This window comes from Gymnoscopelus braueri (genome assembly GCF_963280865.1).
Source record: "Gymnoscopelus braueri genome assembly, chromosome: 7".
Taxonomy (NCBI): domain Eukaryota; kingdom Metazoa; phylum Chordata; class Actinopteri; order Myctophiformes; family Myctophidae; genus Gymnoscopelus; species Gymnoscopelus braueri.
Genome location: NC_137608.1, coordinates 29,804,834 through 29,926,729, shown reverse-complemented (window position 1 = coordinate 29,926,729; position 121,896 = coordinate 29,804,834). Strand labels below are relative to the sequence as shown.

General features: G+C 41.8%; 2 protein-coding genes across 3 annotated transcripts; one reads left to right on the top strand and one right to left on the bottom strand.

Annotated features, from left to right (window-relative positions):
• The first annotated feature begins 3,557 nt into the window (after window positions 1-3,557).
• pcsk5b (proprotein convertase subtilisin/kexin type 5b) lies at window positions 3,558-80,284 on the top strand. Of its 2 annotated transcripts, none has more exons than XM_080434055.1 (21): window positions 3,558-4,143; window positions 13,098-13,202; window positions 25,940-26,089; window positions 27,916-28,059; window positions 33,262-33,338; window positions 36,742-36,830; window positions 37,937-38,109; window positions 40,829-41,041; window positions 43,140-43,240; window positions 55,928-56,031; window positions 57,245-57,362; window positions 62,525-62,713; window positions 63,534-63,670; window positions 63,853-63,987; window positions 64,200-64,302; window positions 67,545-67,738; window positions 68,953-69,037; window positions 71,794-71,897; window positions 72,266-72,404; window positions 74,454-74,569; window positions 77,389-80,284. In XM_080434055.1, the coding sequence occupies exons 1-21, from the start codon at window positions 3,964-3,966 to the stop codon at window positions 77,493-77,495; spliced, it is 2,763 nt and encodes a 920-aa protein (XP_080290181.1). In that variant the 5' UTR covers window positions 3,558-3,963; the 3' UTR covers window positions 77,496-80,284. The 2 variants fall into 2 exon arrangements, with proteins under 2 accessions (XP_080290181.1, XP_080290180.1); XM_080434054.1 differs by having other exon boundaries at window positions 77,380-80,284.
• Window positions 80,285-112,528: 32,244 nt separating this feature from the next.
• rfk (riboflavin kinase) lies at window positions 112,529-119,998 on the bottom strand. The gene is made up of 4 exons (XM_080434078.1): window positions 119,497-119,998; window positions 116,606-116,757; window positions 115,926-116,028; window positions 112,529-115,598 (listed from the first exon to the last, which is right to left on the bottom strand). The coding sequence occupies exons 1-4, from the start codon at window positions 119,576-119,578 to the stop codon at window positions 115,441-115,443; spliced, it is 495 nt and encodes a 164-aa protein (XP_080290204.1). The 5' UTR covers window positions 119,579-119,998; the 3' UTR covers window positions 112,529-115,440.
• Window positions 119,999-121,896: the final 1,898 nt, after the last annotated feature.

The window sequence follows — 121,896 nt, the reverse complement described above, 5'->3', positions numbered from 1 at the left end:
AAAAGCATGAATGAAAGGCTCGACAATAACGTCATGGCAGATAGATTCCATAATGACAGCATTTAGCCTACTGCCTCTGATTGTGTCGGAATGCGGGGCATTCCTTGCACGCAGTCGCAGAGCTTAAAATAATGGCAGCTGGCAGGTTAGGCTATTTCCATATTATAATATAGCAGGCTATTTCATACATAGCCTTACGAAGAGTGGCCCTTCTGTGCTATGTTGCATAGCGGTTAAACTGATGAAGCTTTTAGAGTCTTTCATTAGCCTATTGATTGGGGGGGGGGGGGGGGGCTAGATTCAAATGATTGAATCTAGGCCTATCTTCCTTGTCGATTTGAGATTGGGTTGGATTTTGAAAGGTACCGACATAATAAATCAATAATTATCAAATAAACCGATAGATTCATCCAGCAAAGCAATTGGAGATGACAAATTCAATTTAGTGATATAGCCTATACATATGCCACGTCACTATGACAACATAACCATAAAGCCCAGCCCATGTCATCACACAAATGTCACTATGACTCAGCCATACATACCCTAAGCTATGCCCAAATAGGCTATGGAGTGTGTTGTCTAACTTCAATGTGTTGTCATGGCATCAGGCCCAACAAATCAGTCAAAAGGGGCATATACTGATGACATCTGCTATCTCCATATAAGGGCATAAAAGGAACAAGGACTGACAGATAGAGATCCGGTTGTCCAGAGCCACAGATCCAACCGCTATACCCATAATGGTCATATTATGCATATATGGGACCAACCGATTTCAAACCGTGCGCAGTGGCAAGGACTCGAGGGAGGTTTTAGGTATAATAAATATTACCATATTACCTATTCACCACAGTTTTACCAGAACGCTGTTATTCAGCATTACCTGATTCCACCTAGGGTTGGATTTTGAGAGGCTTTCTTTTTGCCAGACCCAGGGGGTCGGCCTACAGGAGGCTTTGTCGGTCGGTCGGTCGGTCTGTCCCTCTTTTCCTACCCAGCCATTCAGATTTCAACTAGTGAATGTGATGCACAATCTATGTAAACTGGTACGTCACCCTCTGCTCATTCGCGTCAGTGTTCATTCATAAATAGCCATGCCGTGACGCCATGTTGTGGCGTCATCGTGTGCAAATAGCGTTTCTCGCTAGCCAATCACAGCACGTCCTGCAAAGCTTAGTCTATGGGCGTGTTTTCCACAGGGGTCCACTAGAGGTCTAGCAGAACCAGGTCTCCTGGTCTTGTTTTTACATGGAGGACCTAAACATCTGCCCAATGTCCAGCTGGTTTCCAGCAGAGGTTGTTGAATCCTGCACATTTAGGCTTAAAGCAGGGGTTTTCAACTGATTGTGAATCAGGGACCACCACCCTGACTAAGAATCAATATCATAATGTCATAATCATAATGTAATAACGGCTCCCACTTCCCCTTCTTGAGATTTTCTGTGGAATTTCTTGACCTCCGACTTCCCAGTAACTGACAACATTGACGCATCATCACCAAATCATTATTGCACTGTTCCATGAAAGAAGATATTCACTTTCTACATTACTAAATGCATGGTCAGGGACCACATGCAATACCTTCACGGACCACCAGTGGTCCACGGACCACCTGTTGAAACCCCCTGGCCTAAAGTCACCGCCACATGGTCATCTGGTAGTTGTTATTGTCAAAGTGGTTATTGTCGTACGGCAGGTAAGCCAGGAAGACTGGTGACGAAACCAGGAAAGACGTGCCCTCTACCGGGCTAGATGTGGCCTCGTACGGCAGATCAGCCAGGAAGTCTGGCCTCACTACCGGGCTAGACATGGCCTTGGCCTTGTACAGGACACAGATGGAGCCATACTCGCCAATGCGATAGCAGACTTCGTATGGGTCAACCCACAGCGTCAGCTCCAGAGGCAACAGACTGGACAGCTGTTTAATGGTAAGTCCACTTCCATTGGCAGCCTGGGCCAAGAGAGAGTCAATAGGGCTGCTCTGGTTGATACGTATGCACCGGTAGGCGGAGCCCTTCAGCGGTCTGTCAGGGTACCAGTGGTGCTGGTAGTGGGCGCTCATTGAGTCCTGGAGACATTCCTGGAACACCTGGAGCTGATGTTCATCAAGGCCTTTCATTTTCAAAAGTGACACTATGAAGGACCCTGCAGCAGTCACTTCATCAACCATCTCGGTTCTGGAACTGTGTCCTTGGTTCATATCATGCAATTTAAGTTAGCAATAATCAAGCCAGCTGGAGCCAATGAAATTCTACAATGCTCGTAAAACTTTAATGAACAGTAGCTGCGCCATCAGCAGCATTTTTAATGGTCGCCACGTCACTATTAGATCCGACCTTGCATTGTGATTGGCCGAGAGGCCCAAATATGGTTTGTGCCGCTATGACAGTATAAGACCCTAATTAGCTGACCCGACTGTCGGTTTAACAGATTGGCCAAGCGTTGCATAACATTTGTGCCGAATAGCAGAATAAATGGAGCGACTTGCATTGTTCCCGACATGCATGGCCCCCAGTCAGATGAGTGCGGTTCCTGCTGTCGAGAAGTTCGGATATCCAGTTGTTAACCGCAGATCAAACCAATATGCCCATGTATGGGCATTCCAATATATGGGCATATACTGATGACATCAGGGATCTCCATATATGGGCATAAAAGGGACACGGACTGACAGATACAGAGATTTCCATATATGGGCATAAAAGGGACACAGGTAAACAGACAGAAACAGACATCTCCATACAGTATATGGGCACAAAAAGGACACTATGACTCAGACATTGGTTGAATCGGTGGTGAAACGTAGGTGTGAGGGCCACGTAGCGGCACGAACCTCTAGTATATAGGCTATTTATATATTATATATAATTTGTGTTTGGTAGATTATATCTCTGTTGTATGCTTCTCAATAACTTACCATTTGTAAGGAACATATTTGTAAGATGAGCAGCACCAGCTGAGTATGTGGGTTAAGCCCATGAAATAATTGTCAAATCTTCTCTGCAATGCCAAACAGCTTATTCTGTTGTTATTGACTTTTGTTTTGAGCTTCTGGTACCCCCAGGTGCTGACAATCAGGTGCCTGATTGGCACTCCAGGTACCCCAGGGGTACTATGTAGTAGGCCCAGGTCATTGGGGTCGCTGGAAGCTCAAAACAAGAGTCATAGCAACAACACTTTTGGCAGCCCTAACACACACGCACGCATACACACTCACGCACGCACACGCTCGCGTGCGCACACACACGCACACACACACTAATACTTTGTTTTTTCTGCACTACACTACACTATACAAATTGTCCAGGCTTGAATTAAGTGGGTTTTTTTTTTTTTTTTGATGGGAGAGAAATTTGATTAAATCGATGTCTTGAAGCCAGGGGTCCAAGCGGTATCCACATTACTTTCTGCAGTCAGCAGCACTCCAACAAGTGTGTCTTTAAGACCCAGCGGAGCTAGGAGGGAAACCCCGCGGGTTTAGTTGTTTCTACTCTCCCGAGTGTCGCTAGTTATTTGGGGGGAGGCGCTGTTCGCTGTAGCCATTTCGCCACATGAAAGCCCGATGAGCGAACAGCCAACATCCGAGTTGTTCTGGAGAACACAAATCAGCGTTGGGCTCCGCACACAGACAGACTTCCCCCTCCACCGTGGAAAGAACACAAACTATCTAATGCACAACACGCGTGGATAGCAGAGCCGCGAGGAACGTGTGTGGACGCGGAGCTTTTTGAGGCATTCTTCTTTTCGGGCTCTGTTCTGTTCTCCTTCCCCCCCTCTTTTCTCTCCCCTATATGTGGAGGTTGAACGGACAGTTGGGCTTCTATGAGAATCTTTCTCGTTTGAGAAAGAAGTGAAGTTTTGGTTGTTTGCCTTGTCTGGGCTAAGGAGGACAAGACTGTCTCTAAGGAGGAGGAGGAGGGAGACGCGGGAGAAGAGTCGGGTGAAAAGTGGGGGAAGAAGATGGTCCTGAACGCCGCTTCGAGACGGGGCTTGCTGTGCGTCCTGGCGATCTATCTGGGGGTCGCGTCCCCGCCGTGCGACGCTCGGACTTACGTCAACCACTGGGCTGTGAGGATACCCGGGGGTTCGGAGCTCGCCGACCGGATAGCGGAAAAATATGGCTATAGGAATATGGGACAGGTAGGAATGGGATGTCTGTGGCTTCAATCAAAGTTGTTTGTCTTTTTTAGTTGTTGTTTGTGTGTGTTGTCTTGTTTGTATCATCACAGAACAAAAAAAGCGTAAAAGGTCACTTCTTTGTATTTAGTAATTAATTATCAGAAACAAACTGTCATTGCGGCGGAGGTTCAGACGTCAAGGTTAGAGCCTCTCTCAGACTCGGAGCCCACCCACCCCTTAGGTCTCACAGAACCAGTCTAAACGTGTGCAGTCACAGTGCCCTCTCTCTAAATTATATACCTTGATTCCTCTGAACTCAGCCCCTCTTGCGGCTTTTTAGGCCTCGTTCACAAACACGCATGTATACATACGCGCGCACACACACACACACACACACACACACACACACACACACACACACACACACACACACACACACACACACACACACACACACACACACACACACACACACACACACACACACACACACACACACACACACACACACACACACACACACACACACACACACACACACACACAGAGAGAGGCTGCCATGAACCAAGGGAAAGACTGGGAAGAGAGAGATGGGAGAGAAAAGAACAATGAGACTGATTGGAAGCCGATGGCACAACAGGTGCCCCACAGCGGAACATGTCAGTTTGCAGGACATGCAGAAAAAGCATCGGCTTTAATACTGTTAACTAATTTAATGCATTTGGTCCTTTTTGTTTCTGTGTCATGTCAGGTTGCTATTGTGGGTTTTGTTTGAGTTTGAGATTTAAAAAAAAAATCACCCATTTTTAACATTTAGGGGTGTATTTGTCTTGTGATAATGTTTGTTATTGCAGCTTGAGGAAACCCTTATCCTACGCTGCCTGTTATGATCCAGCGTTACTTCTTATTATTCTAATACTGTTACATTACATTGTAATTATTATAAAGAAGAGGAGTCCTTTATTTTCTATACCCATTCTCTACTCTCATTAGCAATCAGGTCTGTTGCCTGTGCCTGTCATCGGGTTTAAAGCACTGTATCTCCCAGGCAATTTGTTCTGCTGTTTAGTTGTTATAGTTTTTAACGTATCTAGTGAAGAGGGGAGCTGAGATATCTTCTTGCTGTTTTCATAAATGGTGTTGGGCTGCCCGCCACTGAGTGAAAACGTAAAGTAAAAATTGCACATCGTCATTTTCACCCAAACACAAACAAATGTGGGCCCAGTGTTACATTATCATCAACAATCCATAGGCCTACTTGCAAAAACAAGTTGACACTTGGACCAGAAGCAAGGAGTGAAACATGGTTAAGACCAAAATGAACCCCAACTTTAAAGTTGGGGATGGAAGGCATTAGACTTGTATTTGTTATGTTTGGAATGAATGTCATTTTATTCTTTAACAACAGAGGCTTGAGCAGGGAGAGGGATTCACGTGGTCTCTTAGCAACATCATAATTGAAATAATTTGCCCTTTGATGAGCCCCCACCACACACACACACACACACACACACACACACACACACACACACACACACACACACACACACACACACACACACACACACACACACACACTACATGGTGACCGAAATAGGCTGGTAGTTCAAGCCCACACTTGCTTGTGCTTTCTTGACTCTCAACGTGAAGACAGCATGGAATAGAAGGGGGCATTCTGACAGGTTGTTGTGGGGTAGCCTAGTCAACAGCTATTGAACCCCCTCCTCTCTCCAACCCACCCACACAGTATACTCCCCAGAGAGTAGGCCCTAATGGCCCTATTTACCCCCTTTCATTTACGGGAACTAATAGTAGTGCCCCTCAACCCCCCAATTGTAGCCCCCTTAGGAATTCACCAAGAAGTGTAGTTTGCCCCCCGCCCCCAACCTCCACCCTTCGCCCTCATTTACATCTCAATAAGGAGTGTTCATTGGACTTTGACACCTCATAGACAAGAGGTTTGCTTTACTTCCTGGATTTGGGGTCAGCTGTGCAGGGTGATAACAGCACACTCTAGTCTGCTAATGTGAACTTTGACCTCACCTCCCCACCCCTACAACCACCCTGCTTCCCACAGTAGTGGATGAGGGCCTTTGTCTTTGTCCAGTACGGATGGTTGACTGATACGGAAACTAGGGTCAGTGTGTGTCACAATGGTTACCACCAGTTGTGTGGTAACACGACTTGACTTACATATAGGAGCTTTTGTTTTTACATTCACAAATAAATGCATACATATTGCTTACCTAAACAACCTGCATATACGACAGTGCAATTTTAGACCTGAAATTTAGGTCCATGTGATTAAAAGTTACATTACAGAAATGTGAGTTCAAGATGTGTGTTTGCATATTGTGAGTTGAAAATGATCTGAACAACAATACATTGTGAATATATGTTTTGGCTAAATGTGTTCCAAGTTGGTTTGCGTTTCTATTTACATTGCCTATTACATACATAGCCTATTAATTTAGCATATGATTAAACACCTTTGCTTAAAGAATCAAAGAAAAAGGAAGAAACTCTGCAACATGACACAGCAACCTCTGAAGTCACATACTTCAATAGGTTACCAATTTAAGTGTAACATCAGCAATGCAAGGATATTTTCCTTGAGTTTCGATTATAGGCCTTAAAAAGTCTTGAATGCAAAACTGCTGATTTTAATTTTAATGTTTTATGACCTAATCACAATCATATCTCTCATAAGCTGACACATTGAGAGAGGGGTGGTGGAAGTAGGAGAGGGGGCTGGATGGATGAATAAAGAAAGCTGGCATGAATTGAGAGAGTGCACGTCTATCAGGTATTGTGGGTAATCAATCGTCTTACAATATACTATAGAGGCCCCTACCCAGAGTAAGACACTGGCTCAGACCTCAAACATCGTCTGATTCTGAAGTAGCCGATGAGGTCCCTCAGACACTGACATCAGCTCAAAGTGTTTTTTTCTTCTTTTTTTCTAAGTTGATTGAGAAGATTTGGAATGGTTAACTGGGAGGTTGAGCATCTGTGCACAAGTTCAACATGCCTCATTTATCCTATCACAATATTGTCTACAAGGTCAGAATATACCAACAATACTGTATATCACTTACTGGCTGAATACGTGGCTTTCCTAGTGTTTGTATTGGAGAATTTCCAAATTCTATCCACATTAAAATGTATTTTTCCCTTTGAGCACATTCCTGAGTAATGGATTGAATCTGTACTTAGTATTGGACAATGCTTAAAATGTATAGCTGGCAGTTTTTATTGGCAGTGGAATGATTGATATATAGACTAACCTTAGGTGTACTCTTACTGCAGAGTTATGATGTATCCATCACCTTAAGTTACTCTTAACATAACGGAAAATTGGATTGTTTGCTGTTGACTAACGTGTAATGAGAGCATATCTGTATTCTGTAGTGTGGGCTTTTGATTTAGTGAAGCTATAGCCATAGTTACTATAGCTGTAAAAACCAAGGGCATGTTTGTAGAAATACCGTTTAAAAAATATATATATTTTGGGGGCTTTTCTGCATTTATTTGGATAGCACAGTGAGTGAAGATTGACAGGAAACGGGGAGAGAGACGGGGAGTGACACGCAGCAAAGGCTGTCGGCTTAGGAATCAAACCCGCGACTCGCAGTCAGTCTGCATCAGAGCCTATATGTGGTATGCCCCTTAACCACTAGTAGTCCATGAGCCAGAGCCCCAAAATTGAGCAAAAATTATCGAAAGAGTGGGCAAAACCAAACCTATATTAAATTGTTCATAGGGTCAATACGAGTAAATAAATATATGATAACCTTTCCACAGGAGCAGCTTTTTCATGGTTATCACACATTTTGTTATTTTCCCCATACGTACATGACAGGTGAAAAAATGACAATTTAAAAAAGAGTTATCATAATGAAACTTCCTGAGTTGATTACTTACATGAAGACAATGATTTATCGTATTACAAGTTTTCTGAAATTGTATATTTAAATATGCAAATTAGGCATAGGAAAATATGCCCAAATTTGCATAACTTTCCAGAATCAACATTGGACAAAGCCAGAGTCAACATACTTATTTCATTTTGTTAAGATGTTGGATTCAAAGGTTTTTAACGAGGGAATATTCAATATCTGCTCAATTTTGGGGCTCTGGCTCATGGACTAAATGCCTAATTTGCATATTTAAATATACAATTTCAGAAAACTTGTAATACGATAAATCATTGTCTTCATGTAAGTAATCAACTCAGGAAGTTTCATTATGTTTCATAACTCTTTTTAAAATTGTCATTTTTTCACCTGTCATGTACGTATGGGGAAAATAACAAAATGTGTGATAACCATGAAAAAGCTGCTCCTGTGGAGAGGTTATCATATATTTATTTACTCGTATTGACCCTATGAACAATTTAATATAGGTTTGGTTTTGCCCACTCTTTCGATAATTTTTGCTCAATTTTGGGGCTCTGGCTCATGGACTATAGGCCATCAAAGCCTCAGAGACCGTCTTTAAATCCCACTGTATTTGCGTGTTTTCGATCATGGCTCGTCATTCTCTGCTGGCCTAAAATGTAGTGGTGGCTGTATAAATACTGAAGCAAGCCGCTTATTGAACCCGGCCTCAGCACACTTGATGATCTGTTTGCATTGTGCTTCTGTGTCATTTAATGTGGTGAAATTCTTCCATGCTTCTGACCCTGTTGCTATGTTTGCATGTCTTTCAATGACAATGCAGCACACAGTCTTACTGAAACCAACTGGTGGTGCTTCTTTTTAATCAAATCTGTGCATGTGACGTACACTATATACCTATATAGTTCATATCCCTGCCTATCGAAACAAGAAAATAAGAGACTACTTAAGAATATTCTTTTGACATTTCTATTTCGACAGTGACAGAGATAGAGAGAGGAAAGGGGACAGAGAGCAGGGGAATCGCATACAAGTGCAAACAGTCTGGCCGGCATGGAGTTGAACTGGCGATAGGCTTAAGAAGGCATCATGCATCCATTTGGGTTGCGCCATAACCATTCAGCTATCTGGTCGCCCCGAGTGTGTATTATTATCAATGCAATATAATTCCATTTCAAGCTATTAAAAAAACCCAAAAAATTCAGGCGACTGATTTTTTTGGTTGTTTCTTTTTTACCCCTTTTTCTCCCGAATTTAGTCGTTATGCCAATTCATTCCTCCCCACACACATTTGTGTGTTGTCAGTTGACACTGCTGTTGTATGACGTGATAATGTCCCATTCAATGCATTGATAGCATCCGAATCAGGTGGTTGTATCCTAATCCTACTGACTCGCCTGCCAGTGAGGAGCTCCCACCGAGAGGACGTCGAGCCTCCGTCCTATTTCTCCCGCCCTACACACTCCATGCTGACATGTGCCACCACAGCCCGTAGGAGTACATGCAGTACATGCCAAATACTACCATCCCCGCCCGGCTTCCTTCCCCCGAACACAGGCCGCGTTCGTATAGACACTCGACAAAGCCGGATGCACCGCGGTGGATTCGAACCCCCAGCCTCTGCGGTGGTGGGCAGGCACTTTACCACTGTATCACCCGCGCGCCCCAGGGGACTGAATGTTGTCGAGAGAATCTTGGGATCCTGTTGAGCAACCCTATTTGAGATGGGAACACCATACGCAGGTGAGGAACCAGGGCCTAAATTTCGGCGCAGGATTGCGAGAATTGTGCATTATTTAACTGATTCCCTCAAATTTAGCACTTAGGGGGTTTTCACATGGTTAACTCCTGCGTTCTTGCTTGGACTTGGATCCGCGGGGTTGCTCTGCACTCCTCATGTGAAGATGTGTTTCTGGGAATACTGCTCAGTAAAAAAAACACCAGACCAAGTACTGGCTCAAACGTATTTACTTGTCTTTCCCATTGAGCTATACAAGAACTGGAGGAGGCATATACAATCCCTGCATTTCAATGAACCTTGTTCACCCTGTGCATGCTTCCCAGAAGTACACCCTTCTTCTGGGGTTGGTCACCTGCTGATGTCAATAGACTAGACACTACTAGAGCATGCATATTGGTATCCTTTTATGAGTCCTATGTCATGAACTACAGTACCTCCCATGAGCAAGCCAGTGAGTTGAGCCCATAGAGTTGAAAATAATAGAGAGGGCACCGGATATCGCCTCCCATCCACTTGCATTGAGTTGCTCACCCAGCGCATGAGGCGAAATCACCCCTTCTTCCGGGTTGGAAAGTGTGATGGGCGTAGCCTATTTGTGGCCACTGTGATACGTTCTGCGTCACAGAAGTGACGCGTTTTACGTCACAGAGGTGCGCGGCCCCGTGCGCAAGCTCGTGAGTCGAGCCCATTGGTCGAAACCGTTTTCGCTCGTACATTGTGCACTGGCCCCATCCGTTTAAGCTGCAGTACCTATGAATGGCCAGCATGTCCAATGCGCTTCAATGCAACCTCTGGGGGCTTGGTTGAGCCCCTTGGTCGATGCATGAACTTTCTTCTGGATATGGGCCCAAGCTTTCAATACCAGTGTTGGCCACATGTAAACTTTTGCTTCAGAGGCGTATACGAGATTTGACCTCTAGTCCAGGCTTGCTTCAAAGATCCCCCGCGGTCATGGGGGCTTGGTCTTTCCTTTCTTCTTCAAATCTCTCTCTATCTCAACATAGTCTCGCCGAGACTATGTTTTGCCCCCGTCCGTGCGTCCGTCGTCCATGTACAGCTAATCTCCGGCACCGTTGGACCGATCAGTGTGAAACTGCATACACTCCCTGGAGACTAGAGCAGAACCTCTGGCCCAAATCTTTCACATTGGCCTGTTATAGCGCCATCAGGAGGATATTTTTGCAAAACAATCTTTTTTTATATTACTCCTAGAGATTTTGTCAAAACATCACTCAAATCGGTACACATTATCTCTATAGTTATGTGATCAAGACGGATCTGTCCTGCATCCTGATTGGCTAAGATTGGCATCTAAAGTTTGCAGGAGTGGCTCGTTTTGAACAAAATGCCTCAAATCATGAATGCAGCGCCTGATTGCCGTGAAACTTCGCACGCACATTCCCATCCCACTACGCCGAGGAAGAAATGCCACCCTTTTCACATTAGCCTGTTATAGCACCACCAGGAGTCCGATTTTTGCAAAACAAATTTTTGCTATTACACCTACAGATTTTGTCCAAACATCATGCAAATCGGTACACATTATATCTCTAGTCATGTAATCAAGACGGACCTGTCCGATTTTTGTCAATCATCTTATCTTCTTCTTTTGAGAAATGGGTTTTAAAATCACATTTAAGATCAAACACAAACTAAACAAATTCTGCCAATAGTCCTGTTTTTAATTTTGGGAAAGTTAAATGCCTGTATTCATGTTATATTAACTTTTGACAGAAGTTCTGTACTAGTACAAACTAATCGATAGTTGACCGGTATTCGTGTTACGTGAGTGGCGATGCCATTTGGTGAAATGGGTGAAAGCAAAGACGGTACAAAAAAGGTTTTGGCATCATTTGCTTTGTTCGTTCTCATTTGTGTTAAGTGTGATTTTGAGACCTGGTTGCCATGCAAAGCAACAGATAGAAGGTGAAAAATATACTGTATTTGACTTAATATCATGGACAAGTACTCTATATCCCAAGGTTGTACAAAGTTCAACATCACTTTCAATGCATTTCAGAGAGAAATGGGTGTGACGGTTACCAGAGAAAAATTGTCATCATAAAACCACAGCTTCCAGTCTTATGATCTTAATTAGCTCATCTAATGAAGCTTGTGAAAAGGGAAATGCCACATGTTTATTCCAATAGTTAAAAATGTCTTCTTTTAGAAATTAGATTGTTGTGCTCCTGCTTGTTTTCTAGAGAGCAGAGTACAGACCGCAGAGAAGAGGGGACAGTGAATATGTGGCTTTGAATGCCATGTCTTAAACTTTGGCCACAGAGACATATTGGCAAGGAGCAGTGTCCCTAGAATAGGAGTTTAGATGCAGACTAAATTGATTTGACAGTGAGAGGAAACATGCTGTGTTGCGGAGCTACTCATCCAGGGTGGCATCTGCTAACATGGGGCACATTATGTTAATGTGTTGAGTCCTCCATGTCTTGATCATGTAAGAACACCTCGAGTTTGTGGATGCTGTGTGTGGTGATGCTTTACATTTGCAAAGCTATGGCTACTAATTTAGCTTTTAACATTCTAGGACGAGAAAGGGTGTAGTTTCCATCAGCTTGAAAGACCCACCAATAATGTCATGGCAGGTTCATCACTGAGCTATCTGCAGCCTGCCTCTGATACTCAGAGCAAGTACATAGAAATTGTACCATCTTATAGTGAGCATTACTGGGGACTGCTATGTGATGGAAATAAAGTTGGAAGAAAAAGTCGACTTGTTCCTGAAAGGTTAGACTTGTATCTGCAGGATTAGGGTCAAATGGGTTATGGTTAAGGATAGGTAAGAAGATATGGACTGAATGTAAGTCAACGCAATGCCCCCAGAAGTTTGTCAAACCAATGAGCACGTCCGTGTGTGTGGATGAAAGGTGATCTATTGGGGCCTGTGGCAGGGAGGCGTTTGCCATGGATCAGTGATGCACCACTGGACCCTTGGCAACCATAGTGGATTGGTCATCTGAGGGATTGTGTGGACTTGATCAATTATTAAAAGTAATCACCATTCACAGCTTGCTGTCTGTCTGCCAGCGTATCTTATATTTCTCTAATCTCTTAGCTACTCAAAATCTGTCTGTCCTTTTGTCTGTTATTCCTCCCTCGCCAACAAAATATCTGCATGTCTCTCCATTTGCCTTTGTTTCTGTGTTTACCTGTATTTACTTTGTCTGCCTTTACTTTCTGGATCTGTTAAAACATATGCACTTGAATTTTGTTGAGATGTATTATGTACAAATGATGTTGAAAAATGTTCCATTCTTTTAAACACTCTTGACTTAAATTAACACTAAGGATTTTACTAACACAATGTCTGTGTGTTGCAGATTGGGGACCTGAAAGACCACTACCACTTCTTCCACAGTAGAACAATCAAGAGGTCCACTCTATCCAGCCGTGGTCGCCATAGTTTCATCTCCATGGAGCCCAAGGTAAGTTTACAGTAATGTTTCACAGTAAACAAGCTCCTTGTGAATCGCTACCACATGAGAAGACAAACCATTTGAGATTGGCATTGGCATCCAAAACAAGGCCTTGTTAAATATCTCACCTGTGCTTTGACAGTGTTTGATTATTCAGAATAAGCTATTATGTAGGCCCCCATTCATAGGAACTAATGTCCATAGAAAATATTCCCATGAACATTTTAAGTCTTTAATTTGGGTTCAGGATTAATAGGTTTGTCTACACACATGAATTTCCTCAGACGATACCTGTTGTTTCCCCCTAGTCTTCTTGCTTTTTACTGTGACCAGATCGTAACCCTGATGAATAAATAGTGATAAGTGAGGCCCGTTCTCCCGGTGTTGTATGTTCTTCACAGACTGAATGTTAGGTCAGACAGTGTTTGTCCTGAGGTAAACCTTCCCTCTCCATCCTATCGCCTCACATCACCGCACGAGGTCATCAAAACCCACCTGCATTATTGATGGTGCTGGAACCTCACACCGCATCTCCTAGTGACTGATCTTGTTTGATGATGCATACAGGACAAACACACACTGACTCTAATGTGACTCTTTGAAATGAATGGACTGAAAGGGCAGGAACAGATTAAAGTATGAACATTACTGCATGGCCAAGTTTGATGGCATGGAATGAAAAACAAACAAACACAACGATTAAAGAATACTAGTCCCTGCAGCAGGTCAAAAAAGCTTGTCACTAGATGGCCACCCTAGAAAGGACATTACATCCCACCGGATGCCCTCCCCAGATCCTTACTCTTAACTGTAACTGCACCAAACCCATGCCTAAACTTAACCCTAATAACAGTGCCTCACCTTCACTAAATTGAATTGATTAGACCCATACCGTTAATTAACACTGGTCTTTGGTCCTGTCTATGGTGGCCAGCTAGTGACAACTTCTGCTAGCAGTGAGCACTCACTACTTGAACATCATCTCAGATGATTATATTGGTACCATGGTTCCCTGCTGTGTGCTGTGTATTTAAACCGTAATTGTGGCCTGGCTTTTTTATAATAACTGTAAACTGTAAACGAACAGAAATCCATTAGCGCGCCACACACATAAATGATGTACACAGACATTTTTTGGGTCCAAAGAATTGATGTCCTTGAAATGTTAAAATGGAATACAATTCCGAAAATAGTTTATCTTAATTCTCATGTTAAGGTTTGAGAGATTGTCTTTTGGGAAACTCCTGTACCACCACTTGTCAAGTTTTTGTAAAGAGGGATGACACGTGGCCTTGTTGAAAATGCAAATACAATTCTTAAACTGTACATTAAATTACCTGCCCACCAGCCCCAAACACCATCCCCCGCACGTTAAACAAGAACAAATGTAAACCCTTTCTCTTCCTCTTCTATGGAATTCCCTTCATCATTTTGATGTGTCATGAAGAGTTTGTGGAATTGTCAAATGAAAGTACCGGTAGGTGCATGTACCATTGTTGTGTGTGTGGAAAAGGTGTAGACATATTGACATGGCCTCATCTTGATTAATGACTTGTTTCATTTTTGGCTGTGTATTGGAGTGTATTGAGGGCTGAAGTAGATGGGTTCCTATCAGTTAATAAACTGAAGTGCTGAATGCTTGATGAATGCCTTGCTTTGGTCTTTTATTAAATCTTCGCGGGGGCGGAATCGCGAGGGGGGGTGGGGTGGACTGGGGTCGCCATCCCTCATAATATGGGTTTGTGGTATAAAAAGGTTTGAGAACCCCTGTTATAAACAATCCCCAAGTTTGCACCAATGTCAGTCTGCTGCTGAGTGACGGGTGAAAATTAGGTAAATCATTAGCCACAACCATCACTCAAAAAATGTATTGTTTGCAACTTTCTTGAAAAGTGGATTTCATGGCGATCCTAGGTTCACCCGACAACAGTCCCCTGCTGTGGGTGTGCACATGTGTACAGTCAGTGCACCTGCCTACATGGCAACCATATGAGCCTACATCTGCGTTGGTGTATTTGCTAAGGAAGGCATGTGTGAAGAATGCATTCCAATCCAGGATGTATGAGTGTGCGTCAGAATACGTGCATGCATTTGAATGTGTTGTGTGACTGCTGAGGAATGAAGATAAATTGATGTTATGCTTGCGTGTTTATTAGTTCATGCTGATTGTGGAAGGAAAGAATGTGAGGAGCCGACAAAAGTGGAAGTGAGGAGGACGAAAAGGCAGAAGGGAAGGAAACGATACGAGTACTTGTCATCAACCCTTTAAGCTTGAAACCCACCAGGCGCACAAGCATAAGCACAAGGACGCTGATTTTCTTCTGCTCCATATTAATGAATGCAGCCGTTCTCACTGCCTGTGCACGGACGCTCCAGTCGCACATGCGAAGTTCTCCCGCGCACATTCTCATTGGAATGCATTGACCAGACGTCCTGCTGTGGCCAGGTTCTGCGAGAACAGTCGCACACAAACCTACGCGCACAATAAAGCGCGTGAGCGATGCTTTTTTTTGGTGTGTTCCCAGCGATACTCCTGTTTTCCTCTTTCCCTCCTGCACTGCTGACTTCTGTTTCTGTGCTCTACATTTGTTCTGTCTACCTGCTGTTTTTACTTTTCATCACCATCCTCCTGTCTCATCAGTCTTCTTTGTAGTTGCCTTTCTCACTATTTTTTTTGTTTCTCTCGTGTTTCTCCCTCCCTCTCTCTCTGCCTCTCTACCCCCCTCCTCTCTCTCGTTCTCAGACCGACAGTGCGGCATGGTAGGCCTGTGTTTTGATGCCAGCTGGCATAAGGGACGAGAGAGAGGAGGAGGAGGAGGGAGGGGGGGGGGTGGTTAGAGGAGAGTGGTGCGGGTCAAAAAGAACTGAGGAAAGAAAGGGAGAAGAGCTGAAGGAAGCGAAAGACAAGACTACAAAATCGCACTCCTCGGAGCACAGATCTCTGCCAGGTCTGGTTGCCTACCCAGCGCTGTGTCAGTCGTGGGGTGCAGCTGTCAGGACACGTAGAAGCTGTGGGGTGAAATACAGTTTGTGGGGTTCGTGGCGCCTCCTATGGGCACAAGTGAAAGCAGTTTTGGAGGTACACTCGAAAGAGATTCCAATTTGGATATGATTGGATGTTGCGTTCATGATAAACCTAGAGAAGGCAGTCAAGGAGAGGACGGCCTCGGTTGTCGGGCTTCCCTTACCCTGACTATGCTCTGAGGCCTAATTTATGCACTTGCAACAAAAAATATGCATTTCACGTATAATGACTAAATTAGAAAGGGATAGGGAGATCAAGGGGGGGGGGCAGTTTGGGGTTAAGTGTCTTGCTCAAGGACATGTTGACACGACCGGGGCCGAGAGGCCAACCGGTGACTTTTTGATTACCAGAAGCCGGCCTGTCTATCCACTAAGCTACGGTCGCCCCTAAAGGAATAAAGGAGTCAAACCTAGAATTCCATTTTCTGATCCGTAGTCACGTTAGCCATTGCACCATGAGCCTCTGGGGGACACAATCTGGCATGTACCTAATGATGTTTTGCAATGGGGCTTTGTAATAAATAATGACGTGTGTATGTATGAGAGTGAGTCAGAAGGGTGTAGCAGTGCCACAGGTGTGCCCTACCAGCCACTGTACTTGTAGTTGTTGCCATGGCTGGACCAATATGGCACTGATTACCGTTTTATTACACTAAAGTTTAGGGGTGCCCATTACGTCGATCGCGATCGACCAGTAGACCGCAGAGGCTGCGCAGGTAGACCACCTGCAATGCCCCTGAAAAAAAAAAAAAAAAAAAAAAAAAAAACTTTTTTTTTTTTTTTTTTTTTTCAGGCTCTAGGTGGCGCTGTGGCAGAAAATGGTGGCGCGGCAGTAAATGGGGGGGGGTGCCAGGAAAAATATTGAAACAGTCCTAATGCCTTAAGGTCCTTACACACCGGGGCGATTTTTTTCATGCGAATAATACGTTTTTTTTAAAAACCGTATAAAGTCAATGCAAGCTTCCAAACCAGTTTCGCGGAGCGAAAAAAGCGTCTTTTAATTATTCGGAACGAGTCCGAATTTTGCGTAGGCCTATATTCGCATATTCGCCGGTGTGTAACCGCCTTTCATGTTGTTATTTAGCCCCCATAGGTAAATGTTTAAGTATTTTCATTAATGGGATAATAATTATTTGTTGGTTGGTAAATAAAATGAATGAATTACATTTTTTGTTATAATAAATCGGTAAAATCAGGCAAAAATAATAATTATATAACCTAATCCTGACCCCTAACCCTAAAACCGAAATAAAGTAACCAAAAAAAGGAAAAGAAACTAACAAAAACCAACCAAAAAACTGAAAAAAGAAAAAAAAATCCACCCAAAACCACGCAAATTTCGCCCACCATGCCTACCACCATGCCTACCACTCATGCACGCGCGAGTGGTAGATCACCTTGAGCTGGCAATTTCAATAGTAGAACTCAAGTTAAAAAAGTGTGGGCACCCCTGAAACTATCTGCCTTGTCACCTAACCACGGGTTAAAGGTCACTTTCTCCTTAGGGCTGATGCTAGTGATTGACCTGGCCCAAGTCAATTCCCTGCAGACATTATTTGATCCTACATTGGTAAAAGCTCGTTTATAGATTTCATATTTCCTTTAAACATTTTATTTTTGTAATACTGTCAAGGGACTTGGGCCACATTCAAGGTTTATATATTGTAGCCTACCTTACATTACAGAACCTTCTCTTCAACCTAGAGCAGCTGTCTAAATGTGTTTATCTGTATAGCTCATTTCATGCACAGAGAAAAGCAATGTTCTTCCTAGGAAATGAATAAAAAATATTATTTATCACACAGAAGCCTTGTATCCCCATATTTATTCTGAACCCCCCCCCCCCCCCCCACAATTTTTAAATTTTATACTTTGTCACACACACTGTCACGCAAAAGTAGTGACGGCTACCTTTGCGACTCTACGCTTTATAATTCTACTGATAACTCATACTTCAGGGCCATTTCCCCAGTGTTTGCAACCATAAGCACTGCTTACAAACATGTATACACTGTTCTATGCTGAATTGTTATAATAATGGTTAAATAATTATGTCGGCCCTCAGAGTTGGAGTGGAAAAAGTAAAAGGTTGCCATTAAGCTGATTTAAATTCACATAAACAAAGACATCAATGACACGGGTAAAAGAAACGCATGAGAGTAGTTGCCTCTCCCTGCATAATTTCCCTTCCTGCTTAATTCCCCACAGAGATGAGAAGGAAGAAACAACTGTTAAACTCATCCAGGCATTTTCTCAGCTCGGTCACAGAAGCATGAGGATTCCAGGCTGGTTTGCTTACTTTTTAAACGCTTTTATACTTGTGGCCCTTTACCCAACCATGTGCGCTGTGCACACTAAACCAGAATAACAGAGCGAGCCAAGAGTTATCCACAGCTGAATTTTTAAAGGGATATGCTGAAAGGCTGCAGGGTTGGGTAATGTTTATGATGGGCTGCAGACCTCTTGAAGTCGTGGCACATGAACAGTATTTTACTACCTCCAAAAGACGAGTACTTTTGTAATCCTAATCTTAATCTGTTTTAATTCCTTTAGTGCCATGAAAGCTACAATTCTTATAAATGTGTATTCACGATGGTACTTACATTAGATGTCAATGTTTATCCACGGTCATTTGGATAGTGCCAAAATAAACAAATTTGCTTTCATCCAAATAATATCTTATCCCTAAAGACTCATAATATCTAGGAAACAAAGTGGGATGAGTTGAAGAGTAGTCAAGGTCTTCACGGCAGTTCCCATGTGTGCTGGTATTTGGTGAACCCCCTCCAGCTCAGTCGTTAGAATCTAGCATTTTAAAACCTTGCACACTGAGTCTGATGTGTACGATACTATTAATTTGAGAACATTTTACGGAACAAAACAAAAGTCATCAAGCAGTGAGAATGATTTTTGTAGTCCTCTCACTTCTTGAAGGTCCATCCAATCCTGAGATCGCGTAAAGAGCAAGGAGAATTTCTCTGATAATTTCAGGGGTTTTCAGTGGCCCAGTTTAATGCTTTGCTAGTAATAATGGAGTCACACATTAAAAAGACCACCAATTTACTCTATCCAATTGATCCTGAAGAGAGGGTGGCAGTAGACACGCACGCACGCATGCACTCGAAAAGTTTACTACGGCATTCCAAATTGTGCCATCACATTGGAAATGTGTGCACTAGGCAATGTTTTGACCGAATCCTCAGATAGGCTGTTCAGGGTTCAGCCTGCAACATAGGCTTCAGACTGATTGATGTGAACATTTTTGTCATCAACCCCATTTTGAATGATGGACGAGGCGGTGTGTCAACGTGATTGACAGAACGTCGTATTTCTTTTTATCCCCACCAAGCCAGAACGGCTGATGGCAAGGGATTCTGTTTCCGGTCCTGTCCGTCTGTCTGTCCCTCCCGTCTGCGAACAGCTAGTCTTGGCCATCACTAGACCGATCTGCGTGAATCCTCAAGGAAAAGGAAAAGTCCATGGCCGGCCTGATGACAGGCGGTGGTTAGGCCGTTTTACTGTATTATGTATAGTGTGATTAGATGTCACACTGGTGATTGAGTGCATTAAGTGGAGTGAAAAAATAGAACTAAATACTGTAAGCAAAAACTAAACGTTGCCTACACCTTCAGGAATGTCATTACTTTTTGCTTTTCTTGTTCGGTTGTACCTGTAATTGTATTCTTGCTCTGTAAAGCACTTTGAGCTGCATTTCATGTCATGAAAGGTGCTATACAAATAAAGTTTATTATTATTTACTTAAAGCACCCAATGACCACTTATAGTGACTTATATAGTGACTATAATTTATTATAAAAGTAATTATGATACATAATATAATGTATTACAACTACGAGTATTATGGTACACTATGATCCTTGCCAAAAAAGACATTCGTCCAGCAATTATGAAGTATTATAATACCTGACCTAAGTGTTATGATTATTGTTATAAAGCATTAGTATTTAAGAGTGCATATAACTACAATTACACATTGTTATAAGCAGATTATAATGCATTATAAGTGTTAATAATGCATTATAGGCTTCATAGGATGTGTTGCACTTAGTTTTTTGTCAGCCATTTGTTTGTCAACTAACAGTATAAAGTTTCAAGCTAAGCTACAAGACACGAAAGCTACAAGACACGATAGGTGACGGAACACTGTGGAGTATCTGAACTGCACACAGTGGAAGAATACACAGCTTTGCTTCCTGTGTTAGTCCAAAGACTGCCATGGCCATCCTGCTGCTTAAGCCTTTGACCCTCTTTAAATTTGCTAGCTTTCAGTTCTTTGACTGCAGTTCAAGCGGAGTCATAAAAACAGCAGTGAACGTGGATCAATTTGTTCTCATTTGTTCTATTGAAATGAACTCTACCCCAGTTTCCCCTGGTTACTGACCCGGCTAGTAAGAGCCACCTGCAAACCCTTACACGGATGGAGAGGAAGAGAAGTAGGAGGGAGGCACATCAGAGAGTGGGCATGCAAGAGAGAAAGACAGGCAGATGTAGCGAAAGATACGTTGGCCAGGATGGAGAGAAAAACAGGATGACAGGGTGAGATTGCAGAGAGAAAAGACTATGTGGAACGGGACAGAAAAAGTGAGAGTATAAGGGAATAATATTCCCTGGTCGATCATACCACTGCTCTGCACATCTGGAGTTGAAGAACAGAACAGATGTATTTGTCTTGGTTCAAACGATGCCAGTGTATTGGCATCAAAACTGAGACTGTGATGCATGGCAACCTTTTTGAAGCAAACACGGCACACAATGTTATTTTTCATTTGGAGAGGAATTGGCAAATGGTACAAAATCAATGAGACTGGTCTGTAATCAGAGGGTGCTTTGAGTAGGGATGAGAAAGTATGGCCTCTCCTTGGTAATATTAAATGCCAAATGCAAAGCCATGATTCCATTAAAGAATGTGATGAAAATAGTCTTTCCCAGCATGTTCCCTGTCCAGTATCGACAAAATCGATGATTCCGAAATCACCCCTTCTATCTTTTCAAAATACTGTCTGCTGACCTGAACAAGAAGTTCAATTCACATTGACACTCACACTTGCCTTCCACAAGCCCAGAACTAGTGTATCAGATGAGCAGACATTTCAACAATCTTGGCTCTATTTATTGCACATTCTTGAACTAATTAAGAAAAACAACATAACATCTTCTCAGACTCTCTGTTCCAGTGCTGCAGGAGAACATAACTTTAATTGGAACTACATTTCAACAAAATGATTTAGCATTTTAATACTTATTAGTATTTTCCTCTGTCAGAACTGTGGGAGAAGAAGTAAAGGAGTTCAGTCAGTGTGGGAAATAACATAGCAGGGCTTGGCATGCTGGCTGTGACACAGTGATCCTTGGACCACCATGGAATTCAGATGCATTGGTCAACTACATTAAGTACATTTATTGTTTATGCTACTGATCAAAGGTCTTGTTTGGCACTACGCTAATGTATGCAAATTGCACTGACACACTCATGGATACGCACAGACAAGTACACTCATATCCTGATGATGCTGTTGTTTTGGGGTTAATGGCGTGTAAACACTTGCTTTGAAGCTGATGATAATGACAGAAATTAGAGGGAAATGAGCTGAGACCTCAGCAGACGGTCTAGCATTGGGATCAAATAAAGCCTTTGCTATTTCTCTGCCTCTCTTTTACCATCTGACTTCTTTACTTTTATCAGTCTCTTCTTTTCCTGATCTCAATGAAGAGAGGTCTTCATGCTTGGCTATAAAGATTCTTTGGTTATTAAAATTCATAAAGAAATCCTTGTAACTTATAAAATCTATGGCTCTTTTGAGTCTTTCTCTCTCTGCCTCGCCCTGTGTTTGTTCTAACCCCCCCTTTTCTGTACTTTTTTTTTATTGACTCTCCTGGGACTTGTTCTCTCCAGTTCTTTATCATCTCTCCATTTCCTGTCTTATCTGGTCTCATTCCCTCACTCTCCACCTCTCCAGAGAGGCTGGCAGATTGTTTTAGTGCATGAGACCAGATAATCACTCTGCAGTCATTATGTGTCGACTATTCACTTCAATTCCTCTCCTCCAAGCTACTCCTTCTATTGATGCCGTATAGATGTAAAGCACTGGCTTTGCCTTTTCACTCTCACATTGTTCATAAAACTGTGGAATGGACCGTAAAGAGCATTAACTTCACATTAGACAGTGTGGAAGCAGCTTAAGATACAGCCGAAGTAACATGCTGTAATTGTAGTTTGTGTCAGCTGTGTCATGACTGTATGTATATATGTCATGTACGTAGGTTAATGCAACGTTTACTGCAAAGACGGTCACTGTATTCTCACCTGATCATTTGAATATCACATTTTCAAATGCACTGGATGTGATGTAACTATCCCTTGTGCAATTTAGTTGAGCATTAGTGCGGAAAACAATAGTGGAGCCTAGATGTTTCAAGGATTAGAGTTGTGAGTGAGTGGATTTGGTCATTGTGGTTATCTCTCATCACAGATGTTTAGATGAATTAGGCCCACAACTCGGCCAACAGTGAACGGTGCCTGCCTGGTTTTACTGTCAATAAAAATTTACATCATTAAATTTGTGTCCTACAAGGTGCTGATGTTAGTCAGTCATCATCGTTCATACTAGTAATAGTTCATCTCTATTGCCATGGTGAATACTGGAGGTGGAGATTGTTCTACCCTGCCATGATGCCAGCTTCTATACTGTTTTACTGTGGTCAACTAATTCCGATGTTGAGGGGAATATTTGTATGCCTTGGAAGTCTCTGTGCTCTGGAAAGACATAATCAAGACCTGTTTTGTAGCTGACTTGAATTTGTCAAACCGTACTTGTTCTTGTTCAAAACAGCCTGAAAACCCATGCATTGATAACACGGGTCTCTTCTTGTGAAGTCTTCCTCCACTGCTTTCTTTGTTATCTCAGACTCCTGTGCACCTCTATTTCTTGCTTTTGCATTTTGGTGGTTCTACTACACAGTTATAGCTAATATGCCACATATGTATCTTATTCTCTGGAGATTCTTTGAACCTATCCCTTCCCTTGTTGTTAGCTCTACATAGATTTTGTACAATGGGAGACACTTATGGCTGTTTATACTCACTAACATGACAACAATTTTAGGGAGGCCTATATGAGCATTATTAGTGAGTCAGTATACGAAGAGTGGTTTTCTTTTCTCACAGTTTGAGACATACTCTGCCTCTCCCTTGTAATATTAATTGTCTATGCTACGGCCCCCAGCCATGGTCTCTTTTTTGCAATTATCACCTCCTAAGTTTTCATATGGTCTTTTAGACCGATTGTAGATTGCAGGACTTTGGGTAGACTAAACACAAGATTTCAGAGGTTTAAAAAGTGGTGATGGGGCCAGGCAAGCAGGTCCAGCTGCCTTGCTCTGATCCAACAATGTCGATTTTGAAATCGGAAAATTCTGTCTGAATGTGGGTGCTCTGACTCAGACAAGGTTCCTGCCAAGGAATTCTGCATGCCTTGAAGTGCATAACGTTTTAGAGAGACTGATGATACCTGTGAGACTTTAATGTTTCGTGCGTGGGTGAACGCACATGTGTGTGTGTGCACCTCACAGAATCCCTGTGTCACTGTACCAGTTCTTTGAAGGCGAAAGAATTACCGCAAATAAGAGAGCAAGATTCTGAAGACGTTTCTGTGTTGCAGATATAAAATCATTGCTGTGATTCATTCTTTATGACTTACTGGTTTAACTAAGATTGTATTTGATAGTTTCATGGAGCAGTAATTCTCATTATTTTATAACTGTCCATGTAAGTGATTTTTTAAATCATCCTTTTAAGTTAATTCTGGGTGTAAGAACTCAGTTTTAAGTAATTTGATTTTTCTGTCTCGCTAGTGGTTGCGCAAGTCTCCTATGATGATCTACGTTTTTTGTCTTCAGCTACAAGACAATCATAACTAAAGGATGTGTTCTTTATTTCCTACTCCTGTTAATGGAGATCCCAGCTTTTCCTGCCCCCTCTGTACTCCCCATTATTGTCTCCGCCAGGCCGAAAGGCATGGCGAGAGAGTATGTTTTCGCCCCTGTCCGTCCGTCCGTCCGTGTGTGTGTCCGTCCGTCCGCGTGTCCTGTCTGTGTGTTACCACCAAATCTCCGGCACCGTTGGCCCGGTCGCTGCGAAACTGTGCACACACACTCCCTGGATGCCAATTCAGAACCTCTGCCTCAAATTTTTCACATGGGCCTGTTATAGCGCCACCAGGAGGCCGATTTGTGCAAAACCCATTTTTTCCCATTACTCCTACAGTTTTTAACCAAACCTCATGCAAATCGGTACACAGTATCTCTATAGTCATGTGATCAACCCTGATCTGTCCGATTTCCCATATTCCATCCTCATTGGCTAAGGTTACCATCCAAAGTTTGCAGGATTGGTCCGTTTTGAACAAACTGCCTCAAATCATGAACGCAGCTTGCCATTTCCATAAAATTGCACACGCACATTCCCACTAGGCCGAGGAAGAAATGGCACTTAAAAGTTTTCACATCAGCCTCATGGTGGCGCTATAACAGGCCGATTTGCATTTTTACCTATAACTGCACCGATCTGCGTGAAACTTTGCACGCCTACTCCCTAGAGACCAAGGAAAAACATCTGCACTGCATTTTTTACATCTGCTTTTTACAGCGCCACCAGGAGGCCGACTTATGTCAAATACATTTTTGGATATTAATCCTTCAGATTTGATCCAAACATCACGCAAATCGGTACACAGTATCTCTATAGTCATGTGATCAAGACGCATCTGTCCGATATTTCATATTCCATCCTGATTGGGTAAGGTTGACTTCCAAAGTTTGCAGGATTGGTCCGTTTTGAACAAAATGTCTCAAATCATGAACGCGGCGTGCGATTTCCGTGAAAATTTGCACGCACATTCCCACTAGGCCGAGGAAGAAATGCCACACTTTTCACATTGGCCTATTATAGCGCCACCAGGAGGCCACAATAACTTACCTGACCTGGCGGAGACCTGTGCTCCGAGGAGCACTTTTTCTAGTTTCCTGTTATTTCTTTCTTTTTATTCCCCCCCCCCTTTTTCTTTAGATGTCTAGATTCACAACTGAATCATAACTGAATAGTGTGTACTATTTACAAACTGTACTGTTCATACTGTTCTCTGTGTTGGGGGGTAGTTGGGCAGGGTAATGAAACGAGTTTAACTACATTTTGCTGTAATCTAGTAGTTTTCTAGTAGTTCAACAAATTCAGATGTTGCTATTTTTGGTGTTAACTCCTGGAACTGCAAACTACAATTTGCAGTTGCGCAGGCAATGCCACTCGAACAGTACATCCATAAGCCTACTACCGACCGTCATTGCACCTCACACATCATGCAGCATCACCATAGATAACCCCCCCCAAATCTCTGCCTATGGAAGAATCACCATGGCTACATTTCAACATTGGCACCACTGACAAAACCTACATTTTCATGTGAGTTATGCAAGCCCAGATTAAATACGCTATCCACTTTTACAAAGAAAAGTCTTTTTTCTAGCTTTAGTTTTCCAAACTTTATATCTTCTCTACTGACTGTAGCCTTGCTGTAGTTCAACGTTCCCACTCTCTAATAGAGATCTCTCTTTCAGGTGGACTGGACTAAAATATGCCTTGTATTACTGTGGCCACATAATCACTGCTAACAGTCCCACCATTTTCTATAACCCTTTGTTGATTTCAGGTGGAGTGGATCGAGCAGCAGGTGGTGAAGAGGAGGATCAAGAGAGATTACAAGCCATCTCCGCCCCTTTCCCTGTCAAGTCCCGCCCACACCAGCCCTGCCCAAAACATTTTTTATAATGACGCTAAGTGGAGCAGTATGTGGTATATTGTGAGTATGCTTGCCATAATAAAACATATTGATGTTCTCTCGCTCTGACTCTTGCAGCTGTACTTATGTGGCAGCACTTTTATCCCCTCGCTTGTGTATGTATATAAAAGTACAATGCTATTTTGTGCTTTTCGGTTCCATGCCCTTTTGTGCCATTCAAGGCCACTCTGCTAATCATTGTGATTGGGGGCCAGGGGTTCAGGGAGGTTTATAACCTGGTCCTTATTACTGCAGGGTCAGAGGAGCTTTGTGTGTGTGTGTGTGTGTGTGTGTGTGTGTGTGTGTGTGTGTGTGTGTGTGTGTGTGTGTGTGTGTGTGTGTGTGTGTGTGTGTGTGTGTGTGTGTGTGTGTGTGTGTGTGTGTGTGTGTGTGTGTGTGTGTGTGTGTGTGTGTGTGTGTGTGTGTGTGTGTGTGTGTGTGTGTGTGTGTGTGGTGGGATTGGAAGATAAGGACTTCTTCTGGATTTCATCTGTTGTCCATTTCAAAAAGGACTATTTAGGATTAGGTTAAGACACGTAAATTCACTGGTATAATAATACAAATTGGGAGGTATTAGATCTTTTACCATTCTCTGATATTTATTATGTTATGTGTAGCCCCCCCCCCCACAATGTCCACCACCTTCCACCCTGTGGAAATGTGTGGGCTTGTTTGATAATACAAATTAATTGAATTATGCCTTATTTACCTAGCCATATTTGACTCTGTGTTTGACCTCAACTCTGTTAACCATTAACTTTGTATAGATAACTGTTAATACTTTGACCTTAAGTCCTAAACATTATTTTTCTTAGCTCCTGGACAGAACTGTCTGAACGTTGGGTCAATAACTGGTGCTTGCATGAATGTGTGTGTCTGCCCTTGCCTGCATGTTTGTGTGAGGCCAAATACATTTGTTATCTCCCTGGCCTTTGACGTCTGTTTATTTAATTACTTGTTTATTCTGTCCATTTCCCATCAAGAAAATCACAGAAGCGAATTTTGAGTATTGGGGTATTTAAAAATTCTGTAATGAAAATGCTTTTTCTTTTCTCAGTACCTTTTTATTGTATAGATGATGTTCTATAAGTATTAATTAGAAAGTCCACAATTATTTCAACTTGCCTCCTCTCCAACTCATATACAGTGTTAACCACATTAACCCTGGCATCTCTATTTTGGGCATGTCATTATCTATTTTCAGGCATTTGGTAAAATAGCTCTGATTACTCTGAGATTGCATCGGCTAGCTTTAAAAAAAAAGTGAACATAATTTTTTCATGTTTTTTTTGTTGTCTTTTTTTAAGTAGGGCTTAACGGAACACTTCACCCATTTTCAAACTTATCTTTGTATAATTGGACCACTCACTCACAGCCACTCTACATCTCGTTGGTGGGCTATGGACAGTTCAGAAACCTGATTATTCGATGGGAATTCCAAGCTAATGGGAACTACAGCCTTTTTCTTTCTGTAAAGTTAGCATGCTGAAATAAAAGCCATTGTTCTTGCATTCATAAAAAAAATAGAAAAAACGTTTGGAATCGATCTTGTTTGAAATGACCAAATATGCCTACCGATGATGTCACCAGAGGCATGTTTCTGGATTGTCCAAAAGCCCTCCTCTGAGACACAGATTAAATAGACACAAATGGTGCCATCTTATATAATGAGCATTAGTGAGGACCAATTATGTGAAGATAAATTGAAAATGGATGAAGTGATTGTTTAAGTGGTTAATTGAATAGAAAACGGAAACAAGAACCTAATGAATTCTCTCTCTTCTACCATCTTTGTTGCTATTCCTTCTCACTCTCTCTCCCTCTCTCTCTCTGGCCTCCATGCCTAGCATTGTAATGATGACGTCTTTAACTGCCAGTCTGATATGAACATCATGGGGGCGTGGAAGAGGGGATACACTGGTAAAGACGTAGTGGTGACCATATTGGACGATGGCATCGAGAGAAACCACCCAGACCTCATTCAGAACTACGTGAGTGTGTATGTATGCACGTGTGCGGCATGAGTTTGTGTGGGTGGGTGTAGGCTGCATGTATTTTACTGTGCGTTTATATGTGTGCATGTACAACTACTGGGGAGACTATATGGAAGCATTTGGTTGCTTGATGTGTGTTATTATGTTTGCACCTGGGCCTAGGAGTTCAAAAATGTTTAATCCCTATCGGATCAGTTTTTGAAATCCTATATTTTGTGATCCAGGATGAGACAATCCAGCCAAATCTTGTCTTGATATCTCAAAGCAATTCATGATTGGATCACCCAGACAATTCAAGATGACCAGATCCTGAATATCAGGGCTTTAATCTTTCCCATCTCCATATAGTGGATATGAAGAACAACATATGGAACACACACACATAGCTGTTGTGCCAGAGTTGGCTATATAGCCAGTTTGCATCTGTGGTCCCTGGTGTCATGATTTTGGAACGTTTTCTGGTTGTATTAATAGGAGTGTTTACTATTTAGAGTGTACAATATCACTATTTTCTTTTGGCAAAAGAGACAGACATGAGATTACCAGTGGGCGGTCCTAATATTCCAACCTGGAATTCTTAATGAGCTGTTTTGTCCTAGGACAGAATTGTAGCTTTTTAACACATACATTTTTTTAAAAATAAATAATGACATAGGGAAAATAGACCTGTGACATCGAATCTGTAATGATGAATTTTATTTTCCAAATCCACAACACTTGCATAAAATCATAATGGATAAAAAAAAAGGACTAAAATATGCTTTGCTGTATTTGCATACCATTGTGTGGTTGTGCATTGGGAGATATTAATGTCCACAATTACAATTACTTTTTAATGATCACAAACTCATTTTTGAAAAACTCATACTTGATTGAATACACTTTTCTGCGATGTGAAAAGAAATGTGGGGGGATAAATGAAGATTTTATCAACCATAAAGGCTACAAATAATTATTTATTTAAATGTAAAAACGTTAACATCTTGTTTGTATTTAAACATTTATATAATAGTATATTTTGCTCTGGTAATACACTATAAATCCACCCATCTAGTGGCATCAGATCAAGGTAAAAACTTGTTTTGTTGTTTTTACAGCATGGCAGAATGGCATGCTGATGTGAAACGTGGTGGTGGCTTACTGACCGACTTTGCGAGCTATGTGATGTTTCAGACTTGGGTGTTGGGTGGGGCCTAAGAGCCTCAAGGCTAGGGGATGAGGGAGAGAGAGGCTGCTTGACATGGATGTAGTTGGCTACCTTGTCATGCCAAGGTTACACTGGCATAGCTCTGTAGACTATTTGTGTTTCTTGACAAGTAAAGTTTTTTTTTTACAAAGTTGTTCAGGGTTAAGTAAGACATGAAGTGGAGGAGACTTAGTACCATAATAGAGCATAGAGGACAAGAGGGAGCAACCATAAGGCTTCATTATACAGTACTAATGCAGTGAAACAGTCGCGGGAGGTCCATCCATGCTCTGCAGGCAATTTCTACGCGTCAGAGCTTAGTGCAGCGGACACGTAGAAAGCATGGACAGCTCCGCCCCCCTGCCCGTCTCTCCCTCCGGAGTATATTTGAGCCTTAAAGCAACAAAATCCCATCTGAGACATGAAAAAGAATTGTGATAACATGAATGTACAGAAAATAATAATAATTGTCACAAGATAGAGGACAACCAGGTCAGTAGATCTCTTCTCACAATGGTCTCTTGCCATGGGACAAGTCCTTCAGTTGTCTGGAAGAAGGTTATTAGTATTGAGTGTATTGTATTAAGTGCATTGAGTGCAGCCCATTGCTCGTCTACAGACACATTGTAGTATTCAGTAATCGCAACCAAAATACTCGGACATGACGGTACAATAACAACAATAATAATAATGTAGTAAATGTTTTTGTTGTCGGGGTATTTTTGTCACTGTACATTTAAATATATGTAATTCGTTCTCTGCATTTACCCATCCTAACTATTAGGAGCAGCGGGTGCTATTATTATAGGTGTTTTTTGCAATTTCTTGCGACAGGTTGTGTTTGTGCAGGGTCACTAGTGAGGGATTTCAGAAGGGTTTGTACCTCCTGAAGGTTTGCTCATGAGACTAGTACCTCTCCTTACCAAACGTCTTTTCAAAACAATCGTTCTTCTGACCAATCACAGTAGTCAAACTACTTTGGCTAGTCGGAACATCTCAGAGGCGCAGAACGACCCTCCAGAAGTTCTGAATGACGTCAGTTTGTGGTTATTTTTCTCTGCCGACCGAAGGAAGTTGGGCTGGAGTATGCTGTGCACATTACTTACTATCCTTCAATCAATATGACTTCATCAATATGTCAGAGATCCACATAGGTCGCCATGCTGTTCAATGGGATTTTGTCCCAGTCTTGTTTTGAACTACCCATTTGATCCAGATTAAAGCCTGGTTTTGATTTCCTGATTAGTACAGATATCAAAGTGATCCGAGTGCGGTTCTTTGGTTTTGAACTACCCAAAATCTAAATCTGATCCTGGATAAGGATTAAAGGTTTTGAGCTCCTGGTCCTGAGATTATATATATATTTTTATCTGTCACTATTTTTTTTCTTGCATAAACTCAGTCATATAAAATGACACTTAATGTTATGAATAGCACCCATATAAAAAAAGAGAGAAAGACATGTGTGTATTTGAGATTAATCGTCAATACAGTCACATGCACACTGTGTGTTTTTGTGGTTGTTGATAGAATTGAGACGTATGAGTGCCATTATTGTGCACAAAAGTGGTGGGTTCCTCACTGCCGGGTATTTCAGGCATGTCTCTCCTTGTAAGATTACCTTTCTGTGCTCCGGCCTCCAGCCATGGTCACCTCTTTGGTGTTATTACATGCCAGGTCTCATGGTCTTTCTTTTAGACAGATTGGCACTCACAGGATGAAACACAAGACTTCAGTGGTTTGAAAAGTAGTCTTCAAGGTCAGGCAAACAGGTCCAACTATCTTGAACTTGAAATTCAGTCTGAATACTGCTCTCAGACCAAGGTGATAATAGTTTTTTCATTAGTTTTTATTTTTAATACATTTACTCTTTGACTCTTTGTTTTCCATTTGTTTAAGTTTTTAAAGTGGGTTTGGTAGTTTAGTTTTTGAAACGATTTAGTTTTTTTTAATTACTTATAGCGTTAGTTTTTTATTGTAATATGGGGTATTTGTCAGGGGCGAGATTCAAAAAGGTCAGAAAACACATTGTGTACTAAAATACTGCAAATACATTTAACCATTTAAAGTAATGCTGTGTAACTTTTTTAATTAAATAAGTTTTTTTTTGACAACTATTAAACACTTTTATTTGCGAGTGTCTTTCCCCACATATGACATGGGTACCAGAAATGTACTGTATTGTATTTATATATTTGAATATTAATACATACCGTTTCTGATAACTTGTTGCATTCCAAAACAGGATTCCTTTTTCAGGGGTACTTCTTTATAGACAAACGCTATAATGACAACAGAAGCTAGATTTCATATCCACCCAAAATACTAGGCTTATGTATGAAATACATTGACAAAGACTAAAACTAAGGCTCTCTTTGAAAGCCTTGTTAAATTTCAGTTAACACATCTTCACATCTAGTTTTCGTTACTTTGTTAGTTTTAGTTAACAATGATAACCTTATCTCAGACTAGACAGATACTTTTGAGAAGTAGCTATCTGATTATTTCGAATGCTCAAGGAAATATTTGAAAAGGGTACAAAGCACCTGGATTGTGACATTATGAAAACAATATTGCACAAACAATGATGGTAAACTTAAAGTAATCCACATACAATTATTCAAATGACAGTAAATAAGTTAATAACATCCATCCAACTTCATAGTGTGTGGATGTAGGTGGCAAGTAAATGAAAGGGCAAAATGTGTTGCCAAACCAAGATAATTAATTGGATTGCATTGCTGATTGCAGTTTAATCATTATAGTCATTATCCTGTCATTTGCATTTCCATTTAACTTAATTAAATGCTGCAAAAAGATTGTTTTGAATTGGGGTGTGATTCTGTCAGATCCGTTGAAGCAAATAAAACACTGAACAAGTTGTGTTGAGCTCATGGCCGCAATTCAGGTTGTCTGAAATCAAAGGCAAGGGCAAAATGGATTGGCAAATGTTAATCAGGAAATGGCCAGATATCAGAAGGTAGCCTACCTCAGGATAGAAGTGAAATGCTTAACTGCGTATTTTGCACATATCAAACAACAGAATGTTTATTTCCCTATCAGCCCACCTGTACCTGGTACCATCATCTCTCATTATAAGCTGCGCATCGAGTTGAGGAACAACTGGTCATCTAATTTAATCTAAATGTGTTTCCTTCGCAATCTATTGCATTTTGTTTTATAGAATAAAAAGATGATCTACCTCAAGCGAAAGTAAAAGGTTTAGGTGAATTAAGGGATTTAATTTGACTTTTCCCGCTTCCATTAAATGCCATTCCAAATGCACATGTGAAAGGCTTGATTTAAACATGGCAGTTGATTACATTTTGAAGATGATCTTTCCCATCCATGTGTGTGCATGCATTTGTATATGAGTGTTGCTTTACATATTTATTCGTTGCGTGTGCTTGTGTATGCACATGCTGAGGTATTTGTTTATATGGAGGCCAAATAGTTGAAGCTCATTCTGTGCTTGAGGCTGCAGGTAAGCCCATCAGTCAAACGAGTAGATCAAAGGATTTACACCCTGCTTTTAATGCCTTGATTTGTTTATGCCCTGGGCATACAATAAATACACCAAATTGGGTTAGCACTGATTGCATTCGATTCCACAGAACTGACGTGATGCTTTATTAGGTTTGGGAAGCTCCTTGCATTTGTTAAGATGTCACATTCCCTCTCTCATACACACTCACAAGTAAATTGTTTGGCTACTAAACGGGTATGGTGTACAAAGGTGATTTATATTCTTGACTTTGAACTCACTGACTAAAATACTTTTCTACGGAATTGTACTACAGTCGTTTTTTTTTAACATTATCCCGTTCACATTTACTGCATGCTTATAGGTTGTTTTATACTTTAATACAAGTATCGGACAACATAAATGACACACTCAAATGAAAATGGTGTTGACATGCACATTGCCACAGCCAATTGTATTACGAGTATAAAACCGCCTTTATAAGGTGACTACTAACCCTACTGACCCTACTCCTCTGTGTCTCCTTAAGGATCCACAAGCCAGCTTTGACGTTAATGGCAATGATATGGACCCCATGCCTCGCTATGATGCAAACAATGAGAACAAGTAAGACACCAGTGCGCTAACCCAGGATTACATCATAATCATGTATGTGTAAAAATGAAGATGAGTGCAGCTGCAGGTATACTGCATCTTTGTGAGGACCAGCTTTGCGTGCGTGCGTGCATGCGCACATGAGTGTGTCTGTCTTCCTGATAAATATCTATCCTAAATGGGGTTGAGTATGTTTGGCTGTTGACTTTGTTGTGGTCTGCGATTAAATATATGAGTCTGTTTAAAGGTGACTCGTGGGTGGGTTGTGGTTTCTTGTGGTGTATGTGTGTGCGTAACTGAGAGCGTGTGTGTCACCACACTACTACCCTGCCTAGGAACCTAACATCCTGTGCCAATTTGGCCAAGTGCTGTGTGTGTGTGTGCGTGTGTGTGTGTGTGTCTGTGTGTGTGTGTTTTGGCTGCTGTGTATGTGTTTGGCTGCTGTGGCCCAAATGCCTTGGCAAGGGCTCAGACCCAGCTGGTAATGTATTGTCTTAAAGAGACATGAGGCTTACACATACAGCTCAGTGACAGGATCACCCTCGAAGGCTGAATTCATACTCCACCACAATATTATTTGTCAAAAGAAAAGGAACACTGTTTGTTTGTTCGGTCTTTAATGCCACATTCTCTGTGTGGTAAATGTCTGAGGTCTGAGCACTCATGCAGGATATATGAACTAGTGATCACTTTTCGTCTAATTACTAGAAAAGAATATGGGTGTAGTTCAAGAATAGCCCACCACAGCACTCATGGGCCTTCCCTGCTGAAGAGCTGAATGGATATGATTAGTAGATGTGAATTAGCCCATCGCTAAAATCAATAGACAGTCTGTTTACTGGTGAGAGGCAACCAAGTTGGAAAATGCACAGCGTATTATGAAAATAACACAAGTAAGACGCGCGAACGCTGGAAGCGAACGCAGCTCGAAAATATTGTGTATTTACGGACTTGTAATCCGTGTTATTTCACTGTGATGGGGAGAGAACATTGTGTGTGTGTGTGTGTGGTGTTGCATTTAAATCAGAGCATTGTCTAAATTCCTGCACTCTGGCGCCCTCTACATAGGTAGTGCATGCACACAGACAGACACACAGACAGACAGACAGACACACACACAACCTGAGCAGGGTTACATAGTAAGCTCCACTTGGTCGGAGGCGCGGCTTCGCCGCGCCTCCTTCCGCGCCTCCTTCCGCGTTCGCAATGATGAACCCTGGATACATCTATATTTGGATTTTATGTTTTATTTCTCTACAATTTCAGTCCAATCACCCATCACAGCCCATGTTAATGTGAGGTGTAAAGAGGGCCTTCTTCTTTTGTTTTGGGTTGTTGTAACAGTCACTCAAAACCTTCCCCCTTGCATAGCTTCTTAGACTGCCATGAAGTGATCACGTCTGTGCCACACACAGCATCAGATATTTTGTCCCCATGGAAGTGCAACCGAGGTAACTGCATGCATGTGTGCACGTGTGTGCAGGTTAAGACACAAATAGACCCTGGGTAGCACTGGCAGTTGGCAGAAATTCTAAATAGATGCATAAACAAAGACTATAAACAGCAAAGATTGCCACAGTTTATGGAAGTTGAGCTGTGGAATTGAGTGAGAGAAGACTATTGTGGTGGTCTAAGAAACATCATCAGTGATCATTGATTGCTAATTAGCTCTTAAAGTATCACTGAATGCTCTTACCGCTTAAGTAGGTTGGAGGGGCTTATTGTCGGTGTCAGCCGAGAACGCAGGAGTCTATCCCCATTGTAATGCGCTAGACCGCTGGGAGATGGATTGCGGTGGTGGAGCGCCACACCTACCATCAGCTCCCAATAGTTACCGCACAATTTGCCGTACCCAAGCCGTGCTACTCATATGCTGAGTTGCCCGGGATTGAACTCATGACCTTGTGGTCAAAAGACAAGAGCTGAATCGACTGAGCTACCCTTACATGAAGACTCCAAAGACTTTTTATTAGAAATGTCCCACATGCACAGTCAGAAATGAGAGAGTGATGATTACCTTCAGTTGTAATGCCAGGCCCAGCTGTACAGAAAGTCCAATGGAAAAGGTGATTGTGACCCAGCACAGAGTTTTTGGCATGTCTGTATCATTTTGTTATCAAGTGTTAATGGCCTTAGGATAATTGTAATATTATTTTCTAGAACATAATATGCTTTTTTTATATCTTCTTGGAAAAGTATAGTATATGAGTGGGTGTGTAGTGTGTACCTAGTTTTTTTATGCTGGGGCTATACTGTATGTGTTAGAAGTATAGTTTTTGAAATGAAGACCAACTAATTAGTGGTGGTGACAGTCAGTTCCCTATGGGCCAGTATCAGTATTAGAGTCGCAGGTCTTCCTCAAGTGCTGTAAAGTCACTGAAAAGCCTAACTAGAACCCAAGACATGGGCAGGTCTTATGGCCTTTACAGGTAGGAGGAACTTTTCACATAGACTATGTATCGTGTATGGATACCGTTTGATACCCATCAAGTGTGGACAAGACATGCCAATAAGATTAACTTTAGCTTGAAACTAGTGGAATCACTCTAAAGTGCTCTGCGAGTGCTTCCCTGGCCCCCATCTCTCTGTCACTCCCCTGGGGGCTTTGATAGCTAGATGCTGGGTTTCCATGGCAGCGGTCAGAGCAGTTTCCGGGGGGTGTTGTGGTGCAGATGTTCCCAGCAGGAGGTGTGTGTCTGGTGCAGAGCCAGCGAGCAGTGTTTTGGAGGAGACAGCGGACGCAAAACACACTCATGTTTGTTGACGCTGGTTGCTGACCTGGACCGATTGTCACCACTGCAGTTACTGGTGGAATGTTACCCTGGTGTGTGTGTGTGTGTGTGTGTGTGTGTGAGAGAGAGAGAGAGTGTGCATGTTAAGGCATCTTAGGAGCGTGGGCATAAGAAATGTGTAATGGACATTAGAAATATTTGACTGTGTGTGCGCACGTGTGCATATGCGCGCGTACGCTTAAGGCTTGTGTAATGTGTTTACGGTCACTGGAATGATGAAATAACAGTCTATATATTACTGCACATTAATGCGTGGGAAGGGACATTATAAAAGCCTGACTAAACAACACGAATGTCCTTAGTAGGTCCACGAGGCAGAGAGGAGGAATTGCGGAAAATATTTGTAATACTGGACTGTACCGTTTTTTTGTTTAGGAATTCCACTAGAGGAATGTACACATTTATCTGTGTAGATGTATGTTTACTTGAAAGGATCCCTGGCTTCCACTTCAAAAGCTTTTTATATTCGGATTGTGTGTGTACAAGCATACTTGTGTGTACATTTACTAGTACATTTACTTTAGCATTAGTTTAGCATGCCACTGACATTTTTTTACTCACACATGGCTTGTGGTGTATGTGTTAGATGTGTAATATATTGTCCATTCTTGTTCTTTCCTCAGACATGGGACACGGTGTGCAGGTGAAGTTGCTGCAGCGGCGAACAACTCCCATTGCATTGTGGGGATCGCATATAATGCCAGGATAGGAGGTGAGTTGCTTCTCTGATGCCTAATCAATATTAACCATTTTGTTAATATTTCTTTGTATTTCAAGTGATTTTACCTTCTTTTTTTTACATGACATTGAGGAAGATGTAGTTCACATCGAAACGTTGGTCACCCTTTCTAGCCCTTCAAAAAAGAAAAAGGCTTAAATATCCGTGCTGCTCCAGTGTCCTTGGATTTGAACTTTTTGTATGATTTTCACTGCTGATACATGTTGGCATGATGTACTGCAGTATGTTGGTATCATTATCTATGCCAGGCCGGGAGGCAGAGATGATGTTTTTGCACCTATTTGTATGTGTTTGCGCCCGTGTGTCTGTCTGTCTGTGCGCAGCTAATCTCGGAAACCGCTTAACCGATCAGCATTCGACTTTTCGTTCACACATTGAACTATATGCAACACAGAGCCAAAAGTAATTTCACAAGCATCACAAATGCTAGAAATGTCAGTGTTTGTTACATACAACATGATTACATACAACATGATTTATTTTGGTATAAAGGATCTTGGGAGTCATGTGATAAACGTCAAACAGAGTTTTGATATTTAACTCTAAGGGGCCTCTTTCTTACAAAAATGTACTTATCATGAACACATCATCCAATCAACCCCAAATTGGAATTACATCTTGAAGGCATGTATAGAGCGCACCTTCAAAGCACTTTTACTTCTACACATTGGGGGTGTCACAAATGCGTCCTGAATGGCTATGCAACCTAGCCTGGCGGAGTTTTGCTCTCTGCGGAGTGCCCCTATTTAGTTAATGCATGAATCCCAACAAGATGTTCATTAAATAATGTGATTATCATAGAGCCTGAGAATCTTCATTGATAAAAAGTACTACTCAATTTGCAATTTCAATTAAAACTGTCATGAAACAGTTTAATCAATGGTGTCCGTTTGTACTGTGAACAAATTCAACGGACTACCTGCATCTAAGCAGAGATAAATATACTCCCTCTCTCTACATGGTATAAGTTATATTATTAAAGGCTGATTCTGAGTTACATGTTCGCTCTTGCCTTATGCAGTCATGGTCATTTTTCATTTACGTTAGATATTGGATGTGGTTGTTTTGATGACCCCTAGGTGTGCGTATGCTGGATGGAGATGTGACAGACATGGTGGAGGCCAAGTCTCTGAGTCTGCAGCCACGGCACATAGACATCTACAGCGCCAGCTGGGGACCAGATGATGATGGAAAGACCGTGGATGGGCCAGCTTCACTGGCCAGACAGGCTTTTGAGAATGGGATCCGCTCGGTAGGTGACAGACAGGCTTGCAAGTGCGCACACACACACACACACACACACACACACACACACACACACACACACACACACACACACACACACACACACACACACACACACATCTAGCTTCTTGTACTGTTAGTCATTCCCTATAACATCACCATCACCACTATATTAATGCTTAATTGCTTAACCTTAACCTACAGTAATTGTAACGAATACAAGAATGCTCGCCCCAAAACATGCTCGCCTCGGGTCAAATCTGGCGAACTTGGAACGGTCGCCACCAGGTGTTCCTAAACGTAACCTCAGTAAAACTGCCTAAACTGCCTAAACCTAGCCTTAATCCTAAACTTAACCTCGGTAAAAGTATGCCTAACCCTAAACTTATTCCTAACCTTAACCTCAGTAAAACGAATACAAGAACTGCTGGGGGTGAGCGGTCCGTGAAAAAAATGGGGGTGAGTGTGTTTTGGGGGGAGCGTTACGGTTACCACAAAAGTCCTTACCCAAAGTATTTTTTTCTGCCTAAATGTGCACATGGGAATAGAAAGAAATGGACACAGAAACCAGCTTACTTGCTCACGTGCAGACACATGATATGAATCATAAAAGAGGTGCACCCCCCAACAGACAACACACACACGCATGTCCTGCACAAACCCACTCTCTCTCACTGGAAATGCATGTGTTCAAGCCTACATGACAGTGTTTCAGTCTTCTCCAGTTATCTCTGCCTGTGAAGCACCTCCAGCCATCATTTAGATCAGAGTCCCTGATCTATTTGCATATTCATGACATCCTTTACAGTTTCCTCTGTGCATTTGCATAACATCTAACTAGGTGACCTGCACGGAGCAGAGATGCTATGATGGAGGTTAAGAGGAGGGGAGACACACTCTCCCACACGCACACTTTCGTTCCATCAGATTGGCTGGCTGACATGTTTACAAGTTCAGCAGGTGTATACACTGCAAAAGTGTCAATTTAACTCTGTGTGTAAAAATGATGGAGAGAGGGGAAGCCAGACGTGAGGGACCTCAGAGCTGTCATGCCGTTTTAAAAAAGGCTACAAAAGGTCTCGACTCACTGGCTGACAGACCATGTAGCAGGTTGAAAAAAAGGTTCTGCATCTGACAGAAGGCGATGGGGACGAGACTGGCTGGTGGTGAATGGGTCGTATTTCTACTTTATGTGCAGTGCATGTTTGTCTTTGTGCGATTGTGTGCTGTGCTTGCGTGTGTATGTGGACTATGTGCTCAGCTGGAGTCCCCGTCGGCCTCATGACAGACGTGGCTTTTTAAGACGGCAAGGCAAGGGTGATATGTGTCACAGCCTTGAGAGGTGAGCAAGTATGTGAGCGCTCATGTACGTGAGCGGAGATAGCGAACAAGTTGGAGAAGTGTGTGTGTGTGTGTGTGTGTGTGTGTGACAGTCCGGAGAGACACTTTAATGGAGAGAACTGAGCTGTGTGTGCAGTACCATTGACAGTTGTCCATCACTTCATATTTTGGGTGTTTCCTCACAGAATTAAAGATAACTCACTGTTACATCAGAAGTTTACACCGGTATTCGAGTGGGCGAAATTATTTTGTGCAAGCTTTCCCACAAATCGCATTAGAAATACCAAATGTCAAATCAGATATCAAATGTACGTAACATTACAAGTGTGTAATAAAGACGGACTTCCTCAGTCTTTTGTGCAAATAAAAGAGATCAAATAGCAGATATCAAATATGCATGATAATGTATGGGAATGTATCTACATTCATATGTACATAAACTAAAGTGAGATGTCAAGGCATTCTGGATCAGTTAGGCGTCTCCCACTCTGGGTGGTGCAGTGGTAAAGTGCCTACCCACCACAGTGGAGATGGGCTCATTGTATGGTCACTGACAATCTGTACCTTTTTTAACCCATTAAGACCTGAGGCGATTCTTAAAAATGTTTTATAAATCCTAACAGTTAAAAAAAAAAAAAAAAAAAAAATACAAGCTCATAGCACTCCGCGCTATGACCTTGTATATCTGCTATTTTTGAATAGCCAAAGAGCTCTAAAGTGACACAGATGTGTTCCAGGTCTCAATGGGTTAAAAGACTGACTACTACTCAGTACAATCCAGAGTGTTAATGTAGCCCTGAGAGTGTAAAAGTGGCCCCTCAGGGATAATTTTTTTTACACTTACAGACTTAAAATTCTCTTCAGGGATCGACATTATAAATGGCCTGGAATTACTATTGAAACCCTCTGGCCCAGCAGAATGCACCTTCTACGTATTTGCCTGCGCAGACCAGTGAAACATTTTAGAAAACATTAACGCTTAATTTCACATTATTTTCCTGTGGTAGTGGTGTTTTGAAAAATGACATTAATTACCACTACGATATAGCATTTTGTGAGCCCAATGTCCTAGTTGGATGAAATGCAAGACAGAGCTGTCGGCTGTCTGCTCCCATTGGAGCGCAACTGCAAGCTGCACCAGTTGCCCCCCGTTAGAAGTGTGTGTTCACTAGGCCTACATTGCACAGAGAGGTGTTTCTTTCATCATATCTTCTTGGTGGTAAAATGTTTTTGTTTTTTGGCCACAAAGAACCAGCTGTAGTTAATGAATTTAATGAAGCTTTTTCTCAGGTCTGCTGCCAACATATGCGGAAGTGAAGTGGAAACAAGATGCAGATTAAATACAAATTTGCTTACTGTATACTTTCTGTGTCATTTCCTGTCAGGGGAGGAAGGGGCGTGGCTCCATCTTTGTGTGGGCATCAGGCAATGGTGGGCGCAGCAGGGACCACTGCTCATGTGACGGCTACACCAACTCTATCTACACCATCTCTATCTCCAGCACAGCTGAGAGTGGACGCAAACCCTGGTACCTGGAGGAGTGCTCCTCCACGCTGACTACTACCTACAGCAGCGGAGAGAATTACGACCGAAAGATTGTAAGGATGGCTCTGTGTGTGGTTGAGTGTTATATTATTGAGTATGACTAACTTCTAAAGGCTTGTACTCAAAGGGCCTGAGTACCTGAGTAACTAGTTCAAATTGCAAATGCTTTACATTTTAGGCACTTTAACACATTAACTGCCAAGACCGTAGTCCTACGGGCCGTTAAATCCAACTGTTAAGCGCCGAGACCGTAGCCCTACGGGCTGCGGTCTTTTCGCGCATGCGCGGTCCGGGTGCACTTTCGGATTTTTTTTGATCCACTTCCGTTTCCGGTTTGATGACAGGAAATAGAATTATTTGGGATCCGGTTTTCACGATCACGCCCGCTCCCATTCTACAGACGAAACTGAAACTCAATTCTCTTCCTGTAGTTTTTTCTCCTCGCATTTCACTGTTTAACGTAATCCGCTCTAACTCAAACATGGATGCCCCGTTTGACACGTGGTTTTCACTGGGAGATACAGGGAGATCTCGCGGATGTAAACAGACTGTGTAGCGCTCAATCTTAAGGATTTTAACAAGATCTATGGCGACATGAAAAAAACAAAAAAACAACAAAAACACCTTGGCACTGGTGAGTACATTATGAGATTAGCCCTTGGCAGTGGATGTGTTAATGTACAGTAAAAAATATTCACTCTTCAGGCAGACTTTTGAAATGTTCCTGTTGGTTGCAGTGCAGAGATGGAACTTTGATCCTTGATCACCATTACATTTTTGTCTACGCCACTGTTGAACCTAGATTGTACAACCACAATTAAAACTGTGTGTGTGTGTGTGTGTGTGCGCGAGCCCTGGTGTGACCTTATACATCTATCTCTCATGATCAACAGGGATGGACAGTGACAGTTTGCCACTGTGTGCTAGCTTGTCTGGAGATCGCTTGCTACATTCCTCACACTAATGCAACACTCACACATTTTTGATCCTTGGTGTTGAGAGGTTAGATTCTATCTGCTCTTCACCTCACATGCGCGCACACACACAGACAGACCATTGTAGCAGTGCCTAGTACACTTACAGTAGATCTTAACTTACATTTCTGACATCCATTGTGACAAAAGTTCAGTAAATAGGAATGATTCCGACAGGGGATGCAGAGGTGTTAACACTAGTGTTTCTCAAATGGGGGTACATGTGCCCCTAGGGGTATGCGGATGTACTATAGGGAGTATGTGAGAGAAAGAAGTCGGTGACACCCAGGAGTCACTAATCGCAACCTTTTTTGTAGTGTTATATTCTTCAAAACATGGGTTCATCATTCATTCATGGTTTGCTTAACTTTCCTGGGTTGATAATCTCAATTTAAACCTTATTAAACCCAAACTGGGCATTCTGGAATGTGCATGGTACATCATTCTGTCAATGTGTTCCATACAGATTCCATCGGTTGGAAGAATTTCCATACCTATGGGTTTTGACTTGCAAGGTTCTACTGTCTTCACTCATGTACACATGAGGTCAATCGATGTAATCTACCTGAGTTCCTCTATCCTGTCTACAGTACCTTCTGTACTGCTGGAACAAAAAATTGTGCTAAACCGTATCAAACTATGTGTGTGTGTATGTGTGGCTTCAGATAATCCTTCAAGCCCTTTGGTTAGGGAAAGGTCCTTTGATGGGGGCTCAGACTGGGAGTTAGCCAAGCTTTTCTTGGCAAACCAACCGACTGACTAGCTGACTGACTGAGGTCCATACAGTCGGAATGAATATACCGCGTTTTAACAACAAACTTCACCATCTAGTATTACTTCCATCGCATGTCCTTATTTGCTCTTTGGTCATTGGATTAGTTTCTTATAGAAAACCATAGTTATTTGTGAGTGTCAGTGTATGGCAGGGTTATTTGTGAGTGTATATTTGTATGTCTGTGTTATCACAAGCAGGGCAATGTGTCAAAGCTGGAATGTGAGTTTCAGGTGTGTCTAAATCTCCTCCTGATCCTCAAGACTTAACGCTCTCTTTCACCTCCCCATTTTCTCTCCTCCTGTTCCTACTCTGCCAACCTCATTACTCCCTCATCCTATCTTTCCCTGATCTATCTCTCTATTGCTCTCCATCTCCTATCTCTTTACTCCTCTCTCTCTCCAGATCACAACAGACCTGAGACATCGGTGTACAGACAGTCACACGGGCACTTCGGCCTCAGCTCCCATGGCTGCCGCCATCATTGCACTCGCCCTGGAGGCAAAGTAAGATCCGCATATCTTTATACCTTTGACCCGATCATCTCCTTACCTTTGGTTACCTTCCACCTCTCTGGTCCTTTCCCCTGCTGGCTCTCTAAGGGGGGAGCACACAGTGTTCTTTTCTCTGCATTTTATTGTCAAATCAGTGCCAAAGAGGCACTCCAATCCCAGCAACTAAGAAATGCAACCTATTGATTCTAACAACAATTAGAATTGCAGTCAAGATGAAGTAAAAGAAAAATGTAATAAAGAGGCATTTGTCTTGGTGAGATCAGTACGCCCTTTTTATGGATTTTGTTCGTTGCGTACTCTTACACAGTAAAACAGGGAGTCATTTGTAGAGTGAGCGGACAGCACACAATTTTCTTCTGCAGATCAATATATAAGTGTTCCTGCCTTCATTGGGGCAATATAAGAAATGATATGATTTACTTGCTGGTAGAACATGGAGCAGCTGATGGTGCTAACTTTTTTTTAATGATAGTGTAAATCCTACTTGAAGCATCTTTATGGTTCCTTGATATTATATTATTTTCCTTCTTTTTTTTTTTGCATCATGCCAATTCCCCCTTATGTATACGGTGCTACCCTCCCTGTCACTGCTAACCCTCAGTGTTGGTCTGGAGAAGGTGTAGAAAACTGCATGTCTCCTCCGATACACATGAAATCGCCAGACGCTTCTTTTCACCTGACAGTGAGAACCTTCACCAGGAGGGTGCAGCGCATGCAGAGAAACTATAGGTTACTGGACGTAACCCCGGTTTTATGATAATATGAGCGAGATGTCTCGCCTATGGGAGAGCGCCCTCTGGCGTGATCACAGAAGCATTACCTTATAAACTCCAGACAAACCTTTGGCTGGATTCTGACCTCCCTCTGACTGGAGGGCCCGCCCTACATCCTATATAAGTCAGGGGAGAGTCATTTTCCGTAATTCAAGATAACATTTTTCTTCTCGTTCGTAAACAAGAAGGGTGTCTTTCGAGACATCTCGCTCATATTATCATAAAACCGGGGTTACGTCCAGTAACCTATAGTTTTATTTCAAATATTCACTCGATGTCTCGCCTATGGGAGATATAGTAAACTCCCTGATTGTTATCTCGAAGTCCAGAATAACCAGCCTAGGGGCCTGACCCCCGTCTGGAGGCTACACTATGGACCGTATGCGCCACAGGGGCTGCAGTTACGTCCAAACTGTAGAACCTGGCAAATGTCAAGGCCTAAGCCCAACATGCCACACTGCAGACATCCCAAATGGAGACCCCCCCGAAGAGGGCCCATGATGTCGCTATTTCCCTTGTAGAATGTGCCCACAGTCCCACTGGGGCAGCATCCCACCACTGGAATAGGCTAACTGAATAGCCTCTACAATCCAGTGGGAAAGTGTCTGTTATGCAATGGGCTTGCCCACCATCCGTGGAGCCCATGACACAAATAGCTGATCTGACTTTCTCAAAGCCCTAGATCTGCCAATACATTTCCAAAGCCCGAACCGGACAAAGGCAATGTAACCTTTCATCCTCCTATGAGGCGAAAAGAGGCGGGTGAAACGCATTCAAGGTCACAAGGACACTTGGTACCAAGGGGTTCTTTGGCACATACCCAGGTCTGGGTCTGACAACCACCCTTGTAGCCCCTTCCTTGACTGTGTACACTCCTCGTGTACTGACAGTGCATGAAGATTACTGATCTCTCCAGTAGTCACTGAAGCCATCAGTAACGCAGTCTTGACTGACAGTTGTTCTGTCAATTTGACTCAGAGGCTCGAAAAGTGACCGAGATAAGGAGTCCAACACCAGGCTCAAATCCCAGGGTGACACCGGGGACTTTGACTCGGGAAGAGACGTCCGGTCCCTTCCATGAACCGGCAAATCAGGCGGTGCTGACCCACCGTCTCGGCCTCAAGCAAATACGGCAGGCTGAGATAGCCGCCAAGTAGACTTTTATTGTGGAAAAGGCTCTGCCCTTATCCATTAAATCCTGTAGAAAAGGACTTAATGGACATGGGCTTAGAACGGCACAGTGCGAGACTTCTCGCACCTTATCTCAAAACCGTTCTGGGGTAACCCCTCAGTACTCAGATTCATCCCCTCATGGGCTGAGCCCAGAGAGTCAGATGTTCTGGTCAGGGACAAAATATCTCGCCCCCTGCTAGCGTTAGCATGTTTCCGCGTAACGGAAGCAGCCACACGCGGTCGTACAGGAGAGGTTCGACTGACACCCAGTGACCCCATTCTGGGGCCACCAGTATCACCATCAGCCCCTGGTCCCTCACTCTCACGAGCGTGGGACCTAACAGGGACAGCGGAGGAAAGCATAAAAAGAGTTCTGAGCCATTCGTGCACTAGTGCATTTCGACCCAGAGGCACTGCACCCTCCACTGGGAAGAACAACGGACATCCCGTGTCTTCCAGTGAAGCAAAAAGATCCATCTGGGGGCGATCAAACGATCCCAGATCTGTCCTGGTATCTCCGGGTGCAGAGACCATTCGTCTGAGAGGAATCACAGATTCCTCCAGCGTTGTTACACATTCCTCTGTGACCAACACACGACAGCAACTGCCCAATCGTCTTAGCGATACGGCTAAGGCCATCATACCTGACATTTCCATGCACATTTTGAAGGAGACCCTCCGGCCCGTGTAAAATTGTGCTAGGCAGGACAAAAAGGACTGATCCTTTTCGGTGGCGGGCTGGCTCTGAACGATTGCGAGTTCAGAGTCCTGTCTATGAAATTCGCCGTCTGTGCAGGCACCAACACGCAGTTGACCCTGAAAACCCGATTTCAGTAGGTGAGACACCACTTTCTGAGTATGCTGCCTTGCTGCCGATTCTTGAGTCGGCTTGTAGCAGCTCATCGTCTATGTAAGACGCTATGCGAGTGCCTTCTCTTCTCAGAGGGCCAATCGCAACCTGCGTGAATTCGGCGACTACTCTGGGGCTGAGGACGTTACAAACGGTAGCACTGTGTATTCGTAATTTCAACCTCAGAACCCTAACCGCAGAGATTTCTGTGTGGTGGGTAAAAGGAGCATGAAAATAGGCGTCTTTTAGGTCTATCAATGTGACCCAGTCTCTCTGGCGCACCATGCGGAGGAGAGACGGATTTGATAACATCCTGAATTTGAACACCTTTAGATACTGATTGAGGGCTCTTATGTCCAGTATCGGACGCAGCCCCCCCCCCTTCTTTTTGACCAGGAAATAGCACGAGTAGAGCCCGCTGTTCGCTTGGTCTCTGGGTATTTCTTGTACAGTTCTTTTTCCCAACAGGGAGAATTGTCTTCCTGTAGAAAGTCGCCCGCCAGTCCCCTGCTTAAGAGAAAATAACTTTCACTAGCATGGGGAGGTCTCGAGGCGAACTGTAGTATATATCCCCTGGATATAGAGTGCAGCTATATAGTGGTTGAACAGAGTCGACCGTGAGCCGTTCCCTTGGGGACAGGGCGTAATCGTCCTCTCCCCATGGCGAGCATTCGCCCCGCTACCATGAAGTGTCCGTGAGACCTCTGTGGTAGCGAGCTCGTGTCCCTTATGTTCTGGTTTTGTCCTGTTTCATTTCTTTTTGCCGTGCCCCTGAAAATCAGGCTGTAACGGTTTGAAATTTTATTAGAGAAACAGGTAGAGAGGGTTCAATTTCTAATAACCACTCCGATGTCTTGCCAAAGGAGACATCTTGGTCATAGCATCAGCGAACCGGGGTTACAGTCGTAACCCATGTTTACATTCACACAACATTATCCACATAATGTATAGTGTGTAAAGTCATTCTCCCTTCCATCGGGTGGTGGAGCGTGTTCACCCCGCCCCGCCCGGTCACCAGAACTCTAGGACCACCAGAGAGAGAGGGGGAGGCGGTGTCCACCGTCTCCTCCTGACATAGTCCCAGCCATGTCCCTCTCCTTTCTTTATTTCGCTCTTGTAGAGTAGCTGCCCGAGGCCTGCCTCTGGCTGGCTAGGGTGCCCCCCCTGGCCTGTAGGTTGCAAGCAGGAGCGCCTGCCGTTTAGGCGACGCGTGCTTCGCAATGGAGTTGGGCTCTCGTGTCAGAGCCGTGGCTTCTGACGTGAGGTGTGTGGCAACCCCTTCTTCCACGGGTAGCGGGAAGAGTAGGGCTCAGCCCAGGACACGTCAACTGTTGTCCCAGTGCTGGTTGCCAACGGGAGTAGGCATTAAACCGTTCTCCCATACTGGCTGCGGCTGTGGCCATAGGCTACGCCGCTGGTAACTCGAGGTCGAGTATGAGTCGTGGGGAGAGGCTCGTTTTACTGGCCAATCGCCTGCTCAATGACCTGGTTATAGGGGACATATTCTGTACCCTGGAGTAGTTGGGCCTCGTCCGTGTCCTCTTCCTAACTTGGTGTAGAAGGGACGCCTCGCGGGGTTTGGGGGGGTTCGTCCCCCTCCGCCCCGGTGGACGTGGACTCCTCTATGGCCGGGTCAAACATTTGGAAATGTATGGCCCGTTTTCTGACGAACCTAGGTTCAGTCAGTCCGCATGCTATGCGGAACGGACCTTCCTCACACGGCCCTCGGGCTGCGTGGGTCGGTCCCAGGCAAATAACACATGAGTTGTGTCCGTCGTGACACGACATTCTATTCCCGCAGACCCCGCACTCTTTCGAGGGACAGGGGTCCCTTCGTTGCTGGGCTGCAGCGGTCATTGTTCACAACACGCGTGGAGCCTGTTTGTGGCAAGGTCTGTAAAACAGGGGAGTCGTGTATGGGAGAAAAAACTTGCTAAGCTTTTATTGTCCCAGAGAAACAACACGATGTCGGTGTTAGCGTGTAGCTAACTGTAGCCTGCCCAGCTGGTAGTTTATGATGCTAGCTGGTGGCTTGCAGAGCTGTCCCAAAGAAAAACACTAAGAGCGGAAGACGCTGGTGTGTTTGCTCGGTTTTAGCTCGTGGCTAAGAGGCCACCTTAGAGAGAAAAACACGATGTGGAGCAGTGATGCTGTCGTGTTTTACTCGGTGATAGCACGCAGTGTGCAAAACGTGTTGCTAGTGGGAGCTCTAAGCTTACCGATGGCAACGTGCTAAGCAAGCTGGTAGCATATTATGCTAGTTGGTGGCGTGCAGGGCTGTCTCTGAAAGAACACAGTAGGAGCGGACGACGCTGGTGTGTTTGCCCGGTGTTTAGCTCGGGGCTAAAAACCACCTCGGAGAGAAAACACGATGTGAAGCAGGTTATGCTGTCGTGTTTACTCTGTGTCAGCACGCAGTGTGTAACGTGTTGCTAGTGGGAGCTTGTTAAGCTCACCGATGGCAACACACTAAGCTAGCTGGTAGCGTATTATGCTAGTTGGTGGCGTGCAGGGCTGTCCCAGAGAAAAAACACACTAAGAGTGTAAACACTGGTGTGTTTGTTCAGTGTCTTAGCTCTTGGCTAAGAATCACCTCGGAGAAAACCACGATGTAAAGCAGAGATGCTGCCGTGTTTGCTGTAGCCTGCCAAACGTGTTGTTAGTGGGAGTTTATTAAACTCACCGGTGACAACATGCTAAAAACTAGCTGGTATCCTATGATGCCAGTTGGTGGCGTGCAGCGCTGACCCGGAGAAAGCACACTAAGAGCGGACGACGCTGGTGTGTTTACTCGGTGTTAGCTCGTGGGTAAGAAGTCACCCTGGAGAAAAACACGATCTTAAGATGTCGTGTTTACTCTGTGTTAGCATGATAGCCTGCAAGCAGTGTCGCTAGTGGGAGCTTGTTAAGCTCCCGGTGACGACGCGCTACGCTAGCTGGTAGTATATGATGCTAGTCGGTGGCGTCTCGCACTCTTTCTGCGGGACCGGGGCTCTGTTGGACCCGGTCCGGCTCTTCGGAGCTGCGGAGGCCATGTTCACGTTAAGCGTTTTAAGCTTGAAGAACGGAACAGGGAGGAGGGAAAAACAAAACACGGGGCCGAGCAGACTATGCTGGCGTGTTTGTTTTTCTCCTAGCTAGCTCGGGGCTAACTGTGGCTAGCAGCCCGTGGGGCTGAGGAGAGCTTATTAGGCTCATCCCCTGGCTCACGGCTACTAGACTGAGAAGTAGCAGACTATACTACACGTTAGCAATTTAAGCTAGAAAAATTAGGGAACATGTTAAGTTCCTCTAGGAAGAACCATGCGATATTGTCACAGGTTTTGTAAAGAAAGTCAACACCTACCGTCAGCAGCGTCTCGCGGTCCAAGATATTATCCTGTCCTGATGAGACTTTCGCCGTGCCGACTCCATAAGGTGGACTGAGAAGGTGCTTCCTCGATCGAACGAGAAGAAAAACTGAATTACGGAAAATGACTCTCCCCTGACTTATATAGGATGGAGGGCGGGCCCTCCAGTCAGAGGGAGGTCAGAATCCAGCCAAAGGTTTGTCTGGAGTTTATAAGGTAATGCTTCTGTGATCACGCCAGAGGGCGCTCTCCCATAGGCGAGACATCGAGTGAATATTTGAAATAAAACACTTTATCCCTCCCAGTTCTGCTTCCTGCTAAACAGGTGTACCGACCGTGTCCCTGCCTTTTCAGTTGTACTTGTGCTTTCCAAGTCCCCATCACCCCCTCCTGATAATGGGTCAGTTGTGTTCGTTGGGCCGGGTGGCCAAGCCAGAAGAACTGTGGAGGAATCAAATCCCAGTTTCCGAGGTGGTGGGCAGGTTCTTTACCTCAGCACCACCCGGACACCCCTAGCCTGGTAAACCCTCCCTCTGGAAATCTCATTTCCATTTGATTTCAGGAGTGAGTCTGGCCTGATCGCCCATTCTGCAATATTGGCTGTGGGCTGGAGTTGGGCGGGAGTAATACCGTTGACTGACAACCCCTTCAGCCAATGATCGTTTTTCCCCTTCAGCCAATCAGCAGTTCACCAGACTAATGTGACGCAACGGGACTTTTGAGACGGCCATGCCCAAAATAGGTTGCCTTATTCGGATACATGCGTGTCACTGCCCGCCCCTGCCGGTTCTCTAAATTTATATTTTTAAATAGGCTCCGTCATGATTAATTGACCACATACAATATGAAGTTAAACAACTAAATTCTATCCAAACGATATCATATAAGTAAATTCCGTGCCTCAAAATAGAAGTTTGAGATTTTTGAAGTAAAAAAACAGCGGAGAAAATAGCGCACATAAAAGATGGCTGCCGTTCGTGTTTTGTCGGCTGCATTCAGGCTGCACTCTGTGCCATTCGGGCTCACTCGAACTCGCCACCTGATTGGCCAACTGTCGCTGTCAATCACAGAACGATGTGCGACAACGCTGATAGGCTCGTCCATTTGGTGTACACAGCCAATATTGCAGAATGGGCGATCAGGCCAGACTCACTCCTGAAATCAAATGGAAATGAGATTTCCGGAGGGAGGGTTTACCAGGCTAGGACACCCCTACTTAATGGTTCCTTTCAGAGTATTATCACATATGCAAGTGATATTCTGATTGTCATATACAGCTCCCTCAATTATTGCTTCATAAAAAGAGGACTGATGGTTGGGATACATTGGCATTCCAGAATAGCCAACAAGATGTGTTTAACCATGCATTATATTAACAGTATATAGACTGCAACAGTGATGAACTTAGGTAGACCCTTGTGTTGATTAGATACCTGTCCATGATATACAGTGAGTCCAAATAATTGTCTGCGCCAGGCCGAAAGGCATGGCCGAGACTGTTTTGCACCCTGTCCGTCCGTCCATCTGTCCTGTCCGTCCGTGTGTGTGTGTGTGTGTGTGTCCGTCGCCCCCTCCGTCTGTGGACAGCTAATCTCCTGCACTGTTGGCTTGATTGCAGCGCAACTGTGCACACACATCATGTAAATCGCTACACAGTATCTCTATATGTCATTAAACGAAACAGGTCTTTCAGATTTTTCATATTCCATCCTGATTGGCTAAGAATGGCTTCCAAAGTTTGCAGGAGGGCTCCTTTTTGAACAAAATGCCTCAAATTATGAGCACAGCATGCAATTTCTGTGAAATTGTGCACGCACATTCTCACTAGGCCGAGGAAGAAATACCACCGATTTGTGTAAAACTTTGTATGTGCACTCCCTAGAGGCCAAGGAAAAACCTTTGGCCTGGATTTTTCACATCTGCCTTTTATAGCGCCACCAGGAGGCTGACTTATGTAAAACATATTTTTGGATATTACTCCTTCAGATTTTATCCAACTGTAACGCAAATCGGGACACATGATCTCTATAGTCATGTGATCAAGACGGATCTGTTAGATTTTTCATATTCCATCCTGATTGGCTAAGATTGACATCTAAAGTTTGCAGGAGTGGCCCGTTTTGAACAAAATGCCGCAAGTCATGAACGCAGCGGTCCGATTGCGGTGAAACTTTGCACGCGCATTCACACTACGTTGAGGAACAAATGCCACCCTTTCAACATTGCCCTATTATAGCGCCACCAGGAGGCCGAATTTGTTAATAGGATGTTCGTTTAAAGGGTCTACACCATGAATTAAAAAAAATATAATAATATTTAATATCATATTGTTCCCCTGAAACGTTTTCAAAAGGTTTGATCCTAAATCAAGCCTCAGATATACTCATTCCAACTAACTTCTCTCTGGCTTATAAAGCACTTTCACCTGCAATACCACATTGTCCTGTTTGGCACGGGGCGCTATTGAGCCAATTTGTATGCATGTTATCTCCTGGTTCTGTGTTTTTTTTTTTTTTTTTTTTTTTGGTTGGAACTGAAAGATGGGAGGGATTGTACCCTGACGTGACGTGACGTCAGGGACCAAATCAGTTTGGCCTGTTTTGAGACCAATTTACAGAAAACCCCAGATTTGCTGTGAAAGCCTGAGTGTTCAAACTGGGGTATTTTTGGGGATAGAAGAGAGGTAGGGGAGACCAAAAACACACAAAAAGAAGAAAAAGTTAAAATTCATGGTGTAGTCCCTTTAAAGTGCTACCAAACAATTTTTTTTATATTACTCCTACAACTGTTGTCCAAACATCACGCAAATCGGTACATATTATCTCTTTAGTCAAGTGATTAAGACGGATCCGCCCGATTTTTCACATTCCAGCCTGATTGCCGAATTCTAAACATTGCTGGCCCACACTAACCTACCCGACCTGGTGGAGACCTGTGCTCTTTTTCTAGTTTATTACTGCTTTACTCCATGATTGAGGAACCAGAAGTAGCATTTTGTCCCCCTTCATTAACTCTCATTGCATGGAGAACCAGGTCTCAAAATCTCATTTTTATTTTAAGTGGATCCGGACCTATATTTATGAATACCAGACCTTTCACCTTTTTCTTGCCTATTTCACATATCATCACTTGTCATCACTCCTGTTACACCAACATTGGTAACCTGGCAATTTCTTTGGCTCAGTGATTTTAACTTTCCTAAACATAACTACCAGAATAATGTTTTTTAATATGTTGGGAGAATCGGCTTTGTTGGTGTTTGTTTTTTAATTAAAGTGTGATATATTTTGTATATTTCTTTTTGCATTGTGGAGTGAGACAGAAAATGCAGAGAGTGTAGGGTGATGACATTCAGCAAATGGTCTGGGCAGCCTGGAATTGAACCAGGGGACTTATCAGAGCATTGCAGCCATGTGGTATGCGCCCCCTAACCATTCGGCTATTGGGTTGCTCCTGAAGTGTGATTTTGAGACAGTTTACTAGTCAGAGTGAATGGTGAGAGGAAAAAAAGTTATTCAGCCTGCGGAGCACAGAAGCAGCAAACAAAGATGATTGACAATATTTGGATTTAAATCATGCCCATGTACAGTAGCTATACAACCTAAGGTAAAAGCACCGTGGATTAAGTCAATTTCAAACTTTCTGTAACAAAAAGTGCTGTACAGACATTTTAGTGGCCTGGAGCTCATGTTGAGAGTGACCTTTTTACTTAGTTTCTGTCCCATTTATAAATGGCAACATAAGAGAAGTTTCTGGTCCACGGCATGTCTGAACCCCCCTTCCCCGGCCCTCTTTGAACCCATCAACCCTACTGTATGTACCTGGTTCTTGAATCACAATGTGTGCAGTGCAGCTGCAGAGACTCTGAATTGGGCTTTTCCCTATTATCACAAGTTGAGAAGCTCCGTCAGCTGAGGTCATTCTATTTAACCTGGATAATCCAATTTAAATCCACTCCGTAGAAAATATACTCTGTATCCTGGCAGTCATGGCCACCTAAGCCAGTTTCCTCAACAAGATTATCTCAAACTGCTTCTTGCTTGCCTGCCATATTAGTCTCTCTCACTCTCGCTCTCTCTCTCTTTTTCTCTCAGAATTTTCCTGTCATGCAAATGTTCTCTTTCTTATCCTTCCACTCAGTCCCTTGCTTGAGTAGACATGCAGGCACACATTATACTGCAAGAAAACTGTTTGTAGAAACTCTTTGAGCGGTGCTGATGATATCTGCCCTTTTATCTGCTGAATTAAAGCAAGTGGGCTGCTTGCACATCATCGAGATGCCTTTACGCCAAACCTGTCTTACGCACTGAGGAGTTTACTCTGTATTGTAGATGGTAAATGGTGCATTTATATAGCGACTTTATCCAAAGGAGACCTGTGCTCCGAGGAGACATATCTTTCTAGCTAACTATACTTAAGAGTGCTGTCGCAAGGACTTAATTCTGGGCTAATTAGACATTGATTGATCAGATGTTGATGAGTGGAGAGTTATTTGTGAATTAGACTACACTTGGGTTTAATGTCAGGTTTAGGTGTAATTCATAATTATGTAATTGTACGACCGTGTGAAAATCTGTTATTCATCTCTCATCTTGTAGATATGATTAGGCTTTAGAGTTTAAGAATCTTTTCTTTGTTTATTTTCCCTTCCTCCTTGAAGTGTAGAACTGGGAAGGTCAGTGATAGTGTAAATAATGAAATAAGAAGGGATAAACAATAAATTCATTGGGATAATCCGGCCTAAGAACCTAATCTCCAGGGAGCATTTTGGTGACAAAAACGGAAATGGTAGGGAATTAGAATATTGGTTATAACATTCTATCCATGAGCTAAAAGCTGACAGTCTTTGAATGAAGCTAGTCTGACAAGTCACTCTGACTAAACATCTTGGGCCCACACAGTGAAATCCTCAGTGTTTAAATGAACACTCAGGACTTTACTGTGCAGCATCTTTGCCCTTCTTTCCTCTTAATTTTTCCTCCTTCTCCCTCTTTCCCCATCTCCTCCTATCTCGAATGCATTTCATCCAGAGTCACACTTGGGAGGAGCACAGAAAAACCTAGATGAGATGTTGAGATATGTTTGACTATGTTTTTTTTTACCATGTGAGCTGCTCCATTAATTAGCATTGGCTTGTTTATAGGGAGTCTGTTGTGGCCTAGATAATGACGCCAAAGCCACTTTTAATTAATGACCATGAAACATTTATGGAACCATAATTACAGGGGGAAAGCTAAGCCTATTTAATATTGATCTGATCATTAATTATTCTGGCTTTTCATAGCACTTCTCCACATCTATTTTGTAATACTATGACAATATTTTAATTATTTTGACCTTTTATTTCTGTCTCTGAGTAAATCGGTGGGGACGAGAAGGGTTATGGAGAGACGTGCAGTAACGAATTATGTGTAGCAACCTGTTTAAGTCAAAGTGATTGTGAATGGCTGTAATATATCTGGCATCAGAGGAATGCAATTTTCAAAGGCACCCTCACACCCTAAGTCATTTCTAGCGAGGCATAATTGGCAGTTTGTTGATCCATTTGACTATGTTCTGTCAAAAGTCAAGGACTGATAGACAGCTTAATGTGAAAAGATGAGCTCTTATTCAAGCTCTTAGTGCTGTGATAGTTTGATAGTCCACTGTTAGCTTAACTGCTGTCAGATGTTATCCTCGCTCATGACATACGGGAGTGGAGGAAGCCAAGGAAGAACCTCCTTTGATGGCCCATCATCATCCTGGTGGCTGTTTGAGTGTTCAAATCAGATTCTTTGCTGTGCCCCCCATCTCGCTGCTCTCTCACATCAGCCCTGTTATTCTCTTCAGTGTAGTATACCACGCAATCAGGCCTGAAAATAACCTTTAACAAATTGTCAAATCCTGCTGTGGGACGTAAAGTTTTAATGCTAAAACAGCTGCAATGGTGTACTCACATTAAAGTTACAAGCTGCACAGAAACACTCTGCTGCCTCAGAATTTCAATTCAGACCGTGGAATTCGGTCCTCTAGGAGGGCGAGGCAGCGGCACAAGGGGAGGGAACTGAGCATCTGGTTGGCATATGAGATGGAAGGGATTCCCAGGAAACTTGGTGACCCACTTCTTCCTGGTTTTTCCTTTTTAATGTAGCGTTTGGACATCAAAGGGGTTGAGACACATGGCTGCCATCTTGTAATGGATCTCACGTGAGATCTGAGAAAAAGTGGGCATGGATGGATGGAGGGAGGGAGGGTAGGTGGGAGGTAGGGAGGGAGAGAGGTTGGTAGGCATCTCTGTGACCCTTCTATTCCTGTCTGTGATTTTCTGTCTCACTGATCATCCATCTATAGTACATTGATTTCGTAATTAATAAAATGTCATCTCATCATTTGCCTTCCATTTCTTTCACCCCCTTCCAATGACCTCATTGTGTGAATATCCAAATGATTATGTAAAGGTTGTTGGCACCATACATTTTACTTTTGGTTATTTTTAATTGGTTACTCCTCTGACTTAGGAATAAGTCTGTTATTTTGTTTTCACTTCCACTAGTCCTCTGCTGTCATGGAGAGATGTGCAACATATTATCGTGAAGACCTCAAGAGCAGGACATCTCAACGCCCCTGACTGGAAGACCAATGCGGCTGGTTACAATGGTAAGTGTTATTTGACTTGATTTGACACACAAGATTTTGCTGTGTATATAGTCTTTTTACCACAGCCCCTACACTTTGGTTTACTCAATCCTCCTCACTCATATCTCCATGTTTCTGTCTAGATCACATAATCTACATAAACTATCATAAACATTAATTGCTGCCAGCTATGTGTTGTTCTTTTTTTTTCACAATCTGGGAGCCCATTTGGTAAAAAAAAAGGATTACATTTTTTTCTCCTTTAGGGGCACCACCTCCTTTTTTGTGTAGAAACAGGAACACGGTTTGGCTCCTCCCCTTTCTTAGTCCACTTTCTCCCGGGTGCTTCTGTGTTTATTCCTACTAACAACAACACTACTACATGTTTAGGGCAGTGGTGCTGACAGATTCTGCTGTTTGCAGAATCTGTCTAGAGAGATTATAACTGTGTGTGTCCGTGTGTGTCCGTGTGTGTGTGTGTGTGTGTGTGTGTGTGTGTGTGTGTGTGTGTGTGTGTGTGTGTTCGTGCGTGCATGTTTGAGAGAGAGAGAGAGAGAGAGAGAGAGAGAGAACTGGGGGTCAGCCAGGCAGCAGGCCCAGTGACTTTCCAAGTGGTGAGGAATTTAGGAGTGTGTGTGTGTGTCTGGGAGGGGGCAACATAACACAGGCAGGGATCGCAGGCAAAAGCATATTGGAGCTAAAAATGTGGACAGAAGTATTGAAGGAATCCACATTGATTAGCTATACAGACAAGTTACTGTAGAAACCCTTTCGCTGAAGTTTCAGTTTCTTAATGAAAAACTGATTCTGCAGCTTTTTGTGAAGGCTGTGTTGATAAAATGTGCCCTTTCTCATCTGCCCTTTCTGCTTTACACACATTAACTCTGGGAAGTTACGACTTTGCACACCGGGAGTACTTTTGGAGTTTAATAAGCAATTTGGGGATACATGTTTATGTTCCCATTATGCACATTTAGACTAATGCATTGATGGCTACAAATAAAAACTGAAAGTCTTATCAAGGGCTCCTTATTCGGTTACGTCGTCAGAAATACCCTGTCCCTTTTGGGGATTTCTGATAAGCTGCAATCACTGCAAACAGCTTTTGAATATGTGGCAAGAGAGAAGTCTTGAACAATTTCTTCACTATGCTGAAAAATCTTTACCAATGTTGGCGGCACTCCAGAGGAAAGCGCTGGAGGCCTTTTTGACTGACAGCTCTTGTGTTTAATAGTCAGCCACCTGTATGGCTTTGGCCTGATGGATGCCGAGGCAATGGTGAAGGAGGCAGAGATATGGAAGCAAGTTCCTGGCCAGCACGTTTGTGTGGAGAGTGCAGACCGACAGATCAGGTAGACACACGCATATGCACACATGGCGCACGCACAAACATGGACACACACACACACACACACACACACACACACACACACACACACACACACACACACACACACACACACACACACACACACACACACACACACACACACACACACACACACACACACTTACGCACTTGTGTCACACTATTGATTTGACAGTCACATTGATTCCTTTTTTATTTGTGTGTAAAAACACAGAGAAGACACTTAAAGACTATTATAGGCCACAAAACATAAACTCAAGAGAACCCCAGGTTTCTTTGGTCTTAAAGCACAGCTAATTTAACAGATCAATTGAGCTGCTGCAGTGACAAAAAGCAAGGCATAAAAGAACAGTCATAGGGATTTTAATATTACAGATTTCAGAGGGCAGCAAATAAGATTGTGATATGTTATTGATTAAATATTGATTACTGATGCGTTTTATTATAGTCAAAGAATCATATGGGTGTTTTTATATCTTCACTTACTATGTGTCATAGTTTGGTCAAAGCACCGTACCTCTACCTGACTCACTTACAGTTACTTTGTGTATGTGTGTCTGTGCGCGCACGTGCGCGTTGGAGGAGAGGCGGGGGTAGTCATTTTCTTGCTTAGACCTTTATAACCTCCACATTACTTCCAGCCATCCACATTGACAGACACACACACACACACACACACACACACACACACACACACACACACACACACACACACATAGCTCGTTGTAAAGTGGCCACTGTAAACAATACTGTTTGTTTAAAAAGAGCAAGGTAAACAAGTTCACGCTGCAAAAAGGCCATGTTAATCTGCCCAAAACAAGCTGGAAAACAAAACATCCCTATCCTCAAAGTATGAATTATCCCAAGGGTTTAGTCTGTGAATTGTTCTGACATTTGAGCCTGTGGTATAGTACATGTATCTTAAGTGCATGAGGTTGCCAGTGACAGACAAAGACATTTTAATGAGCCGTAAAGGTTTTTGGTCTGCCCTTGATTAACCACTTAACCGGGCGTCCCTATTTAGTGCATGTCATTATAGGCGAAAGATTTGGGAAATTTTACTATTCATATTATTTTTCAAATGGCAGATCTACAAGTTCACTACACATCACATTGCGATGTGTTGTGATGCTGGTAGATCGGCTATTACATTTGTTTTTGTAGATCAGACTTGTGCATGTGTCACGTGTCTGTGTGCATTTGAGAAAGTACATGTACATGTGCGTATGTCTGTGTCCTTGTGTTATTGCACCTTTAGCTTGCTACATAACCACAGCCGCCGCAGATTTGCCGCATTCCCACACACCCTCTGGCTGGCCCCTCAGAGGGCGTTCGGTAATGTCTGTCTGCAATCGTTCGCTTCACTCCCCTTTGGAGCACACACGCGGGGAAAACTGGCTGATCTGTGTGCGATCAGACATGTCCTAATTGGCCCTGCATCTGCTCTGGTCAGTTCTATGCGTATGGTTTCGATATCTGTGTTGTTGTTGAGAAGCCAGAGGTGTGATGTCAGCCCTGTTCTCCCCAACCATTACTGCTGTCATCCATCCAATCAGTAATAGACTACTTTTGGAAGAGGCATTTCTTTTAGTTTTTTGTTTTTTTTTCTCTCTCTTTTCGTTCCATGGCTTATGCAAGAGTAAAATATCACCACGGCCTGTTTCTCTGTTTTCAATGATTTAATATTAAATATTTACATTTGCTATTGGTTCTTGAGCCAGTAATCAACTACCGCTAAGAGAGGAGATGGACTGAGTGGTTTGAAGAAGAAAAGGAGATCTCATGAGGGCTAATCTGGTTAAATTAATGTTAAGGAAAACAAAGGAACTCAGTGGTAAACAAAGACTTTGCTAGCCCCCTCTAGCATTTTTGGACCTCAACTGGAAACAAACTTCTTGTTGCAATGCTTGAACTGAAAAGACTGCACAGTAAACGTGTATTCGGTAACACCAGTGTTGTCTCTACTCTGTTTTTATAAACCTGTTAACCACTTAAATCCTGGCGATACTAGTGAAAATAGCCAATCTACAAGCTCACAATGCATTGCTTTGCGGCACGTTGTGAGCGTGTAGATGGGCTATTTTCGGTCAAGACATTTGGTGTAGAGGGGAAAAAAAGGAGGTGACTCCGGTCAACACAGTACAGTATATAGGGGTTAAGGGTTCGATACTGCTCTGGCATTGCTGCTTCTGGACGTTGTTGTTGTGTAGAGGTGCCAATGCCATGAAGTCAGCCATTGTCGTCCCCAGCTCTCCTCATCACTGTCAGCCTTCCAATCAGTAATCGACTACTGTTGGGAGATGAGATGGATTCAGGCCAGCCTGGAGCAAGGACAAGGAGAGGGAGTCCTTTTGGATTGCTTTGTCTGTAATTCGATGTGCTCATGGCTTCCTTAGCCTGCTCTTCCTTGGAAAAAGAGATCTCAGCAGGGATTTAACCTTCTATGACATTGCTGTCAGAAGAAAAATAAAAGGCATGCAAGAAGCCTAACAGCTACGTTTATAGAGAGAAGTTGTATTAATACTCATTATTGTACTTTAGCCACATTTCTCCGGTGAACATTTTGGCGAAAATAACAGATCTACTAGCTCACAATGCGTTGCGATGCGTTGCGATTTTCGGAGAAGAGATTTGGTGTAGAGGAAAAACATGAGGGGACCAAGGATAAACCCCTGGGGGACCTGGTCAACTAAGTATATAGGGTATACTGTAAGTGGTTAACGATATTTCTGGCATATTTCACTGATATCAGGAAAATGATTACATCATTTCAACTTGGTTAAAAGTTGGCACATTAAACTAGATCTATGAGGAAAATGATCATATGCATGAAAAACAATATAACAATAAAATCCTGCAAAATATTTCGAGTGTATATATAGATTTTTTCCAACCTCTTTTTTTGGGTGTAGAGACCTGTCATGATTTTTATGGCAAGTAACAAGTTTCAGCTGTCAAAGGACCCTCGTTATTATATTTTCACATTTAATCCTTGAGCCAAGTTTAAGGAATACATTCCAAGAAATGTTTTATCTTCAGAACAAAATGAACCTCTTTTTTTTCCTTGTAGATTTATTGGATTATATTAATTTACATCTGTGTTGTATCAGTTAAAGGAGAATTCCGGACAAATTAAGTGTTATCTTTGATGTCTCGTTACTCACCTACCGATGTGAAAAGTAGCGTTTTTTTTTTTCATATATTCCCCTGTCGTCATTTTTTAAACACCCTCCGTTGTTATAATGGGAGCGTGAGGGTTAGTGAAATTCGTCTATTATAACCGACGCAAAGTTGTTTTTTTCACTACTAGTATTCATAGTAGAGTCTCATGATAGTCAAACATGCGTTGAAACTATCTGCGAGGCTGCCGTCAATGGCGAACGATTTAACACTGGTTGCTTGTTTCTTCCAGAACCTGGCAACTCGTGTTGCCAGATTCTGGAAACAAGCAACCAGTGTTAAATCGTTCGCCATTAACGGCAGGCTCGCAGGAATTTTCAGCGCATGTTTGACTATCATGAGACTCTACAATGAATCGTAGTAGAGAAAAAAATAACATTGCGTCGGTTATAATAGACGAACTTCACTAACCCTCACGCTCCCATTATAACAACGGAGGGTGTTTAAAAAATGACGACAGGGGAATATATGAAAAAAAAAACCGCTACTTTTCACATCGGTAGGTGAGTAACGAGACATCAAAGATAACACTTAATTTGTCCGGAATTCTCCTTTAAGTCCTTTTTAACCCCATGAACCCTAGCGTCCCTATTCTGGGTTTGTTAACATCTTTCAAGCTCAAAACGTGTTGCAAGTGCAACGTGACTAGTTGTGAGCTTGTAGATCGGCTATTGTCGCTACTTGACGTACAACAAACGATATACTGTTGGGTTTAAGAGGTTAAAATATCAATGCCACCCTGACAACAGTGATTCCAATTGCCTGGTTTCCAATACAAGACTAAACAAGGCAAGTCATTACCATCACGGAGACAGAGAAATTAAATCACAGTGATTCTTTTGTGCATTTCTGCCAGCTAGGTTATGGTTTCCAGCAACAGCACCTGTCTCTGATCCAGTGTTGTAGACATGTTGATTTGGCCCAGGCACTGGCTAGCCTCACGTTGTACTGCTGTAGAATAATAACTTATGACTCTTCTATTCTCCTAAGCCCAATTCTGGCACGATGACATTCACTGCTTCATGTGCTGGACCAGACCATTGGTGTTTTGTTTGGTTATTCTATGGCTCATGTATGACATCATACCACAGCTGTTTTAGTCTGTTATTCATATGTCATACAACCGATATTTGTATTGGCTATTGGACCATGTGCTGCTGTTAGTTTATGTATAGCAGACAGAACAAATAACACTGTTCTTGTTATCAGGCTCATTCTTGTCAGAGTTTCTACTGAACTAAGCATCTGAATAGAGTTCAGATGAACAGTTTTGTGCATGTCGACATTCCCCCATTGTATACTGACGTTGTCACAATGTTATCATGCTGATGCTTTTGTGCTCTATAGAATATTTTGAAGAATAGTTGAATAACTTGAAACTCTCCAAAGCTCACTAAGTTCCTTCAAATGTTCTGAAAAATGTACTAAAAGAAATATACGAGTGGCACTAATATTCGCTTGGATGATGCTTTTTTTCCATCACCTTAGAATAAACCTTCTTACCACAGTGCATAAATGTTTTGCTTATTTATACATTTGAAATGTTCTATGTCCAGAATACTTTGAAACACAGAAATTGTTCATTGTCTATGGACCTGCTCTAAAAAGTGTCCCTAATCACAAACCGCCCAACCTCATAGAAGGTTATAATATTAACGTATTACTAAGGGTTTAACTGGACATGAGTTGCCTCTGTACTTGGTCTGCTCTTTTCCCCCCCCCATCTACACAAAACCTCTTCGCCAAAAATAGCTGATCTACAAGCTCACAACGTTGAGCTATTTTTTTTGTCAAACGTTTCCCCCAGAATAGGGATGCTAGGGCTCAAGTGGTTAAGGGTTGATTTTTATTTGTTTAGAGACAAACCCCAAAGTCTGTACACTGTAAAATCCTGAAAAGTAACACTGTGGATTTTACAGTTTAATAACGTTTGCCAACTGATTGGTTGGTATCTTTATGTTTCAGAACTATCCGCCCGGAGCATGTAGTGCGCACTGTGTACAAGGCGACGGGCTGCACTGACAACTCGAACCACCACGTGATCTACCTGGAGCATGTGGTCGTACGCATCACCATCACACACCCCCGTCGAGGGGACCTGTCGATCAACCTCACCTCCCCCTCAGGGACCAAGTCTCAGCTACTCGCCAACAGGTAAGACTCATCATGAGCCCTAATCTCCTTGTGCTATCTATATTATCATCACTTGTTAGTCCAAAACCGTCACTTTTCTGGAAAAAAAAAAAACCTGTGTTCCAATGAATCCCATGTAGTTATTTAGTCACAAACTCTTGGTAATACCTTTTCATTGGTTATATATTTATATTAAAAGACACACTTAACCACTTTCATTTTCAATAATGTTCCAAACATCAGCTATTTTCGCTACTTTTGTGTGACACTCTTGTACGACAAAGTAGGGTATTAATTTACCAAAAAAAAGTTTAAATATGGCGATACAAGGTTCCTGCCCAACAGCAACAATATTATGAAACAGTCCAGCATATGCACAGAGAACATAATTCTTCTTAATGTACTGTCTAAATACACACTGCAGTGGTGATGAGATTAGTGGCTTAATTTGAAATTAACACGAATTAATTGGACCTAAATAAATTCTACAGCGAACAATTCATGTTTTGTTTTTTTCTCCAGACATTATGGTCTTTTCTTAAATTTTAATGAAAATGTTGTTTTTGACCAAGATTATGTATCTTTTTTGTGGATGTTACATTGATAATATCAATAGAAAGTGGATATGGAGTGTGTGATGTAAAGAAATGCCTAGACTTAAATTAACAAAATCCTGTTGCAACTTTATGTATCTGCAACCGAGTTACTGACATTAATTGCGCGTGCTTGCTTGGTTTTGATTGTTTGTAACAGTTTTCAGTACTCTGGGTGTTAACTCCTCTCAATGGCATACTTTGCGTGGGCATGTGTACATTTGGCGTGCGTGTGTTCTTTTGTCCAGGTTGTTTGACCATTCCATGGAGGGGTTTAAGAACTGGGAGTTCATGACCACCCACTGCTGGGGAGAAAAGGCTGCTGGAGACTGGATCCTAGAGATCCATGACTCACCGTCTCAGCTCCGTAGCCAGAAAGTACCTGGTATGGAATAGCTATTAATAGGGCTGCAACTATCGATTACTTTCTTAGCCATTATTCTATCGATTACTTTTTTGATTAATCGAATGAAACAATATATATTGATTACCGGTATTTCCTATTTACTGTTGCACCACTAGCTACTAATCTAGGTTGATTTTCCTAATGCCTTTTTATGTGTAAAGGTAAGCTGAAGGAGTGGTCACTGGTGCTTTATGGTACGTCTCTGCATCCATACTCTACGCCTCTACGTAGTGACAAGCCCCGCTCCACAGACCTGGTGGCACCCACTGACGAGGAGTTAACAGAGGAATACAATGGTAAGGAATTGAGGCCAGACAAACAGGTGCTGCCGCCAAAAGCTATTTGCTGTAGCACCTGGTTGTCTATGGATCTGGCATCTGTGTTTTTTCCATAGTTTTCCCACAGCTTGGTGATAAATATTTTATTTTTTTTAGCGTTTGTCTACATAACTCATATTTAGTTGATTATAAAACTTGTACCTGTGTTGATTCATCATCTGTCTCTCTAGGCCCATGCGACTCGGAGTGCAATGAAAATGGCTGTGAGGGTCCTGGACCCCATCACTGCATCAACTGCCTCCATTATTTCCTCAAGTTCAAGAACAATACCAGGTCAGATTCAAATGTTCTCAACTCTTTGAGCATGAAATTGTAGTCCTCTTTTTTGAGGATAACTGGGCCCATTGTATTTTCCACAAACACGTGAATATTTTTTAAATTCTCCAAACATTCTAGATATTCTGGGTGTTCTCCTTATGTTGCTGAATATCAGTGTTAAGTCTCCTAGTTTTACATCAATACATATAAAGGGGTTTCTTTGTGTGTGAGTACGTACTTGTGTTTGTGAACGATTTTGGGACTACATATAACACACGTAGATGTTGGACATATCCAGTGGTGTAAAGTAACTAAGTACATTTACTCAAGTACTGTACTTTAGTACAATTTTGAGGTACTTTTACTTTACTGGAGTATTTCCAATTGTCTATACTTTTACTTCTACTCCACTACATATCAGAGGCAAATATTGTACTTTTACTCCACTACAATTATTTGAAAACTTTAGTTACTTTGCAGATATAAATTATTACATTATAAAACATACATTAACCACTTTAGCCCTATGTTATACCTAGGCCATTGTGATTGTGAACATTTTAGTACTTTTAAGTACATTTACATACCAATGCTTTTGTACTGTTACTCAAGTAAAATTTTCATTCCGGACTTTTACTCGTAACAGAGTACTTCTACATTGCAGTACTGTGTGTGTGAGACACTGTTTGTTCATGGATCAAAGTCCTTTGTAATTGCCTTTGTGTCGTGGGTCTAATAAAAGACAAGCTGTGCAGGTGCATGCAGGCAAGCTGGGAAACTCGGGCACTGCCTTATCATTAGTCCACTTTAGAGATGCACTGCACTTTAACACTTCCATTGGGGAGCAATTGATGAATGACGCTGGGAGGGGTGGGACTAGAGAAGCAGAAGTGCTGTTTAATGTTCAGGTAATTACATCCCTCCTTATGTCTTTGATGGCCTTGACTAACTGGAGGGAGTGGGAGTCAAGTGTGTGTGTGTGTGTGTGTGTGTGTGTGTGTGTGTGTGTGTGTGTGTGGGGGTGGGTGGGTGGGTGGGTGATAGAGAAGTCCAGTGTGAGATGAGGGTGAAAATGTCATAATGCAAGACTTTGTGCACATGCCTTAAGCCCGAGTTATACTTAGTTGTACGTGGGCATCACACATTGAAAATAGACGATCTACAAGCTCGCAACACGTTGTTGTTAGCTTGTAGATCTGCTCTTTTCGGTGCTTGCCACCAGTGTGCAACTAAGTAGACCTAATGTGCTGCATGCGTGCCCTGCCATATGTGGGAACATTGTAATGTGTGAAAAAGTGTTAATGAGTGCAGGGCTGTGAAGTTATCCAACAGATGTGACACCTGTTCCCTATATAAGACAGACAATTACAGGCACGCACACTTTCTCTCCCTCCTCTTACTGTAAGCACAAGCATACACTGCAAAAATCCAGAGCTTTCATTTAACTCTTTAGGGATTCCGGCCACTGATAGCAACTTCTATTGCACATCACTTGCACCCGCTATCTGCCCCGTCTTAAAGTCTGATTCAAAAAGATATTGCGATAATGATATGGCAGCACGAGCGCACCCATAACATTTCGCAGCTGAGTGCAATTTGCCCTCGTTTTGCATCTGATTGCAATTATCTATGTGGCAAAGTATAACTAAATGGTGGCTTTACGCTGCACTATTTATTTGTGTGCTGAGTGCCGATGCATATTTGAGGGTCACTGAGGAGTTTGTGGAACTGGTGCCAAGGCATTAAGTAAGCTTAACAAAAGCCTGAAAATGCCCTGTGTACAAAGAAAAACATGTAGTTTTATTAGAGCCAATGCACTCAACCGAAGGCATTTTGATGTTTTGTTTGTAAAAGATAATTACACGGGTTACCTTGCCACAATTAAGTCCACTGGTTGCACACTCGTTTCATCATAGAACGCACAGCGTGCACCGTAGGCACGTTGATTGGCCGTTAGATGCTTGGACCCTGCAGGCTGAAAGCTGCTGTACACAGGACAATGTATGAAGTCCAAATAAAATACTATATACTAGTGTAAACATTCCTGTTTAGTCCTAGACCTGAAATCCCTAGCCTAAGGATCTTACCCATAATTTTTGTGTGTTATGACCGAATATAATGACTACATCTGTGCCTGTCAGCGTTGGGAGAATGCACCCATGTATAGACAAAAAGTAATGTGTCAAAGTCGCATTTTGGCCAATCGGCCCATGACCTCAAATTAGTTTGACACACCTGTAGTAGAGGGTTTAAATATCTACTCATGAGCATGAGGCCGTAGTCTGGTTATAATAACTGCTGCCGCCATGATCACTAGAAAGTCTGGGCGTGACAGACCGTATACATGTGCTTCAGTTACCACCAACTCTCTGAAGACGCTAATAACTTTCACTGGTGTTGGTGTTTTTGAATTGGCCTTCTTTTTTTCTGCAATGAGGCCCATTTGAATATAAAAGGGCAGGTTTGGGCCAAATGTATACCTCAATATAAACATGTGCAAATGGTGTCGTACCGTAGCACTGAGATGGTATTTACTTGGCAGTGCAGAGCAAAAGGGTGCATTTCACCCTTTTGCTGGTGCTTTGAGAATTAAGGGCCGTCCATAACAAGAACACTGGACCGCAGTCTATGGCTTTTCTGTGATTTTATCCATTTTAGCATTCTTAATTATTGCACTTTGATAAAGTATTCAATCAAATAACTGTAGCAATAACTAAATATGTCATTTTAAAACTTGTTCCCGGTTGGTGGAGTCCACACTACAAATATAACGACAACAACAGTGGGGAATGATGTCATTGGGATCACTTTCACAGCGATTTGATTAATAATAGAAACACCGATATCCAATCAATATCCATCCCAATGTACATGTCACATTCAAGCAAAATGTTATCATTCATCAGTGTGGATGCTCACATCATCTATCATTATAATGAGCTTTATAGTTATCATTCCTGGTGTGGACAACCCTTTAAGTTTACACAGTTTATTTTTGCTTCATTTGAGAAGATTAACAGCCATTAAAGCTGTGCAATCCTTTTGTGAATTTGCCCCTGAGAGTGTAAAAATGGATGGACCCTCATTACTCAGATGTTTCCCCTGTTCAACAAGTCCATATGAACTACTAGCATACAAAATTGTCAACCTCCTTTTTCCCCTCGCCATCACCGTCCAACTATCCCTATCACACACACACGCTTCCATTCCACATGTTCTCTCCTTCTTACTGTACCTCTCTCTTTTCTCTTTTCTAGGATGTGTGTGCCCGAGTGTCCCAGTGGGTTTTTCCGTGACGACAGGAAGCGCTGCAAGAAGTGTTGGTCGTCATGTGAAACATGTGTTGGTAGCCGCAGCGACCAGTGCACCACCTGTAGGGTGGGGTACCACCTCAGCGAGGGTTCCAACACCTGCGTTGCCAGCTGTGCGGATGGGTTCTTCTTGGAGCATGGTGGGTTGCAGACTTTAATGCCGGCCATATTAACAATCCTCTGTACTCTTTGCCAAGTAAACGATTTTTGGAAATAATGATAACATTTGTTTCCAACATCAATGGGCTCAGGTTTTATCATAGACCGTAATGACTGACATTACTGACCATTTTAACCATAACATCTGTAATACTTTCTACACAAAGTTCCTCACTGAAAATACATTAATTTGAATTGAAAACACTGCACCTTTCACTGACGATGCTTTTCACAGAAATATCTCTATTTTCTCTGGAAAGAAATAAAGAAATTAACCTTGTTTGTTGTGCGTGATCCTTCTATATCTTTGTGGAAAGCATCCTGTATTTTCAGATTCTGGGAAGTAAAAATACCCAAGAACGGGCTCTGTTCTACGATGCTGTCGCACACCAAAAATGGCAGACATATAAGCTCATATAAGCTAAAATACAAGCTCACAACGCGTCACAGATGCAACGCGTTGTGAGCTTGTATTTTATTTTCGGCTTGTGACACTGTTCTAGGAGGCAGTATGAATAATGTTTAAATCAGTTTAATCTCGTCACAAATCTTTGGTCTGAACTAGGCTTTAGCCTCCCTCCTTCCCCCTAATTCGTAGAAACACGATCCGATTTTGCTGACACAACATATGTCATGATTCGTGGAAACAATTTTTAGGGAATGTTGCTTAGTGTGTTCTGTGACAGTAAAACTGCAATCCATGTAGATTTAACAAATGAAGCCCTATATGCTTTGTCGTATGATAACTAGTGAAGATATCCGATCCTCAAGCTCACAAGGTGAAAGCTTACTATTTTCACTATTTAATTTTTTTAACTTTTTTTCTTTGGGGGATGGGGACTTTTTGCCCATGTGCAATGTCTCAAAGGTGTATCATGGCATATAGTCTACCCTTTGAAATTTTCATATACTCTGCACTGCTGTCTGCCCTATCGGCTACTGCCGTCTCTTCTACAGTATAATACATCTCTGACCACCTCAGCCTCATGACATTTTCTGTTCAGCCCCGTTCCCTCCCCTGCCTCCTGTTCACCTCCTCCGCCACACATCGGCCCTCTCACCCTCCCTCTTCACCTTTACCCTCGCTGTTCTGCTTTTCCCCTACTCCCTTCATCCACTCCTTCATTTTGAATGTGACCAGACTTCTGGTTCGTATTAGTCACTGTGTATGACTGACTGACCTTCCGTCTTCCAGATTCCAACATGTGCAGGAGATGTCCTGAGAACTGCAAGAGGTGCACCACCTCGAGTATCTGCACAGAATGTAAACCAGGGATGAGGTAACTTAACTGTTTGGTTGCTACTATATGTGTCTGTGAATTGAATACCAAGGACCCCAATGGAAACAAGACCGCAAGGACTTTTTTGGACTGACCTTTTAGACAAAGTATTATAAATGTAATTGTGCTGTTTACCTTTTTTGCCTAATAAAATGTTCAAAACTACTTAACTACTGAAGTAACTAACTAACCTGGCATCCCTATTTTGGGCATGTCATCATAGGTGAACGTTTAAAAAAATGTTACAAAATGTAAATTGATTATTTGTTTGGGGGGGGGGGGGGGGCATTCCAGGGGGTCCCCAGCAAAATGAGGAACAGTTGAAACATATGAGCCCTGTTACATTGTTTGGCTATTAAAAAATATCCGATATACAAGCTCACAACGTGTCACGATGTGATGCGTTATGAGCTTGTAGATCAGCTATTTTTGAAAAATGTAGAAAGATCTTGACAAATGTTGAAAAATCTTCTCTTATGGGGGTGCCTGGCACGAAGCATTTTCAAATGGGACTCTACGGCATTATACATATCCTTTACATGAAAATGTTTGAGAACCTCTGGCATAAGCTACCCATTATCCCATTTCCAGACACATAGCAACATGAAGGTAGAATTTGATCGATAGCTTTTTGCTTAGCCATGCTGAACCAAGCACTTAACATGTTCCCATTGAACTCTTTACTGTCAGACAGCTGACCTATGAATGCAACACATCCTTCTAACGGCTGTTGTCTGAAATAAAGTTGTAATAATACAATGTATGGTTTCCATCACAATGTGGTGGTTTGGCTTAACCTGAGAGCATTATTTTGCACCTTATCTATCAAAACAAATGCAACAGAATCATGGATATAGTGGGAGAAATCCTCACATGGTATTATTCTATAGCCCCAAAAGGCCATATATAGGGCATACAATTATTGTACTTGTATGAGTAAACGTTTGTCCAGTCAAAGCAGTAGGAATTCAATGTAAAAGATTTCAAACCGTTGAGTCCAAAGCAGTAGGAGTCTTGCTATACTCGGCTAGCGTGCGTCTCTTTGCGGTTTGGGTTAGCTTTGTAAACTATTGAATCCAAGGGTTCTTAAACCTTTTCCACTTGGGACTAAAAAAGTACATTACTGTAAGTTTCATCCTATGACCCAGGCATATTAATAAAGTCCTTGTACTCTTGTCATGTGGATACCCACAACAAGTAAACCTGTGGCCGGTTTTAAGTTCTGACCTGTATTTTAAGAGCCCCTGAACTGAACCAGTCAGTTATCTATCCTGACATGTCCCAGTTCATTTTCTGGCCACTTCCACGGCAACCTCTTTAAACCACAGTGACCGCACTTGACCTGATACGGGATAGGGCGTTCCAGAGTGCTGGGATCCCTGATAGGTCATGAAGGAAGCACTTGTGAAACATTTGGAAACATTGTGGTCCTGAACCCAGCGAGTATAGTCAGAGACGGAGCTGGGGGACACATGTGAATAGTAGTCTCCAAGCGCCGGCGAGACCACAATAAGACAGATGCACGTACACACATGCACTCAGACACAATGTCTCCCCTCTCCAATTCAGTACACCGTTTATGGTTGGTGGGGAGGAGAGGAGGAAGTGAGGACCAAACCAGACCCTTTCTGGGAAACATTAGCTAACACAGCCCAGCTGGTTTTCAACTCAGCACAGAGTCAGGACCAACCTGTCCTCACTTTGACTTCTTAGAACTGGGTTTATAACCTCCAACCCTGCTCTCTAATGGACTTTTGCCCCTCCGCTTGCCATTGTAAAAAAATTGTTTATTTAAGTCTAAGAGTGTGCAAAGGTAACTAAATGGACCCCTAAGGCTCCATTTAGTTACATTTGGTTACATTTGCACACCCTCGGAGTTATAAATGAACAACAAGGATTTTAATGTGTATGAGTTCAAATAAATGCACTTTAAGTGCACAAGTACATATATACCTTAAATTAAACTGCAGGATGGTCACATTCCTGAATACTTGTCTAAAAGCGAAAGGCCAGTCAGTGTCCTGACCACCCACTCAAAGTAAAGTATCATTGGAGCTAAAGTTGGGTTGTTTTTCTACAAGCGTTATCTCAAAGCTTAGTGATTAACTTCTACTTGGCCGGAATTTCGAGATTTACTGTAAATAACTGAGAAAAAACTACTACAAATCAGCATGACCGATTATGATTCAGCAGTAGTTCTCCCTTAATGTGTAATTTGTCAGGTTCCTTTTTTCTTTTTAGTTCTTTCATCATTAATTAATTGAAGTCCATTTCTGCCACTAAATAATATAGATAATAGTTCATTGTGAGTTTTTTTCCTTGCAATTCTGGCTTTATATTTTACTGCAGTTGTAAGGGGAAAAAAAACTCATTCTGTCTCATTCGGAGACATAAAATCAGAAGGGGGGAGGGGAATTTTTAATCAGTGATGGAAACATGCTTCCACAGGATTTCCACCTTTTTGGATTAACAAGTCCCGTTGATTTAGATAGAAAATCCCTTTTTTCCTCACAAACAGTTTCCTGCTCTAACAGTTTACCACTTACAGTTCCCCCGGGCTCCTTTTTACCCTCTACACCAAATCTCTTTGCTGAAAATAGCCAATCTACAAGCTCACATCGCACCGCATTGTGAGCTTGTAGATCTGCCACACCAGAGACTGCACCACTCTTCATCGAGCATCAATTGTACGTGCCGCCTATGCCAGTCCTGTGTGAAAGGCTTGTAACCGTGTGCATGGCATTGTTTGTGTCCAGTCTCCAAGGAAACAAGTGTCAGATGACCTGTGACCCAGGAACTTATTACAATGGGCATAGAAGGACCTGTGAGCCCTGCCATCGGGCGTGTGCCACCTGTGCAGGTACGGAACATCTTCAAATGTGCATTAATTTCAATTGAGAATATATTCTCCCACCTTTACTACTGTGCTACTCAGTGTTGTAGGGGGGCTCCAACTATTGATTATTTTCTTAGCGATTTTTCTGTTGATTACTTATCTATTTATCACTTACTTATTACTTGAAAATAGCTGATCTACAAGCTCACAACGTGCAACATGACGTGTTGCAGATCAGCTACTTTCACTATTTTTGATTTTTTGTGTGACTTATTTCCTATAAAAACATGCCCAAAATAGGGATCGATTATTATTCAATTTTTTTAATTATAATCGATTAAATCAGTTAGTTGCTCTGATCACATGGTAAGCTTGTTTGCATCTTGTTACAGGTACAGGGATAGAGGCATGTACCAAGTGTGCAGAGGGATACTTGCTAGAGGAATGGAGGTGTGTGACAACATGCAGTACTGGCTACTACCTGGCAGAGCAGACCTCAGATGGTGGACAGGCGCTAAGGTCATGCAAGAAGTAAGTCAGCCTACACTACCTGTATGATTGATTGATATTATTTATTATAGTGTCCTCCACCACAAGATGTCCAGCCCACATGGGCTCAAAAGACACTTACATGATTCACATAATGTGACAGGCAGTTGAGACGTCTTGGTGTATATATGCTACATGTACATACACCAAGACGTCTCAACTGCCAGAGGTAGGGAACCAGATCTTGTTGAGCACAGAGGGACCTCTGTCCTTGCTTTAAATTAAATTCAACATTTCAACATAAGGTTCAGTGACATACTCTTTAAATTGAACATAATTTGTTAACTTAGCATTTTTCAAAATGTCTACCCTAAATTGCTCCTGATGTAACATTAACAATTTCTGTTTCATTTATTTATATTACTACTATATATTATTCATACAATTTATTCATGAAATATATATTTAGATCAGAGCGTGAGAAGATTTAAGAAACCTCTCTTATCCACAGATGATTATGTGTTCTGCTCCAATTAACTATACTTTTATCAAGCCTCTCTTCTGGCATTTGAGTAAAGCAGTTCCACAGTCTAATCATTTCACATCTCTGCCTTGTCAGGCAGCTTTCTGTGTCACCTTCAAAGCACCAAATAATCAGGCAGTCTCCTGTGCTCATCCAACAATTTAGCAGCTTCATATCCAACTCTGCGTACAAGTTCAGAGGGTGTGTAAACACTTCATGGCAAGTTTTTTTTAATTGGCATGTGGGGTCACAATATAGTCTACCACAGCTTGAACCCTGTGCAGAAATAAACGTGAAGTTATAATTTTCCGGATTCAGCCTTCTGTTAAGCACACAGAATTTAGAATCATTCAGGAATTCAATGAAGGCTTGCCCATGTTCATTTATACCTGTGTCCAATACAGTCCTTGTGAGTATATGATCTATATCAACATAATCTTTCAAATCTGCAATTCGACTATTCAAGTCACCACACATATAAACAGCTTCTACATTAACTGTGTATATCAACACCAATATACTGTGTGTACCTGTCAATCATTCTCTTAATGTGCTCATGACAGAGAGGTTTCAGGCCTCCAAGCTAGTTTTTCTCTTGGGGACCAGAACCAAAACTGGACCAAAATAAATGTCTGTCAAACCCTAAATAAGCTCCTGCAAATTAAAGGGAAAACACCACAGCAGACCTGTGCTGTGTCAAAACTTTGGCAGTATTGGTATACTTCCTGACAACTTCTTGACCCTCAGTGAACTTTATTTCCAAAAATTAGAGACTTGGATATTATTCTTACCATTCCCTGTCTTGCGGGGCGGGGGGGGGGGGGGGGGGGAAGCGAAAGAGTGATGTTATGCTTGCTCACTTAAAACAGTAGAGTTATGCGTTCCTATTAAAAGAGTACTGTATGGCTACTAAAAGCAAAACAGTGATCTATGCCTGCCTACTCAAAGTGAAAGAGTAATTTATGGCTACTCAAGCGAAAGAGTGACACATCTATGGCTATTCAAAGCAAAAGAGTGATGAATGCAAAAGAGTCATGTGTGATGTGTTTGGGATGTTCACCCCTAACCAGTTTACATGCCTAAAGGTAGAGAATTCTGACACCTCACACATTTGACCATTAACCCTTTTGTCAGCTTCTCCCATAGAAATAAATGCATAGAAGAGACATATCCATTCATAGAAACGCCATGCTTCTGTGTCAAAAACGCAAGTGGGCTGCTGAAGTAATCAATTCATGGGGGCTTCTGTGAAGGTGTTTGTTCAATATGAAGATGTGTTGGTTATAGTATCCAGCCATAGCAATAAATGCCATTGGGTCTCCCAGCAAAGTATGACCAGCCATGAATTGATATCCATTCCATGTGGGGCTGGGCATACGAGACTAGATATCGTCTGGGATTTTTTTCATATCCTAATATCGTGAATGTGTTGTCTTTTCCTGGTTCTAATCATTTAAGCCATATTTCATACTTTGAAATATACCCTTTGTTACAATTGTTAGTGAGAGATATAGTAATACAAAGTAATATTCTACAGAGTGATGACACTGCCAAATCTGCACCCATAGGTGTGACCATAGCTGCTATGAGTGCACAGGGCCTGGTGAAAATAATTGCAGCAGCTGTGTCAGTGGCTACAACCTGGAGGCTACAGCTTGTGTGGTCAGCACCATCTGCAAAGATGGTGAGTTATCAGCTTTCTGTTCTATGAAACTTTCTCTTGACTAGCATGGGGAAATTGAATTGAAACCCTTGATCAACTTGTTGTGTATTGGATCCGATATAAGCCACAACAGCAAGAAAAAATACATACGTTAGTACTACATGCATATATTGTAAGGCATTTAAAGAATAAAATCAATATAATTGTAATTGTATTATAAGAAAAAATAAACATGCATACATACATACATACATACTTACATACATACATACATACATACATACATTCACGTTCATTTTTATTAAAAAAAACATTCTCACAATAATGATTTCTTGAAGTATTGTGTTTCCAAATTATAAATAAATGTACAGTACATGTACAGTATATGTTGAGGCATATCCAATCCACTGTCCTGGTGGATCCAATGTGTGGCACCAAGTTGTTTGTGTGCACAGTAAAATACTCAGTGTTAATTAAACACTATATACTTTGTTGACCGGGGTCCCCCAGGGCTCTGTGCTTGGCCCCATCCTTTCCCCCCCTCTATAGTCTACCAAATGTCTTTGCCGAAAATAGCCAATCTACAAGCTGTTGTGAGCTTATAGATGGGCTATTTTCCAATGTCAGGGTTCATGTGGTTGGTTAATTTGTCTATTTGTTCAGTAACTCTGAGTTAAAATGACACTGAAGGTTTTACTGTGTAGATCAAGTGTGCAATAGGCCTAAGTTGTAGATAGATCTCCATACGCTTTGAGAATGCATTGCTTAAATGCATGCTATTTTGCATTCCTAATTGAATTAAATTGTCACAGGGCAGATGCACAGTGGCTGCCAAAGGGAGCTTTGGCGTAAAATAACAGCAGAGAACACACTGGTCTCTGTCTTTCATTTTCAGCTTTTTACTAACCCATCAAACTGCTCACTGATCTGATCTGCTCTGCTCTGCAACGTTGCTCAGTCCTGTCTGTTCAACCTTTTCACTATTTATCTAAAGGTTCAGTTCAAGCGTACTCGTTAAACGGTGTAATTGGTTTTGACGCACGGGCTGGCGCATTCACACCGGCACGCACTGCCTGCCAACATATTTTTCACGTCTCTTTAAGAAACTTGTATTATTCTGTATTATTTCATTATCTGTTTTTCAACCGCTTCCTTTCAACTGCTTCCTTTCAACGTGCTTAGTCAACACTGGCTTGTCTACTTTATTTTAACACTCTATTCCACTCGCTCTATTTTCATTGCTGCATGCTCTATTGCTCCAGTCTTGTTTAAATTGTGCATGCTTTGGAGTTATGAAAGGCTATTTTAACGCAGTACATTTGCTATTTTAATGGTCATATCCTATATACTGTAGTGTATATTACAGACTGGTCAAGGTGATGATCTGGTTATGTGGCTAACAACTAACAAGGTTCATAATTGCTGGGTTCGCTCTTTACTATGACCTTTTCGCTAAAACGCCCATAAACCTTACCAGTCTGTGATACATTTCAGGATAAAAATATATCTCCTGTGTGTCCTTTCTGGTTATGATGATGATGATGATGATGGAGATTTTTACTTAGTCAAAGTGCACCCTCAGTCTGTTTTTCACCGGTTATTTTTGAAAATGTGAGCTGGTGTGTGTATATCGTCACTGTCGTTCAGAAACCTTATCTCCATATTACATTTTTTTTACATGTTTTTTCATAAATGAATGCACTATTTTATACTTAGTCATATGACAGTGTCATGTTAAAGTAGCAAAAATAATTGACCTATAAGCTTCACAACTGGTTGCATGTTGCGAGCTTATAGATAGCTACATTGGATCCATTGGAACACATGTTATTTTTTTTCCATTTCCTGAAAAGTAATGGCTTTGGACTTAAAGGTTTCCGCCTGTCAGTGACAATATCCAACCTGACTGGGATCAGGTGCAGGATAAAAGGATAATAATAGGAAGAAATAGCTGCGCACTGATAATTAAAGCTACACTCTTAACTTGAATTTTCTACTCCGGATTTGAAACCGAGTCCCCCACCCAAGTGGTAACATTTTTACCACTGAGCTAATAGAGCCTGCATGCCTGTTCAGGGGAGAAATTTGAATTTTGACCTTCAGGCAGTACCACTTGTCATCCAGTAGTGGTCAAACCAGACCACAGGATATAAATGTCTCAATAGAAGAGCTGGGAGACCATTTACAACCACCACAGTTATGTTGGTTATATTGTATTAGCATACTCTGCCATACAGATTGGTCAAAATAAAAATGTATTCACAAAAAAGGTTACATAGTGTAGCTTTAAGCTCCCAATATTTAATAATTCACAATATTTTGGTCATGTTTTGGCCCTTTATCAGATCCAAATGCCTGATGAAGCTCACAGTTTTACTGGTAAATGTTTAGTGCAGTTGGCAACAAGACAACTTAAAACGTAATTCTCATGGCAGACTGGTGGTCCACTTCAAATGTTTTCACCTATGCAAAACTACCTTTTGACTTGAAATCAAACATCTGTTAAATTGTGTGACGTTTGTCTTCTTACTGTTTCTCTTTTTTTCCTCCCAAATCTGTGTTCCCCTTTTCCTGACATGGATCCAATCATTCCTGCGGGACTACGATCGTTTTTCCCACCTCGATGAACATCACACCTGTGATTGGATCCTCAAAACTCTTCCTGTCACCTGACCCCTCTCCTGACCAATCACATGGCTCTGCCTTTTGCTCCTGACCAACCTATGATGGTTCTACGCTGTGTGTGCACCTTGTTGTTGTTGTTTTTTTCATCCCTCCTCCTCCCTCCTCCTGCCATTCCCCTTCATCTCTTCTTTCTGCTCTATGGAAAGCAAATGAAGAATCTTGGGCGGAAGGCAGTTTCTGTGTGCTCGTAAAAAAGAACAATCTCTGCCAGAGGAAAGTGCTGCAGCAGCTGTGCTGCAGAACGTGTTCGCAAAAGGGGTGACAGAACGTCCTCAGCGGGCATAAGTGGGGGGCGTAACCGGATGCAGGGGAACAAGGGGCACCCCTCCTCCTCAAACCTCTCAGCCCACACATTCATAGTCACATAATTTATAAGAGAATCTGTGCCTCTTTAAGGGACTGCATCGGAGGTGCGATGACAGGACTACAACAAACCTACCTTTTTTTTCTCCTGTAGTGGGACATGCGCACGCGGTCAGGGTGTAAAATGACTGGGACTTACTTCAAGAACAAACAAGCAAACAAAAACAAAAGTGAAACAGAACAAATGAGCAAAAGTGTCGGTATTTTGTGACCAAAGCATCGATGCCAAAATAATTGTACCTTCTATTTTTTTGTTGCCAGTGTAGGGTGTGTAGCTAAGCAGGAGCCATTCAGCCTGTGAATCTCTCATTACGTCTTTGTGCATTTTTATTTTGGCTCCTCTTCCTCCAATGCTATCCAATATCAACGATGCACATGTGGCAATTGATTCATGTACAGTAGGAAAGGCCCCAGGTGTCTGTGTGTAAATAAACAACAATTCATACATGCAGGTCATTACACACCTTATGCAGATAAACATGCATATACTATACGTACGTACATACACACACACACATGCACACACACACATGGATACCTAACGTATACATACACTCAACGGAAACAGACACTTGAAGATACAGGTGTTTTAATGCTTCATTTATAGTCCATTGCACAATGTTGGCTTGAAAATAATTTCTTGCCGGTAAGCGACACCACCATACCACGGAGTATAAATTGGGATTTACAGTGGGACCATATACAAACTGATGCCCATGAGTGAACAAAATCACCTCAGTTCGTGAAGTGCGCGTGTGTGTTTGTGTGTGTGTGTGTGTGTGTGTGTGAGAGAGAGAGATGCGTGTTTTTGTCTCTTTTGGTGTGGCGGAGGGGAAGGCCAACATTCCTTGATGTAAGACCAGACAGCATTGATTCATTACTGTGGTACTATAGCACGTCAATAGTCATTCCTTCCGGATCTTTCTGTATGGAGTAATAAACTTGGCAGTGAAAATGACTCCGTTAGTATGGATGCACCAATACCCCTTTTTTAACTGCCAATAATGATTCACACTACTAAAAGGTTTAACCACTTAAGCCAGTGGTTCTCAAATATGTTCATGTCAAGGACCCCCAAATTGATATGTATTTGGTCACAGACCCCCATTTTAAAAGATTGTGTCAGGGACCCCCATAAGAGAAGATTTGTTAAAATGGGGCATAAGTGTTTAAACTGTTCCTCATTTTGCTGGGGACCTCCTGGTCCCTTAAGGACCTCCTTAAGGTCCTCCTGGTCCCTTAAGGACCTGGGGATCCCTGGAGGTTCCTGTGGTTAAACATTGCTATCATCATGTACTGATCCAAACAATTACCACTGATGAACAATCCACACTTGGATGATTCGTTTGCAGTTGTTTGATCAAACGATTGAGGTATAATCCATATCCCTAGAGAAAATGGAAGATCCTTGTATGTGTGAAAAATATATCACGTGGCCGTTGGCAGAAGTTCCCCAATACCTTTTCCAGCCAGTTAGTATTGGTGCATCGCTATGATATTTTCAAACAAAACTGAGTTTTAGGAGTATATAAGATTATTTTATTGTAATGGTGGCGTATACCAACTGAAGTATTGCTTAACATATCTGGTGTGGAGGCTCAGCGATCACAAAAACTAATGTTTTCATTTTAAGTGCGTTTCATTTGCTGATAGTGATCTCTAAAGCCTGATTTATACTTTGTCGTAGGATGATGCCACATGGCAAAAATAGCTGATGCACAAGTTCACAACACGTCGCATCCGTGACGCATTGTGAGATTGTAGATCTGCTATTTTTGACATGCGACACAGTTGGACGACAGATTATTAAGCATAATAGGTAGACAGATGGGGGGGGGGTTCTATTCACTATCATCTCAGTTTGTTCAGGAAGTAGATAAAAAAATACAATATTTAAACCTGCTTCACAGGAAGAGTAGTCATAGTAATAAGACGTAATACAAAAATGAATGCCTTATCAATAAAGTATAGAGTTCGATCATGAGTGAATGGTCACCCTGGTGTAAATGTTTCAGCATCAGGAGCAGGAAAAGGGATTTAAGCACTACAGGGGTATGTTCAGGTTGCATATTCATGTTTTCTTTCTGAAATGTCAAACATTGAGCCTTTATTGTACAAAGGCACTTCAAATTGCTCTCACCCATGCATTTTTGGGTGAAAACTGTGGTGTTGCAGCCCCCCACAAACAACAAAACAAGCTTCAGATGTGTGGCTTTGGATCAGGGTGTCTGTCTGTGTATCTGTCTGTCTGTCTGTCTGCCTGAATCTCAGAACCTTACAACCTAAGGAACTCCAAGGTTATTCGACTGGTACTGGATTCCAATAAAGAACAACAAAATGTTTAAGATTCTTATTCTATTTGTGTGGGTTTTCACTCCTGCAGCTTGAGCAATTACAGTATTAGATGAATTGTTGTACTGTTGACTGTTTATGGTTCTTGATGATTTGTAATAAAAATTGATGAATCCCTTTTTTGGTTAACAAACGTATTTTTGGTCATTGTTTAAGATGACTCAAATTGACTTAGATTGTGTGGTAGTAAACACGCATACACCCCTCTCCTCCTATGAAAACTGTTTTATTGTGTACCTGTGATATACCTGACAATGCATTATTAATGTTACTCAAAGGCCTAGTTTTGAAAATCATTTTTTTTACTTAAATGTTCTTATTAAAATGTTTAATCTGTTCATGCTTTTTTCTTTATATTTCTCATTCATTATGTGACTTATTTGAGTGAGTTAGTGTTACATCCCCCATTTGAATTTAATTTGTTATTTTTACAAATTAAAAATGTCATGATGTTGGAGGGTGAGAACAATGGTATTGGGTACAGAAAATATAAAGAATTTGATCTGCATTCGGTTACCATGTTAATCCCATGATGAGGGAGGCCTGGCCCGGTGTCAGTCTGCTAGTGCTAAGTTCCCTTCGTACCCCCCAGGGGGCCACTGAGTTCGTACCACCAGGTCCCTGCGGTCCCTCGGCCGCAGGATGTCTCTTAACTTAACGCCTGCGGAGGGGTGCTTAAGAGTGGGTGCGCGAGTATATATAAACACCTCTCTACATTGTCCTCAATTCAACATAGCTTTCTTGAGTGTAGTGCTTAAGTATTGCAAAATGTAATCACTTAAACTATAATTATACGGTTTTGAGGAGGCTGAATAATTTCACACTATATTACGAAACATTTTTAAAAGATAGGCACAGACTTGTACAGTAATTAGTAATCGCTGCATTTTATTATTGCTGAATAGACTGTCAAATTTGAAAAAGTTATGATTATATAGCCCAGTGAAACACTTTTCCGTCAGTAGATCATCATTTCTGCTTTGTACATAATCCGTAGATGCTGGTTTGTGTATGACCATGTGTATTTGCGAACGCAGCGGATTCGGCGCGCCTCCGCGCAAGTGGAGCTTACTATGAAACCGTGCTCGGGTTGTGTCTCTCTCTCTCTGTGTCTCTGTGTGCACTGCCTGTGTGCAGCTCCTCTGACATAAGTAAATGTCCAATTTAGACGTACCATACATCAAATGAAAGGTCTTTGAAAACTGAACACACCTGTCAAGGTTGCGTTTAAGCCCGCCCCTTCCCCCGGAAGCCACGCCCCGGAGAAGGCTCCTAAAAACTCCCCATTGAAACCCCATGTTAAATGAAAAGTGCCCGAATCGCTCCGAAACTTTTTCTACCCCCCCTAAGTGGGGGTCTATGAACAAATACTTCGGGCTCGGATTTTGGCTCCGCCCCCCGGAAGTGGGTGAAACAGGCACTTCAAACACTTTGTTGAATTGTTCAAAAACATTCAAAGTTTTTTTTTTGTGAATTTGTATTTTTCTAAGATGCTCCTTTTAACGCAGATTTTTTTTGTATTTGTTTTTTATTTTTTCATTGGTTACTTTTTTTTAAACTTTTTTTTTTCATTTTTTTTGCGTTCGCTTCCCGTGTTCGCGCGTCTTACTTGTGTAAACAAACCCCTTTGTTTTGGAGTTCCCTAGAAGTGCAGTATAGGGATGGATGAGGGAATGAATTGGGATTCAGGTATGCAGATAGTTGGTAATGTCATGACATCACAAGGTCAGTCATTCAGTCATTTTTTTCATAACAGAAGAAAGCTTGAGATCCCTAAGGGATGCACTCCATTCTTCTCCTTGTGGAGTCAGAAATAGTGTTTTTGCTGAGTAGAGGAACGCTGCTTTCTGTCCCTTAAGGAGTTTGCTCCCTCAGAGTGTGTGTGTGTGTGAGTGTGTGTGTGTGTGTGTGTGTGCGTGTGCATGCGAGAGCGCAAGAGAATGAGTGAGAGGGAGGGAGGGAGAAATGCAGTATGTGTGTAAGGGAGAGTGTGATGGTGCACATTCAGGGGCTGTTTGAAAGGCTGCGGTCCAGCTCTGCTGAATGGGAAGCTTCTGTCTGTTGTGTTTGTACACAAAAAAGCTCTTTTGTTTTGAAAAGAACAATCCGTTTTTTCAGAGAAAGCCAGAGACAACATCCTATTGCCGCTGCCTTGAAGGATTCACAGACACATCATACCACCTCTCCCCCACCCTGAACTAAAATCTTTTACATTTGATACAAAGGTGGCAGGGCAGCTTGAGACAGTGTTTATGCCTCCCTGTAAGAGCTCTTTCATAATGCTACCATGAGTCCAAGCTGGATCATTTGAGCCTATGCATCTTAACCTTCAAACTTGGAATGAAAAAGATGATGTACAGACAGACTCTGACAGTCTGTCTGTACATCTTTTGCATTACAAGTTTATGTGTATTGAGAGTGAAACTGACGATAGGCCATGGGCCTACTGATGCAGGAAAACATTACCATTGTGTGCTAGGCATATGTTTATATTTATGGTGTTGCGGCTCAATTGTATTTAGATCCAGACAGTTTTAAAAACATGAACATTTTGTATTTACTGTAGTTTGGAGGGGTTGGGTGGGCCTGTCTGTTTTCATTCAAGTAAGAAAAATCACCTTTAACAACCATTTCAGAGCTAAATCGTTCTCTATGTTTATTGAAAAACAATTAAACAGTTAAACAATTCAAAATAGTAGTCTTGAGACTCAAAAGAGTGCCTTTAAATAGATTCTGAATGTTTTCATGTTCAAAAACCATTTAGATGGAGAGATGGTATATTGAATTGCAGCTGTTCACTGTCATTATCCACAGGAGAGTATATGAGTCCACAAGAGAAATGTCACTTCTGTGATGCCACTTGTCAGCAGTGCATGGGTCCTGAGACAGAGGCCTGCATCAGCTGTCCCCCCACACGGTGAGACTGAGCAATGATTTATCCAGTCTTGAGGCACAGTTATCAGTCCAAAGGGAAGCACGCACATCTCAACAAAAATGTACAGGCACTGAACAAAAAAAATTACACTGGAGAATCTGATGAAGACCCACATGGGTCGAAACCTTATTCCTGGCCTTCTCCAGGGTGCTGCCATTGCCTCTTACAGGGGGCGCCATTGAGTTTTTCTCTGTGTGCTGCTTCATTCAATATCTGTTCACTTCCTCCCTAGTAGGCTACTGCAGGTGTAATGCAGGTAATCAGTGTGTTGCCAGATTTAGCAAAAGAAACAAGGGGCCAGGTCTATGAAAACAAGCCCAAAAGACTCGGCTATTTGATAATAGCAGATCAACAAGCTCACAATATGTCACATCACGACACGTTATGAGCTTGTAGATCTGCTATTTTCAAAAAATATTGGGAAAAGAAATAAACATTTTAATACCATAAGTTTTGTATGGAGGTCCCTGGCACCACATATTTTCAGATGGGGGTCTGCGAATCTGCGGACAAAAACCAAACCAAAAACATAAGAAAGCAAGCCCAATTAAGCAACTACACTTTTTTTAAAGCCCCATTGCTTATTATAAGCAGACACACATGGCAACACTGGTAGTGGGAATGGCCAGGCCCACAGTGGGCGCGGCTAGGAATAAGGTGAATAGTTGTAAGACATATTCGTGTTGTAGTGACTCAATTAAAAACATTCATGGCATCATAAAACATTATCAGGATCTGTGATGAACTGTGCATTTGAAACTAATGTTGTATGTTCATGTCAACCAAACCCAAACATGCAGGTTCTTTGATGAAGGACGCTGTGACATTCGTTGCCGGAGGGGGCGCTATGCCATGGAGAGGCAATGTCACCTCTGTCACCATACCTGTCAAGAGTGCAGTGACGGGGGCCCTGACAAGTGCACCAGCTGTGACAAAGGTAGAAAATAATGATATACAGTAAGTCACTAGAAAGCTGTAATTCTGTGAAATTGCAAGTGGTTGCCCCCGCCGCAAGTCGTGGTTGTGGCCCTCTGGACCCAAGGAATTTTATCACATGAGTCCAGAGATCACGTGTGCCAACTCTTGTGAGGTTTGGACAAAATCAATAGCAGGAGTAGCAAAAAGTGTGTTTTGAATCAAATTCAAAATGGCGGAAAATCCAGTTTGACAGAAATGTGAGTTGTGTTGTGTCATAATCGACGAAATCCAAGGAAAAATACATTTGTGGCAACTGTAGCCCTTTGGTTTCTGAGAAAAAAAAGCTGTCTGTCACATTTTCTGATAGATATGGGACATTTGTATTCAGCATTAAATACATTTTTATTGAACTATAAAACAAATAGCTTAGCAAAATACAAGTAAACCATTCCAGATGAAGCCGGGTGATTTGACATTATGACTCGTCTGTGTGCCACGAAAACTGTGGGAGAAGGCACGAAATCTTTGCATGCGTGTCAGTGTGCGTAGCTGTCCTTCATGTATCTAGAGAAATGTCCGTCCAATCGATTTCAAACTCGACACACGTGTGACCGAGAACCCAAGAGGGTGTGGTGCCCGGCGTGAAGTCGGTTGGGTCAGCGGTTGTCCAGAAACGCTGACCCTCTTTAGTGCATAAAAGGGTCAAACAGACAGATACAGAGATCTTCATATATGGGCATAAAAGGGACACAGACAGATACAGAGATCTTCATATATGGTCATAAAAGGGACACAGACAAGCATACGGGTACTCTAACAATAGATACAACTGGTAAAATGGGTATTGCATAACCGGGTGACTGGGTGAGGCATGCATTCCCAACTTGCATCGTTCTCGACTTCCGCAAGTATCCAAAAATATGCTACATTTTATTTTTAAGATCAATGCATCGCTGTGTTGTTTTCACAGTGCATTTACAGTACCTTCAAAATAACGTATAGAAACACCTAGATAAACCTAAAAAAAAAAAAGCAAAAAAAAAAAAAAAAAAAAGGACAGTGACACTGACTATCCCAACGTATGTACGTATGTGCAGGACCTGGCTTAGCAAGGAAATTAGTAAAGCAATAAAAAATGCCCAAAATAAATAAATACATTAAAATAATAACATTGTGTGTGGGGGTGTGTGTGTGTATTACAGGCAGTATTGTGGCTCTCAGAATGTGTATTTACACTAGAGAGATACGGTTACACACTCACACACGCCCTTATAGACCAGACAGCCAAGGAGATGATTAATACCAGATTTATCCTTCACACACTTTCTCACGTGTGTACAGACACTCTCAATTAACCAGCTAGTTTGTCAGACAGTGTTTGAAAATGTGGTTCCATTTAACTGCGGGTTTGTCTGAAGCTCAATGAGACATAACAATAATAACATGACAAGACCCTCCATGTGTGTCTGATTCATTTCTCACTCAAATGAAGCTCCCTTATCTCAGCCAGTCATACGGGGTACACTTGATAGCGCGCTGCCTCCATCCGCACACACTCAAAGGCAGATGCACATGAATGCATGCACAAATACTGGTAGACGTCCAGCAGCCATTTAATGACACTGACCTTTGAATAAGAAACTTTGAGGTTGAGGCCAACCTCAATCTCCAACCTCTCTCAAGAGGGAACAATGGAAGAGATTGAGAGTGAGTTGGATAAAAGTCAAGGGGAGACGTGCTGAGGGAACAGGGAAGAAACAGTCTTTTACGTTTCAAAATGCGCAGAGCAGTGATTCTTCACATTCACAAGAGTTGTCAATGCCTTGATTATCGCTTTGGATGCTAAAACAGTGTGCAGTAACTAGGATGTATTGTTATGAACAGCTATTTTCATCAGATTCATAATTAAACCTTTCAGTAGATTTGTACAGGTGTGTACAGGTGTATTTCTGTATTTAATGCATGTGTAGAAGAGTTCGTATGAGCGTGTGTATTGTGTGTCCGCATTTAGTTTGTGTGTTCATGTACTTTTAAAAAGATGGTGCTCACATGGTAATTCCCTGTTCTCTCTCTCTCTCTCTCTCTCTCTCTCTCTCTCTCTCTCTCTCTCTTTCATTCTCTCACTCTATTCATCCTCCATCTAGATAAGTTTAGGGTGGACAGATATCTGTTTGAGGGAGAGTGTCGTGACACCTGCCCTAAGGGGTATTTCCACTCTTGGAGGAGACGTTGTGAGCCATGTTCCGCCAACTGTACCGTTTGTACTGCAGTTAACCGATGCCTTCACTGCAGTCCAGCACACAACCTCAGAGATGGACTCTGTGTTCCACTGGAGTGTGGTGATGGTGAGAGATGCTGGTGCAGGATTTTAACAACTTAAACCCTACTTTGTTGTATGTGAAATAGCAGATCTACAAGCTCACAATGCATCGCAACATTGTGAGTTTGTAAATCTGCAAGTTTCCCCGAATGTTGGCCTATATATTTTCTGAATGTTTGCATATATGACATGCACAGAATAGGGATAGTAGGATTCATGTGGTTAAAACATATGGTGGAACGGTACTTTCTACTTTCTTCAGTAGTATTGTATGACAGATGTGGGATCGAAGGACTTCCTCAATGGCTGTCACTGGGTATGGTACAGATCTAATGCAGGGTATTTGCTGAGCTTTTGGGGGGGTTCTACTACCATCACCTGGCACAGTACAACAGAATTTGTTAGATTTAGGAGAGACACCATATCACTTCAAGGACTGCATCAAGTCTCAGTTAACCAAATGAACCCTAGCTTCCCTAGTCTGGGCATATGTCATAATAGTGAAAAGAGACAAATATTCAGCCAAATATAAGCTCGCAACATGTGGAGTTGCGATGTGTTTTGAGTTTGTAGCTCAGCTATTTTTGCTATTTATGTTCAACAAAGTGCAATATATAGGGTCTAAGTGATTGAACGAGAGAGAGAGAGAGAGAGAGAGAGAGAGAGAGAGAGAGAGAGAGAGAGAGAGAGAGAGAGAGAGAGAGAGAGAGAGAAATGGCAGTATTGAGAAAAAGCCAGCCAGAGTGTGGAGGAAGGATTAGAGTGTGTTTGTGAGTGTTTAAGGTCAAGCAGGGGAAGGAAGAGGGGAAATTCTTACCACATGTGGCAGACACGTCTGAACACATTGTGTACCCAGAGCCCTTCAGACAGGCTCAACCAGAACCTGCATCCACACCTATGGCTGGCACGGGAGGTGGCCTTGTACTTTACTGTCCATTTATCTGTCCACTTTGTCTCTCACTGTATATTCTCTCTCTGTCTATTTGTCTGTCTGTCTGTCTGTCTGTCTGTCTGTCTGTCTGTCTGTCTGTCTGTCTGTCTGTCTGTCTGTCTGTCTGTCTGTCTCTCTCTGTCTCTCTGTGTCTCTCTCTCTCTCTCTGTCTCTCTCTCTCTCTCTGTCTCTCTCTGTCTGTCTGTCTCTCTCTCTCTCTCTCTCTCTCTCTCTCTCTCTCTCTCTCTCTCTCTCTCTCTCTCTCTCTCTCTCTCTCTATCCTCTGTTGTCTATTTAGTTATTGGGGAAAGTCTGTCTCTCTCCCTCTGTGTCCTTACTGTTGTCCTCTCTGTCCATCAGGTGAAGTGGCAGACCCAGAGTATGAGGACTGTATACCCTGTGAGGAGGGCTGTAAGAAATGCAAACAAAGTGAGTAAGCACACCCCCTCCCCCTCCCCATGTCTCTTTCTTTCCCTGTCTCTCTCTCTCTGGTTCATCTTCATTTCTTTCTGCATTTAATTTATCATTGATTGATTGATTGATTGAAATTTGTATTAGGCAAAATAATGTAAAACAACACAGTTATATTTATAATACTTTTGTCTAAAAGGTCCGACCAAAAAAGTCCTTGCGGACTTGTTTCCGTTGGGGTCCTTGAATTAATTTCATAGACATATATAGTAGCAACCAAACAGTTCAAAAATCTACATAAAAATACAGAGAAAAAATACCACTATGTACAAAAAAAAAAAGAAAAAGAAAAAAGCATGAAAAAGAAAAAATATATACAAAAAAAAGGGGAGGGGGGTCGTCTGTCTACCGGGAAACTGGTACTACCTCCTCTTATGGCCTCCAGAAAGATGAGTTTTTAGGGCTGTTTTCAATGAGCCCAGCGAACTGCATTTTTTGAGGGCTGGGGTTAGACTATTCCATACCTTGGTGGCCGTGCTGTAGAAGGAGAATTTGCCCATGTTTGTTTTATGGGTGGGTGGTACCAGATTGTTGTTTACGCTCCCTCTAGTTTCGTGACTGCGGGTGTCACTAACTTTTTGGAGGTATTTAGACAGATATGCAGGTATAGGGGGCATTTCGGGCAAATCTGCATTTACGATTTTAAAGACCAGTCCCATTTTTTGTTGTTTAACCCTGTCTTCCACCCTGAGCCAGCCTAGGCTGGCAAAGTGAGTGGGAGAGAGGTGGGTCATGGGCCCCAGTCCGAGAAGTAGTCGAATCAGTTTGTTTTGGGAGGTTTGAAGCTTAGTCTTCAGTGACACTGAGGTGTTGGAGTACCAAGAGGAGCAAGCATAGTCAAAAAGGGGCTGAATCAGGGCCCCTGAGAGGGTCCTGAGGGCCTGAGGGTTGACAAAAGAGGAAACTCTGCCCATATTAGGTATATCCCCAAATAGGTAATCTCTTCTTTGCTAGAGATGATTGTGTCATCGACTTTGACCTTGAAGTCATTTACCTTCATCTTACTGAGGGAATGTTTGGTCCCAAAGAGAATGGATTCAGTTTTCCCAAGGTGTAGTGACAGTTTGTTATCGGTAAGCCAGGTACGGATTTTTGAGATTTCAGAGCTGAGAGCTTCCTCAACTTGCAACTTGTCCTCACCCGAGATCAGGAGTGCCGAGTCATCAGCGAACAGGAACAGTTTGCAGTTACAGGCAGCATTCATGTCGTTAATGTATAGTAGGAACAGTAACGTCCCTAGAATGCTGCCTTGAGGAACCCCGCAGCTCACCGGGAGGGATGAGGACATGGTTCCGTTGATGTCAACCACTTGCTCTCTACCCTCCAAGTAAGATCTCATCCAATTTAGTGATGTGCAATCAAAACCAATCGCCCTCAGCTTATCAATTAGAATTGAGTGGTTTACAGTGTCAAATGCCTTTTGGAGGTCCAGCATGACCATCATGACCATCATTATCTATCTCTGTGGGGATCCAGTACAACTAAATATAATGTAGGTTTCCTTCGCTACAGGTTTGCAATTGAAAGCCACATCTACTGTATGATGTCTGAGTAACACACATGCTGCCCAAAATCTTTTCAGGAGTGGAACTGACTTTGTAATCAATATAAGAAGTAGAGGTTGACAATCACAGCAGGAACAGTGCTGATAAATACAGGTTTCAGACATGAAGTGGATTATACAGTTCGACACAACCTCATAGACTGAAATGCTATGAGGTGGCGTGATGGCGTAACACGCCAGGACCGGACAGATACCACACTTGTGACACTGTGGATTTCAATCCCGCATTTGTTGGACACCATCCTGTCACACTTCCCTGTGCACTCTCTTTATTCTTAGTTTTTCAGTCTAATTCTCAGTTGAAATGTCTTGTGACAAGTCTCAGCAAATAAATAAAGTATCAGCAAGTAAAACCCAATAATTCTAAAGAATAGCAGTTGGAATACACACAAATGTGTGTATTGTACACAATTGTGTGCTAGAGCTGTCAGTTGGGAAGTCTGAGAATGTAATTAATGCTGTCTCGAAGTACAATACTAGACAACCTCAGACCACGTCTGGTTAGATGTAGACCATATTTCTCTCCACCTTCACAGAAGCCGCTGTATTGCCCAGACTCATTTCGTTAGAGAAGATCAAGATTTATGACTTTACTTCAACTTAACTGTAGTAATGATCATCTTGTGATAGCGTACACAGGGGAAAACCACTTGGAACTTGAATCTTCTTTTTTTAGCTAGGCATCATTACTTCTGCTTTGTGCCAAAAAGCAGTGTCTCTCAAACCAATTTTGGGGACACGGCTATCCCATTTTTTATTTTAAAGTTTACAACCTCTAAATTATTTCAGAAATTAAAAAAGAAAAGAAAAGATTTCAATACATGTTTAAGAAAAGAAAACAGAAAACATGTTTTAAGAAATAGTGAAAATAGCCAATCTACTATTTTCTAAATAGGACTTCATAATGTATTTTTGTCAGTTTGGGTGACAGGGAGACACCACATTTAACTTGTGGGTCTTGAGTTGAAAAGTTCTCAGAATCCCTGCCATAAAGGGTTAAGCAATTGGATCGTCTCCCTGCTACCCTGGCTGATCACCACCTTGCTATAATGACTTACCGTAAATCATCATTATAGAGTTAGTCCTCCCAACCCAACAAAACATATCATACTACATACTGGGATTTGTTAAGAGCAAATCCCAGTATGGGACAAACATATTTTAAAGATATAAGGGATTAATCTCATATTTTATTATGATTTTAATTCAACTAATAATAATAATAATAATAATAATATTAAACTTTATTTGCATAGCACTTTATTATTACAAAATGATAATAATATATTTTTATTCAAAGAGTTATACAGTACACTGGGTACAATAGTAATGTCAATGACACTCTTTGTTGTTTTTTGCTTTAAGCTGTATAGCACTTTCTAAAGCGAGTTACAAAATAGAAAAATATAATAAACAATGTGTGAGAAACATACAAAAAGAGCATAAAAGGATACTACTACTACTACTGCTACTACTACTAATAATACTAATGATGTTAATAAATATCTGAACATAATGTCGGTGCACCACATTTTTATTTTTCTATCTCTCTGAGTCTTCCCTAAATGTGGCAACCTCGGATCACTTCTGAAACGTTTGCGCTAATAACTCATAACATAACCAAGACAGCTCAGCCTGTCAGCAGTGGAGAATCCTTCTTTCTTCTGTAGGTGATAACCAACATCCCAAAGAACGCTGGCATTGTGTTGAGCTGGTGTGAGGAGGAGCCAGGCTGACACAGTGTTATCATGTATTCTGGGTGGAATATCTCTCCTCACTCTCACTGCCATCACAGCCAACCCACCACCCACTCTCCTTCAGCAATCACAATTCTGACACTGTAAACGAGTCAGTCAGCAGATTAGATGGAAACTTGGAGATTGTTGCCCATGCAATGTGATGCCACAGGCTAAAGTAAGACGGAATGAATGGAGTAATCAGCGTGATGATAAAAACTGGAGTGTGTGTGTGTGTGTGTGTGTGTGTGTGTGTGTGTGTGTGTGTGTGTGTGTGTGTGTGTGTGTGTGTGTGTGTGTGTGTGTGTGTGTGTGTGTGTGTGTGTGTGTGTGTGTGTGTGTGTGTGTGTGTGTGTGTGTGTGTGTGTGTGTGTGAGCTCCCATTGCAGAGAATACCAGCCTGATAGTATGTGATAAGAAGCAGCAGCCCCTATCCATTCCATTCCCATCTCTCATATCACGTAATTTCTGTCCCTTTCTTCTCTGCTTATCATCACTTTTTACACTCTCTCATCTTCCCATCTCTCAGATCCTTTGGCTACATCTACACTAGAGCACTGTGGAGCCGTGGGATAACTGGACTGACTGTAGTTCTGTACTTTTAGAGCATGGCACTGTGGCTATGAGTGGAAGCCTCCACTGCCTGTGTAGGAAGAGTAGGTGTCATGTCAGTTCACAGGTTTTTGGTTTGGTTTGATTCAGTCCATGTATGTACTTTAACTCAGTGCTTGTAATCCATACAACATGGCTCTAACACTGCCATTGAAAGGCCAGGAGAAGCGCAATCTTCTAATTGTCAGCAAGCCTCTCGACTGTACCTCTCTAGATCACCCTGCCAACTCAGACTGAAACATTTCTTATTATCCATCCCTGTGTATTCATATTTATATTCAGTTGAATGGAGCACAGGCATGTTGTTTGCCATGAAATGGAATAAAACATTCTCCCATTCTTTTAAATAGATTGACTGGAGAGGGCTTGGCTGGGGAAAGGAGCACAGAATGGAAATGAAACAAGCAAGTGACTGCATCCAGTTGGTAGATGTTGGGTTTTTTCCATACGGTACCGTGAGAGTAGATATTCTTGGGTGGTCCCAGTAGGAATGGATGCCCTGTGGCAGTGTTAATGCCATGCTTTACCCACTGAGCTGCAGTACACAGTTTAAACGGTATGCTTACATGCCGCAGTGAACATGCTCAATGGTTGCCAGAAAAGAGTGAGAATGTCAGCCGTTTTGTTGGTTAAAGTACAATAGAATTAAAAAGCTGGAGGATTGATATTTGAGAGAATTTGCCCTACTTACTGAACGTGTCTTCAATCTTTCTCTTTGCTCTCTGTAATCCTTCTCTCCTCACCTTTTGTTAGAAATACATTCTGCCCTATCGTTTTCACTCCAAGTGGTGACATGAAGAGCAAATCACACCACGTCCTGATTCCAAGTGATTAATACTCCATTGTAGACTTAAGCCTAATTTATACTTCAGTTCAGTTTAGTGTCAGCTGTCTTCACTGTACTGCAGACTGACAGTGAACGGGAGTGTGTACGCTCAGTTTGTGTGTGCATGAATAAACTTGTCTCGTGCGCATGTCTGTGCGTGGATGTGCTCGCCCATGTGCAAAAGCCTGTACTGTTAATGTACAGTAGAAGTAAGTAGCCTTGGGAACCAACTGTTCCCGAGCCACGTGATCAGGAGCTATATTCTTGCTACTACTACTGTGTGTGTGTGTGTGTGTGTGTGTGTGTGTGTGTGTGTGTGTGTGTGTGTGTGTGTGTTCATGTCCAGTATACAGAATTTCACATATTATGTGTGTGTGTAAACATGTGCACATGAGTAGTATATACTTGAGAGGTTGTGCATGCGAACCTAAAGTCAGTAGAGGTTTCCCACCGTCTTGCGCAATTCATATTTATGTGGGCACTATTATATCTTGTCACACACACAGATAGCCCAAAGGCATGATTTCCGGCTCCTCGTGCTCTGTCTTTTATTCTTTACCTCCGTCCCTCCCTCCTGTCCGCTGTCAGTCTCTCTCTGCATGAGTAATTACTCTCACAGGTAGTGGCATGTCGACAGTATTGACGTGCAAACCTATAATGTGTGTTAGGTTGTGGGTGCTGGGTGGTGTTGCTTCTCTCAACAGTAAGATGTACGAATGTCCCAGAAGGGCTGTGTCTACAGATCGAGGTTTTTATTATCTCCACCAGGCAGATATGTTGCATTCACCCCTGTTTGTCTGTCTGTGTGTTTATAAATTATATATTTATAAAGGTCGCTCTGTCTGATTTCGGTTTACAGTAGAGACAAGCCTACTGTAAGCAAGTGGTTTCACCATAATGGGGGTAGTCCTTTATTATATACATTATTCGCAGTCCGGTGTACCTTACACTGCTAATTAAAGCACATTGTACAGCGCTTTGGGTAAAGGCGCTATGGAAATGCAGATCATCCCATTTCCCAGACAGACTGAAAGATGGAGGGAGGTAGGCATGCATCCTGGCAGAGACTTGCACTACTAAGCATGCCTTTCTGTCTCAGTTGTTCTCTCTTTTTCTCTTTCTTCCTCCTCTCTCACTCTTGCTGTATCTCCTCAGTGGTGGAAAGTAACTAAGTACATTTAGTACTGTACTTAAAGGGATACTTCACTTTCGGGCCGGGGAAACATTTAAAAAATATATTAAAAATAAATGAAAAAAGTTATGGAAAATTCATGGCCCCCTCACGCATTAGAGTGTCCTACTAATGCGTGAGGGGGCCATGAATTTTCCATAACTTTTTTCATTTATTTTTAATATATTTTTTAAATGTTTCCCCGGCCCTAAAGTGAAGTATCCCTTTAAGTACAATAAGGTACATTTACTTTGTATTTCCATTTTTTATACTTTAAACTTCTACTTCACTACATCTCAGTAGGCTACTGTACTTTTTACTGCTCTACAATTATTTGAAAACTTTATATTTTCAAATAATGACTTAACTGAAAATAGCTGATACAAGCTCACATGTGTCGCATTGCGAGGCATTGTGAGCTTGTAGATTAGCTATTATGTTTGTGCTTTCCCTTTGTGTGTGTACCAGGGTTATTATATAACTAAAACTAACAAAATAATGAAAACTAGAATTGACAAAATATTTTTGTTAACTGAGATAAAAATTCAAAGTAGGCATACAAACATAAAGAAAACGTGCTTAGTTTAGTCTTTGTCAACATTTCATACATAAGCCTAGAACTTTGGGTGGATATGAAATTTTTCAATATCTTTCTTCAAAAATTAAGAAAAAAGCTGATCTACAAGCTCACAATGCCTTGTAAGCTTCTAGATCTGCATTTTTTTTCTATTTGTCTGAATGTTTTGAATCTCTGCCCTGACTACCCTATATTACAAGAAAAAAACTGCATACTAATATAACACTAATATAAAAAATTATAAAAAACGAAACTAACCTTGCGTTAATTAGTTTTAACTAAACTAAACCAGCAAACCCGCTTTAAAAACGAATCGAACCTAAACTGAAATAGAGAACAATTAATTCAAAACAAAATAAGTTTAAGAACTAATGAAAAATGTAAAACTATAATAGGCCTAACCTTGGTGTGTACCTCTCCATTCTGACAGTTTTTCTGTGTCTAGCTCCCTAGATCTCTATGTCCTGTCGGATGGTTTTGATTGACAGGAGGACTTAATTAGGTTGAAGGAGAAATTATCTTCCTGACTGACACACGCACACACACGCACGCAGGCACGCACACACGCACACACACACACACACACACACACACACACACACACACACACACACACACACACACACACACACACACACACACACACACACACACACACACACACACACACACACACACACACACACACATAAGCATGTAAGCACACACATACCTACAACATAGTGACAGCATTAAACTTTACATAAAATGGAAAATAATACGATTACACAGTAATTACTGCCTGGAGACTGTCAAATGCTTGCAGCTTGTTTTGCATTGATCCAGCTGAACAGATGTTTGACTTTAGTGTGCAGTTCATTTCCACAGTGAGCATAGTAACTTTATTGTCTGATGTTAGAGTGCCCCCTGCTGGTTAGAAGAGAAACTGAGGTCTGCAAGAGAACCAGTACCCTGTTGTAGAACATTAAAAAGCAAGTCTTCAAAATAATTTGGAAGTAAGACATTTATAATGTGATGAGAGGAACTCAGAACAATAATATATCTAGTAGAACTATGCTGTTTATCTCCAAAGACAACTAGCACTTTGTGCAAACATTGATGAACGCACTCAGCAAAGAAGTCGAAGGTTATGTGATCCAAATTGAATTTTACTGTTTAGTAATCAACAAAAAGCACATTTATGATGGGGGAAATTGCTCCTGAATTTCCAAGGATACGTGTCATTTGAACTATAACTACATATACTCAGTGCATTAGTTCTGGGTTTCAGGATGATACCACGTAGGCCTACTCTTAAATTAATCTTTGGACTCTGTTGTAAGTTGTCATAAATGCAACATGTCTTATTCTCCATTGCAGAGGACGCCGGGCTACATCAACAGGGTACTGTGTGCCTCAGCTGTGAAGAAGGCTACTACAAGTAATCATTTCTTTTGTACATTTATTGACACATAATTTAACATCTTTGACCCTGTTTATGGCTCCCCTTCCTTTCTCGGTTGTGTTGTCATTATTGATGTATAAAATCATCACATTTTGGGGACAGAGAGTAAACCAGAAATATACCTTGATTGACCCTGTTTTGTAAAAGACTGTTGTATGAAATAGATCATTCAGATCAAACTGATTTCTCTCTATATGGTGTGTATACTATATATATCCTACAATACATTCTAAAACCTCAGTGTTAAATTAACTCTGAGAGTGTACACAACATGTAACCAAATGAACCCTAATACAGTATCTGCTTTCTTTTTCCTCTCTCAGGTATAATACAGACTGCCATAGATCATGCCCAGATCGGACTTACAGTGTAAACGACTCAATGACCTGTGCTGGATGTGAGGACTCCCGCTGTGCTAACTGTGACCAGGACCAGTGCTACTGGTGTGAAGATGGATTCTATGTTTCCGGTACCAATGACACTTTAGGATGCGTTATTTATGCATATGAATTTGAAAGAAACGATACTGCTCAAAAGTTTTATGCCACACGTACATGCTTTCAATTAAGATAAACTTTGTTGGGGGGGGGGGGGGGCAATGAATGTAGCAGAGCAGCTCTGCACCAGAAGCCTAATACATCCTAATACTTCTTTGGGGTTTGGGGATACCAAACCCCAAAGTTTTGTTTCCCCAGTTAAAATGTGTAAAACCCTCTCTGTGTTAATTTATCCATTTGCAACTCCAGTGGTTCTCAAACGATTTAATTTCATGGAGCCCCATAACTCTGATGAGGGTGAGATGGATCCATAAGGGTCCATCTGGTTCCATTTGTACACACAGCGTTGTGAGCATGAATCGGCTATTTTCAAAATACACCCCCCCCCCCAAAAAAAGAATCACTGTCCTAGAATATACAAATGTATTTGTACACTCTCAAATGAACATTGAGGATTTGACTGTGTATAAGTGGTTGTGCTTTATGTCTGTTTGTGTCTCCCCCCCCAGATGGAGAATGCGTTGATCATTGTAGTGAGGGCTTCTTTGTGGACGAAGAGAGTGAGGACTGTGAGCCTTGTCATCGTGATTGCACAACCTGTGGCGGGCCAAAATACGATGACTGTGACTCCTGCGAGGGCGGCTTCACACTGAAGGATGGGGAGTGTTTGGATGACCGGAGGTTGGCCCCCTGCCCTGACAAGCGCTTCAGAAACAGTACGTTGGTCGGCGGACATTTGCCTTAACTCACTGTACCAAAGTAATATGTTGGGGGGGTCACAGGTTAGGAAGATTCCCTAGCTACCAGCCAGCATGCTAAAATACTGTTAGATTCTGTTCAACTATCCACGTAGGTTAACATTTAATGTCAAAGGTAAATCTACCTTCCAAAAATCTTTGCTCAGGTAATGCAGGGGTAAAGTTCCTGCACACCACCGCAGAGAGTAGATTAAACTAGCATAGACTAGACTAGACCAGACTAGATTATCCACTGCAGCGCATGCGGCTTGGCTGGGAGGGAGGTAAACCCTACCTCTATGGGTAAACCGGGTGAGGGGGTCGTTCTCTGTCACTGCACTAGCCACTCCTACAGGTTGGTCAGAGCAGATGTTCAGTGGGAAGCAGAAGAATAGTGTGTCCCCCCACATGTCTTACATCCTGGAACACATGCTCGTAGTAGGGGTCAGAAGAGACAAGGGACTACAGTACCAGGGGAATAGGACTTGGCAGAACACTAAATCGGGAGAAAAAAGGGGGGCTGATAATAAATATAAGAATATTATAGTATGGAGGCTAGATTTTGTAATTCAACAGCAACTATAGTTTTTCTGATTCTGAAACGTCTTTATATTTCAAATACTTTGAAATTAGTTATCTGAAATGAATGTGTGTGAGTGTGGTTTGACTCATCAGCATCTAGTTAGCCCTGCCTTTTTTAGACATGCAAGACAAGACGGGGATCAGATTCTATCCCAGGTCCTCATGCAGCATAATGAGCATAATGAGTCACCACTACCCTCAATTTTAAGGTAAAGTTTTTACTCTACTGTCATGACATTCAATTATTTATGTCCTAAGTTTGTTGTTTTTATGTCACCAGGTGGTGGTGACTGCGAGCAGTGCCACCCGTCCTGTAAGACTTGCTCTGGTCAGGGAAAGGGAGACTGCAACACTTGTGACTTAGGTAAAGTTTTTCTGTCTGTTACTGTTTCTAAAGCACATTGAATTTCATTAGCAGTGTATTTAGTTAGTTTTATCTCTGTCCTCCAGGCCATTTTCTGACTGCCCAACAGTCCTGTGTGTCCCGCTGTCCATCTGGTACATTCGCTAACAGGACAACTGGCCAATGTGAAGAATGTCTGCCAGGGTGTGCCGTCTGCCAGGACGACAAGCGCTGCCAACGATGCCTCAGTGGACACACACACCTTTACCTGCAGGATGGTGTATGTGTGGCGGAGTGTAAGAGGTGTCTGTGTAATTTGTTTTATCCTCTATCTATAATATCTATCAATCTGTCTGTCTGTATGTTGCTCTCACACACACACACACACACACACACACACACACACACACACACACACACACACACACACACACACACACACACACACACACACACACACACACACACACACACACACACACACACACACACACACACACACACAACGCACACACGTACACACAAGAAAGCTGAAAGAACGATTTAGGTCACGTTATAATACCATAACGTCTCAGTGTCTTGTAGCTAAGTATCAGTTCCTCACCTTTATCCAACTCCTCTCTTCCCTCTGGCATCCTACTCTCTCTCTCTCTCTCTCTTTTCTCAGGGGGTTTCCTCAAGGCGTTGTGTGTGTGTCTTGCGCCCCAAATTGTGCGTCATGCCAGGGCAATGCCACTCACTGTCTGAGCTGTGCCATACAATACCTTTTAGTGGACCATTCCTGCCAGGGCCACTGCCCTGAAGGGCGCTATGCCACAGAGACAGAGTGTTTGCGATGCCCGCCTGACTGTAAGGTGTGCAACCATGATGGCCTGTGTCAGGGTAAGAAAAGTTTGAAAAACACTTGAATAGAGGAAATCTGACAAAACTTGTTACTCCTGGTGGACTGTGTAGCCTAGGTCTGGGAGTCACCAGGGACCTCACCATTCCATTCTATCATGATTCTTGGGCCACGATTTGATGAGATCACAATTCAGTATGTTGTGATTCTGCGCTTCATTATGATTTTTTATAAATTCTTAACTTGTTTTGACTGCCATAAATAGTTGCAATCTTTCAAAAACACTGGTCATATTATTATTTTTAAACTGAAATCAAATACATACTTTATTTTATTTGTAAGTGCAATTAGAACAACAAATTAAACATCTACACCTGATTGATTTGATCAACATCATTTGAAATGGCTTCTTCTTCTTTCTGCACTTTTTCAATTTAGATTTCAAATATGAACAACAAATAAAACAAATTGTGCTGTCTTCAGTTCAGATCCACCCAAACTGAAGAAGATAGATTTAATATATATCATTGTCAAAATAATCTGTTTTTAGTCAGTATAAAAGTAGGCTGGACAAGAACTGCCAAAATTGTCTAACTCAAATCTAACTCATTTACTTCCTGTACTTCTGGTTAGACACGCCAGTAGTTCTTTTCCAGGCTTTATTTCCTTGTGAGATAAATCTGAGAACAAGGTTAGGGTAGAAGTGAAAGGTAAATACGCGTAAAAGTAAAAGTTATTGTGGTGTTTACAGGAATGGTAAAGACCAAAACAGTGTGTAAAGTATGTAACAATGGCTGTGTAGACGTGCTATTATGGCACTGCCATGATGAGTACAAAATGCACAGATGGTTTGTGTTTTGAGTAAATAAAGCGTAAGCTCTGAAAGGCTTTTGCTTTGGGAATTCCCGCTTGGCCATTATGATCACATTTCATAACATTACAATCATTGCTTAGATTTCACCAATCACTCTGTTTCTTCCATTTACTCCCAGAATGTGCAGAGTACTACTATCTCCATAATGACACGTGTGTGGACGACTGTCCCACTGGCTATTTTGCCAGCGTGGAGCAGCAGGAGTGTGTGCGTTGTCATGCCGATTGCGCTTCATGTGATGGGCCGGATGCAGATGACTGCGACGTGTGTCTGAACCCAAAGGCCGTCCGCTACAATGGAGAATGTCTGCCTCAGTGTCCCACAAATACATACCATGATAAAGCCACTGCTGAATGCAGGGGTAAGGATGGGCTGACACATAGGCATAAACACGCTCGCACACACACACACACACACACACACACACACACACACACACACACACACACACACACACACACACACACACACACACACGCACGATGCACACCTTTCTCATAGTCTTTTCTTATAGGCTGTGTCTCATGACTCACTATTTTCCCCAGACTGTGATAGGTCGTGCCTGACCTGTTCGGGCTCTGAACCCTCCTCCTGCCTCACCTGTGATAACAACATGCGTAAGGATAGCAGTGGGCACTGCGTGTGGTACAGCCAGTGCTCTATGCACTCGTACAGGGATGACAATGGGGAGTGCCCGCTATGCCACCCACTCTGCCATCGCTGCTCTGGGCCTGGCAAAGACCACTGCCTCAGCTGCAAACACCCATACTTTCTGCTCAGTGAGTTATGGAGGTTATTTGACCTTTAGCCAGTACAGCAGTCAATCCATGTTCAAGCCAATCAGTTTCATAATCATAATCCTGCTGAGTGACCTGGGAAACCTTCTCGTGTCAAGGCTTTTTCAGAATTTGGAATATGTTTGGGCAATGACAATGAGAATGAACCCCAAAATTGCTGCACTGCGGCTGATCCTGTGTTTTGACCTCTCTGATGTGTGTAGTAAGGAGCTGTGTATATCTAGGAGGCAAAAACAAACAAAAGAAATTACAAAATGAATTGACAAAGTTGTCTTCTATTAACCACTTTGACCCTGGCATCCCTGTTGGGCATGTGATTATCGGCACCAATTTCTAACAATAGCCAAAATAACCAATCTACATGACCATAGTTGCTGTTGATTTTTTACTATTTGTCCATAGCTGCAACTTAACATAGTAGATTGTTGTTTTCTTATCCAGAGACTTTTAACTTTGTAACCATGTTTGTGCCCATCAGACAACACCTGCGTGGAGGAGTGTCCTGTGGGTTACTATGCCGACAAGGATGAACGTGCATGTGAGCGCTGTCACTTTAGCTGTGTGTCATGTGAGGGACGTCACAGCGTGCAGTGTGTCACTTGTAAACCTGGACTCTTCAGAGAGGGTCGTAGTTGTGTAGAGACCTGCTCAGAGAGGTTAGAAAAGCATGCACACAGACACACACACACACACACACACACACACACACACACACACACACACACACACACACACACACACACACACACACACACACACACACACACACACACACACACACACACACACACACACACACACACACACCAGCAGTTGGATGCTTTATAAAATATGAACTAGTTCTTGTTCAGTGGATGTATGCTTAGCTATCTTGTGTGAGGTTTTATAAATGTGTTTCTTGCTGCTCATTTTACGTGGCGTGTTTCAGCTAAGAACATCAATTAATCTTGTCTGATCCCATCAGTCACTATGGCAACATATCCTCTGGGGTATGTGAGCGTTGTGACCCCTCGTGTGGTCAGTGTTGGGGTCATAGTAGCAGCGACTGTCTGAGCTGTCGGGAGGGCTACTTGTACCTGAGGCAGTGGGGACAATGTCTGCAGAGCTGCCCTGTCCACTACTACCAAGACACCTGGTCGAAGGCCTGCCGCAAATGCCACCCGACCTGCAAGACCTGTAGAGGTACGGGATCATTCCAGAATTGGAGGACATTAGCTTAGCTGTGCCCTCAATGACATTTCAAATAATCCATGCACAAAATACTAAAACATGCACTTATGTCAAATATAATTGTCCTGAGGCAAAATGTTGTTGCTGTCTGGCAGAAACCAGCTAACTCCATTTTCCCACTTTTGCATTTTTTTCCATAAATCAGTACTATTGAACACCCTTTACGTATGTGTGTTGATTTAAAAAATATTGAACCAATGAAAAGTATTAAAAAGCGCTTCTGACAAAACCAGCTAACTGCTGACTCTCTGCTGACTCCAGGCTCCACCCCCTTTTGACCTCCAACCTCATTGTAAGCTTTGAGGTCCATTTAGCTGTTCTTATCAATGATGAACAAAACCTCCTAACTCCACTTTTTGTTTTGTTTTTGTCATTTCCTGAAAAATTAACATTTTGGAGTTAGCTGGTTTCTGCCAGACAGCAGAGATATATAAATTAGGTTTTTGCTGACTCATTTCTGGTTTAGCCGTTCCAGCATAGTCATGCAATGTGGTTTCAGAGTCAGAACCATTGTATTGGCATTAATTGTATCTTCAAATTGTATCCTTAACAACCATGTAACTTCTTTCTTTGTCTCCTCCAGCTGAAGGTCCTCTGTACTGTCAGTCCTGTTACGAAGGATATAGACTATTTGCAGGCATTTGTGACTCCCCGTGTCTCCTAAGCTACTATCCTGCCTCTCAGGTAAAGATTGTGTGTGTGTGAGTGTGTGTGTGTGTGTGTGTGTGTGTGTGTGTGTGTGTGTGTGTGTGTGTGTGTGTGTGTGTGTGTGTGTGTGTGTGTGTGTGTGTGTGTGTGTGTGTGTGTGTGTGTGTGTGTGTGTGTGTGTGTGTGTGTGTGTGTGTGTGTGTGTGTGTGTGTATTCTCAAATCTTGGTAGGAACATCAAACTGCATCTTTCTCCCTCTCTCTGTCCCTCTGTGTCTGGTGCGTGTGCATATGCTCGCATGTCACAACATACCCTACAGGTGGATTTTTTTCATGTTGTCTAGTTAGCATTTCCATTTATATTTTGAAATCCACAAGGCTTTTATTTTCCATTTCAATTTTGTTTGTGGTAATGTGAGAACACATGCTGTATAGCCAAACCTACCAAGTCAAATTCTTTGTACTGTATGTATGACATTTACTATGCCAGTAAACTGATTATGATATTCACACGTGGCTCCAGGGCCCCGCCTCTGTGAGTTCAGAGCCAGATTGTATGGCATGTGATTCGTCCTGCCTGGACTGTCGGGGTGCCAGCAAGTGGAACTGCACAGAATGTCCTGCCCTCCAAATCCTGTCAGATGATGGCCGCTGCATGTCCTGCTGTGGGAATGAATCACGTATGGATGGTGCACCCATACCCATGGACTGCTGCGACTGCCAGGCCTCAAGAGGTAAACAGAGAAAGTTGTCAATGAAGTCCAAGTACATTTTCCAATGTAGTGCATGCAACACTGGAGAAAGACTTTATATTTTTGTACGCACTTTATCAATTCAATTACATTTTATTATATATATTGCCTAATCACAACAGGTTGTCTCAAGACAAGGTGGTGTGGGCGGCCATCTGTGTTAGCTATGTCGTGGGGAAAGAGAGATAAAGAAAAGAGACAGAGAGTCAGATACAAGCAATAGCAACAACAATACTAATCTCTCAAGAACAGATTCTGCACTGCGTTGGAATCTGTCGGGGAGGTTCGTCATAACGTGTGCGCATTCAGATCAGGAAGCAGGCCACGCTTTACCCAATCAAATGTAGTGGGCGGGATTCACATGTCCGTCGATCTTTCCCCCTCGAAACAAACCCAAACTAATTTAACAATAGCGTCCGCGGAGCAGACAAAACCACGGAAAGATATTCACATTTTAACTTACTCTTTCATCATAGAAACAAGTGGGCTTATAACCAAAACGATCCATGTTCTCTGGGAGAAGTGGTGTTAGTGTTCCGTGTAGAAATATTGTTAGTGGGAATGAAAACATAGTGGCACCCACCGGAAGTGAAAGCTGAAGGCAGAACCCCGGTTTCCTTGCGCACTGGTGTTACGTTTTCTTCCGCCCAGAGCCAACAGACATAGAACAAACAGCAGAGGTCGCTGTTTTTCATTTTCAGTTGGCGATGGGTTCCCAGATTGCAACAATACTAACAACTATAATTATATAAACAACAATAATGAGAGCAGATATAATAGTAGTATGATATAATAACAGTCCCCCGACATATTCCATGGAAAGCCTCGGTCCGCACTCCGCAGCCGGAGGGTCCGCAATCACACCCTTGATCCACAGCAGGGGGTCCACAATCATAGTCCATGATGGAAGCTTGTGAAACAGGAAGGCACAGTAACACTGGGGAAGAGGTCCCCAAAAGTTGAGTCAATGACATGCCTTGATAGGGACATGAATACATACAATGTTACAATAGCAAAGCTGCATTATCCATGTTCTAACATCTGTTCTAACCCTCTGTCCTGTCTTCTGTTTTTTTAGCGGAGTGCGTCATGAGTGTCAACTTTGTGTTCAGGGGAGCTAAAGAGCTTGAGCTGGAGGGCTTAGGAAGCAGTGCCAGAATCTTTGTCACTGCCTGTGTGTTACTCATCATTGTGGTGGGTGGAGGAGTTTATGTCTTCCTCCAAGCTCGGTCCAAAAAACTTCCTATCGGCAGCACTCTTAAAAACAAAGCTGGAGGCTATGAGAAACTTGACAGCAATGCACAAAACGCTTCATCATTTGGGGAGTACAGTGACCGCATTATTGATTGTAAGGATGATGATGAGGAGAATGATGATGATGACGATATTGTGTATATGGGACAGGACGGCACTGTGTATCGTAAATTCAAGTACGGACTCCTGGATGAAGATGAGGAAATCGAGTTGGAATATGATGATGAAATCTATTCCTTCAAATAAAAAGGAAGCACCACAGACTTGACAGGGTGGCTCTTCACTGAACACAGCACTGGTGTTCTCCTAGTGTTATGGAAATGTTCTGTTGTGTGAAACGATTTGGATATGGGAACATTGAATACTTCTGCTGCAACATGGTCGCCGGCCAGAGCGAGTAGGCTCTCTCTCTCACACACACACACACACACACACACACACACACACACACACACACACACACACACACACACACACACACACACACACACACACACACACACACACTCACACTCACACTCATAAATAAGTTAAATAACTCTGGTTATAAATTAAACATTATGAATTGAATGTTTTTATGCCGAATAGCAATTCTATATTTTACACAATCATTGTACAGTAATCCAAATATTGTATTACTGTAAAAGTCATTTGTAGCCATCTTAGCTTCAAGGGATTATGCACTAGGGAATAACCATTCATTCATTCATATTCTGTCGTTAACAGTGAACCACACTTGGCTGCATGTGAGTGACACAAAAAACAACTTCAAACCTCAGGGGTGTGCTTCAAATGTGATAAGATTTATTTGCATGCTGTTTACATTTTTTTTCCCAAAAAATCAATCATGTTTACAATATTTACAGTAATGATACTGTGATTGCTAATCTTGATGTTATAAGAAATTTGCCTGTCACCAGGTAAGCAATTAGCATGGAATGTCTAACCATAGATTTTTATTCTGATGTTGAGTGACCGTGACCGTGATGTAAAATATGCAACACCATGATGTAATACCCCATAAAAGATATGAAGTCATAGCATAATGTTATATGGATGAATTTGAGCAACATTATTGTATTAGACACCAATGATAACATGAGGTTGTATGACATATTTTTGTATTTCAACAAGTCTGCTTTGAGCAAAATCTCATCTCCCTCTCATTTCCAGTGGTGTAAAGGTTTTTGCACCACTACGGTTTTATTACCAAGAGCATATAATCATCATGATTTCTCTCCCTATTTTGTTGAGGTGTAATGCTTGTTTGAATAATAAAGTTGGATTTGTTTTATCAGATTATTTGGCTCAATCATTTGTGTGAATGATTAACATGATGACACAATTCTGTAGCCCACCGCCCTCCACCACCACCAAATTCAGAGTAGTACTGTATGGGTCAATATATAGTAAAGCAGCACACATGAAAACCATACCTGCCAACCTCAGACCGTCCGATAACAGGAGGGGGGGGCTCTTGACCACGCTGGGGGTCCCCCCCCCAGGATTTTTTTAACAGAGTAGATGTAATTTGGGAGTTTGACACTTTTATCAGGCTTTACTTACATAGGATCCATTAAAAAGTTAGTAGCGATAAAAGAGCCATATTTAATAATAACATTTTACTGGGGACCCCCTGGAACCCCCCCAAGGACCCCTGGGGGTCCCCGGACCCCACTTTGAGAACCAATGCTAACGCTTTTTGAAAGTCCTGAAAAAAAAAATGTGCGCAACAAAAATCAACAGATAAGATAAATAATTAATTTGTCATGACAGATCCAGACTGCACTAGCAATTTGTTTACATTCGACCGCCCCATTTGATTACATTCGACCGCAGTTGCAGATGTGTCTTCGACTAGTACACTACTGTACCGTTCATTTGCATGTTAGCCCTCAGTTAGTACAGGTTTTTTTTAAACGTTTTGTTTATTGTTTTTTGTTCTTTTACATACTCATATGTAGTACAAACATTTACTGAAGCAAATAGGCAAATAAACAGAGTATCTCCAAACAGTGAAGAAAATAATTAACAAGCCCTCAGTTAGTACAGTTAAGTTGAAATACTCCAGCACTTTTGAATTTCTTTCTGTGAAAGGTTAGCTAGACAGAGTTCTTTCAGAAATAACCCCCCACCTTCACCGAACAATCAAATACTGCCATTGTAATTTGCATATCAAAAACTCAAGGAACTAGTAAATTAACATGAATGGCTGTGGCTGCATATCAGTGATAGGGCCACACAAAAAAGGGTGGAATCCCCAAAAACAAGAGAAAAACAGGATAAATGGAAGAACAGGAGTTGTCCAGGAGAAATAAGCAGACAAAGTTACTATGAAATTTAAGCAAATCAATGACCTTTATGGGGTTCTCTCTCCTGACCCTGGGATTTTTAACAGAGTAGATGTAATTTCCAGTATTCTGGTGGATTTTGGGAGTTTGACACTTTTATCAGCCTTTACTTACATAGGATCCAATACAAAGTTAAAAGTAGCAATAAAAGAGCCATATTGAATAATAACCACTAATTACTTAAAAATTACTATCTCTTTAAAATTGCATTGGACTGGAGTTTATCCAGAATTTTTTTTTTCAAAGAGTGAGAGTGAGAGTGAGAGTGAGTGAGAGAGAGAGAGAGAGAGAGAGAGAGAGAGAGAGAGAGAGAGAGAGAGAGAGAGAGAGAGAGAGAGAGAGAGAGAGAGAGAGAGAGAGAGAGAGAGAGAGAGATATGTGTATTCCAGGTATTTGGAAGAAGCCAAGATCAAATAAATTACATTTGGCTTTAAGTCAAGCTGCATCAACACAGCCCCACTCTTATAGACTGTAATAAAGGCAACGGGAACGGGTAGGACGTGGAAGGAACAAAACAAACTGGTCAGGTTACTACTTGGCCTCACGCCTAGAACTCACCTAACCCCTGCTCATTATGGCTCAGGGTAGAGGACAGAGTGTAGCAACTTGCAACGGCCCTGGTCTTCAAGATACTCAAGAAAGAGAACAGGGATACCCATGTACCTGTCAAACTACTTCATTAAAGTGAAAGACATGCACACAGGCACAACACCAGAGGGAGCTCCACTGATCTCGTTCAAACCAGATAGGGCTCAAACATGGGGTTAAATTTGTTCTACTGCTATGCCACCAAAATGTGGAAAGCCCTAGAAACAGACATCAAAAAGTGTGACTCATTACCCTCCTTCAAATCCGCCATAAAAGAGCACCTGTCAGCAATTTGTAACTGGTCCTAGAAAAGTCTTTTAAGCTTAACACCAGACCCCCCCCCCCCCCCACAACAGCTTACTGTACATATACGTTTATTGCTACTAGTGTTGATGATGTCTTAATAATTTGTATTGTATAAGGCTTTTTTTGTTATCTTTTTAGCATCATTGTATAATTGTACCACTGTACTATTTGCAAACTGTTAATAAATAATTTGTTGTGCCACACGTTCCTGGTCCCTCCCCTGCACGACATATAAGGGCAAGGGCCGGGCGTCTCCCTCAGCCAGCAGCCAGCACAGGTGCGGCTGGTCCCAATCCAATCATCTGATCTAAGAATACAATGGACTCCATGGTGTTTCGATTCTGAAACCATTTTGATAGTTCACAAAAAATCAGCAACTTCTAGAAGATAAACCTATAAGATTCTATATTTATAACCATTCTTTCTATTAGCACTGTAGTGTGCACAGAACACATGTTAATGCTATAGGATAAGACCATGGACAGGACAGGTCTTTTCCTGGCTTCAAAATTGGGATCACTACTGCATGTTTCCATTTTGTTGGTAACTAATCTACCTCCTATATAATTACAAAGAGCAAGGATTTCATCCAACACAATATTATCCAACTGTTAAAGCAATACATAAGTTATCCTATCTTGGCCTGGCGTGGTATTTGACCCTGCCTGCACTGCATCCTTAAGCTCTATTAGAGAAAAATGCATTGTATGTGCTGTTCCCTTTGCATACATAATTTAATTTCCACTTCTCTACTTCCAGAACTTCCTGCCTTACCCTAAAGACCTCTTATTGATTTGATTTGATTGCAAATCGGGTTGGTCTGCTGTCATTCATGATGACAATTATCTAAATGATAAGGAGCATCTTCTTCCTGACTTTCCCACAATAATTATTAGGAGCATTAACATTACCTACGCAAAGGACAGGGTAGCCAGCCATACTTAGTCAATCTTCAAGTTCAGGCAGAATGAAGAGGAGCTCAGGAGTGGAGTAAATGTTAAATAAAAAAGCACAATCATTTCAGTATCTCATTCAAGCAGAACAAGGTAGTGCATTGCACTTTAATGACACTGAGGAGGAATATGTGTGTGTTTGTGTGTATATTCGGCTAAACTTACTTTTATATATAATTTAAAGGTCTCTATGAGCTCTATTAGATGGTAAAAGAATATGGTCATTATAATTTTTATTTTTAAGGGTTAAGCATAAGTGCAGGTCAAGTGCATTGAGCTCAAAAGGCGTAAGTGTGCAGTTCAAGTGCATTTACTACACCTATAATGCACTTAACAATTCATACAACATGGTGCAGTTAAGGCAAGGAAGGAGTCAGCAGTCAGAAGATGATGTCAGTATCATGGTCAGTATGTCAGTATCATGGTCAGTATCATGGTCAGTATGTCAGCATCATGGTCAGTATCATGGTCAGTATGTCAGTATCATGGTCAGTATCATGTCGGTATCATGGTTAGTTATGGTCAGTATCATGGGCAGTATAACGCCAGTATCATGTCAGTGTCATGGTTAGTTATGGTCAGTATCATGGGCAGTATAACGCCAGTATCATGTCGGTATCATGGTTAGTTATGGTCAGTATCATGGGCAGTATAACGCCAGTATCATGTCGGTATCATGGTTAGTTATGGTCAGTATCATGGGCAGTATAACGCCAGTATCATGTCAGTGTCATGGTTAGTTATGGTCAGTATCATGGGCAGTATAATGTCAGTATCATTTCAGTATCATGGTAAGTCATGGCCAGTATCATGGGCAGTATAACGCCAGTATCATGTCAGTGTCATGGTTAGTTATGGTCAGTATCATGGGCAGTATTAGTCCATGAGCCAGACAAGATTTCATTATCAAAAGAGTGGGCAAAACCATACCTATATTAAATTGTTCATAGGGTCAATACGAGTAAATAAATATATGATAACCTCTCCACAGGAGCAGCTTTTTCATGGTTATCACACATTTTGTTATTTTCCCCATAAGTACATGACAGGTGAAAAAATGACAAAATTTAAAAAAGAGTTATCATAATGAAACTTCCTGAGTTGATTACTTACATGAAGACAATGATTTATCGTATTACAAGTTTTCTGAAATGTATATATGCAAATTGGCCATTAGGAAAGTATGCCCGAATTTGCATAACTTTCCAGAATCAACATAGGAACATTGGACAAAGCCAGAGTCAACATTCTTATTTAATTTTGTTAAGATGTTGGAGTCAAAGGTTTTTAACGAGGGAATATTCAATATCTGCCAAAATGTTTGGGCTCTGGCTCATGGACTAAATGCTTAATTTGCATATTTAAATATACAATTTCAGAAAACTTGTAATACGATAAATCATTGTCTTCATGTAAGTAATCAACTGGGGAAGTTTCATTATGATAGCTATTTTTTTAATTTTGTAATTTTTTCACCTGTCATGTACGTATGGGGAAAATAACAAAATGTGTGATAACTATGAAAAAGCTGCTCCTGTGGAAAGGTTATCATATATTTATTTACTCGTATTGACCCTATGAACAATTTAATATAGGTTTGGTTTTGCCCACTCTTTCGATAATCATTGCTCAATTTTGGGGCTCTGGCTCATGGACTATATAATGTCAGTATCATTTCAGTATCATGGTTAGTCATGGCCAGTATCATGGGCAGTATAATGTCAGTATCATGGTCAGTATATACATTTACAATAAAAAAAACGACCACGTCCACTTTTCCACCTTGCTGCAAACCCGTTTTTTTAGTGTGAAAATATACAGTATATTGCTGAGTGCATATAAAAAGTAGCTTTATTATCTATTTATGCTTCTCAAATTCTATGACTGGGTGTCTATGATTGGAATCCCAGGGAATCCTGGGTTGTCCCCGTCTCCCCTCTACAAATCTGAAAGGACTGAGCTGGGCCATCTGTCCAGTGACCACCAGTAATCATGTCATGCCACTAGTGGTCCATGGACAACTAGTTGAAAAACAGTTCACGCAATGACCTGGTGACCTAAGATGACGAAGATGATGCGCTAATGTAGTTGACAGCTACTGGGAAGTAGGAGGTCAAGAACTTCCACAGAAAAGGGAGTTAGAATCTCAAGAAGGCGAAGTGTACCTACCGGATTGCCTTAGTCATCATTATTAGGAAATGTGCCCATGTAATAGCATGTGTCTGCTCACTCATACATAAGTTACAAATCAGTATCAGTTAACATGAGTTTAATATAGAAGGCTGGATATATGGTCATTATTTAAGAATATGTGTCCATGGACAATTGGTTGAGAAACAGTCGTATAAAGGGTTATGCGTATTTTAGTTCTTAAAACGAATTTATAATCATACAGTGCTATAAGCTGATTATAATGCATTACAGACATGAGATGCATAGCAAGTGTTACCAAAAAACACTAATCTTAGCCGATATCCAAACCCAACACAACAGTGGTCCTCTGGTTGATTCTTAGTCAGGGTGGTGGTCCCTGGTTCACAATCAGAAAAAACTGAAAAATTGAAAACCCCTGCCATAACACATTGGCTTCTCATGGTCAGTGTGACATCAAGCCGTTCCTGTAATTGTTTTAAATGTTTTTTAATCATGTACAACATACTTTACTGTCTTGGGTAGGACCCCTTTCTACCCGCAGGTCCTCTTTATTGTATAATTTTTCAGACCATGTGTATTTGGGACATGGGGGTATTGATATAGATTTTTAACACATTGGTTTCTATTGTCCTTAGTGAGTAGACAGTTGATGAGAACAATTGCAGCATTTTGATCTGTTCTATGTTTTATTTTACATTAGTATGTGGTTTCGGACGCAATGCACGGTGGATTTGAACCCCTAGACTCTGCCGCCTCTTGGAAGGAAGGAACTATGGATATCTTAGACCTCAACTATCATTTTCTGTTCAGTGAGGCTGACAGGCTTTGTCTAACAAAGATTAGATCTCAATCTTTTAAAGCCATTCAGCTCAAAGGCAGTCATACATAATATTCCTGTCAGATGCATCAGTAGATATGGTGCCTGTCATGCTAACTCTACAGTACACATAGTATGCATTGTATAGTACGGACTTTGACATTATAATTATTATCATTTCTGATTACATACAGTAGTATACTGTGGCATGTATTATAATGTTTTAATCTCTATGTTGCCTTTCTCACAATTAGCCTGCTTTTATTAATTTAATATCTACTGTGGTGGTGTTTACAGGGTGACTGCCCATTAATGAAATGATTTGACTGGTCTCCCTCCTTAGAAGAGGTGGTTTATTTAGACCCATCTATCAAAAACTGTAAACATTATATGGCCTTATCATTTCAAATGCTCAATATAAACGGTACACCAAATGGCATGCTCATACTCCATTACTCCATGCTCCAATAACGAATAACCCATTATTATGGTCAGGAGGTTACCCTTTCATATGGCCTGAATGGTGGAAGCAAGGTGTCACCAAGCAAGGATTTTACGAGTTATTTTTTATGGCAGCATAGTAGCATACTTTTGCCAATATAATATTGAGCACCTTTTATATAGTATGGCTTATATATGCAGATATACAGTAAATATACTTTAGTATAAAATGACAATGTTCTGAAAGCATACAGTAGCAGTCATGTAACCTTCTTTTTACCACATGTACGGTCTGAGACAGTCAAGGGCCTACAGCAGACAAATATCAGATATCAGTAAAGAAAAAAGAAAAAAAAACAATATGGCATATGTTGCCATTTATGGTGTAGAACCCCATTCAATTGGTTCTTTTCCATAGGGGTTGGTGCAGAACTTGAAGAAGCCACCTCATTCTAAAACAAATGACCACCAATCCACTACAATATGGCTCAGATGCTTAGATACAGTATATGCTCCAGCCTGGGTCATTGGCTTTCTAAGCATATTTTAACCAGACCAAGTGGCCCACGCTCTCTTTTCCTTCCACGCCATATCTCTTAAATAGCAGAACTGCTCATTTCGGCTATATTCCCCCCAGTATAGGGATGCTAAACAAAGTCTAAAGAGTAACAACATATTGCCTAAACTTAGAGTTCAGGCAAAGTCTGAAGTGTAAATCACGATGTTACAAAACAAAGATATTGGGCCTCATTTATAGAAATGCCTAACAATATCATCTGATGCACAGTATGTACTCATAAACATGTAAAAACATGGTCATTTATAAATCTTGATCTTCATCAATTGGCTTACCAGAATCAAAATACTATCATACTAATACAATAATGGACAAACACATTCTGTATGTAAGCAGTTCAGTAGGCTTTATTAATTCGCAAAATGTCATTTTAATTATTACTCTTGTCATTACCAGCCAAAGGTGACATAGTAACAGATGTTTTAAACCTCCATTCCACGTTTGCATTGCTCATTCTGTTACAACATAACAGACAACACTCACTTCCTGTCTGCCTGCATGGCCATTACAGTAATATATTTAAAAAGAACATGACTGATTGAGAGCAGGAGAATAGGAGCAATTACATACCAACTGAGAACTGAGTCCAACTCTACTGTAGAATTATGCATTCAATAGAGCAAAATTATATGAACATGTACCAAGTAAAATTAGGCAAAAACATCAGTCACTCTGTAGTATTCTACAACCGCATTGATTGTCAAAAATAACACTTTTTCAAGTTAAAAAGAAGAAAGAAAAAAATTACGCAGCATGCCACGTTTTACTTGAAAGCTGCTATTTTTGCCTAGCGATGTAGTCATACAACAAAGTATAAATTCAGCTTTACAGCACTGCCAGGATATGGCTGAACTGAATATCCTTTGAATTATGGCCCCTTATGCTGTAATTACATTGTAGGAGGTACACAATTACCCAAATAAAACAAGTTTTGACTAGGTTTTGCTGTAATCCCCTTTTCTTTGAGTCTTTTACCCTACCGGTTGTTGGTTTTTGTAACACCTTGAGAAACCTGAAGCTCTTCTAATAGAGAGAAAAACACCTTTCCTACAATGTACTAGAACGTATAATCAACTGTTGTATAATTATAATTGTAAAATGAGTGCACCATTAATAGCATATAGTTCCATTGACTCTACAAGGGGTGTCTGAGTTAATTTAGAAATTAAATATTGCCAAAAATGGGGAGATATTTTGCTGTGTTTCAGAAATGTTGAAGTTTTTTTTGTATCCTTCATCTTTCGGTCACAATTCAAGATTGCTTTTACAAAGCAGTGCATTAGACTTCTGAACTATCATTTAACTCCAAGTACATCGGGAGAGGAAGGCTGTACCCAAATGATCTTCTATGGTAAGAAAAGGTATATACAATTAATCAAAAGTACCACAGTGTTGTTTAGGATTATACTGTGAGTATTTTCTGTGACTTCTGTGTGCCTTATAAAAGCTGCAAACTTGTCTTTTACAGATGATAAAGTTTGAGAAGCCATTTACAGAACTAACGTAGCCTACTATAATAAATAAAGCTGACTTATGGGGCAACAGTGCCATTCCAAAATCTATACAAGAGTAAATCTGTCCCTGGGAAGGGAGAAGAAATATATTTAGCATCTATTCAAAAATAAACAATATTCATAAAATAGTAATTTTCACTCTCAATAAAAGTCTCCACTGAATGATAAATGATTGAACTTAGAAGCACTGTACTTAGTCATAGGGTAGTCCAAATTTGAACTATTTTGATAAATACATTAAGAGTAGCATAATGAACACTCACTTAGGCATTCCTTATCATGTTCCAGAAGCTGTAATGTAACCAGGTTGATGATTCAGCTATTAGCGTGTGAGCAAAAAGACACAATCTTGTAACATAAATTAGTGATTTCATGTATTTCACAATTCACAATATGAATTAAAGTATGAACATTCCCAGAAATACGGAACCACAATATAAGGATTTGGATGGACTTTAGACTCCCCCCTTATCAGTGCTTATCACTTGTAAACCTAGAAAAGGCTTAGTGATTACAAGTCTAATCGAGGTTAGCCAGTGAAAAATGCTACAGAAAGCTAAACTGTATCTACGGATTGGTCAAATGTTCTGGCTTCCAGGAACAGTATTGGTGTTCTAAAAGTCATCTAGATTTCAAGTGATTTGGGGGGCAACATTGTGCCAATTAAAGAATCCAAACAAACAAAATGTTACAGATGTAAGAAAATAGAGTAGAATACTCGACTGTTGGTCATATAAATGAATTCAGTTAGACTCTACAAGCATGGGCAAGTACATTTTCCATAACTAAAATAAACGACCAACTTCGATATAAACTAAGACAAACAAATCACTATTTTTATGGGCAGTGATCATACCGAGTTTGTGACAATAAGTCCTACCAGCAGGGATGTTGTATTTCAAATTGATTTCCTTAAACAGTGAGAGAAAACATGGAAAAACCTCTGATATTTAACTGTAACATTTAAATTTTCCTCAGTAAAACATCAGTCTGTCTGTCTCTGTTCACTCTGGTGTCCAGCTTTGCAGGTATATTATTGAGTTCCAAACATTAATGCCCAGATATAAACACCTTCCCTGCCAAAACAAATCTCAACACACAAGACTCAATAAGTAACATATTTGACCTTGGTGAGATAGCGCTCACAAAAAGGGCAAAGAGAGTTAAAGAGCAAAGCTCCAAATGGGATAAGCAATGGGCAGGGGAGCCGAGTGTTCATGGTCCAGCCTTGCCTTTCACAATAAAAGACATACCATCATCTCCCCTCACAAGGTCCATACAAACACCTTCCCATATTACTATTATTACACAGATTTAAAAGATTGACAAGCATATGAACAGGATTTCAAGTTATCTATTCATACTACAGCCATTGCCTATGGAAATCTGAATGAGAATGTGTAGAAATAGTAAAACAAAGGGGAAATGATAATCAAAGGGCATTGCACCACATAAGAGCTTAATGAGGTAATGTGGTGAGATTGTACAGAACTCAATATCATCCATGAATTCAAGTGGTTGTCTGCAGTGACAAGAAGAATGCTTCCTCAACCAAGACTAAGACAAAATTAGAAAGAAAGTCAAAGTAAAAAAAGAAAATGGCAGTTGATGGATTCATCACTATAGTATAGACAATGTCCTTACTTCATGATCAAGTGAGGGTTGTGCATTGTAAGTAGGGTGTGTTTTGTTTTTCCATGTGTGTGCAAAGAGCTCAAGAAAGAGTCAACTGTCAGTGACCGTTGATTATCGTTTGTGATGACGACGACGCAGTGGGTGCGGTTGATGATGTGGTGAAGAAGTTGTCCTCCTTCAGCTTGAGGTGCTCTGGGAGCTCCAACTTCGCCTTGGCCTCTTCTATGTCATTGTTTATTGCCCCTATTAGGGCTTCTGTTTCATAAAAACGGAAGGATGGAGAGAGGGGGGAAAAAAGGTGATAAATGATATGAAGTAAATGTAGAATAGATGAGCAGGGAAAGACAGTGTAAACCAGGGGGAGGGGATTTTAGATTAGCGCAAAAGAGAAGGGGAAGGGATGGTGAGAGAAGTGGAGATGGAGGGGAGAGAGAAAGAGGGATAAATTGAGAGAAAGGAAACAATCCAGATGGACAGAGACCAAATTAAAAAAAGACAAGGGGAGGGAGGAAGAAAGGAAGGGCATTAGGGATGACTGTTAGATTGAATTTGGGGGACTTTTACTTGTGTTATAAATCTTACCAAGTGAGTCGTAGCTCCTCTCAGGACGAATGTAACCTGCCATTACAACACTGAGAATCTGTCCATAAAAGTCGTCTTTGAATGTGTGAATCACATGCGTCTCCTGTGATGAAAAACACAATGCATTTTTTTAAACAGTGTTTAGGGGGCACTAATTGCAACTCTTTTACACACACATCGACAGTGGGTGCCAGGCCAAAGAAAACAACATTTAAAAAAAGGTAGAGCCCACACACCGGCTTAAAGGTAAAGGATCACTTTATTGTGTGTCTAACTCAATAAAGCCAAAAAAAAGTGTGAGAACTACTGCTCTAACCTAAACCGGTTTGTGGCGGTACACAGCTTGGGTTTTGTGCTGCCTTAGGGTGTAAATTCAGGGCAAGACTGTTAACCAAGAAGGCTGGTCGTTCCCAAACACTACAGCTTATTGGGGTAAATGAACAGCATTTTAATTGGGGGCAATTGGGTGATAGTAAAGGTTTTCAAGCCGTTACATTATTTGGATTGTTACACTTGTATTTTGACAAAAACGTCTTGCATTGTGTAGGTTTTAAGATGATCATTCATGACTGGAAAAGTGGAAACGCAGAGAGACCCAGTGTGAAATTTTCGTTTAAGCTAAATGTCCCCGACTGAGTTTACTTTAACTTGTTGAGAACAATTGTCATGTTATTACTAACCATGGACTTCTTTGTGTTTTTGTAATAAGGGTTCCAACCGATGCTCATCACCATTTTGTGGATGTCTCCGTTATCTATGCATGCCCAGCCATAGTAAATTCCTGTGCCAATATCTGCAGGAAGATGTTCCACCACTGAGACCGGGAAGTTTGCTGAAGGGAGATGAAATAGGGGTGAGTGAAAGTGAGATACTTGTTAAAATACAATTATAAATAAAATAAACAACTATATACATATTCAGCTTATCAATCTATGAGTTTTTCAGTGATTTGCTAGTCAAATGTAAAGTTATTTATTATGCTGTAAGTTTCCACCTGACCTGCAAGTTGGGTAACACATCAACATTTGGTAGCGCTTCTTTGCTTCTGTAATACTCTAGTTCTCATGCAAGTAATATATATAGTAAGATTAAACTGTAGTAATAGGGGAAAAGAGGCTTTTGACCCCACTGGACCTCAATTATCTAAGCCAAGTGGCAGAGATATTGAATTGGAGCATGTTTGTCTCTGTGTGTCTGTCTTCAGCTAATCTTGCAAACTACTCTGCCAATCTGCGTCATCTTTCTTGTGCCTGCCAGCAGGCCAGGGATCTCAATTTTCCAATTTGGTCATTGGCAACTACTATGTATTTTATTTTGTTATAGTCACACAACAATCGTCCCACCAGGCTGGCCAATCACAATGCTCCTGTCCCAATTTTGCAATGTACTGGAACTAGCCAATCGCAGACATACAAGTTCACAGATACAATTAAATGGTAGACTAACACCAAACACACATTTATAAACATGACAACATACCCCAAAGACCCAAATTACAAGTCTTAAAGCTACAATCCTGTACTTTTTTATTTACATAATAATAATTGGCTCAACCACGCGCTTCTTTCCTATGACGCCTGGTCAAAGGCCACCAATGTGGAAATCCATGCATTGAACGCAATGCAGTGCAACTGTAAACACCATCCCTTCACTTCTATAGAATGGAAGTGGACGAAGATGGCGGTTTCTGAAGCGTATGTATGACAGTGCACTAAAGTTTACCCTTTTGCAAAGTTATCAATGGTTGTGGCAGCGTACATGTTTTCCAATTTTGGCTAAACCTTTTGTAATTTATTGATTTAGCAATAATACTTGCAATGGTGGGTTGGCTCGTGCAAGGTTTGATTGGCTGTGGCTTCGATGATGGCTTCACTTGTGCAGCAGCTAATCATTAGCTGCTAAAAGAGGGGCATTTCAGCTCTCCGTTGAAGCACTTTGATTTGTGAATGCAGGTTTGGCTTTCTTGAGGCAAATAGGCCACACAGTTTTGTCTATGTTAACTGTCTGGTTTCCCTTCATCATCGGGACTCAATAATGAATACTCCATCATACGACGGTATCGAGTGTGTCACAATTCACTCGCCTAAAACAGACGATCTACAAGCTCAAAACGCTTCATGATGTTCACAACACTTATTTTCTGTCAGTGACATGAATAAATCAGGATTAAACTCCTAAATATGCCTGTCTCACTGCCTGTGAAAGGTATGACATGTTCCTGAGGTAATTGCTCCCTGGAATGAGTTTATGGCCTGGTGGCACAGATCACCTGTCATAAGTGTAGTACACAGAGGAATAAATAAACGCTCGCACACTGAGGGCTCCAATGCGACAGATGCTTTATTGCACCCCAAAAAAATCCATTCTCTCTCTTTTTATAAGTGTAGTACACTACATACATGGTCATTTTTACATGTATTGCATACTACTACGAGGAGTAGCATATAGTATACAATATACTGTTGCATACAGTAACAGTTTACAAGTATACAATTTCAAACAGAGTCAGTCTTCTTTGCCATAAACTCCTTTCCTTGTGACAGGTTCACCTTGTATGACCAAGTAAAGAACAGTAGTGGTTATGTGTCAATGTATATGACACTTTAATGACTTTGGGGCTTTGGAAAGTGCTGCTCATCCCACAAATGCATGTTCCTTTCAAATGGGGCATTATTTAAAAGGGGGGAAAATGTAACGTTGTAAATTGCCAAGAACCACTGTTACAACAGAGACATACGTAGGTTATGTCTCTGTTGTAACAATGCTTCTTGGCAATGCGTTTGCACACACACACACACACACACACACACACACACACACACACACACACAATAAATTAAAACTACAGTGAAGACAAAGAGGCACACACAGTGTTGACATAAATAAGGACAGTAAATCTACAGACAATAAAAAGATGAATATCTATCGCAGTTAAATAATAAATCGTGACATGTACACACAAACCTATGTTTATTTCACATTTTAAGTGGTTGTCTATATCAGTGGTTCTCAACCAGTGGTCCTTGAGGGGGTTCCAGGTGGTCCCCAGCTAAATGATGTAGAGTTGGACCCTTATTTATCTTTAACTCTTGAGAGCGTAAAATTTTACGCGTAAAATTTTACGCTCTCAAGAGTTAAATTATTGTTTAACATCTGCATTACCTACTTAAAGAATTGTCATTTTGATCAACGTTTGCCTGTCATCTCTCCTATGGTACATCAATACAGCATGGAATTGTGGACAAAATCGTATCCAACAATAGCAATATATTTCAAGTCTTGGGTCTGAGAGTCTAAATCTCATCAAATGGCGGTCCGTAGCTCAAATGCCGAATAAATAATGGACATGGATATCCAAGCTGCCTCAGATGACCTCAGGTTTGTACCAAGTGAAATGACGCACGTTGCGTCGTTCATAAACAACACAACGTTTTGCTCGTAACTGACGTCACGTTTACGTTAGCATTACATCTTTACTACAACAACAACTTGCTGAGTTGCAGTGTGACTATTTCATAGGTGGCAGTTGTTTCTAAAGAGGCAACATATTGTGTTAAATAAAGCCACTCACCAGTAGGAATCCCCAGTTCTTTGCTTCCTCTCCCGAAGCCTTTGACAACCTCTCCCCGGCAGAAGTACGGAAGACTCCTCATGTCTCCTGTGTATCGAGGCTTCTTGTTCGATTTACACACTGAACAGAGCAGCAAATATACCCTCAGTGTCGTTGGCAGACTGGTTGTGTTAAGTAAACACGGTGTGTTTCCGTAACAGAGATCAGAGGTCGCCCTTGTGTTTGGCTAGACGACGAGCTAACTTTATTTTGGGTGCCGCCACCACCACCACCAACTAACTAAGCTAGCGAGCTAAAGCTGGACTATGCTAGCCCCGCATATGTAACGATATAGTACGTAACTGATATTTCTTAATTCTAAACAGTGGGGAGAGCGCCCGTTACACTGTACAGAAAAGCTACGAAAACAAGATATCCTCTCTGTCACGTCGGTTCCCTCACTGCTAACGAACACCTCGCAGTCGCACACGCACAGTGGGCTTTAAGGGAGATGATGCTGCGTTTTGAACTGAAAGCCGAGGCTCAGTGTTGCCAGATTTTGTGAGAGAAATAAACAACCAGGTCTAGGAAAACCAGGCTCCGAGGAAAACAAGCCCGAAAGAAGCGACTATGTTGGCGGCCACATGAGCACCTTAAACCTATGTAATACTGAATACATCGGATATTTGAAAATAGCCGATCTACAAGCTCACAACGCGTCGATCTGCTTTTTTTTAAATCACGAAATAAAATGTGGAATATCCCTGGCTCCCTGGCACAAAACATTTTCAGATGGGGGGTTAGGGACAAATATTAATTTTGGTGTCCAAACCATGACACGAAAATATTTGAGAACCACAGGTTAAAACTTTTGGAAGCAAGCCCAAAGTCGCTTATAATAAGCGGACTTGGCAACACTGCGGAGGTTACATAGCGTCAAGATCCCATAGTCCAGAGGGAAGGTCGCATCCCTCCAGGGCCAGGCTATTTACTCATTGGCTAGTTGGTTGAAGCTATCCAATCGCAGTCCAAGTGTGGTCAAGTATGGGTTGGGTCAGCTCAGAGCCAGTAAGAAAGAGATTTACGACAATCCATTGTAAAACTTCCACCACTGCAAACGAAAAATGCAACTCGTCACTCGTGACCCAGCACTTTCGCACTACTGACTGTGTAGTTCCAACGTTGGTACGCATTCATCAGAGCTAAAGTCACGCTCGCTACATGAGCCAAGAGCCATGTGATCGCGTGGTGGTGGTGATGAGATTAGAACTGTCTCTTTCAATGGTTCTGGGTCAATTTGACAGCCAGTCACAGCTCTGTTGTCTCTCCAGGCTGTTGTTCACTTGTCTATCAGTAGGAGGAGCTGCAGACTCAGAGACTGCACTGACAGAATTACCTTACAACCCAAGGCCGGCCTACAAACCTAATCCTGACCCTAAATTATCTTTCACAATGCATTAACTGTCAGTGCAGGTGGGCAGCTACCCACTATTACCGAATGCAGATGGTTGATTTAAGGACAGAAACTACTTTCTCTTAATATTTGTTTCTTCATATTGCCTTTGTTTAGTTTATTTACAAACTTTATTTACAAATTCTTCACACTAATAGGATCTAACTATTTCCATAGACAACTACTCCCTGGTGGCTTCGGGTTCCAACGAGCCTTGGTGTTGTCGTGAACAGTCAACTCTCATTCGAGGCACACATTGAAGCCGCTACTCAATCCTGTAGGGTTACATAACTGCGATGTAGTGGAGTAGAAGTAAAAGTACTGAAAATCGGAAATAAAAAAAAATACCTCAATTTTATTTAAGTACAGAACTTGAGTAAATGTACTTAATTAGGCTACTTTACACCACTGGCGAGTGAGAACGAGGGTACAGGCAGCAGGGTTTAATGTTGATGATAATAAGTTGTACTCACATAGCTATTTTCATAAAGCTTTAAACTTTGCACTGTCTATAAGTAGACATTAATTTAGCATCATCATGCTCGTAAAGTGTTTGTTGCTCTGTAATTATTGGTCCCCTCTTCTCCCCAAGCCAACAAATAATAATGTTAAATACTATAGCCATACTCTTTCTGTCAGCCTTCCAGCCAGGCATCCAGAAATAATGTGACCTATCCACTACTACAGTGTTTAACAGTGTGATAGCTAATAAACTACAAAGAGGGTTGTCTGAAAGCCTTGACTTTGCTTACAGTCCAAAGCAAAGCAAGGTTCTAGTTAGATTAAATTGTCTGATGTAGAGTAGGCCCCTTACCCCTTAAATTAGTAATTAAAGTAACATGTGAAATAAGGTGTTTGGTTTGTTGGAGCAATTATCTATCATATCAACTTAAATATACACACTACACACTACTGAATTGACAGAATTTGTCAGGAATGGCAATGATTTAAGGGTCGCCACTAGACTG

Bases quoted from the DNA above. Each gene is read 5' to 3' on its own strand.
- pcsk5b (XM_080434054.1), top strand. From the start codon at position 3,964: ATGGTCCTGAACGCCGCTTCGAGACGGGGCTTGCTGTGCGTCCTGGCG. The intron at 62,714-63,533 runs GTAAGACTCATC...TCTTTTGTCCAG, and splicing joins TCTCAGCTACTCGCCAACAG to GTTGTTTGACCATTCCATGG. The intron at 71,898-72,265 runs GTACGGAACATC...ATCTTGTTACAG, and splicing joins GGCGTGTGCCACCTGTGCAG to GTACAGGGATAGAGGCATGT.
- rfk (XM_080434078.1), bottom strand. From the start codon at position 119,578: ATGAGGAGTCTTCCGTACTTCTGCCGGGGAGAGGTTGTCAAAGGCTTC. The intron at 116,758-119,496 runs GTGAGTGGCTTT...ATCTCCCTTCAG, and splicing joins AGAACTGGGGATTCCTACTG to CAAACTTCCCGGTCTCAGTG. The intron at 116,029-116,605 runs GTTAGTAATAAC...TTTTCATCACAG, and splicing joins AAAACACAAAGAAGTCCATG to GAGACGCATGTGATTCACAC.